This window comes from Notolepis coatsorum (assembly GCF_963971535.1).
Source record: "Notolepis coatsorum genome assembly, chromosome: 14".
NCBI lineage: Eukaryota > Metazoa > Chordata > Actinopteri > Aulopiformes > Paralepididae > Notolepis > Notolepis coatsorum.
In genome coordinates this window covers 55,552,015-55,696,193 of record NC_140178.1, presented here as the reverse complement: position 1 = coordinate 55,696,193, position 144,179 = coordinate 55,552,015, and the positions used below count along the sequence as shown (strand labels likewise).

The 144,179-nt window shown below is 45.9% G+C and overlaps 1 protein-coding gene across 1 annotated transcript; it reads right to left on the bottom strand.

The window, feature by feature from the left end:
- Positions 1–60,617: 60,617 nt before the first annotated feature.
- LOC311240925 (uncharacterized protein) lies at positions 60,618–119,022 on the bottom strand. The gene is made up of 4 exons (XM_084329545.1): positions 118,888–119,022; positions 93,297–93,437; positions 83,643–83,772; positions 60,618–62,084 (listed from the first exon to the last, which is right to left on the bottom strand). Exons 2-4 carry the CDS (start codon positions 93,421–93,423, stop codon positions 61,868–61,870), a joined length of 474 nt encoding a protein of 157 aa, XP_084185671.1. The 5' UTR covers positions 93,424–93,437; positions 118,888–119,022; the 3' UTR covers positions 60,618–61,867.
- Between the last annotated feature and the right edge of the window lie 25,157 nt (positions 119,023–144,179).

The following is a 144,179-nucleotide window of genomic DNA, read 5'->3' as shown; positions in this document are numbered from 1 at the left end:
ACAGACACGCAACATGTTTACCATGTCGGCTGGACCCATAGCCCCACTACCCGACGCCAACCCAGATGGGAACACCGTTCAACAAACCCCGCCGGAACACAAGGTAATACCTGGCTAGAACCTAGCCACGACCTACCCCGTTGTCAACCCATTTACCCGAAAAAGGTAAATAGAACTCAAAACCCCACAACAGCTACCGACTGACCTTCATTGATGAACCGGGCAAGAGGCGGGAGAGTGACAACATCTCACGGCGGAGACATTAAAACAGCATAGCAATTAGCAGTAGTGATAGCATGCGGCAGTAGCGATAGCATGTTAGCATAGCTTTAGATGTTTTAGCAGCACGCCCAAGACAGCTTGGAAACCGTTCCCTGCAGAGAACGTTCACCAAACCATCTTGCCCCTGGCGCCAACACACAACAAGGTTGTGTTAACAACACAAACCAGCATTACTAACACTAATACCCATGCCTGAAGACACAGGGCCTACCTGAGTACAAGCTGGCCCGACAGCCAGCCTTGTACAGCTGAACCTCGATGTGCAGTCATCAAACGAGGAACACCACAGGCCCGTCGTGTCGCCGAAAACATGCGTCGAAGATGCCAGGGGCCAGCAACCTCCGGTAAGCTTCCAACATTATTAATCTTCCTTAATCTTTTCATTCCGCTAGCTCGTATGGTGCACGCATCCAATACGCTGGGACGAAAATAGAGGAAGGGTGTTTCATGACCAGGGTCATGGTTATATGGGCGGTGCCACCATAAGGGGCGGGGCCCCATACAGGTGGGGTGCATGTGTTTTTGTTCGTGGGAGATACATTAGGTATCACAGGAGATAGGAGTATCTCGTAAGGCTCAGAGCGGGACGCGATGCAATACGAAATATAACGTTACTTACCACACTGACTATGTCGATGGCTCATTGATTTAACTACTGCAGCTCTCTCGGATTGAAAATACGTGGATTATGGCTTGTTCAATATCGTCTATGTTTGAATGAATGAATGAATGAGAACTTTATTAACAGATTGCAGAATGGGTACAATACAGTACGGCTCAATACACACAATTGTTAAGGGGATGCAGACCAGAGAAAGACGTTTGTCTTGTTTACATCAGGGTCCCAGATTTTCGATTCATATCGATAGTTTAATAGCTAGCCTTGGCTCGTTTAACAATATGCAAAATATGTGTACAGCCCTGTACTCATACTGAAGTTATTCTTGGTATATAATAGGTCTGATTGTGTAACGAATCGATTCCACGTCACGCTGTGTGTGAGAGAGAGAAGGAGAGAGGGAGAGATCTGCCTGTGTTTGGAGACGGGCGAGTTTTGTTTCTAACTTTTCTATTTATATTGTGTTTCAAGTTGTGAATTAGAGTCTAGACTATACTTTATTTGACTGGTTGTGTGTTGTTGTAGTAACAGCTGAGCGACTCGTTCATAAGAGCCGATTCATTGCCGTGAGCGTGAGTCGAATCGCTCACGTCTTGCCATGAGTCTTGCGTGGTACAGTACTGTACTGTACAAAATATTTGGTATAGCGCCCCTAGTGGCGAAGTACCCACCGGCCGCCACTGACATGGAGGCAGAACACACATACCTAACATTACGGTGATGGAGCGTCTCACAAATCTTTGTGCACGTGCACCCATTAACGAGCGACAGTGAAAAGTGTCTGGGCGGAAACAAGCGCTAACAGTTTGGTTCCGCATTAAGACTAAAGAGTCAATCCACAATCTAGAGGCGAATTGTTGGGCATTCATTCAAATTAGTCAACCCAGTACAATGGTTCAAATAAACACTTGTTGAACCGAACAGTGCGTCAAATTAACTTGTTATGTCCATTTACCGCTAGTAAAACAGTCAACCTACAGCACATCGCGGCAAATTTACGTGACTCTATTTAGAGTAAAACACACGTTGTCTCTGCCACCGTTTCAGCAAAATCCGCCAACATGTAACATATAATTGTTCCATCTCCTGTACTATGTCTACTTGTCTTGTATGTTCTTAATACGTCAGTTTTTGTATGGATATAGTTATATCACTACTTTTAACAACAGCCTACAGGCATGGTCTACAGGTATGGTCTCAGGCCTATACAGGTATAGCCGCATGCAGGTGAAAATTAGCTTCTGGCTAACACTAGCTCATATACATTTTACATGAAAACCGACATGTTGATTAATGTGCACTGTCCCTGATAGCAATACTGTTGATAATTGAATACTCGTGTTGCACCGACGTACCTGTTCTTAAGTTATTGTCCATAAAACTGTAAAACGTTTATTTAATAGCGTGCGTGCTAGCAGCTAACATGCTAACATCGTGATAGATGGCTCTGTGGCTGTAATGTACGGTGACTCTATTTAGAGTAAAACACACGTTGTCTCTGCCACCGTTTCAGCAAAATCCGCCAACATGTAACATATAATTGTTCCATCTCCTGTACTATGTCTACTTGTCTTGTATGTTCTTAATAAGTCAGTTTTTGTATGGATATAGTTATATCACTACTTTTAACAACAGCCTACAGGCATGGTCTACAGGTATGGTCTCAGGCCTATACAGGTGGAAATTAGCTTCTGGCTATACACTAGCTCATATACATTTTACATGAAAACCGACATGTTGATTAATGTGCACTGTCCCTGATAGCAATACTGTTGATAATTGAATACTTGTCCATAAAACTGTAAAACGTTTATTTAATAGCGTGCGTGCAAACGTATAGCAGCTAACATGCGAACATCGTGATAGATGGCTCTGTGGCTTAGCTGTAATGTTGCAAATTAGTTACACACATTGCTGTTTAATAAATTAACAAATAACAATAATAATCTTACCTGGTATTTGGCATCCAACTTTCCAAGGAAAATATCGCTGTATTGCGCTCTTGCTGCACACCTGAGCTTGAAGCGACGACTTGCCGAGAGAGAAAGATGGCGTCTTCACATTTGGAAATTATATTGATAGTAGGCGTGACCAATGCTGTATTACTCCAATAGAAACTCTTCTGGAACTTTACTCTCACTCTATTGGCCACAGGCAATGATTATGCCCCAAATGGAGTAAATATGACTACTTGAGAGGAAAATAATAACTCCGTAATAATTACTCTGGGAAAATGACTCCCCAGTTTTTCCTGTGTAGGGACTCCACTTTGAAAAATAAGCAGACTCTGTTCCAATACATCGCTCAACAGTGTCTGCTGCTATAAGAATGGCAATCAGAAATCTAAAAATCTAAAATCTAACCCGGAGCGAGCGAGCCGGGCTTTATATACAGGTTCTGCATCATATCAAGACCTCTTACTATTGGTCTAAATACAGTGATGTCATTCTACCAGCCAATCAACACATAACACATTCAGTAAGGATGAACTCCTCCCTTTCTAGTTGTTACAGTTACTGGAGAAGTAACAGATTACTTTCTGTTGGGAAAAACCCTATTACGTCACTTGTCATGTTTATGCATGTTTGCAATGATCTAAATTTTACAGAAAGCAGATATAGCATATATATACATGTACAATTCAATACTCATATACTTAAACACTTGATTGATATGTTCACACATCATATAGGTAGTTTTTAAAGTGTATAATAGCTCTCTGCCCCATAACTGTAAGGGTTAAAACCGACGGAGGTATGGCATTTCCAAAATGTTTCCACTATTTTAAAGCGTACACTTTAAAGTGGAAATGAAGCAGTGAGCAATGTGATCCTAGTTTGTTGTGTACTTTGTGTAAGACAGGGTTCTATAATCAAATGTGAAATCTATCTTATTTGTCTGAAAAATCAAATATAATATCCCTGTTTTCAACATGGGCGCCGCCATTTTGTTGCTGACGTCATGGCTGACGTCATGAAGCTTGTTTGGTGTATACACTGCTGGTTAGTTGCCTATAGTGAATGGGTCAGTCGGTAAATAAAATGTTGCCTACAAAACAACGGGACCGCGGTGGTTCTGTTTGTATTGCTCCTGGCTGTTCAAACTAATTTTACCATGTGAGAGAGAGGAAAGTTGGTTAATTTCCACAAACTACCAGTGAAAAAAACAGTGTTGTTGGCATGTTGGCTCAGGCTGGCTGCACTCAGGCGGCGCGACCAGCCTGTTGGACAGGGAAGGAGGATCTGCAGCGAACACTTCATTGCCTCGGATTATGTTGTTGGGGGTGGAAGGTTTGTCCAGAAGACCACTAATCAGCTGAAGCCTGGTGCGGTTCCCTCGGTCTTCGACAGACAGACCGGCGTTAGCTCTCGGGAGCGATCGCTAGCTAGTTGGCACCAGCCGGGGACCGGCGTTAGCAACCGGGAGCGTCGCGGAGCATTCAGCCTGCTGGCTACACAGCTTGTCGGTGTGCTAATAGCCTCTGCAAGCTAACGGTAGCTGGCTACACAGCTTGTCGGTGTGCTGGAGCCTCTGCAAGCTAACGGTAGCTGGCTCCAGGCTATTAGCACATCGACAAGCTGCTGGAGCTCCCGACGCTCGGCTGGTTGAAGTGGATCTTGGTAGCCAGCAGGCTGAATGCTCCGCGACGCTCCCGGTTGCTAACGCCGGTCCCCGGCTGGTGCTAACTAGCTAGCGATCGCTCCCGAGAGCTAACGCCGGTCTGTTAGACCGAGGGAACCGCACCAGGCTTCAGCTGATTAGTGGTCTTCTGGACAAACCTTCCACCCCCAACAACATAATCCGAGGCAATGAAGTGTTCGCTGCAGATCCTCCTTCCCTGTCCAACAGGCTGGTCGCGCCGCCTGAGTGCAGCCAGCCTGAGCCAACATGCCAACAACACTGTTTTTTTCACTGGTAGTTTGTGGAAATTAACCAACTTTCCTCTCTCTCACATGGTAAAATTAGTTTGAACAGCCAGGAGCAATACAAACAGAACCACCGCGGTCCCGTTGTTTTGTAGGCAACATTTTATTTACCGACTGACCCATTCACTATAGGCAACTAACCAGCAGTGTATACACCAAACAAGCTTCATGACGTCAGCAACAAAATGGCCGCGCCCATAATGCTAAATGCTTCAGAAATGCACACAACAAATCGTTTTTTCTTAGAAACTGCTTATTTTTATAACGTGATTTCTTCTGTGGCTTATCTAAATACTAATGTGATGCTATGAATATGTATTTATCGCACTGCTTCATTTCCACTTTAAGACCACTGACAACCTGGTTTGAACCCCAAGCATCAGTATCATGGAGAAATTTAGAAGTAAATATAGTAGCACCACATAGACTGCAGGACATAGTATACACCAAAGTATCAATTAAGCAATGCGAACTGAAATTTGGCCCCATAATTACTCATGCGATCCGGATATGGCGTGAAACACAAAAAAGAATATTCTAACCCGCATAAATGGCATAATCATACTCCCTTATTCAATAACAATGCACTCCTGATTGGAAAACGACCTATAAGATTCCCTAGATGGGAAAAGCAAGGAATACATACATTAGGAGATGTTTTCGACAAACAGGGTATTTGTAGTTATGATGAAATACAAAATGTAATCTCACCGGCTCAACATATTATTTTTACGCACAGTTATTGTTATGTTTGAAGGTTCACGGTGTTCCATTAAGGATACCAATTGTACACCACAGATACCACAAATTCTTCTATGAAAGAGAGACATCGAGAGGTTTTGTATCAGATTTTTATCATCAATTACTAACGTCCTCGTATGAAACCCTCCACCTAGACTCAGTCTGGAGGAGGGATATACCAGACCTGGAAAAAGATTTTGATTGGCAAGAAGCCTGGGCAAATGTTCGACTTGCATCAAGGAACCCGGACCATCAACAAATCAATCTTAACTATATTCATAGGACATACTTGACTCCTATAAGACTGAACAGAATGGGTCTTAAACAAGACTCCAAATGCTCCTTATGCCCAAATGGGGACGAGGGGACATTTATGCACATGTACTGGGACTGCCCACCAGTTAAGATATTCTGGAAAGAAGTGACCCAGCAATTATCAAATCTCTTAACTCTGAATATACCTGTACACCCCTCTATATTACTGCTGAATGATGTTTTTGAGTGTGCAGTATCTATACAGCTAAAGAGATTGGTTTTATCTGGTATTACAGTGGCTAAAAAGCTGATAGCATCACGATGGTTTCAACCTAAAAAAATGTGCCGGAAGGTCTGGGCCCTCATTCATCAACGTGTTCTACGCACAGATCTGTGCTTACCCTGTGCGTACGATCATTTCTAAGCAAAGAGTGGGATTCATCAATTTCGATTTGAACTTGACTCCGTGCTTACATCTACGCACAGGTCAGACCAGGCGTACCTGGCGCCCAGTGGTAGAATATATTATTACAACAAGGAAATTAGCTTCTGTGCATAATAACACTGGCATGTTCTGTACGAACCGTAGTTCATTATAGTTCATTGTAAAATAGCAACAGTAGTGTAATTATGGTCAAAACCCTATAAATAGCATTTGGAATAATAGATCTTTCTCTCAGAATGAATGCAGCATGGTTTATATAGCGTTATCGGAATATACGGGGTGTAGGCTACTGACTGACTGCGCTCCGCGTAGCTTGATTGATTGATTGATTGAAAAGTTTATTAACAGATTGCAGAATGGGTACAGTACAGTACAGCTCAGTACATACAATTGTTAATTGGGGATGCAGACCAACTTTCGTCTTGTTTACATCAGGGTCCCCCATTTTCAATTCATCATAAATCATAAAGCTCAACTCGTTATTATTTTGCGCAGACCGCAGAAACACGGGAACGTTTTGATTATATTTAAAAGGCTTTACGTTAAACGAAACAAGTGGAATTTCGAAGCTGTAAGCAGAATACAAGTCATATGAATATAGTGTTCTTCCCCCTTTTTACTGTATAAGAAAGAATAGAAAACGCATTGCAATGACACCAGATAGTGGACAGACTATGTATATGATGGGATTCAAGTTCGCGTTTTTGTTGATCATAGGCATGCTGTCAGAGTATGATATCAGAACATTTGTCGTCACAGATCATGTCCTAATAGAACATAGGCTATGGCATGGATCGTGATATTGTGTGGACTGTTATTATTACTGTCTGTACCGGTACCACCCATTGTGACAACAGCCTTGTGAGTCCCGCACACAAACATGATGGAATTCAAGTTCATGTATTGAAAGGCAGGCTACATCATACATGCAGTGAGATTCATTGCTACCCAATACTGACATCAAAATAGATTGTAGTATGCCTCTAGAAATCATATGCAGCAGGTAGAAAATTGACGGGAGATCCATCGCGATTTGGAATCAAATTGAGGAGAACTTTAATCCCTGGGTATTAATCAAACAACACGGGAAAAGGCAGTCATATTCCAGCGCGGTCTTTATTAGCCGACAACAAAATAGATGCCTCTAAAAATCATATAGCCAATCGAACACAACTAATAAAGGCATTCATATTACAGCACGGTTATAATGACACACAACCAACGCCAAACAGTGGTCAACGAACGGTCTTTATTAGTATTTTGAGCTGTCCAGGCAGAATTGCAGCAATGGTCTTAGGGAGCCGTTGATATCTGACATCACCGTTTACAAATCCGCCTTTTATTTATCCCATAATACGCGATAGTGTCTTCTTGGTTCGACAGCAGTGAATTCTCCGTGGAGTTTCTCAGAGTTCCGCTCGGGTCAGTCCATTATTTCACATCCCATGGGGGGTGTTTCCTCACTTTCATGACCATATATGGATAATCATGCACGAGCATTGACGGTTGAACAAAGTGGTATTCATCAACACGGAGGAGCATAGAGCCTGCGTACGCAGTGTGTGATGAATCCCGACTTCCCTGTGCGTACACTAGTTCTACATTCCGTGCTTACGTGTGGAAATAGGTCATGTTCTACGCACACATTGATGAATGAGGGCCATGGATTCTTACATATCTCGATGTGATTTATCTAGAAATATCTACAGCAAGAATTTTGGGTCTCAATGAATCCAAAATGTCAATGTGGTTAGAAGTGGTGGAGAGAATAAAAGCTAGCATATAATGGTAGGGTCTGGTTAGGAGCGAATAATAATGGATGGATTATCCATTGGGGGGTCCAGGGGGGGGGGGGTGCGAGCAAGAGCATATGTGTGTAGGGTAATAGATAGCAGGTATTAGGGGTATATCTTGTATAAGCTTGTGTTGTCATGTTTGTTTATGTGTTTGTTTAAAAAATAATAAAAAAATAAAATACAAAAAAAAAAGGGTTAAAACCCTGCAGCAGCGATTCACCCACCGCCAAGGTCAGGCCACATTCCTGGCGTCACGGAACAGTAAGAAAAGAGGCCCCTTCTCTATCCATTCTCCAGGACTACACAAGATATGGTAGTTTACACAAGTTACTGTTTTAGAGTCTATAGTTATAGTTCTTACAGTTTTACACAAGTAGGAGGAAGAATACACAAAGACATCCGTTTTCCGACTAAATGCTTATTGAAGTGCGCCTCTACCTGGCCTCACTTCAATAACGCAGATAGTTTTCCGACTAAATGCTTTCCTTCCTTCCCTGGTATCCTCGTCATGGGTGGCTTCAACCTGACAAGTCCTCTTGTCACCTTATTGAAGCGCGCCTCTCCATGGGTGGCTCCAATAACAGCGTATTTTCTGACTTAATGTAGCGGCCTCTGCTTGGGTCCGCTTTCTGGTAGTCAGGGAGTGATTCCGTACGCGCTCCATCCAAAGAATAGTCTCCACACCTTGAGTTCCGTTATCAGATACCAACGTGATATCCGATTTATTTAGAAAAGATATAGGTTACATGGGAGAGGTGATCAAAGCGATCCTATTTCCTATAACCGTGGTTCTAATTGTTCAAAGTGTTTCTTAAGATAAGACTATTCTAAAGCGTTACCGAAGCGGTCAGAAAATATTATGCTTTCCCCGTGCTACAGCCCACAGCTGATCCCCATTACCTATTTATGCCATCAGCTGTGCCGTGGCGATTCACCTGTCACGTGAACCACCACAATACAACTGAGAACATTCAATTGCTATACAGATAAATCATAACATTCCCATAAATCGTAACCTTCTATTGGTAATAATAATAATAATAATAATAATAATAATAATAATAATAATAATAATAATAATAATAATAATAATAATAATAATAATAATAATAATAATAATAATAATAATAATAATAATAATAATAATAATAATAATAATAATAATAATAATAATAATAATAATAATAATAATAATAATAATAATTATTATTATTATTATTATTATTATAATTGTAACTGAGGGGTACAATTCCCTGACTGTATTACTAGATATGATACTTACTACCACTACCTTTGTACTTAATATTCGGCCCCCCAGTACACGGCATAAATATATTATCATAAACACTCTCACGTAGATGAAACGGATCCAACACAAATGCACGAAGTCGAAACAGGTCTTTATTTCTACACAGCGATGGTGTGTAGAACAAGCACTTAATCACTTAATTACATTTATGAATTGAAATAGTATGCACTTTTATGGCAAAGAGTATTCGTCGTATATCAATAGAGAATGTCCAATCTCTGAAGGCGCAGGTGGTAAATATACGACCTGGAATAGTTAAGGAATAACAGCAATGATACTTTAATGATTATATACTAGATACACTAGAGGGGGTTAATCCGGTCGCTTGTAAGCCGACAGGAGTAGGAGGGGGGGGGGGTAGAATCCGGCTGCCTCGTCCGGCCAAGGGTATCCCAGGTGAACCCACTGTAGTGCCGTTCAATGCGCCGGCGATCCTTGGACCACAGATGAAAGCAGGTGGACTCTTTGTGGGCCGGCTCTCTCCGGTCCACGGGGGAGAGACGTGAAGCGACCTCGTCTTGCAGAGCGTCTCCTCACCTTGCGTCCTCTCCAGGGGGGGGGGTTCCAACACACGGCAGTGTCGGGGGTCTTTATCCATGGAATAATCAAAGTATACAAAGCATAATCCGTGCCTGGGAAGGCGGGCTGTCGTCGGTAGAATAATCCGGTATACAGGTCCACTCGCTCGTCGGCTCTGGGGCTCCTCGGGTGCAGCTTCACATGGGGTCAACCACCCTGGGTAAGCAGCCAGTTCTCTGCCCGAAACGATGGGGTACTGACTACGGTAGTATTCTCACCGCACGAAGCACTATATATTAACAGACTATTATTAGCTTAATAGACTACGTCCAACTCGACGATATAGTGCCAAATATGACTATTCAAATATTAATATACACGATGTCTCAATACCGATGGTAGGCGAACTTGGCCTTACTCCCACACGTGGCGTCGCGGGGAGGCTTTACGTCTGTGACTCTATTGGAGGGTAAGAAACTGGACTGAAAAGAAAGTCCTACTTTAGTAGCGCAGTATATATACGCACTATGAACAAATAGTCCCATTAGTGGTGCGGTAGCCAGATTCCTACGCGGAACTAGGACTTGTTCGTACATGTGGAGCGGTACGTTTGAACTGGGTCTGAGGGGTATGGCAGCCTGGCACCAAGGTCTCGACCAATAGTAGAATGGAGACTATTATGGGATGTTCAGTAGGCTAGAATGGATATTCAATGCATATTGTACAAGGAATATACAAGGGATATCAGGGAATATTAGAGAATATACAAATACAATTAAATATATATATATAAATATATATATTCGGTTTAATCTGGCCCTTCACAACAGCCACCCCCTGAATAGGTCCCAGACCTAATCAGTTAAACAGAGACAGATTAATCGCGTTGTCTATTTACACATAAGGGTTTGCTGTAGGGGTCAGTCAACTTCACAAAGTCATAGGGTTGTAGGGTCATGGTCATCATCGATTGTGTCTGGGAGTCGAGGCAGTTCTATGAGCCTTGCCACGGGACGGGTGTAAGTGCGACCCTGGACGAGCACTTCAGCTGCTCGGACCTTGCCGTCGGCACCGGTGATCACTTTGCTTACGCGGCCGGCCGGCCACATAGCTCTGGGCAGTGATTGATCAATAATCATGACGACTGTTCCTTCTGTCAAATTGTCTCTCTCCTTTACCCACTTCTGGCGGGTCTGTAGAGACGGTAGGTAGTGCAGTAGGAAACTGTTCCAAAACTTGTCGGCTAATACTTGGCTGTACCTCCACATTCGTCGGCCGTTCGCTTCTTCAGGCCGGTACATTGTCTGGGGTAATGCAGGATCTAGCCGCCCCATCAGGAGTGTGTTGGGGGTAACTGGGTCGATATCCGCCACATCACTGGAGACATATCCGAGGGGCTTCGAGTTAAGTACTCCCTCAATCTCCGTGAGGACTGTCATTAGGACTTCTTCCGCCACAGTCTGGGCCCCAAGTACTGCGTACAGGGCTGTCTTTATGGAGCGCACTTCTCGTTCCCAAGTGCCACCGAAGTGGGGTGCGTTTGGGGGGTTGAATTGGAAATCAACCTGTGCTGGAGCGAGGTGGGTCTTAAGTTCTGGGCCCATAGCTTGGAAGCTCTCTCTCAGCTCTCTTTCGCCGCCTTTGAAGTTTGTCCCATGATCGGACAATAGGGTAGACGGTCTTCCTTTCCGTGATGTGAATCTACGGAAGGCCATAAGGAATGAGTCTGTGCTCATGGTCGGGAGAAGCTCGATGTGTATCGCTCTGGTGGTCATGCATTTGAATACAATACCCCACCGCTTCTCGGTTCCTCTTCCTTTCTTTATGTGCAGCGGGCCAAAGCAGTCCATACCCGTTGAGTGGAATGGCTTGTCACCGATTCGGAGGCGACATGGAGGAAGGTCAGCCATCCTTGGTATGCTGGGCTGCGCGCGCCACTTGCGGCAGTCTAGACATGTTCGCTGGAAGCGTCGTACCGCCTCTCTTCCTTGTAGGATCCAGTAACGACGTCTGATTTCCGCGAAGACTCTTTCTGCTCCTGCGTGATGTACATCCTCATCGTATTTCTTTATAATCAGCTCTGTGACCTTGTGTCGGCTGTTCAATACGATCGGGTATTTAATGTCATTCGGTAGATTGGGGGCTCTGCGTAGGCGACCACCCACTCTGATGAGGGTATGAGCGTCGCTCTCGGGGGCCAGGTGAATTAATCTGCTGTCGGATGGGACGGGCTTTCCTCCCTGTAGACAGGCCAATTCATCGGGGAACGAGTCTCTCTGGGCTCGCTGCAGTAGAAGCAATTCTGCTTCCTCGTAGTTAGCTGCTGACATATCAGCGGGGGACTTGCACTCCGGGTGGTACCGCAGGAATGTTCTTTGTTGTGCACTCTCTATGGACGTGCAATCGTCTATGTTAGGGTCGGTGGAGGCTACGGTGCTCAATCCACAGAACACAGACTTCTTATTTTCCACCTCCTCTGGACTTGCTTCCCTCGGGATAGGCATGGGCCACTGTCCTTCCGGGAGTCTTAGGAATGCGGGGCCGTCACTGTAGACATTGCGACGGGTGAGGTCATCCAGGGGCATCCCCCGGGTGATGACGTCAGCTGGGTTCTGTTTTGTATCAACGTAGCGCCACTCTGTTTCTCCGGTTAACTCTTCGGTTAAGTCTTGAATCTCGGTGACTCTGACTCCCACGAAGACTTTGTACTTGCATGAGTCCGATTTGATCCAGGCGAGTACCGTCGTGGAATCTGACCACAGGATTGTTCTAGACACCGGTATGGTGAGCTCACGTTGGATGAGCGTGGCTAGGTGCGCTCCGGCTAGGGCTGCGCAGAGCTCTAGACGTGGGATAGATTGTTGCTTGCGTGGGGCTATTCTCGAGCGGGCGAGGACAAATGCTGTGTAGATCTCTCCCCCCTGGTCTTGGGCCCGCAAGTAGGCTACTGATCCGTATGCGACCTCTGAGGCGTCACTGAAGACGTGTAAGTCCATTTTACATGTCTCTGGCCTCACCGTGGGTGGGAAGTAGCTTCGGCGCATATTAACGCCTGGGAGTGAGTGGAGCTCCATCTCCCACTCTCTCCAGGTGGATGTCCCAGCCCTGGTCCTTGTCCCACAATGCTCGTACAATCATTTTTGCCCTGGTGGTGTACGGTAGAATACATCCTAGCGGGTCATATTGTCGGGCGAGTGTTGTGTACACACTCCGTCTGGTGGTCGGCGCCGCCGCCGGCCTTCCCTGCTCCGTAGTCAGGGGCTTGTGTCTGTAGTGAAGCGAATCCGTTCTGAATCGCCACACCAATCCCAGGGTCATCTCCTGGGCTTCTCCCGGGATTGTAGCCATCCAGGTCTCGCTGCTGGCTGCCTTGTCCTCGGAGGAGAGGCTGCGCAGTACTTGCGGATCGCTGCTGGCCCACTGCCTGAGATCAAAGCCGCCTTTGATCAATGAGGCGCGGAGTTTAATCAGGAGAGCCTCGGCTTCTTCCTGGGTTGAAAGGCTTTGTAGACAGTTGTCTACGTAGAAGCTGTTCTTTACGCTGTGTCGGACCTCTTCGTCCGCTGCTGGGTCCTCTGCTACATGTTTCTGTAGTGCAAATGTCGCACAGCAGGGGCTGCACGTCGTTCCGAAGGGGAGGACTTCCCATTGGTAGATGGCTGGGTGCTCATCTCCTGGCTTCTCTCTCCATAGGAACCGTAACAGGGGCTTGTCCGCCTCTACTAATCTCACCTGCAGGAACATTCCTTTAATGTCCCCGCTGATGGCCACCTTTTCCTGGCGGAAGCGGAGTAGAACGCCGAGTAGGGAGGGGCCGAGTGTGGGACCGGGCAGTAACTCTTTATTCAGATTTTGGGATCCGATCTGGTAGCTGCAGTTAAATACTATGCGGTCTTTATTGTTGTGATGGACCTTGTGGTGGGGCACGTACCACGATTCAGTGGTCTGGTCAGCCTCTTTAATGTCCATCTTTGTGACGTGTCCCGCTGTGATGAGCTTCTCAATCTCAGCGCGGTATACACTCTCTTGGGCGGGGTTCTTGGCTAAGCGCCGCTCCGTGTTCAGCAGGTACCGTTCTGTGGCGTCTGTCTTGGCGTGGAAAGTAGGCATTCCTTCTTGCCGCAGGAGTGGCGTGGCGTATCTCAACACGCCGTTGACCGGGACTCTCTTGGTCCCTGTCTCGAGGAGGTGAATGGTGTAAATGTCATCTTTAGAGCGAATGTCTTTCTTTCCGTTCTTAAAGGGCATTTGTTCCAAGGTCCATAGCCGCTCTACGTGTTGCAGGAGTGCGGTTTCTCCCTCTGTGACTCGGGAGTGGAGACATCTAGTGGCTGTACTTCGGTTGAGAGATTTGGCGAGCGGGCCTTGGAGAGTCCATCCCAAACGGGTCTCGACTGCTGCAGGACAGCCTCGGGGTCCGGTATGAACCCGGTCTATCGGGACAATGAGGTCTGCATGGTCGGAGCCTATCAACAGGGTCGGCATAGCATTGTCTATGAGCGGGATCGGTAACTTGCGCAGATGTGCATATTTCTCCATCAGCTTGGCGACGGGGTATGTGTACCGCGACAGTCCTATTTCTTGGCTGGTGAAAGCGTCTGCAATCTGGTACCGTCGCTCAGGCTGGCCGCTTGCTGCGATAGAGAATGAGACATTCTCGCCCTTTATCGTCTTCAAATCTCGTCTTATTGTCCGAATTGTCATTTGGGTTTCGCTTCCCCGCAGCCCTAGCTGGGCCGCAGCGGAGGCGAGCAGCAGGGTCTTCTCTGACCCGTCATCGAGGACGGCGTAAGTGTCCAGGACTTTATTCTGGTAGCTTAGTGTCACACGCACTACTTTTAGGAGTACTCGGGCTCCACTGCTGCTGGCGGGATCGATGTACATGACGCTCGCTTTGCGGCTGGATGGTGCAGGTGAAGGGCGCCGTCTGTTACTGTCGTGAAGTATGTCCAGATGGGCTCCATCGCACTTGGTGCACCTTTTCTTTAAGCGGCATTCGGCTGCCATGTGTGAGCGCGCACAGCGAAAACAGCGCTTGTTGGACTTTATCCATTGACCTGCTTCCTCCGCGTTCAGCTTGGGGAAGGAGTCACATTGCGCTAGCCAGTGTTCTTTCTCACAGTAGGGGCACACTATCTTCCACTTCTCCGTTCTGGAGGGGGTACTGTGGCTCCTGCTGCTCGGTACTGACTCCGATTGGTGCATCACAGTCACCGATCTTCTTCCATCATTTAGTCGTCTGGTTCCTTCTCTGGAGCCAGGGGTGCTCCGTCCGAATGTATCTAGCCGTAGGCTGCTGACTTCTCTCGCCAGGAAGTCTGCTAGATCGAGGAGGTTCAGTTCGGGGCCATTCGGGTCTCTGTGGTCCCTCTGCCGCCTAAAGCGCTCCTGACGAGCGGGCGGCAGCTTCTCCAGGATCCTTTCCACATTTGAGTTGGCGTAAAGTTCATGCCTCCCCTTCTCTCTTTGCGCTCCCAACATCCCTACCAGGGACTGCACTCTGATGGACAGGTCGTCCAGTGCTCGATTGTCTATTGCTGGGGGTAAGCGGTCGATGTGTCGGATCTCCTGGATCACGTAATCCCATATGCGCCCATACCTCTGGTCCAATGCTACCAGCGCTGCTGTGTATGGGGTGGTGGAAGTCGCGTAGGCGAGCGCTATATTATGTGCGCGGGGTACCTTTAAGTGCTTCAGTAGGATGGCGTATTTGTGGCGTTCATCCAATACATCCACCAACATGGTCTCCAGACACATGCGGAGTTCTGTATACTGGGCCCGGTTCTCTTGGGTGAAGTCGGGTACCATAGGCGTGCCAATGTATGACGCTGACTGTGGATACATCGGCGAGCGTTGGGGGAGAGGCCTCCTAGGCGAGTCTCCTCCCGCTCCTTGGTATGGGCTGGTACCGGCAGTGTACCATGGCCCGCTTGTCCAGGTGCTGTTCCTCGGTGCGGGTCGTGCGTCGTGCTCACCCGGGTATAGAGTCGGGGGTCTGTAGCGCAGCTCCGCGGGAGTATAGCCTGGGCTGTACCGGGCCTCCTGGTCCGGTAGAGTACTGTGCTGTCTTCGGGCGTGGTTCTCCTCCTCTTCCTCTTCGTCTTCAGTTAGGTCATCCAGTGCTTGTAGTCTCTGGTTTAGCCTCTCCACAGGATATGCTGCTCCTTCCCGGTTGCTAGGTCTCGCTTGGACCGGTGGGGGGAGGTGGTCTGTGGGGGGTATAGACCTCGTCTGTTGGTCAAGTTCAGGGTTGTTTACTCGGCTAGGGGATGCCGCCCTGGAGGTGTGTCTAGACGAGTTCCTGGAGCCTCTGGCGGAGGGAGAGGGTGTTGTCCGTCTGATCAGCTGTTCTATTAGTTGCGACTGCTGTCTGTCGCGCGCTGCGTCCCGTTGAGCACCGGCTCGTTCTCGGGCCACATTCTCTTCCATCTGAATGCGTCTTATTTCTAGACGTATCTGCTCGTGTTCGCTTCGCTGCTGGATCTGCAGTCGGTCGCGTTCAGCAGCGGCGTTCAGGCTGATGAGGAAGGCCTGCTGTAGGGTCCTCTCTGCCTCGCTGGGAGAAGGCGGTTGTATAGGGGAGCCTTCCCTCGGGGTACTCCTTGCGGAGCCTTGGAGTTCTATCTCCACGGTGCTCTCCCCGTCTTCTTCCGTGCCGAGTTCTCTCTCGGTAGCGTTGTATTCCTCCCGGGACTCATCGGGGACTACTTCTTCAGTACTGGCGGGGTGTGAAGTCATGTCTGGTTCCCACTGGTCCCCACCGTGAACTTGGTCAGTTACATTAGAGCCCGTAGGGGCCTCTATGGTCGGGGTAGTCTGGGCGTTGGGGTTAGACATACTTTTACTTTCTAGTTTTACCGCGTTTACTGTTAGTAGAAGACTAGGTTGTTGACTGACAGCGTAAGCCTCTAAGTACTGAGGGAGCCGTCGTTCGCGCTGCGGGCGTTGGTTAGGAGGATCGTTTCGTGGAGTGTTCATCATAGGCCATTTCAATATTAATAACACTATATTAATATTACACTAATTACCCTCCGGCTCGAAGGACCAATTGTAACTGAGGGGTACAATTCCCTGACTGTATTACTAGATATGATACTTACTACCACTACCTTTGTACTTAATATTCGGCCACCCAGTACACGGCATAAATATATTATCATAAACACTCTCACGTAGATGAAACGGATCCAACACAAATGTACGAAGTCGAAACAGGTCTTTATTTCTACACAGCGATGGTGTGTAGAACAAGCACTTAATCACTTAATTACATTTATGAATTGAAATAGTATGCACTTTTATGGCAAAGAGTATTCGTCGGTATATCAATAGAGAATGTCCAATCTCTGAAGGCGCAGGTGGTAAATATACGACCTGGAATAGTTAAGGAATAACAGCAATGATACTTTAATGATTATATACTAGATACACTAGAGGGGGTTAATCCGGTCGCTTGTAAGCCGACAGGAGTAGGAGGGGGGGGGGGTAGAATCCGGCTGCCTCGTCCGGCCAAGGGTATCCCAGGTGAACCCACTGTAGTGCCGTTCAATGCGCCGGCGATCCTTGGACCACAGATGAAAGCAGGTGGACTCTTTGTGGGCCGGCTCTCTCCGGTCCACGGGGGAGAGACGTGAAGCGACCTCGTCTTGCAGAGCGTCTCCTCACCTTGCGTCCTCTCCAGGGGGGGGGGGGTTCCAACACACGGCAGTGTCGGGGGTCTTTATCCATGGAATAATCAAAGTATACAAAGCATAATCCGTGCCTGGGAAGGCGGGCTGTCGTCGGTAGAATAATCCGGTATACAGGTCCACTCGCTCGTCGGCTCTGGGGCTCCTCGGGTGCAGCTTCACATGGGGTCAACCACCCTGGGTAAGCAGCCAGTTCTCTGCCCGAAACGATGGGGTACTGACTACGGTAGTATTCTCACCGCACGAAGCACTATATATTAACAGACTATTATTAGCTTAATAGACTACGTCCAACTCGACGATATAGTGCCAAATATGACTATTCAAATATTAATATACACGATGTCTCAATACCGATGGTAGGCGAACTTGGCCTTACTCCCACACGTGGCGTCGCGGGGAGGCTTTACGTCTGTGACTCTATTGGAGGGTAAGAAACTGGACTGAAAAGAAAGTCCTACTTTAGTAGCGCAGTATATATACGCACTATGAACAAATAGTCCCATTAGTGGTGCGGTAGCCAGATTCCTACGCGGAACTAGGACTTGTTCGTACATGTGGAGCGGTACGTTTGAACTGGGTCTGAGGGGTATGGCAGCCTGGCACCAAGGTCTCGACCAATAGTAGAATGGAGACTATTATGGGATGTTCAGTAGGCTAGAATGGATATTCAATGCATATTGTACAAGGAATATACAAGGGATATCAGGGAATATTAGAGAATATACAAATACAATTAAATATATATATATAAATATATATATTCGGTTTAATCTGGCCCTTCACAACAATAATTATAATTATAATTATAATAATAATAATAATAATAATAATAATAATAATAATAATAATAATAATAATAATAATAATAATAATAATAATAATAATAATAATAATAATCCATAACAAAAAACACTCATTCGGCCTTCAATTGTCACTTCTCGGGCGACCCCACGGGTCCCCGAGAATTGTAGCAGCAGTCCTCTATTGAAGCGTGGTTGGCCTGGTCGTGTGACCCTGTCCATAGGCCACGCAGGACATCACAGATACAGTCCACAGAGGACCCATCTCTTTTCTATCTTCCAGGCCCATTCTGGGCTCTCGTCGCCTTTTAACTTGGGTCCAGGCCGTTGTCTCTCTGTCTCCACGTCACAGGATATGCGGGCATAATATCCCCTGTTTCATCGCCTGCCCATTCTCCTTCACCTTCGTCGGAGACGTCCTCCAATCCTGAGCTTCCTGGTCGAGCCCTCAGAGAAGGCCCCTTTCTGATAGGTCTCCGAGGTCTAGGAGGTTCGCCCCTTGGGTACTGAACTCTCTCCCTAGATCTTGACCTAGATGAGGACCTTGAGGATGCTCTGGAGCTTGACCTATCCCGGTCTTCCTCCATTTCTGAGTCCTGATCTGGATCAGTATACTCCTGTTTGCTACTTGCTGCGTCGTCCACCGACTCCGGGGGACAGCCCCCCCGTCTAAGAATGCTCCTGGCCTGAGATAGGGCAGGTTCTGATCCTTCCGGTTCGAACTGTACTGTCGGTCTCCTTGTGTTCTGACGTGAGCACTACAACAGTGAGGTCTCTTCTCTTGTACCGACGTGCTACAACACGGAGGTCTCATCTTGTGTTCTGACGTAAGCACTACAACAGTGAGGTCTCTTCTCTTTATGGTAGTGTGGTGGCCATGCTTCCTTTTGAGCTCTGCGCACCGTGTTCTGCTGGTCACGAGTAGCGCTTTCTACTCGAGTGTGAGAGACTGATCCTTCCGTAGGGTGCTAATCACAAAGTAGAGCTTCCTACTGAAGTGTGAGAGACTGATCCTTCCGTAGGGTGCTAATCACAAAGTAGAGCTTTCTACTAAAGTGTGAGAGACGGATCCTTCCGTAGGGTGCTAATCACAAAGTAGAGCTTTCTACTGAAGTGTGAGAGACTGATCCATCCGTAGGGTGCTAATCACAAAGTAGAGCTTTCTACTGAAGTGTGAGAGACTGATCCTTCCGTAGGGTGATATTCCCGACTAGAGCTTTCTACTAGAGTGTGAGAAACTGATCCTTCCGTAGGGTGCTAATCACAAAGTAGAGCTTTCTACTGAAGTGTGAGAGACGGATCCTTCCGTAGGGTGCTAATCACAAAGTAGAGCTTTCTACTTAGGTTTTGACTTTAGGTAAACATTACGTTACCTTTTAGTCGCGAGTAAACGTTACTTCAATCACAAAAATAGAGCTTTCTACTGAAGTGTGATATTCCCGAATAGAGCTTTCTACTCGAGTATGACTTTAAACTTTTTTTAGGTTGCTAGTCGTGAGTAGAGCTTTCTACTTAGGTTTTGACTCAAATCTGTAATAGATTTTACTCCAGAGGCACCTGACAGCAGTCATTTAAGTTCATATTCTCTTGGCTGTTAATACCTATTCAATTAGTATAAAGCCCAACTCACTGATGTTCTAAGCCCCAGAACCTCCGATCCGTTTTGACAGACCTATAAACCAGTGACTTGGCCGCCTAAGCACCACAGCGTCCTGTATGCTGAAGCTTCCAAGTCCCCACAAATCTGATAGGCCCGTCGGATATAGAGACCCTGATGCTCGCTCTGTCCCCCCGCGTCAAGGTGCTAAGCTTGATGAGAGTTTGCAGAGTCTCAATTTTTATCCATAGGCGCTGGTGAGTGTACATCTCATGCAGCTGATATGGTTGGTACGGGTACCTACCAAATGGTTGCTGTCAGGAAATCCCCTTTGCCTTGAATAAAATAGATTACAATTTTTTTTCGTCCTCTTTACTCTGGTTTAGAGAAAAGACAGACATCTTTACATAGTATACCTAAAATCTATACATTATTCCTCTCGAAAGATGAGCTGAATGTCATGTGCCGTTATGTAAATCTAACGTTTAAAAAATGACAGACTACCATCGTACATAACTGGTCTCGTGACCATGCTGCGCATCTGGCTGCCAGTAGGTTACCGCTGCCTTTTGTCAGGTATATTCCTGAACTTAGTTTTACTTCTGCATGGTCTTTGCATTTGGCCAGAGCATAGCCCAGCCATGAGCATCCGCACCTGGACGCTAACTGTGTACTCATAGGAGGGTACGCTGCCAGCACTATACGGGGTCCGTATTCGATATAACATGCCTGGCAGATGATGGCTCTGCATCCCCTCGGGCCCTCCTTTGGCCCAAGGGTGTAGGTGTCATCGCCGGGGCGATACAGAGCTCTGTGATCCGTAGGGACCCGCTTGGGGTGATTCCGTGACGGTCCGTGCCACAGTAGGTTAGTCACCTGGATGAGGCACCGGGTGCTTTTATCCAGGTTGTGTCCCCCTTTTGTCCCCTCTGACAGTGGTCCAAACATGTTGGCAAAAAAATGCAGTCCGGGTTCAGGTACTGCTATTCATCCCGGTTGTACTGGTTCAGGTTTTGTCCCCCTTACCAGCGCACATTGTTCACAGGCCTTTCGGAAACTTTTTTGGAAAACTTTTTGGACTGCGTTAAATAGTGATATTTCGGTGAAGATGTTGAGTAATCAGAACTGTGTTCAGTTTCAGAGGTACTTAGCTCCTCCCCATCTTGTTCAGGCTCAGACTCAGTTTCACCTGAAGGTGTCATCTGTGGCCTCGGGTTCTGATCCCCGGTCTGAATGTCGCCGTTCTCCTCATTTTGTCAGTTCCCTGTGGTCTAGATCTATGGATTGTTCACGTTGAAAATCTTCATGATTCAACCCTTGCTCCTTAATGGCGCTTTTCCACTGCATAGTACCTACTCGACTCTACTCTACTCTACTCTACTCGCTTTAGGTACCTGGTACCATGTTGCTTTTCCACTGCAGGTACTAAAATAAAGTACTCAGTTTGTCTCCGTGTGGGGAGGCGGGGCTGCTGGTGATCAGCATGAGAGCTCACCGAGTGAATCCACAGTCACTTGATCCTCAATAGGAAACCAACCTAGATTTACCCTGAAGGACTGGTTCTGGCCGAACTGTTCGTTATACAAGTATCACAGAGACATTTCAAATGTACTCACAGTTGTACGAGGGTTTCGGACAGAGATACGGGATGGTTTGAAAGCTCGGCGTTGCTAATAAACATTTTAAATATTTTTTATAAACTGCTCAAAACGGCATTATTTCCGGCGTTGGGTGCATGATGCGCATGCGCTGTGATCACACCAGGCAGCCAACGCCGGAAATAATGCAGTGTTGAGCAGTTTATAAAAAATATTTAAAATGTTTATTAGCAACGCCGAGCTTTCAAACCATCCCGTATCTCTGTCCGAAACCCTCGTGCAACTGTGAGTACCTTTGAAATGTCTCTGTGATACTTGTATAACGAACGGTTCGGCCAGAACCAGTCCTTCATGGTAAATCTAGGTTGGTTTCCTATTAAGGAGCAAGTGACTGTGGATTCACTCGGTGCATCACAGTCACGAAAGGGGCTATGAGCTTGGCAAGCCAGAGTAAAACACAGTTTTCAATCAATCAATAACAACATTAACGAGACTCTCGTTGTGTCTATTCTGCTAACGCTAACGTTACCCCTCATTGTGTCTATTCTACAAGCGTTAACGTCAGCTAGGCTGTCTATATATGCTAACGTTAGCATTAGGCTAACAACAACGCTGTAACGTTACCAGTCGCGTCTATTTGCTAACGTTAGCATTAGGTAATAACCGGTTTAAAATGGATGGTGATTACCTCACGTTGTGTCTATTCTACTAGCATTAACGTTACTCATACAAACAATCAATAGCGAGTTATATTGAACCCGCTATGTACGATAGCCATGCTAAAACGCTAGCACATTAGAACATTCCTTCCACCGTTGTGGAGCTTAAGCCTTAACAAGTCAGCGATCTTTTTGCGAGACTAAACTCTCCGCTCGGTGGCAAATTGTGTTGATGTCGGTTTTGTTTAATCAATAAATGAGGCAGAATACACAGTGACTGTATCGTTTGTTTATTGAACTTGTGCCTGCTGCAACCATAATGAAATCCTATGCGAGACATTAAAGATGGCGGCGCCGGCTTTCTGTTTTCGTTCAGACCAGTTCAGACTCTCCAACTAGTGACGCGTCTCTCTTCTGACCAATCAGTGGTCTGCAGTGTTTCACGTGACTTTTATAGTACCAGTTCTACCCGCTTGGCTCGCGCTTGGAACCAGACTCGAGCAGGGACTAAAAAAGTACAGAAAAAGTACCTGGTACCAGCCTACCGCACTTTCACACTGCATAAACAGTGTCTCAGGAGGTAGAGCGGTCGTCTGGCAATCAGAAGGTTCCCGCATCGATTCCAGCTCGTCCCAGGTAGTGTGTTGAAGTGTCCTTGAGCAAGACACATAACCCCTGACTGCTCCCTTTAAACAGGTTGGCACCTTGCATGGCTGTTTCCGCCATCTGTGTTTTTTAAGCTCTTCCTTTCTCCTGAAGCTCATGTAACACTGGTCACAGTAGTAAGGTTTCTCTCCTGTGTGTATCATGTGGTGTCGGTTAAGTTCTGACCTTCTCTTGAAGCTCTTCCCACACGGGTCACAGCAGTACGGTCTCTCTCCTGTGTGTATCATGTGGTGTCGGTTGAGGTATGCCTTTCTCTTGAAGCTCTTCCCACACTGGTCACAGCAAATCAAATCAAATCAAATCAAATTTATTTATAGGGCCCGACAACACACGTTAATGTCCCCATGGGCCGTACAGGTCTTCTTTAAACAAGTCAAGAAGAAAACATAACAATAAGTCAAGAACAGAACAAGAACACCATAAGGTCCAAACATTTTTAGATGAATGCAAATAAATGAAAGAATGCAAGCACTCCCAGACATACCCCACGCGAAGGTAAGGAAAAACTCACTAAAACCTAACAATAGGGAAAAAAGCTCCACAGGCAGTGTGGAGGAGAGAAACCTTAGAAGGGCCATTCAAGGGGGGATCTCCCTTCTTAGATGTTGGTGATAGTAGTGTTGCAGACGGACAGTTGGTAAGCATGCACTCATGTGTGTGGTGAAACACAGATGAGTGCATGCAATAGCAACTGTACATTTTGAAAGATTAAAGATAGAGCTAATAGCGATAGCAACTGAACATTTTGAAAGATTAAAGATAGAGTTGATAGCGGATCTATTTGAGGCACAGGGGCGGCGCAAAGAGGGTCACGTCCTCCCCGTCTTAGTCACGGGACATTCAACACTCCGGTCGTTGCTTAGGGACAGCCGGAGACAGGGAGATAGGGGGTGGCGCAGAGAGGGTCGCGAACTCCCCGACATCATCGCGGGACATCCGGCACTCCGGTCACCACTACGAGACCACCGGAGACAGGGGGGCACGCAGAGGGGGTCGCAATCTCCCGGCCTTCGTCACGGGACGTCCAACACTCCGGTCATCACTCCAGGACAGCAAGTCATAGGGAGTGTAACTGAGGGGTACAATTCCCTGACTGTATTACTAGATATGATACTTACTACCACTACCTTTGTACTTAATATTCGGCCACCCAGTACACGGCATAAATATATTATGATGAACACTGTCACGTAGATGAAACGGATCCAACACAAATGTACGAATTAGAAATAGGTCTTTATTTCTACACAGCGATGGTGTGTAGAGCAAGCACTTAATCAAATCAATCACATTTATGAATGGGAATTAGTATGCACTTTTATGGCAAGAGTATTCGTCGGTATATCAATAGAGAATGTCCAATCTCTGAAGGCGCAGGTGGTACATATACGACCTGGAATAGTTAAGGGATAACAGCAATGATACTTTAATGATTATAGGCTGGATACACTAGGGGGGGGTAATCCGGTCGCTTGTAAGCCGACAGGAGTAGGAAGGGGGGGGGGGGTAGAATCCGGCTGCCTCATCCGGCCAAGGGTATCCCAGGTGAACCCACTGTAGTGCCGTTCAATGCGCCGGCGATCCTTGGACCACAGATGAAAGCAGGTGGACTCTTTGTGGGCCGGCGTCCTCCGGTCCACGGAGGAGAGACGTGAAGCGACCTCGTCTTGCAGAGCGTCTCCTCACCTTGCGTCCTCTCCAGGGGGGGGGGTTCCAACACACGGCAGTGTCGGGGGTCTTTATCCATGGAATAATCAACGTATACAAAGCATAATCCGTGCCTGGGAAGGCGGGCTGTCGTCGGTAGAATAATCCGGTATACAGGTCCACTCGCTCGTCGGCTCTGGGGCTCCTCGGGTGCAGCTTCACGTGGGGTCAACCACCCTGGATAAGCAGCCAGTTCTCTGCCCGAAACGATGGGGTACTGACTACGGTAGTATTCTCACCGTACGAAGCACTATATATTAACAGACTATTATTAGCTTAATAGACTACGTCCAACTCGACGATATAGTGCCAAATATGACTATTCAAATATTAATATACACGATGTCTCAATACCGATGGTAGGCGAACTTGGCCTTACTCCCACACGTGGCGTCGCGGGGAGGCTTTACGTCTGTGACTCTATTGGAGGGTAAGAAACTGGACTGAAAAGGAAGTCCTACTTTAGTAGCGCAGTATATATACGCACTATGAACAAATAGTCCCATTAGTGGTGCGGTAGCCAGATTCCTACGCAGAACTAGGACTTGTTCGTACATGTTGAGCGGTACGTTTGAACTGGGTCTGAGGGGTATGGCAGCCTGGCACCAAGGTCTCGACCAATAGTAGAATGGAGACTATTATGGGATGTTCAGTAGGCTAGAATGGATATTCAATGCATATTGTACAAGGAATATGCAAGGGATATCAAGGAATATTAGAGAATATACAAATACAATTAAATATATATATATAAATAAATATATATTCGGTTTAATCTGGCCCTTCACAACAGCCACCCCCTGATTGGTCCCAGACCTAATCAGTTAAACAGAGACAGATTAATCGCGTTGTCTATTTACACATAAGGGTTTGCTGTAGGGGTCAGTCAACTTCACAAAGTCATAGGGTTATAGGGTCATGGTCATCATCGATTGTGTCTGGGAGTCGGGGCAGTTCTATGAGCCTCGCCACGGGACGGGTGTAAGTGCGACCCTGGACAAGCACTTCAGCTGCTCGGACCTTGCCGTCGGCACCGGTGATCACTTTGCTTACGCGGCCGGCCGGCCACATAGCTCTGGGCAGTGATTGATCAATAATCATGACGACTGTTCCTTCTGTCAAATTGTCTCTCTCCTTTACCCACTTCTGGCGGGTCTGTAGAGACGGTAGGTAGTGCAGTAGGAAACTGCTCCAAAACTTGTCGGCTAATACTTGGCTGTACCTCCACATTCGTCGGCCGTTCGCTTCTTCGGGCCGGTACATTGTCTGGGGTAATGCAGGATCTAGCCGCCCCATCAGGAGTGTGTTGGGGGTAACTGGGTCGATATCCGCCACATCACTGGAGACATATCCGAGGGGCTTCGAGTTAAGTACTCCCTCAATCTCCGTGAGGACTGTCATTAGGACTTCTTCCGCCACAGTCTGGGCCCCAAGTACTGCGTACTGGGCTGTCTTTATGGAGCGCACTTCTCGTTCCCAAGTGCCACCGAAGTGGGGTGCGTTTGGGGGGTTGAATTGGAAATCAACCTGTGCTGGAGCGAGGTGGGTCTTAAGTTCTGGGCCCATAGCTTGGAAGCTCTCTCTCAGCTCTCTTTCGCCGCCTTTGAAGTTTGTCCCATGATCGGACAATAGGGTAGACGGTCTTCCTTTCCGTGATGTGAATCTACGGAAGGCCATAAGGAATGAGTCTGTGCTCATGGTCGGGAGAAGCTCGATGTGTATCGCTCTGGTGGTCATGCATTTGAATACAATACCCCACCGCTTCTCGGTTCCTCTTCCTTTCTTTATGTGCAGCGGGCCAAAGCAGTCCATACCCGTTGAGTGGAATGGCTTGTCACCGATTCGGAGGCGACATGGAGGAAGGTCAGCCATCCTTGGTATGCTGGGCTGCGCGCGCCACTTGCGGCAGTCTAGACATGTTCGCTGGAAGCGTCGTACCGCCTCTCTTCCTTGTAGGATCCAGTAACGACGTCTGATTTCCGCGAAGACTCTTTCTGCTCCTGCGTGATGTACGTCCTCATCGTATTTCTTTATAATCAGCTCTGTGACCTTGTGTCGGCTGTTCAATACGATCGGGTATTTAATGTCATCCGGTAGATTGGGGGCTCTGCGTAGGCGACCACCCACTCTGATGAGGGTATGAGCGTCGCTCTCGGGGGCCAGATGAATTAATCTGCTGTCGGATGGGACGGGCTTTCCTCCCTGTAGACAGGCCAATTCATCGGGGAACGAGTCTCCCTGGGCTCGCTGCAGTAGAAGCAATTCTGCTTCCTCGTAGTTAGCTGCTGACATTTCAGCGGGGGACTTACACTCCGGGTGGTGCCGCAGGAATGTCCTTTGTTGTGCACTCTCTATGGACGTGCAATCGTCTATGTTAGGGTCGGTGGAGGCTACGGTGCTCAATCCACAGAACACAGACTTCTTATTTTCCACCTCCTCTGGACTTGCTTCCCTCGGGATAGGCATGGGCCACTGTCCTTCCGGGAGTCTTAGGAATGCGGGGCCGTCACTGTAAGCATTGCGACGGGTGAGGTCATCCAGGGGCATCCCCCGGGTGATGACGTCAGCTGGGTTCTGTTTTGTATCAACGTAGCGCCACTCTGTTTCTCCGGTTAATTCTTCGGTTAAGTCTTGAATCTCGGTGACTCTGACTCCCACAAAGACTTTGTACTTGCATGAGTCCGATTTGATCCAGGCGAGTACTGTCGTGGAATCTGACCACAGGATTGTTCTAGACACCGGTATGGTGAGCTCACGTTGGATGAGTGTGGCTAGGTGCGCTCCGGCTAGGGCTGCGCAGAGCTCTAGGCGTGGGATAGATTGTTGCTTGCGTGGGGCTATTCTCGAGCGGGCGAGGACAAATGCTGTGTAGATCTCTCCCCCCCTTTCTTGGGCCCGCAAGTAGGCTACTGATCCGTATGCGACCTCTGAGGCGTCACTGAAGACGTGTAAGTCCATTTTACATGTCTCTGGCCTCACCGTGGGTGGGAAGTAGCTTCGGCGCATATTAACGCCTGGGAGTGAGTGGAGCTCCATCTCCCACTCTCTCCAGGTGGATGCAAGGTGTGCGGGAATGGGGTCGTCCCAGCCCTGGTCCTTGTCCCACAATGCTCGTACAATCATTTTTGCCCTGGTGGTGTACGGTAGAATACATCCTAGCGGGTCATATTGTCGGGCGAGTGTTGTGTACACACTCCGTCTGGTGGTCGGCGCCGCCACCGGCCTTCCCTGCTCCGTAGTCAGGGGCTTGTGTCTGTAGTGAAGCGAATCTGTTTTGAATTGCCACACCAATCCCAGGGTCATCTCCTGGGCTTCTCCCGGGATTGTAGCCATCCAGGTCTCGCTGCTGGCTGCCTTGTCCTCGGAGGAGAGGCTGCGCAGTACTTGCGGATCGCTGCTGGCCCACTGCCTGAGATCAAAGCCGCCTTTGATCAATGAGGCGCGGAGTTTAATCAGGAGAGCCTCGGCTTCTTCCTGGGTTGAAAGGCTTTGTAGACAGTTGTCTACGTAGAAGCTGTTCTTTACGCTGTGTCGGACCTCTTCGTCCGCTGCTGGGTCCTCTGCTACATGTTTCTGTAGTGCAAATGTAGCACAGCAGGGGCTGCACGTCGTTCCGAAGGGGAGGACTTCCCATTGGTAGATGGCTGGGTGCTCATCTCCTGGCTTCTCTCTCCATAGGAACCGTAACAGGGGCTTGTCCTCCTCTACTAATCTCACCTGCAGGAACATTCCTTTAATGTCCCCGCTGATGGCCACCTTTTCCTGGCGGAAGCGGAGTAGAACGCCGAGTAGGGAGGGGCCGAGTGTGGGACCGGGCAGTAACTCTTTATTCAGATTTTGGGATCCGATCTGGTAGCTGCAGTTAAATACTATGCGGTCTTTACCGTTGTGATGGACCTTGTGGTGAGGCACGTACCACGATTCAGTGGTCTGGTCAGCCTCTTTAATGTCCATCTTTGTGACGTGTCCCGCTGTGATGAGCTTCTCAATCTCAGCGCGGTATACACTCTCTTGGGCGGGGTTCTTGGCTAAGCGCCGCTCCGTGTTCAGCAGGTACCGTTCTGTGGCGTCTGTCTTGGCGTGGAAAGTAGGCATTCCTTCTCGCCGCAGGAGTGGCGTGGCGTATCTCAACACGCCGTTGACCGGGACTCTCTTGGTCCCTGTCTCGAGGAGGTGAATGGCGTAAATGTCATCTTTAGAGCGAATGTCTTTCTTTCCGTTCTTAAAGGGCATTTGTTCCAAGGTCCATAGCCGCTCTACGTGTTGCAGGAGTGCGGTTTCTCCCTCTGTGACTCGGGAGTGGAGACATCTAGTGGCTGTACTTCGGTTGAGAGATTTGGCGAGCGGGCCTTGGAGAGTCCATCCCAAACGGGTCTCGACTGCTGCAGGACAGCCTCGGGGTCCGGTATGAACCCGGTCTATCGGGACAATGAGGTCTGCATGGTCGGAGCCTATCAACAGGGTCGGCATAGCATTGTCTATGAGCGGGATCGGTAACTTGCGCAGATGTGCATATTTCTCCATCAGCTTGGCGACGGGGTATGTGTACCGCGACAGTCCTATTTCTTGGCTGGTGAAAGCGTCTGTAATCTGGTACCGTCGCTCAGGCTGGCCGCTTGCTGCGATAGAGAATGAGACATTCTCGCCCTTTATCGTCTTCAAATCTCGTCTTATTGTCCGAATTGTCATTTGGGTTTCGCTTCCCCGCAGCCCTAGCTGGGCCGCAGCGGAGGCGAGCAGAAGGGTCTTCTCGGACCCGTCATCGAGGACGGCGTAAGTGTCCAGGACTTTATTCTGGTAGCTTAGTGTCACACGCACTACTTTTAGGAGTACTCGGGCTCCACTGCTGCTGGCGGGATCGATGTACATGACGCTCGCTTTGCTGCTGGATGGTGCGGGTGAAGGGCGCCGTCTGTTACTGTCGTGAAGTATGTCCAGATGGGCTCCATCGCACTTGGTGCACCTTTTCTTTAAGCGGCATTCGGCTGCCATGTGTGAGCGCGCACAGCGAAAACAGCGCTTGTTGGACTTTATCCATTGACTTGCTTCCTCCGCGTTCAGCTTGGGGAAGGAGTCACATTGCGCTAGCCAGTGTTCTTTCTCACAGTAGGGGCACACTATCTTCCACTTCTCCGTTCTGGAGGGGGTACTGTGGCTCCTGCTGCTCGGTACTGACTCCGATTGGTGCATCACAGTCACCGATCTTCTTCCATCATTTAGTCGTCTGGTTCCTTCTCTGGAGCCAGGGGTGCTCCGTCCGAATGTATCTAGCCGTAGGCTGCTGACTTCTCTCGCCAGGAAGTCTGCTAGATCGAGGAGGTTCGGTTCGGGGCCATTCGGGTCTCGGTGGTCTCTCTGTCGCCTAAAACGCTCCTGTCGAGCGGGCGGCAGCTTCTCCAAGATCCTTTCCACATTTGAGTTGGCGTAAAGTTCATGCCTCCCCTTCTCTCTCTGCGCTCCCAACATCCCTACCAGGGACTGCACTCTGATGGACAGGTCGTCCAGTGCTCGATTGTCTATTGCTGGGGGTAAGCGGTCGATGTGTCGGATCTCCTGGATCACGTAATCCCATATGCGCCCATACCTCTGGTCCAATGCTACCAGCGCTGCTGTGTATGGGGTGGTGGAAGTCGCGTAGGCGAGCGCTATATTATGTGCGCGGGGTACCTTTAAGTGCTTCAGTAGGATGGCGTATTTGTGGCGTTCATCCAATACATCCACCAACATGGTCTCCAGACACATGCGGAGTTCTGTATACTGGGCCCGGTTCTCTTGGGTGAAGTCGGGTACCATAGGCGTGCCAATGTATGACGCTGACTGTGGATACATCGGCGAGCGTTGGGGGAGAGGCCTCCTAGGCGAGTCTCCTCCCGCTCCTTGGTATGGGCTGGTACCGGCAGTGTACCATGGCCCGCTTGTCCAGGTGCTGTTCCTCTGTGCGGGTCGTGCGTCGTGCTCACCCGTGTATAGAGTCGGGGGTCTGTAGCGCAGCTCCGCGGGAGTATAGCCTGGGCTGTACCGGACCTCCTGGTCCGGTAGAGTACTGTGCTGTCGTCGGGCGTGGTTCTCCTCCTCTTCCTCTTCGTCTTCAGTTAGGTCATCCAGTGCTTGTAGTCTCTGGTTTAGCCTCTCCACAGGATATGCTGCTCCTTCCCGGTTGCTAGGTCTCGCTTGGACCGGTGGGGGGAGGTGGTCTGTGGGGGGTATAGACCTCGTCTGTTGGTCAAGTTCAGGGTTGTTTACTCGGCTAGGGGATGCCGCCCTGGAGGTGTGTCTAGACGAGTTCCTGGAGCCTCTGGCGGAGGGAGAGGGTGTTGTCCGTCTGATCAGCTGTTCTATTAGTTGCGCTTGCTGTCTGTCGCGCTCTGCGTCCCGTAGAGCACCAGCAGCTGCTCGCTGGCTGTCTGCTCGGTCTCGGGCCACATTCTCTTCCCTCTGAATGCGTCTTATTTCTAGACGTATATGCTCTTCTTCGCTCCGCTGCTGGATCTGCAGTCGGTCGCGTTCAGCAGCGGCGTTCAGGCTGATGAGGAAGGCCTGCTGTAGGGTCCTCTCTGCCTCGCTGGGGGAAGGCGGTTGTATAGGGGAGCCTTCCCTCGGGGTACTCCTTGCGGAGCCTTGGAGCTCTATCTCCACGGTGCTCTCCCCGTCTTCTTCCGTGCCGAGTTCTCTCTCGGTAGCGTTGTATTCCTCCCGGGACTCATCGGGGACTACTTCTTCAGTACTGGCGGGGTGTGAAGTCATGTCTGGTTCCCACTGGTCCCCACCGTGAACTTGGTCAGTTACATTAGAGCCCGTAGGGGCCTCTATGGTCGGGGTAGTCTGGGCGTTGGGGTTAGACATACTTTTACTTTCTAGTTTTACCGCGTTTACTGTTAGTAGAAGACTAGGTTGTTGACTGACAGCGTAAGCCTCTAAGTACTGAGGGAGCCGTCGTTCGCGCTGCGGGCGTTGGTTAGGAGGATCGTTTCGTGGAGTGTTCATCATAGGCCATTTCAATATTAATAACACTATATTAATATTACACTAATTACCCTCCGGCTCGAAGGACCAATTGTAACTGAGGGGTACAATTCCCTGACTGTATTACTAGATATGATACTTACTACCACTACCTTTGTACTTAATATTCGGCCACCCAGTACACGGCATAAATATATTATGATGAACACTGTCACGTAGATGAAACGGATCCAACACAAATGTACGAATTAGAAATAGGTCTTTATTTCTACACAGCGATGGTGTGTAGAGCAAGCACTTAATCAAATCAATCACATTTATGAATGGGAATTAGTATGCACTTTTATGGCAAGAGTATTCGTCGGTATATCAATAGAGAATGTCCAATCTCTGAAGGCGCAGGTGGTACATATACGACCTGGAATAGTTAAGGGATAACAGCAATGATACTTTAATGATTATAGGCTGGATACACTAGGGGGGGGTAATCCGGTCGCTTGTAAGCCGACAGGAGTAGGAAGGGGGGGGGGGGTAGAATCCGGCTGCCTCATCCGGCCAAGGGTATCCCAGGTGAACCCACTGTAGTGCCGTTCAATGCGCCGGCGATCCTTGGACCACAGATGAAAGCAGGTGGACTCTTTGTGGGCCGGCGTCCTCCGGTCCACGGAGGAGAGACGTGAAGCGACCTCGTCTTGCAGAGCGTCTCCTCACCTTGCGTCCTCTCCAGGGGGGGGGTTCCAACACACGGCAGTGTCGGGGGTCTTTATCCATGGAATAATCAACGTATACAAAGCATAATCCGTGCCTGGGAAGGCGGGCTGTCGTCGGTAGAATAATCCGGTATACAGGTCCACTCGCTCGTCGGCTCTGGGGCTCCTCGGGTGCAGCTTCACGTGGGGTCAACCACCCTGGATAAGCAGCCAGTTCTCTGCCCGAAACGATGGGGTACTGACTACGGTAGTATTCTCACCGTACGAAGCACTATATATTAACAGACTATTATTAGCTTAATAGACTACGTCCAACTCGACGATATAGTGCCAAATATGACTATTCAAATATTAATATACACGATGTCTCAATACCGATGGTAGGCGAACTTGGCCTTACTCCCACACGTGGCGTCGCGGGGAGGCTTTACGTCTGTGACTCTATTGGAGGGTAAGAAACTGGACTGAAAAGGAAGTCCTACTTTAGTAGCGCAGTATATATACGCACTATGAACAAATAGTCCCATTAGTGGTGCGGTAGCCAGATTCCTACGCGGAACTAGGACTTGTTCGTACATGTTGAGCGGTACTTTTGAACTGGGTCTGAGGGGTATGGCAGCCTGGCACCAAGGTCTCGACCAATAGTAGAATGGAGACTATTATGGGATGTTCAGTAGGCTAGAATGGATATTCAATGCATATTGTACAAGGAATATGCAAGGGATATCAAGGAATATTAGAGAATATACAAATACAATTAAATATATATATATAAATAAATATATATTCGGTTTAATCTGGCCCTTCACAACAGGGAGACAGGGAGACGGTTCAGGCGTTAGACAGCTCATGAGATTGTAGTAGGCGGACATAGCAATAGATACAAGTGGTAGGCATGTACAGATACAGCGCTCAAAACTCAAACCTCTCCTGCTCCTCTACCACTCCTCCACCACTGCACTCCAAACTGATTGTGTGACTCCTATTGTTCTGGACCGTGCCAGATTTCACACCTCCACTTCCTCCCACAGGCTGGCAAGATTTTCATCTTAAATTTGTATTCGTCCCAAATGTCCCAGCCCCATCGGATTTCTTAGTTTTTTTCACTGTTGACTTATCATGCATTGCAACACTAATATATGGTCAGTACCCCTAGTCAGACTGCCCATATACAAATTATCTTGGGGGTCTGAGGGCAGTAGCCCCCGACCCCCTCCCTGGGGATGCACTTAAGTTAAGTACTCTGCCTTTGTTCACCCAGCCACCAGCCCCGGAAAATTAACACCTGAATGCTAGTGGCACACAAGCAGCAACAAGCAGCAGAATTGGTTTGATTTTTGAGCGCTGCGTCTGTATGTGAATGGAGTAGATATATGAAGTAAGCGTATTATGTGAATAGAATAGAAGTACTTAACCCAGCAATGAAACCGCGTTGACTGTTAATCTGTTAACAGTCTGTTAATACTGTTAATCAGTTGACAGGACCACGGACAGACGGCGGTGAATAACTGATCCAAGGCCTCGGAGGTGCATGTAGAGCAGTCACTACAATCTTGGCCAAGACCCCGAGGCATCCATCACCTTAGTCAGCGCCAGGAGACGGGCACTCAGAGAGAGGGGGGAGGGAGGGGGGGGGGGGGGGAGGGGGGGAGGGGGGGGGGGAAATAGGGGGGGGGGGAAGAGTTAGAGAGTTCCCATGTTTGTGGTGCTGCAAAGGAGCAGACATGTAGTACCCTGTAGTGCCATGTAGTACCATGTAGTACCCTGTAGTGCCATGTAGTACCCTATAGTACCCTGTAGTGCCATGTAGTACCCCGTAGTACCCTGTCGTACCCTGTAGTGCCATGTAGTACCCTGTAGTGCCCTGTGGTACCATGTAGTACCCTGTAGTGCCATGTAGTGCCATGTAGTGCCATGTAGAGCCATGTAGAGCCATGTAGTACCATGTAGTGCCATGCAGTACCATGTAGTACTCTGTGGTACCATGTAGTACCCTGTACCCTAACTAAACTACCCTATAGTAAACTACCCAGTGGTACCATGTAGTACCCTGTACCATAACTAAACTACACAGATTAATCTAAAGGTCAGTCCCTGACCAGGTGAGATCAAGGTAGGTTGAAGGAGAGAGAGAAAAGATGAGTCTTAAGCAGGGATTTAAAAGCTTCGACAGAGCAGGCGCCCCTGATGACGGCAGGTAATTTGTTCCACAGGTAGGGAGCGCGGTAGACAAAGGCTCTGTGGCCGGCGGCTTTCTTTTTAACCCTAGGGGTCGATAGAAGCCCCGCATTTTGTGAGCGCAGAGCACGAGCGGGCGAGTATCGGGAGATGAGATCGGATAGATAGAGCGGTGCAAGCCCATTTAAAATTTTGTAGGTGAGGAGTAGCACTTTAAAGTCAGAACGGGCTTGGATAGGAAGCCAATGTAGGGCGGACAAAACTGGTGTGATGTGATCAAATTTTCTAGTTCTAGTTAGTATCCGTGCAGCCGCATTTTGCACGAGTTGAAGATTTTTGATGCTTGAATTAGGTAGGCCTGAAAAAAGTGCATTACAGTAGTCCAGACGTGATGAGACAAAAGCATGAATCAGGGTTTCAGCATCAGCCAGAGTTAAAATGGGGCGTATTTTTGCGATATTACGAAGATGGAAGAATGCAATTTTGGTGAAATTTTTTATATGTGCATTAAATGAGAGGGAGGAATCAAAAATTACTCAGAGGTTTTTTATGGTGGAGCTCTGGGATACATGACAGGTATCAAAGTTGAGGGAGATGTCCTGAAACAGGCCTCTGTGGTTTGGGGGGCCAACAATTAACATCTCAGTTTTATCTGCATTAAGGAGTAGAAAGTTTTGCGACATCCATTTTTTGACGGCAAGCAAGCAGGCCTCAAGGTTTTGTAGTTGGGAGGAATCATTTGGCTTAATAGGTATATATAATTGGTAGTCATCAGCGTAAAAATGAAAGTTTATGCCAAATTTGCGTATGATATCGCCGAGGGGTAGCATGTAAATCGAAAATAGCAAAGGGCCCAGGACAGAGCCTTGTGGGACATTGCACTGGGAGGGTCTCAGATGTTAAATCATTATAGACCACGCAGTGTGTTCTATCAGTTAAATAGGATTTAAACCAAGCTAGTGCGAGACCCCGAATGCCAACATGATTCTCAAGCCGACCTAGAAGAATCGAGTGATCGATAGTGTCAAAGGCTGCACTGAGATCAAGCAATAAGAGCACAGAAGTGAGGTTTGAGTCAAGAGAGAGCAGTAAGTCATTTGTGACTTTGGTAACCGCCGTTTCGGTGGAGTGTAAGGCTCTAAAGCCAGATTGAAATGGTTCATTAAGATTATTGTTTGATAAATGGTCAGTAAGTTGCGTTGCGACGATCCGTTCTAACACTTTGGATAGGAATGGAAGATTGGAGATAGGTCTGTAATTTTTCAAGATTAGAGGGTCGAGGTTCGTTTTTTAAGTAGTGGTTTAATGACGGCTGATTTAAAGGCCAGGGGCACCACGCCAGTAGACAAAGAGGTGTTGAAGATATTGAGTAGGGCAGGGCCTAGAGTTGGGAAGAGTTTTTTGATGAGAGTTGCTGGGAGAGGGTCAAACAGACAGGTTGAAGGTTTAGCCGCGCCAACCAGTTTAGAGAGGGCACTAAGTGAGACGTTTTCAAGGCAGCATAGCGTATGACTGGAATCAAAGTCAGGGGGAATGCCCGTCAAAGGTTGGGAGGGACTCTGATTGTTGAGTAAAGCAACAATTTCATCTCTAATGAGGTCAATTTTCTTGGTAAAAAATGTCATGAATTCGTTAGCCGAGAACGCATGGTTTAGGGCACTTGGTTGTTTCTGCGTAAGTTTTGCAACTGTGTCAAACAGAAACTTTGAGTTGTTTTTGTTTTCATTTATGAGCCTGGAAAAATAAGAGGTTTTGGCAAGTGAGAGTGCCTTTTTGTAGTTACGTAAACTATCATTCCAGGCGTGGCGGAATACTTCGAGTTTGGTCGAACGCCATTTATGTTCAAGTTTGCGACAAGCCTTTTTAAAGAAGCGTGTTTCCTCCGTAAACCAGGGAGTTAGTTTTTGCGGAGCACGTTTAATTTTAGGTTTAAGGGGAGCGACAATGTCGAGCGTGCTACGAAGGGCGGCATTAAGTTTGTCTGTAAAGAGATCAAGGGGGCCAGAGTAAGAGAGGAAGGGAGAGAGGGTGTCTGGTAGGCAGTTAACTAGAATTGGGACAGTTGAGGCGTTAATACGACGGCTCATGTAGGATTCTACACTGTCTGGGCGAGAAACCGTCAGATCAATTTGAAATTTGATGAGGTAGTGGTCTGAGAGAGCAGGAACATAGGGGGAGACGGTCAAATTTGACGCAGTGAGACCGCGGGCTAGGACTAGGTCAAGGGTGTTCCCACCACTGTGAGTGGGTTGGTCAACGATTTGAATGAGACCGACAGAGTCAATGATGTCGGTAAAAGCCTTATTTAGGGGATCTAGAGTTTTATTGGAATGGAAAATCACCAACAATTAAAATGTTATCTGAGCGCATAACAAGCTCAGAGATGAAAGTTGAAAATTCATCTAGGAAGAGGGTGTAAGGGCCTGGGGGGCGGTATAGGACAGCCATTACAAAGGATGCAGTGGAGGTAGGAATCAGACCGCCACACTTTCTGTTGGGTGGAGAGGGATGCAACAGGAGCACCTCAAACGAGGAAAACTTACAGTTTGCGTCGGATGTAAAGTTGTGCTTAGAGTCATAAATTAGAGCAACTCCGCCTCCTTTCTTGGAGGTGCGTGTGATGTGGGAGCTACTAAAATTAGGGGGTGAGGCCTCGTTTAAGGGCAGAAAGTCATTAGGTTTAAGCCATGTCTCAGTGAGGCCCAATAGGTCGAGACTATGGTCTGTTATCAGTTCATTTACCAAAAGAGCTTTGGTTGGCAGAGAGCGGATGTTGATAAGGCCAACCTTCACACACTCTGTATACTTAGCAGCGCGGTTTTCAGCCATGCGGGTAGGTTTAATCGCAATTAAGTTGGCATGGTTTATCGCACAAGGATGAGCTGGGTAAAGCGGAGCGTAACGGGATATTCTAGTTTTGATTGGGTATACAGGTTTAGGGGTAGAGATAGAAAGAGAGGAGTGGGGAGCCTGGTGGCAGGGTTGGCAGGGTCCATCAGTTTAGCATGACTAGCAGGCTCGCTAAGAGCCTGCACCCTGGCATGCTTGTGGGGTGGCTGTCAGCCCGAAGCTATAATCTTGTCTATATTGCGAGATAAGAGAGAGGCGCCTTGCATGGTAGGATGCACGCCGTCCTTTCTCAGCAAGCCAGGGCACCCCCAGAAAGAGGACCAATTATCCACGAACCCTAAGCCCTGTTCTTTACAGTATTTTTCCAGCCATCGGTGTAGAGAAGCTGTCCTACTCACGAACTCATCATCATGCCGGTTTACAGGCAGGGGGCCAGAGAAGATTACTCGATGCCGACTCATCTTTCTGGCGAGGTCAGAAAGCCTAACTATGTTGATCTTTGTGACCTCAGAGACTTTCATCCTACAGTCATTATTTCCGACGTGTATAACAATATGGTCGAATTTATCTTCAGTGGGTGGGATATGTGGGTTACCTTTTGCCTCGACTATGCTATTCGCCAGAAATCTCAGGTTGGCTTCAATGTCGGTAGCTCTGGCTCCCCCATAACATTTGATCTGTTGTTTGGCTGGAGTTGAGGATGTAGACAAAATTCTTATTGGAGACTGGAACATGGATATGCAACGAAAAGATGCACCCGTCTTCAAGTCATTCAGTAGGTTTTGTGATCTGCACAGCCTCAGCCAGCTAATCACCCAACCCACACGTGTATGTGAATCAACTCAGACTACCATTGACCTCATTCTGACCTCCGACAAGTCCAAGATCTCCAATAAAGGGGTTATAGCATGCGGGTTAAGTGATCATTATATGATATTCTGTACCTGAAAAAAACTAAAACAAAAGGCTGGCTGCCACAAAACAGTCACATCTAGAGACCTCAAAACCTACTCTAGCGAGGCCTTCAACCTTGAACTGGAGAGTCTGGACTGGTCAGATGAACTTAATGGTACACTGGTTGAAGAAACATGGCTTGGTTTCAAAACCAAATTCTCAACAATACTAAACGACATGGCCCCCCTAAGAACCACCAGGGTAAAAAATCGCGCTGAGCCGTGGATGCACTCCGAAATACTGGCCGCTATGAAAACCAGAGACAAAAAATGCTCTGAGTTTCGTAAAAGTCAGTCAAAGCTTACTAAAAGCACGAGCAGTGAACTCCAAGCCCACGTGACTGAACTCAAACTAGAAAGAAACAGACTAAGAAACGACGTAAACTCCATGATCAAAACTGCAAAAAAGAATTTCATCAATGACAAAACTGAGGAAAACAAAAACAAACCACGTGAACTTTGGAAATTACTCAATAATCAACTAGGATGCAGTAAAAAACTTAAAACCAGATTCTCAAACATAAACATAAAAACGGACAACACGCTCATCACAGACAAGCTGGATGTAGCCAATTACTTAAACATTTTCTTCACAAACATAGCCACAACACTGGTAAACAAACTACCCTCCCACTCAGGGCTTTATGGGGTAGAACACATAGTAGCTTACTACAAAAACCTAGGGGTCCGCAAGGACGACTTCAAGCTGGAAATGGTAACAACAGATGAGGTACTCAATAAACTGAGCGCCCTCCAACCTAACAAGGCCACTGGCCATGACAACATCCCCTCCAAATTCCTCAGAGACTCAGCAGCCGCCATCACCCCAATCATCACACACATAATAAACCTCTCCATAAAACAGGGACACGTCCCCAAGGACTTCAAAATTGCGAGGGTGACCCCTCTGCACAAAAAGGGCAGCAAATTAGACCCAGGCAACTACCGCCCTGTTTCTATTCTCACCTCCATCTCGAAAGTCATGGAAAAAATAGTCTACGAACAGGTCGAAAAGTACCTAGCGGAAAAAAATCTAATCTACGAATTCCAATCTGGCTTCAGAACATCCCACTCCACTGACACATGCCTTCTCTATTTGAATGACCACATCAAACAAGAGGTGGACGCAGGCAAATACTGCGGCATGGTCATGCTGGACCTACAAAAGGCCTTTGACACGGTCAATCACTCCATTCTGATTGACAAGCTAAAAGCAATTGGTTTTGATAGTCTATCAGTGAGCTGGATGCAATCCTACCTTGAGGGGAGGGAACAGATGGTGGAGGTAAACGGTACCCTATCCCCCCCCCTCACAGTGAGCTGTGGTGTTCCACAAGGAAGCATACTAGGACCGCTACTGTTCCTAATTTATGCAAATGACATGTCGTCAGCTTGTGACTGCAACTTGTTTCTGTTTGCGGACGACTCAGCCCTGCTGGTCTCTGACAAGAACAAGTTACAGGTTGAAAAAACCCTCAGCTCGGAACTAGGCAGAATCTGCATATGGCTCGCTGATAACAAACTATCATTACACATGGGCAAAACAGAGTCCATTCTCTTCGGTTCAAATAACAAACTCAGCAAGACCGACGGCTTCTCAGTTACAGTGGGTGACAATATTGTCACAAGGAAAGATGAAATTACCTACCTGGGTTCCATCCTAGAGGCTAATCTCTCCTGTGACAAAATGGCATCCAATGTAATAAAAAAAGTCAACCAACGAACTCGATTCTTGTACCGGATCTCCTCTCTGGTAAACAAGAATACCCTGAAGACTTGCAATGGGCCTGGTCTACAAGATACACTACACGACCAAGGTACCCATGTACATGTCAAAATACTTCCCAAAGGTCAGTGAATACCACGATCACAACACCAGAGGGAGCTCCACAAATCATGTTAAACCCAGATTCGGCTCAAATAAGGGACTAAACACGTTTCGCAATTATGCCACATCAATGTGGAACGCCCTACCCAAAGCTGTAAAGGAATGTGGATCACTACCCACTTTCAAAACCTCTCTCAAGGGACACCTACGGGAGACTGCAATTCAACACTGGCCCCTGTAAATATCCTAACCCAACCCCCTCCAATGTACAGTCATTTACCTAGTATGGTTTTGTCAATAGTCCAATGTACAATTTTGTTTGTTTGTACAGTGTCTCCTCCCCCCCCCCTCAATGTACAGTTTTACTTGTTTATACAGTGTGCCCCCCCCCAACCACCTCCAATGTAAATTACCCAGTATGGTTGTCAATATCCCAATGTACCCAACCCCCCCCACCCAACCTCCTCCAATGTACAGTTTCTACGTCAAATGTATATACTCCCTTTTCTTGACTCCTTCTGTATCACAAACAGTACTGTATTTGCAAATCTCTTATGTCATAAATGTATAGATGTAGCAGTACTGACTATCTGTATGTCATGTATGTCATATATGTCCTGATGAATTGAAAATGGGGGACCCTGATGTAAACAAGACGAAAGTCTTTCTCTGGTCTGCATCCCCTTAACAATTGTGTGTATTGAGCTGTACTGTATTGTACCCATTCTGCAATCTGTTAATAAAGTTTTCAATCAATCAATCAATCAATCTCGGCTGGCTTACCTAGCTTAATATGCCGGGTGATGGAGTCGCCAATCACAAGGACGGGAAGACGGGGTTGCAGTGGAGGCCGCTGCGTACTGGGACCGGAACCCGCAACACGTGTAAAATCATGTTGCGGAGCAGGTGCTGTTGAGGCCGAGGCCGAGCGGTTACACTGCCGCTCCGTAATGGGCGCAAAGGCCTTGTCCTGAGCACTATGTCTGGGACTCTCCAGACGAGAAGACCTCGCTAGAGGCTCCTCAGAAAAGCCTATAGTGTCCGAGACGTCTAAAGCTAACTGTTTTCCTGACTCAAGTTCAAGGACACGACTCTCTAACAGAGTTAACCTTTCTAGGAGAGAGGGACAGACAGGACAGACAGAACACATAGCCAAGCTTACACCAGGTAGAGCAGGAACAAATAAAGATACGAAGTACTATGGATCAACTGCTAAAGGCTATGTGTATGAAGCCGATTGAAGGTTTAGCTAAGGAGCTAAAACCAGTGGGTCGAGTAAGTTGACAAGCTAACAAGGCAAGACCAGAAAATGCAGGTACAAAGGAGTGGCCTGCTAGAGGAGGGCAGGTGAGGGGCAGTAGATACTCTAATGCACTCGGTTGCCTCCTCGGATAACTCCAGCAGGAAAACTCCAAGTCTTTGTCTTAGTCGGTCGCCGGCACTCTGCTGGCGCTTAGATAGGCTACATTTAAATCCCTGATGAATATTGTCCCACACCTGTAGGGGGCTGGTCTCTGAGTGATTGGACTAATTACACAGGCTGCTCAAGTCAGACCCAATAGGGTGAAGAGAGCCTGATTGATTGAGAACAAACAATTATCAAAATATACAATGGATTGAGTACTAACTTACATTACTCAGCAAGATCACAGTGAAGTCAGCTCAGGTTTTAGAGAAATGTGTGCAACAGGCAACTGTATTTAACACAAGCCTTGCCTCTAAGTGATTGGACTAATTACACAGGCTGCTCAAGTCAGACCCAATAGGGTGAAGAGAGCCTGATTGATTGAGAACAAACAATTATCAAAATATACAATGGATTGAGTACTAACTTACATTACTCCGCAAGATCACAGTGAAGTCAGCTCAGGTTTTAGAGAAATGTGTGCAACAGGCAACTGTATTTAACACAAGCCTTGCCTCTAAGTGATTGGACTAATTACACAGGCTGCTCAAGTCAGACCCAATAGCGTGAAGAGAGCCTGATTGATTGAGAACAAACAATTATCAAAATATACAATGGATTGAGTACTAACTTACATTACTCAGCAAGATCACAGTGAAGTCAGCTCAGGTTTTAGAGAAATGTGTGCAACAGGCAACTGTATTTAACACAAGCCTTGCCTCTAAGTGATTGGACTAATTACAGCAGTAAGGTTTCTCTCCTGTGTGTACCATGTGGTGACTTTTAAGTTCTGTCTTCGTCTTGAAGCTCTTGTCACACTTGTCACAGCAGCAAGGTTTCTCTCCTGTGTGTATCATGTGATGTATTTTAAGTTTTGCCCCTCTCTTGAAGCTCTTCCCACACTGGTCACAGCAGTAAGGTTTCTCTTCTGTGTGTACCATGTGGTGTTGTTTAAGATCTGACTTTGCCGTGAATGTCTTCCCACACTGGGCACAGCAGTTCGGTTTCTCTCCAGTGTGTACCATGTGGTGTCGTTTAAGGTGAGTCTTCGTCTTGAAGCTCTTTCCACACTGGTCACAGCAGTAAGGTTTCTCTCCTGTTCCAGGTTTAGGGAGTTCTTTGGGTGTCTCCTGAGCTAGCGTCTGTTGCACTAGCATCTTCTGTGCTAGCATCTCTTGTGCTAGCTTCTCTTGAGCTAGCGTCGGTTGCGCCAGCTTCTCCTGAGCTAGCGTCTGTTGCGCCAGCTTCTTCTGAGCTAGCGTCTCCTGTGCTAGCTTCTCTTGCGCTAGCATCTGCTGCGCCAGCTCCTCCTGAGCTATCGTCGGTTGCGCCAGCTTCTCCTGAGCTAGCGTCTGTTGCACTAGCATCTGCTGTGCTAGCATCTTTTGTGCTAGCATCTCTTGTGCTAGCTTCTCTTGTGCTAGCATCTTCTGTGCCAGCTCCTCCTGAGCTAGCGTCGGTTGCGCCAGCTTCTCCTGAGCTAGCGTCTGTTGTGCCAGCTTCTTCTGAGCTAGCGTCTCCTGTGCTAGCTTCTCTTGCGCTAGCATCTGCTGCGCCAGCTCCTCCTGAGCTAGCGTCGGTTGCGCCAGCTTATCCTGAGCTAGCGTCTGTTGCACTAGCATCTGCTGTGCTAGCATCTTTTGTGCTAGCATCTCTTGTGCTAGCTTCTCTTGTGCTAGCTTCTCCTGAGCTAGCGTCTCCTGTGCTAGCTTCTCTTGCGCTAGCGTCTGTTGCGCCAGCTTCTTCTGAGCTAGCGTCGGTTAGCACTGGCTAGTTAGCCTGTGTCAGTGTATATTTTCTCATAGTTCTCCATTTCCCGAAGATTCATGTCATAAACCAGTAAAGTCTTCCCCATGGAGTGTTCACATTGAGAAAGCATGCCCAGCAACTTCTGGTTCTGTGTAAATCCTTCCTCCGGGGTGCCAGGCGTGTTGCACCATTTTGTGAAGCTCTTCAGGAGCACATTGATGCGCCGGTCGTCTCCAGCTCCGTCTCCGTCAATAAGAAGACGTTTCCGAATGATTTCATCATCTGTTACAGCTCCCATGTCCGCAGCAACTAGCGAGCTGCTGGCTAGTTAGCCTTCAATTAGCTCTGGCTAGTTATATATATATATAGTGATATATGGTACTCGGGTTCGATTAAGAGCAGTGTGTTGAAGAGTGTTGTGATGGACTAATGATGTCTGTGGTGCATTCCTGACCTGACGCTCACTAAACCTGTTGCTGTGGCTACCAACTGAGCTTGTGTGTGTTGTCAAGTTATTGCTATACGGAACCCAGCCAAAACTACAACATGGTGTCAGAAGCGGCTGAATTTTCACTCTACGCGTGCCGATCTCATGGATTATAAAACCCAGCGGATTTGCGGAGTGAGTGATGAACTTTTGTTGTGCTAGTTATTGCTAACGCTAGCAATAGCGTCTGGACGTGGCAGCAGAGCACAGAACAGAGGAGATGGAGCAGCTCAAACCACCATCATAGCTGCTACTCACTTGAAACCTGGCAGAGAATTGGCGCAGGTGGGAGCAGCGTTTTCAACTGTATATGACAGCCTCTGGAGCAATTGCAAAGGATGAAAAAATTAAAGTGGCCATACTGTTACACACAATTGTGACTCGCCGTGACCAAACCCGATTTGATGCGCAAGGGGGGAGGTGCTCTGAAATGAACAAAATGTCTTGCTGTCCAGAAAATCCCAAAAATCGAAATCTTGATTTTTTTTACATATTTGAATTGTCATTAATCTGTTCCCTTATTTGCCCTTAGTTGCAAACTTAAATACAACTTGTAAATGAGGTAATTATTGCTATAATAGTTCCACAAATTTTCTTTCAAGTGAGGAGAAAAAACTACACGAGCGGGCTGTGGGCCTGTCCAGGTAGCAAGTACTTGTACTTAATAGGTGTTAACACACAGACGTCATTATTTAGCTCTCCTTTCTCAGAGAGAGAATAACACACTATTAATACACTATCTTAATGTTATAAGTTATAAGCAATGTAACGCAGTGTCTAAAAAAAAGATAAAAAAAAAGGCCTTGACCCGTTATAAAACGCATGTTTTAACTTAATTAAAAACCATTAAAACACAGTTAGAATTTTATGAGCGAACGAATTTCGTTAGGGTGCATTTTTTCCAACCTAATGGGTAAATACATCTAAATAACACTGTTGAAAGCTTGGCTGTGTCGACGTTACAAATGTCCAATCGCGCGGCTTGGTGCTGGCGCTGCAGCTGCTGCTGCTGCAGCGCGAGGCTGGAGAGATGTTGTAACCCTTTCACTGCCACACTACAGAAGCGCTTAGTAACGCGGATTTCTTTGTGCAGAATAAAAATCCAAAAAGAAACTCAGATTCTGGTTCAGAAGAAGAAGACAACGCAGACGTTATGCGGGCTATAATCACTGACAGCAACGCTGAAGAGCTGCTGCTGCTGCAGCGCGAGGCTGGAGAGATGTTGTAACCCTTTCACTGCCACACTACAGAAGCGCTTAGTAACGCGGATTTCTTTGTGCAGAATAAAAATCCAAAAAGAAACTCAGATTCTGGTTCAGAAGAAGAAGACAACGCAGACGTTATGCAGGCTATAATCACTGACAGCAACGCTGAAGAGCTGCTGCTGCTGCAGCGCGAGGCTGGAGAGATGTTGTAACCCTTTCACTGCCACACTACAGAAGCGCTTAGTAACGCTTCGCCTCAAAGCCGTTTCTGGCCGAATTAGTCATCGAATCTTTAATTTTTTTTTTTTATTCTTATTCAGGGGTATTTCGTTGAGATTTCATAATTTGTAATGTGGCAGCGAAATGTGTAGAAATATGGTAAAAAAAACAATTTATCCGTTTTTTTATCCGTCACTACCACACTACAGAAGGTTAACCTTTCACTACCACACTACAGAAGGTTAACCTTTCACTACCACACTACAGAAGGTTAACCTTTCACTACCACACTACAGAAGGTTAACCTTTCACTACCACACTACAGAAGGTTAACCTAGTTGTTGTGTCTTTCACTACCACACTACATGTATTTACATCTAAATGCTTCTGGAGAGGCCATCAGAACATTGAACATTGACTTTAGCATGTCTATTTTTATCTCGTGTTATTTTAAATGCTAATAAAATCTTGAAACTTGATTTGTCTCTTGTTTATTATCAGGGTCCCTTTCACTACCACACTACAGAAGGTTAACCCTTTCACTACCACACTACAGAAGGTTAACCTTTCACTACAACACCACAGAAGGTTAACCTTTCACTACCACACTACAGAAGGTTAACCTTTCACTACCACACTACAGAAGGTTAACCCTTTCACTACCACACTACAGAAGGTTAACCTTTCACTACCACACTACAGAAGGTTAACCTTTCACTACCACACTACAGAAGGTTAACCTTTCACTACCACACTACAGAAGGTTAACCCTTTCACTACCACACTACAGAAGGTTAACCTTTCACTACCACACTACAGAAGGTTAACCCTTTCACTACCACACTACTGAAGGTTAACCTTTCACTACCACACTACAGAAGGTTAACCTTTCACTACCACACAAATTTTTTAATAAACTATCATGACTTTTCCTTTTTCCTCTGGGTGTTGTGTTTGCAGTCACCAGACTCATTGTAATAACAAAGAGCCTCAGACTGGAAAGCTGCCAGGTGTTAATTGCCCTAGAGAGAGGGGGGCCATGGATTACAATGACTTCTGGGTAGTGTTGTAGTTGTTTCACTATTGTCACCGAATAGCCTGCTCGTCTCTTGAAGGCTATTATCTCTGAATACGTTTTGTGATAATCACCATGAATCATAGGAAGTAGCTTGCAAAGTATCCCACCAAAATGTTCAAGTGATGGCTTATTTTGAAGGTATGAATCTGTACTTTCATAATATGTAAAAAAAAAAAAAAAAATGAAGATCCCTCAACATGACCCTGAAGTCCATACCTGGTCACAATTGGTGAAGATGCTTTGGATGTATTCAACACGTTCACATTTGTTGGGGGTGACGAGAAGAAAGTGGATGCAATCCTCAAGGCTTTTGAAACATATTGCAGCCCACAGAAGAATATTGTTTTTGAACGGTACCAGTTCTGGTCCCATTCTATGGCTGATGGGATGACAGTGGACAAATTTGTCACAGAACTGCGCCAGAAGAGCAGAAATTGTGAGTTTAAAATAAGTGAGAACGAAATGATCAGAGATAAATTGGTGTTCAGCCTGAATAATGCTGCTCTGAAAGAAAGGCTACTGAGGGAGAAGAATTTAACCCTTGAGAAAGCAGTAGATGTGTGCAGAGCATCAGAAGCTGCGAGGAGCCAGTTGCAAGCTATGCAAACAACACAGGCTGTGGGGGAATCATATGTGCAAGCCATAAGTAGAGCTCCAGCTCAACCAGAGAGGGGAAGATTCTACAAAGACAGGAGGACAGAAAAGAAAAACAGAGAGTGGATTGCACAATGCAACAAGTGTGGGAGAACACATGAACCACGCCAGTGTCCGGCTTATGGTGCTGTATGCCACAAATGTAACAGGCAAAACCATTTTGCGAGGATGTGTTCCACACCAGCTGACAGGACGGGCACCCAAACATACAGAACAGTAATAAGACGTGGTGTCCACGACATTGAGACTGAGGTAGATGTAGATTCACTGTTTATAGGTACTGTGTCATGTGTGGAAGTGGATGCAGTCACTAAAAGTAAAGACACTGCATGGTACACTATGGCCAATGTGAGGAATGTCCCGGTCAAATTCAAGATTGACACAGGGGCGGATGGAAACGTGCTGCCTATGTCCATTGTAAAGACATTTCCGTATCCAGCTACAGCCCACAAGAACAGTGCTGGTAGCTTATGGAGGGAACCGTCTGAAGCCTGATGGGACCGTGACACTGATGTGTGAAACTGCTAAAGCTAAAGCCAAGCCTGATTTCTATGTGATCAACCAGTCAACCGTGCCGATCATGGGCAGAGAGGCAAGTGAAGTACTGCGGCTTGTGAAACGAATTGATGCACTTGAGAAGACACCTCCAGCCACAACAGAGAAGCTGAAGAGACCTCCAGCCACTAAAGAGGAGTTGCTGGAGATGTACCCATCTCTCTTCTGCGGGCTGGGTGAGTTCCCAGGTGTACATCACATACACATTGACCCGGCAGTTACACCTGTGGTACATGGGTGCAGGAAGATTCCCCTTGCTGTCCTGGACAGGCTGAAGGTCACACTGCGCCACCTTGTGGAAGCAGATGTAATAACCCCTGTGAATGACCCAACAGCATGGGTGAGCAGTTTGGTGATCACAGAAAAAAAAAATACTCAACTCAGGGTGTGCTTGGACCCCTGTGATCTGAACAAGGCCATACAGAGGCAACATTACTCCATTCCCACTCTAGACGATGTCTGCTGCAAACTGGCAGGGAAATCTATCTTCACCATTCTGGATGAGAAGGATGGATATTGGCAAGTGAAACTGGATGAGCCATCATCTGAGCTGTGTACATTCAACACACCATGGGGCCGCTACCGCTTTAAGAGATTGCCATTTGGCATCAAGTCAGCCAGTGAAGTGTTTCAGCAGAAGAACAGTGAGACCTTCGGTGGCATAGAAGGTGTACATATCATAGCTGATGACATGATAATCTCTGCATCCTCAGACCAAGAGCACGCTGAAATCCTCCAGCAGGTCATGAAGAGGGCACAAGCTGCCAATGTCAAGTTCAACAAAGACAAAATCCAGTTCAAAGTCGACACAGTGAAATACATGGGCCACATCATTACACCAGAGGGTGTTAAACCTGATGATGCAAAGGTGATAGCCATCGCCAACATGCCGGCACCGGAAGACAAGAAAGGCCTCCAGAGATTGTTAGGCATGACAAAATACAAGCCCAATACATTCCAGGGGAAGCCACAATAACTGCTCCTCTGAGACAGCTGCTGAGAAAGGATGCAGCATGGCAGTGGGCCCATGAACATGATGCAGCGCTGGAAAGCCTGAAGGCTGCTCTCATTCAAGCCCCAAGTCTCAAGTTTTATGACAAACACAAACCCTTGACGATCCAAGCGGATGCGTCTAAAGATGGATTGGGGGCGTGTCTTCTACAGGAAGGCTACCCGCTGAGCTATGCCTCCTGAGCATTGTCAGACACAGAGAAAAACTATGCTCAAATAGAAAAGGAGCTGTTGGCGATTGTGTTTGCAGCCAAGCGGTTCCATCAGTACAGATATGGGCAGACAGTGAGTGTGCAGTCGGATCATAAACCTCTGGAAGTCATCTTTAAGAAACATCTAAGCAAAGCACCAGCTAGACTACAGCGGATGCTTCTCCAGCTGCAGTGCTATGATCTTGAAATCACATACACTCCAGGAAAAGACATGCATGTTGCCGACACACTCTCTCGTGCAGTGGTGAAAGGGCACGTTGGAGATCTCACTGAGAATCTGTTTGAGGAGAAAGTGGTGTATGCGATGGAGGCCACAGATGCGTTGAGTGAAAACATGCTCAAGCAACTCCAGGAAGCAACTGCAGCAGACAAAGTGTTGCAGGCAGTGATACAAGCACACCAAAAGGGCTGGCCAGAAAGGAGACAACGCTGTGATGGCATATTACACCAATACTGGTCGATGCGTCACACAGTGAGCATCAGAGATGGTGTAGTAATAACGGAAGACAAGATCATCATTCCTCAGAGCATGAGAGCAGTAATCATGGATAAATTGCATCTTGCACACCAAGGTGTCCAGCGAATGAAAGCCCATGCCAGGAAGGTCCTATACTGGCCAGGAATGGCACAAGACAGAGAAAAAGTGGAAATGTGTGCCACATGTCAACAGATGCAGCTGCAAAACCAAAGAGAACCTCTCCAGTCACATGAGATACCAGAACTGCCATGGATGAAACTGGGGACTGACATATTTGAGCTGCATGGACAATCCTATCTAGTGATTGTTGACTACCTGACCAAGTACCCAGAAGTGCTAAACCTACCAGACAAGACTGCCCACTCAGTCATACAAAGGCTGAAGTCAGTCTTCTCCAGACATGGGATTCCCAAAGAGCTAGTGTGTGATCATGTTCCTTTTGCGAGCTGTGAGATGCAGAAGTTTGCTGCAGAATGGGGCATCAAAATCACACACTCTAGCCCTGGATACCCACAGTCTAATGGACTTGCAGTGAGTATGGTCAAAATTGTGAAACGCACACTGAAGAAGGCAGCTAAAACAGGCACTGACCCGCATCTGGCTTTGCTGTCATTGAGAAACACACCAGTGACAGGCCTAGATGTCTCCCCAGCGCAGATGTTGATGGGACGTGTCCTGAGGAGCCCGCTGCCGTGCACCAGCGCAGTGTTGCAGCCATCCACCCCAAGTAACATACATAACAGGCTCCAACACCTGCAGGCACGACGGGAGAAGTACTACAATGTGGGTACCAGACCACTATCTGTACTGACTCCTGGAACCACAGTACACATGAAGACAAGGCAAGGCTGGAAGCCTGCTGTCGTGTTGAGCAAGAGAGTAGAGCCACGCTCTTACAGTGTGGAATCACCGGCAGGCGTGATCTTCAGGAGAAACAGATGCCACCTGAGGACGGTTCATCCGAGTCTGTTTGAGAATGCTGATCCTGAGTATGCTGATCCTGAGTCCATTGACCAGCCAGAAACTCTGCGGGACGAGCCATGGACTCTGCGGGATGAGCCGCCTGCCCAGAACCAGCCCTCCCAGTCCAGCACGGGCGACTCCCCTACATGCCGCACCAGATCTGGGAGAGCTGTCGTGCCGCCTGTGACATACAGCGACAGCGATTATGACACGAGCCAACGCTGAAGGTTGAGCTCCACCGGTGGGCTATGTTCTGGAACCTCTGGCCCCAAGCAACTGATACTGACAATATGAATTTATTATTTTGTTACATTATTCCTGTTGGTAAGCTATTAGGAAAAGTGATTGAAGTATTTTGCTAATTCTGATCTGCAGTAAGAGAGTAATGACTTTTGCTAAAAGTAATAACTTTTCCTTAAGAAAGGGGGATGTGATATATGGTACTCGGGTTCGATTAAGAGCAGTGTGTTGAAGAGTGTTGTGATGGACTAATGATGTCTGTGGTGCATTCCTGACCTGACGCTCACTAAACCTGTTGCTGTGGCTACCAACTGAGCTTGTGTGTGTTGTCAAGTTATTGCTATACGGAACCCAGCCAAAACTACAACACTGTGAGCTCTTGTTATCTCTTGGCTAGGGAGCCTCCAATTAGCTCTGGCTAGTTAGCCTGATGTTAGCTCGGGCTAGTTAGCCTTCAATCAGCTCTGGCTAGGGAGCCTCCAATTAGCTCCTGTTAGCTTCTGTTAGCTCTTGGCTAGTTAGCTCCCAGTTGGCTAGAGCCAGTTAGCTCCCAGTTGGCTAGAGCCAGTTAGCTCCCAGTTGGCTAGAGCCAGTTCACTTCCAGTTAGCTCTGGCTCGTTAGCCGGCTGTTAGCTCCTGTTTGGCTAGGGCCAGTTCACTTCCAGTTAGCTCTGGCTCATTAGCCGGCTGTTAGCTCCTGTTTGGCTAGGGCCAGTTCACTTCCAGTTATCTCTGGCTTGTTAGCCGGCTGTTAGCTCCTGTTTGGCTAGGGCCAGTTAACTTCCAGTTAGCTCTGGCTCGTTAGCCGGCTGTTAGCTCCTGTTTGGCTAGGGCCAGTTCACTTCCAGTTAGCTCTGGCTCATTAGCCGGCTGTTAGCTCCTGTTTGGCTAGGGCCAGTTCACTTCCAGTTAGCTCTGGCTCATTAGCCGGCTGTTAGCTCCTGTTTGGCTAGGGCCAGTTCACTTCCAGTTAGCTCTGGCTCATTAGCCGGCTGTTAGCTCCTGTTTGGCTAGGGCCAGTTCACTTCCAGTTAGCTCTGGCTCGTTAGCCGGCTGTTGACTCCGGCTAGGTAGCCTCCTGTAGACTCGGGCCAGTTAGCTTCCAGTTAGCACTGGCTCGTTAGCCGACAATGCCAGCCTGTATGGCTGTGCTGATATCTCTTTAAACTGCCAGACACACAGTTGCAGTAGCAGGACTTTTTGCCTGTATGATTGCGCTGGTGTCTCTTTAAGCCGTCTCTTTTTCTTTAATCCAACTTTGCGGCCTTAACCGCTCCACCAGCAATGCCCACAAAAACGCAGATGTCTTTTAATTTGCCACTGCTTTCCACTGAGGGCATGCAGATCAATATCCTTTGTCTGGCACATTCTAAAGCAGAAGGTTATGATTTCCTAGGTGCTGATAAGAGCACATTCAAGTAAGGTTTAAACTCACTTTTGTAATCTGTTCATTTCAGAGTTCTCCGTTATCAATATTCTAGTTTATTTTATTTGGCTGTATCTCATACCGATCTCAGCCCGAACTCAGGGACGCCATGTTGAAAGCCTACGGGTTGTCTCTATCTATCTCAAATCACCTACTCAAGATAGAGCCCTGTGGCCGCCCGATATCCCCCAGCGAGGTGCTAAACTCGCCAAGTTCTCGGGTCAATTACTATTCCTAATCACGCTTACTTTATAGTCACTAGTTAGTTATATCCAGTTGATATGAAATATAAGCGTAGAAGAGTTGTTAACCTCTTCTTTGTTTGTAATAAACCGAATGTATGTCTGGGAGAACTCTTTGCCTATAATAATAATAATAATTATATTATCATTATCATTATCATCACCATTATCATCATTTTAGGAAAAGCCTGTAATGCTAATCATTTGTAAGCCTGATGATATTACTACTCTTTTAATAAGTATTACTACTGCTACTAGTGTAATATTAGCGTAATAACACTAATAATCATTTGCAAGCCCCATAACCTCTTATCAGTTCGACAGGTCCATCAATCCGTGGCCCGATTGTCAGGCCCTGCAGTGGCCCGACTCTCAGTTTCCCACAAACCCAATGGAGCCCGTTGAACACAGAGATACCGGCGCTTGCAAACAACAAACAGTGATATATATATATATATATATATATATATATATATATATATATATCCTTTATATAACTTTAGCTAAAAGCTGTAACCAGCAATTGATTGAATCTGCATGGCTTCCAGAATATAGCTATACCGAGTTACCTCAGATGAGAGCAGGGCGAGGCCAGTGTCATGACACATTGTGATAAAGCAGCTCAATGAAAGCAGTCCACGAATTGGTAAAAAGTATTTTAACAAAGTTGGTTTAATTAGAAAAAGTAAGTTACAAAGAGACTGCATTGGAAATGTCCAATTCAGGAATAATAAGTATAAAACAAAGCATCTCTCTCAAGCATAGCATATAAAAAACAGAGTTTTGTCATAGGGACTCCACTCTGAAAAATAAGCAGACTCTGTTCCAATACATCGCTCAACAGTGTCTGCTGCTATAAGAATGGCAATCAGAAATCTAAAAATCTAAAATCTAACCCGGAGCGAGCGAGCCGGGCTTTATATACAGGTTCTGCATCATATCAAGACCTCTTACTATTGGTCTAAATACAGTGATGTCATTCTACCAGCCAATCAACACATAACACATAACACATTCAGTAAGGATGAACTCCTCTCTTTCTAGTCGTTACAGTTACTGGAGAAGTAACAGATTACTTTCTGTTGGGAAAAACCCTATTACGTCACTTGTCATGTTTATGCATGTTTGCAATGATCAACATTTTACAGAAAGCAGATATAGCATATATATACATGTACAATTCAATACTCATATATTTAAACACTTGATTGATATGTTCACACATCATATATGTAGTTTTTTTTTTAAAGTGTATAATAGCTCTCTGCCCCATAACTGCAAGGGTTAAAACCCTGCAGCAACGATTCACCCACCGTCAAGGTCAGGCCACATTCCTGGCGTCACGGAACAGTAAGAGAAGAGGCCCCTTCTCTATCCATTCTCCAGGACTACACAAGATATGGTAGTTTACACAAGTTACTGTTTTAGAGTCTGTAGAGGCAGAAACCGACTTGGTGGATTTATATATTATTATATTATTATTATATATATATTTTATTATATATATATATTAGAACCTTTAGACTGTCTTATTTATGTTTGGCCACTAGAGGGCTCACCACCCATTACAGCCCACTCCTATAAATAGCCAAGGTAATCAATGGAATCTTGTGCACCTGCGGAGGACTTACCTTCAAACACTGTTTTACTGTTGGAACCGACCACGGAGCAACTGACGACTGTTCTGTGTAACCTTTAATTCACTATCACTTACATTTGGACAACAATAAACCCCATACACCGTAAGAGGAGCAACTGTGGACATTCAACTCATTTAACATCTACAACTTTGGTACAGTGTGAAAAGGCAATAGCGGGTGCATCGTGGACGACTGTCAACACACCCAGGAATGACAGTCGGCCACTACAAAGTTTGAAGGAACCCTCCTGGAAGTAGTACGTGGGGCTACAACCATGGCCGCCTAGTTATAGTTGAAAGTGGGGGTGCAAGATTTTTTTGTATTCTTTTTTTTTTTACCTTTTTTTTATTTTTTTATTTTCTTTGTGCAAGGGGTGGTTTGGCGGCAGATTTTTTAACATTTAATGAACACCTGTATGTGCAATTTCCTGCAATATAGAGCCTTCAATCTTGACCAAAATAAAGCTGCTCTTTTCACTATAAAACTCAGTTTATATTGCAGTATGATAGCTATAATAATAATAACTTCACTGCGAGGGCTCTTTTAGCTAACGCTAGCTAGGCACGTATGATAGCCAATTACTATTATAATAATAATAATAATAACTTTCCCATCCTCCCAAAGCCCCTCCGGCCCCGTTCACATCCGCAGCGCAGTACCAACAACAACAACAACTAATTGACGCTATCAATAGCCCCAGTGAGCGCGGCGGCTGAATGAATGAATGAAAACTTTATTTAACAGATTGCAGAATGGGTACAATACAGTACGGCTCAATACACACAATTGTTAAGGCGATGCAGACCAGAGAAAGACGTTTGTCTTGTTTACATCAGGGTCCCCTTTCGTGACTGTGCTGCACCGAGTGAATCCACAGTCACTTGCTCCTCAATGGGAAACCAACCTAGATTTACCATGAAGGACTGGTTCTGGCCGAACCGTTCGTTATACAAGTATCACAGAGACATTACAAAGGTGCTCACAGTTGCACGAGGGGTTCGCACAGAGATACGGGATGGTTTGAAAGCTCGGCGTTGGTAATAAATATTTTTAATATTTTTTTATAAACTGCTCAAAGCGGCATTATTTCCGCCGTTGGGTGATCACAGCGCCTGCGCACCATCCCGTATCTCTGGATTCACTCGGTGCAGCGCAGCAGCGCCGAGGCTCACCATACGAGAAATATTCAGTTTCAATCTGTTTGCGCATTTAGTATACAGTCACAGTGTTCGACTTACATGATGATTTGCTCCATTTTGATGTAAACGCCGAAGAATAATCCAGTCACAATGTTATCCAATATCCAGCCTGAATTTTTCAAGGGCTTTCGAAAAAGCCGCCTCCCCCAACATGTCGTATACGTCATGCCGACGAACCGTGGCCCGTGGGCACTGGATCAAACCATTAAAGTGGGGGGTCACACAATCTTTGGAAACTTAAAAACTTGCTATTAAGTGTCATTGCGTATTATTAATTTGATTGAAATTACTTAGTTATGGTTAGATTTATATATGGGGGGGGGGGGGGGTATATCATATTTTTCATATGATCAAAAAGTGGGGGAGCAAAACCAGCGTTTGCCCCCCCATGTTCAATAGTCGTAGAGCACCCGCTCCGCGTGCTCTATTGCGCAGGCGTCTATGGCTACAACGTTTGAAGGTTCCCTCACGACAGAAGAACGTGAGTGAAAAGTTGAAGGTCTCCTCCTGAAAGAAGGACGTGGGAATACAAAAGTTTCAAGGTTCCCTCACGACAGAAGAACGTGAGTGAAAAGAAGAAAGTTTGAAAGTGTCCTCATGACAGAAGGACGTGAGTAAAAAGTTTGAAGTTACCCTCACTATAGAAGGACATGTGAGTATAAAGTTGGATAACCTCCCTCACCAAGGAAAGGCGGAGGTAAGAAGATCTGTAAGTACCTCTGTTGATGAAATGGATAGTAGCGTGAAGAGCAAAAGCCTTCTGTGAAGATAAAGTTTGAACGCTATGCTGAAATTGTTTGGTGGACGCTGCTCTATTTATGAATGGAACTGATTCGGGACATTGCTTCCTTGCGAACGCTGTGGAGCATTCTAGCGTCGGACTAATTAAATTGTGATGCTGTGGATTATAGAACGGACTATGCGCCGTATTAGAAAGTGGAACCATCACAATTAATACTGTCTGGACGTGTGGAAACTGGACACTAAATGACGCAATGAACTATGATTTAATTCCGATATGTAATACAGCAGTGGACAATGCAACGGAGTATTAAGTGTGGAACCATTGCAATTAATGTCTGGACGTATGGACACTAATGAATGCAACATTCAAGTTACAAAAGGATAAATAAAAAATAAAAGGAATACAGTAACAATGTCTGAAGCCAAGATTAGGAAGAGGCAAACCAGCAAATCTGTACGCCTTGCCCATTTAAACGCTTTAAACCTCAATGATTTGGAATTGGAAAGAATAAATAACAAAATATCTGAAGCCAAGATGAGAAGGAGGCAAATTGCAATTAAAGAAGAAGCCGTGCTAAGAGAGGCTGAAGATGAAAAGGAAATCTTATGGGTACGCTCTAGGCTAAGAAAGGCTGAAGATAAAAATGAATGCTTGTTTATACGCCTTGCCACTGTAAACTTGCTTCAGCAACAACAAAGTAATTGGAAATATGAAACTGCCCTTGCCAATGTTAAAGAGTTGAGACACAAGTTGGAAAGCAGGATAAAGAAACAACAAAGTGATAGGAAATTGGAAGAGGAAAAGCTCTCAGCCGAACACGCAGCCAGGCGCGCAGCCGAGCGAGCAGCCAAGCAAGCGGCCAGGCGGGCATCATCGATGGGAGTCTTGGCTGAGAGGCGCAACATTGTACCGGCCAATGATAATGTTTTTACTAATCACTGTGTTGATTTCAGCTCCAAGGAGTGCGAGCACAAAATACAGAGTCCATAGTCCAGAGGAGAGGACAGCGATGAAGAAGAGGGCAGCGAGGATGAAGATGAGGATGACTATTCAAGCGCGCCTCATGTTCCCTCCAAGGAGTGGATGGTGGAGGGTGCCTGATGGGTCCTACCCAGAGACTTTCTCAGAATGAACCAGATGACAATGGTGATGTGGGCGATGAGGAAGAGGACGGCAGCGATGATGACGTCGATGATGATGATGATGGTGGTAAGGAGGACGGCGTCGATGACGTCGATGATGATGATGATGATGATGATGGTGGTGAGGAGGACGGCGTCGATGACGTCGATGATGATGATGATGGTGGTGAGGACGGCGTCGATGACGTCGATGATGAAGAAGAGGACGGCGTCGATGACGTCGATGATGAAGAAGAGGACGACAAAGCGAGCGCGCCTCATGTTCGTATATGTAAACGTAGCTCTACTCTGCAAGGACCTGCTGAGGACAAGAGTGATGAAGGAGAGGAGGACAGTGATGAAGACGAGGAGGAGGACAGTGATAAAGAAGAGGAAGAAGAGGTAGAAGAGGTGGACCAGTGGCCAAGCCATACTGCTACAAGCCATAAGACAAGATGTGCTGCCCCTGCTGGTCGAAGCCGGCATGTGCTGCCAACAACCTCCCATACTCAAGCCCCTCAGTCTCACACTGATCTACACCAAACAAGCGGAAGCAGCAACCTAGCATCGGATGATGGAGAAGACAAGGAAGCTGATGATGGGGCAGAGGCAGAGGATGAAGACAGAGGAGAGGAAGGAGAGGAGGGGAACCAAAACGCTGGATGGGCGGAAGCCATGGCTAAGATCCATGGGAAAGAAGACCCCAGAGAGTAAACCCTCCATCCTACTGAAGAACAAACAGCTGGACAAGCTGAAGGAGAAGGAGAAACAGCCTAAACAGGAGCAGCTGGAGAGAAAGAAACAGGTTGACAAGAAGCGGACCTGGGAGATGATGTGTAGAGACAAACCTGACCTGGTCAAAGACAGAGAGATGGAACAAAATCTACAGAGAATTGCTACCAGGGGGGTGGTGCAGCTGTTCAATGCTGTGAAGACACAAGCTTATCAAGTGAAGCCCATGGAAGCCCATGGTGTTACCGGGGCCGGTGATGACCAAACACTTGCAATCATGCCAGTTTCCAGGAGAAAGAATTATAAGAGAAGACGGAGCAGGGAAACCTGGGAAAGCCGGCTGAGACTTCCTGACCGACTTACCGCAGACAGTCCTGACGACTCTGATGGAAGGTCACAACCAGTAGACATTGGCTATATGCCTATCAGAGCTATAGGGCTCTGTTGAACAATGAATAGACATTGAATAGACGTATGCATATAGCCTATCAGAGCTATATGGCTCTGTTTATTAAAAAAAGAAAATAAAAAAAAAGGAAAAGAAAAGGGCATTATGTTTTTGGCTCGAATAGATTTTGTATGTTTATAATAATAACGGAACCGGTTGTTGGACCGGAGCCTGACCAACAGCCTAATGCTTTGAAACATTTTGAATGTTATTGACTGTTACTTGACTCACTAACTGATTTGTTCTTCCCATGCTCAGGGACAACAGGTGAAAACAACAGGACCCAGTCAAGTTTCTATGTGTTTAGAACTATGATTTGAAATTGATTATTTATGAGGACATTAGCATTGACTGTAGGTTATGTCGGCTTCTTTGCCTCTTTGATGCATATATAGTTTTATAATTGTGTTTTGGTGCACAATTAAGGGGCCGGTGTGTGGAGGCAGAAACCGACTTGGTGGATTTATATATTATTATATTATTATTATATATATATTATATTATATATATATATTAGAACCTTTAGACTGTCTTATTTATGTTTGGCCACTAGAGGGCTCACCACCCATTACAGCCCACTCCTATAAATAGCCAAGGTAATCAATGGAATCTTGTGCACCTACAGAGGACTTACCTACAAACACTGTTTTACTGTTGGAACCGACCACAGAGCAACTGACAACTGTTCTGTGTAACCTTTAATTCACTATCACTTACATTTGGACAACAATAAACCCCATACACCGTAAGAGGAGCAACTGTGGACATTCAACTCATTTAACATCTACAACTTTGGTACAAAGTTGACTGTTTTTACGTTATTTTCATTTTTACGTTACTATTATTATTATTTTTTTTAAACATTGATCTTAACTGATCACTGTGACTTTATTGCTTTTATCGTTATATATGCCTATAATTGTGTACAGCACTTTGAGCTACATGACATGTATGAAAGGTGCTTTATAAATACTTACTTACTTACTTACTTACTTACTTACTTACTTACTTACTTACAGTGTGAAAAGGAAATAGCGGGTGCATCGTGGACGACTGTCAACACACCCAGGAATGACAGTCGGCCACTACAGAGTCTATAGTTATAGTTCTTACAGTTTTACACAAGTAGGAGGAAGAATACACAAAGACATTCTTCATAATCACTGACGCTTAAGTCATCTCTTAACATATGCTTAGATTTAAAACAGATATATACAATAAACATATGCTTAATCCTTTACATCCTACAAGTGACAGAGAGAACAGGATGTCATAATAAAAAGTGGCACTAGTTGTTTGTGGGACTTCAACACCCCCTCTGTCATCCTGGTCGGTCACTTTCCACTGTCCTAATAGCGTCTGTACGGGGGGACGAGATGGCAATTGCGGGGTCACGATGGCTGTGACTCTCAACATATGCCAAAAAGGTACACTGTAAAAAAAATTATAATAATCACAGAAAATTCACTGTATTATTTTACAGATTACTTTTGTTTTTCTACTTTAAGTGTACATGCCATACAAATACAGTAAATTACCTTTTATCAAAATATTAACCATTAAATAAAGGTTCTAATCTGTAAATGTATTTGATTTTACTGTAATTTGACAGTAAGTATTTGGCAACCATTGATGCCAGACATTTACCGTTTTCTTGCAGCTTTTTTTCTTACAGTGTATGAGTGATCCGCTATTTTCTTTCAACTGCTGACAGTTATTGATTGGCTATACCACATGAGAGACAGAGGGTGCCCTTTGTTTTCCTGCAGTTTTAGAGTGGTAATATCTCATAGATAATTGAGTTTGAAACTCTTATGATTACCTCATGTGCATGTGTGTTTGTCTTTCCATGATATAGAGATGTGCGGTGCACTGCACATTCACGAACCCAAGAGGAAGGAACCTTTTGGTGACCACATGACTTTTCCTCTAGTGCCAACATTGGGTCAAAACATTCAAATCAAATGTCTCCTGACCCATTTGTCATACAGTCACAAAATGTAAAACATGCATGACCCCATAAAGGTTGAAACCTGTTGATTTTGATGACCCTGTGATCTTTCCTCTATCACCACTATATAGCCTGGGTCTGTTGAGCCTCACAATATTGGCATTTCTTGTTCCTGTCATCTACTGAAATGTTTAATGTGAAAGTAATGGCAAAGCGGGGAGATTGTTAGGCCTTGGCAGAGCTCACTCTACTTAGTGTAGATTCTTCTAGTTTCTGCTGTGATCTCAATCAGAGGGTATGTTTATCATGTACGTTTTACAACCAAACTATATATATCATAGACATTGAAATCATTCAGGTTTATCACTTTAAATTCATGTGTCATAGTAGATAAACAATTAACATGGAAATACCATAGTGAACATGTCTGTATAAAGACCATGAGGTATCTTGAGTAGAGTTCATTCATTGATCATTCATACCTGTAGTGTATTCTTACTTGTATTACAGTTTAATTTATCCTCATGTTTTGTAATACTGTTTAGGCCGCCACATGTCCCACGTACAGTATCTCAATACGATTCTTCTAATCCAAAAGAAGTCTTTGAGAATAATTAGCTTTGCTAAACGATATGACCCTTCTCTTAAATAAACACAACCTTCTATACAATGTTTATGTGGACATATACTAGACATATACTAGACATGTAACAGCTTGGAAGAAACAACGGATAGAATCTGATAGAATCTGCAAGTGAATGCAAGAAGAGCTGTTTATTTGGAGCTTAGTCAACCTGAACACCATACGTGTTTGTCCGCCAAGCATGCAGAGCAAATAGGGACAACTGAGCACTCTTGTCTGAAAACCTCACAACTCCAACAATGATGTTTTTTCATGTTTTTTTTGTTTGTTTGTTTTTTACTTAAACTCCAAGCCCATGTGGCCATTTCTGTGCTGAGTAAAATACATGAAACCCAATCCAACTGTATACTGTTCCGAGTCACTGTTCCATTCACCCCTACAGTCTTACCTACAAAATGTATGATTAAAAAACGTTTTTAATGATTAACATTGTACACCTTGTTACTTTAAATCAAAATGACAAATTACAATACATACAAAATGTAATCTGAATATAATTGTCTCATCATGATATTGGATTATCCAGACTGGATAAATAAAAGGCTCTAGATGGTGGTATACACATGAGAACACATGAGTCAATCGTACGTATTGTAGGAGAAGATCTACAACTAGCGAGGCATATCTCCCAGACCAAACAGATGGCATTAGCAGTAAATGTTGTGAGAATTTTTAATATTTTATAAAAAATTGCTTTCATTACCAATGGATGTGTACAATGAATCAAATAATAATCTTTAGGAAGGAGTCCTCAGTTCACATGGTCCTAATGCTATAGGCTACTTTGACAAAAGCCATACATGTACATCAAACATACATCTGGGTACTGGCTTTTGGTGGAAAACACAGATGCCTATCGCTATTGTTTACTGTATAAAAACTGTTGACAAGATGCCTACAAACTTAGAATTTTTTGTTTTGTTAGTGTATGTCAAGCAGTTGCTTTCCAACACTGGCCGCCATCGACTGATCGAGCTATTTTGAAAAGTTACGTTTGATCCATCTTCAGGCGTGAAAGAGGAGAAGGGAGAAACAATTTTTGGCTGTTTTGTTACTTTGTTACATTGTACTTTTACTTTTGATAACGCCAGACACTGTAAATACTTGTAATGTGAACTACTTTAAGAGTTTTAGTGATTTTGTTATGGGTAACTCTAACTTTTATCGGAGTCACTTTCAAATGAGACATCTTTATTTGTCTGGCTTTCAAGTACTTTATACACCACTGAATGTCATAGGCAAACCAAACCTAGCTTAAATCTGGGGCTAAATAACATTTTAATAGATAAAAACACAAGTTTTAATAAAGAAAGTAAGAAGATTTTGCTTAGAAGTGCCAGCACTAAGAATGGTAAGGCATGCCATTGGCTGTCTAGGAGGTAGTAGTGGCCTTCTTTTTTATCACTCTCCTCCTAGTAGGGCCAGGGGCGGGGGCAGGGCCAGCGTTGGCGCCGGTGGCTTGTCCGCTCTTGACCTCATCAATGAAGGTTTCTATGGCGACAAACTTCTCAGTGAGGTCACCCAGGTGAGACTTGAGGGCGTTGAACTCACTGTACAGGTCGGCCAAGGCCTCCGACAGAGGCTGGATCCTTGAGAGAGGGGGGGCAGGGTAGAGGTGTGAGAAAGAAAAATAGAGTGGGAAATACACAGAGAGAGAGAGAGAGAGAGAGAGAGAAGAAGCTATAGTAAGGCCAGGGACATTTCAAGAGGAGACTAACCAAGTCCTTCTCACTTCCTGTAATTCATCATCATCACACAAGACATGGCATTCACTCCAGCCGTGGGCACAGGCTCCATTCACCCAAACCACATATATGAGTGACTATTTATTTTCTTTACCATGGAAACCAAGGTAAATATTGGACCTTCACTTACAAGTCAAGGATGTTATGAAAATTTGACACAAAATTTGACACTGATAAAGTTTTTTGAGATGTGCCCAGCGATCTCACAGTCTTAACTCCTGCCCAGCGATCTGACAGTGTTAACTCCTGCAGACTTTTCACTAATTTCTTGGCTTGGCTGTCAACCGTTGATTTCCTGTCTGCCTGTCTTGCCACCTGCATCCTGTCAGTTTCTTCCTGCAGTTGGGTCCTACTACCACTAACACCTTACAACTATAGCACCTCCCGCCCACTTAGGACACAGGAACTGTTCCATGTTCATCTCGTTGACGCTGCTTTGTGTTATCTTTCCTTGCTATAGTATCTTTGGAAAGAAGTAGAAGTTTTGTTTTGTTCTCACCTTTGAATCTACAGCATATTTCATAGAGATATGTAGATTGTATGACTTATTAGGATTAGGTATGTTGTACTAAATATGATATCTTATTAATATATGACTTATTATAAGTAGGTATGTTGTACTAAATATGATATCCTATTTAAAAGAACACGCCAACATTTTGTGAAAATTAGCTTATCGTCTTCTCCAGAGAGAGACAAGAAGATATACCAGTTTTCTCTCTGAGTTAAGTAGAAAGCTATTTGGCTGCACGTTAGCCTAGCTTAGCACAATGAATGGAAGCGGACATGGCCGGTTAGCCTTCGGGAGAGGTGCTAGTTTTAATATGTTGCCGTGTTCCTTTAAGTATTCCCTTTATAAATAGAAGGTAACTTGCAATTGTCTGATATGACATGGTAGTTGTAGATAAAAAAGTCAACCAACGAACTCGATTCTTGTACCGGATCTCCTCTCTGGTAAACAAGAATACCCTGAAGACTCTGGCAGGAGCACTCATTCACGGGTACTACGACTATGCTTGCACCTCATGGTACCAAAGCACCTCAAAGGCACTAAAAACCAAATTACAAACATCTCAAAACAAACTAGTCATACTACTGCTTGACCTGACTCCTAGAACCCACCTCACCCCTGCCCACTTTGACAACCTAGGATGGCTTAGAGTAGACGACAGAGTACAGCAACTTGCAATGGGCCTGGTCTACAAGATACATTACACGACCAAGGTACCCATGTACATGTCAAAATACTTCCCAAAGGTCAGTGAATACCACGATCACAACACCAGAGGGAGCTCCACAAATCATGTTAAACCCAGATTCGGCTCAAACAAGGGACTAAACACGTTTAGCAATTATGCCACATAATTACGCCCTACCCAAAGCTGTAAAGGAATGTGAATCACTACCCACTTTCAAAAACACTCTCAAAGAACACCTACGGGAGACTGCATTTAGAAACTGGCCCCTACAAATGTCCTAACCCAGTTATACAGTAAATGACCAAGTATGGCTTTGTCAGTATTCCAATGTACAGTGTACAGTGTCCCCCCCCCCTACCCAACACCCCCCCCCCCCCCCCCCCCCCCACCTCCAATGTACAGCCCACCCCCCCCCCCCCCCCCCCACCCAACCCCACCCCACCTACCCAACCTCCTCCAATGTACAGTTTCTACGTCAAATGTATACACACTTTTTTTCTGGACACTTTTTGTATCACAAACAGTACTGTATTTGCAAATCTGGTATGTCATAAATGTATAGATGTAGCAGTACTGTCTATCTGTATGTCGTGTGTGTGTCATATATGTTATGATGAATTGAAAATGGGGGACCCTGATGTAAACAAGACAAAAGTCTTTCTCTGGTCTGCATCCCCTTAACAATTGTATGTATTGAGCTGTACTGTACTGTACCCATTCTGCAATCTGTTAATAACCCTTTCAATCAATCAATCAATCAATCAATCAATCAATCAATCAATCAATCAAAGAGACAGAACAAAAAATTGATGCAAAGGGTGAAAATGGAGTGCTGGAAAGTAAGAGCAGAAAAAGATTAAAAGAAAGAGATGTGTGAAAGAGGAAAGACATAAAGTGAAATAAAACTATAAATAACCAGGTGGGAGAGAGAGCTTCAATCCCAGCTTGACCAGTGGTACTTATTTAACCATTGGCCCATAACGACGCCTGTAGCCCTCCATACAGAGCAAGAAACAGGGAACACCCTATTTCCTTTAGTGAAATTCAACCTGGTCTTCCTGTCCCCACACATCGCTTCATGACCGCTTCTATTTTTTACACATTCAAATTATAGTTTTTCAAGTGTGTTTTTATGACAGCGCTGACCACACAATGTACTGAGCAGTTCTTTATTTTTCTGTCTCGAGGAACCCCACATTCCTGTGGGGAGGGATTCTCACCCAGTCTGTTTTTACTCGCATCGGTGGAGGAATCACAACCTGTTCATTCAGAAAAGGACAATGTAGTGCTTCTGGAGCCACATTTACCTCTGCTGGCCTGGGATCAGATCCCGCCAGAACCTTCTCTACTATGTCTTCCTTCTGTGTCTGTCTCTCTATACTGTCTCAGTAATAATGACTACATCTCCTAACCAAGGGTGTCAGTGAACACCCACAAACTACATCACCAAGTAAAACAAACTACAGCACCAAGTAACACAAACTACAGTGCCAAGTAACCCAATCTACAGTACCAAGTAACACAAACTACATCACCAAGTAAAACAAACTACAGTACCAAGTAACCTAAATGTAGCCCTCGTAAATGTTTTCTCTTCACATCGTGTACTGTTTTTACAATTTTGACAAAATATATGATGGACGCAAGTGACGCAACTATGGTCATGTAGTATTCTCAAGAATATTATGTGCATAATCTTGTGTAATTTTTGCAATTGTTTATATCTAATTTTTATGATTAGAAGAATTGTGTTAAACTTTATATTACCAGCTATACGTCAAAATAATTAACTAAGTTCACATTGACTGTGAGATGAAGAATTGACTAGACAGGAAGTGAAGAGCGGAATCTAGTAGTTCAGGTGATGCGCCAGGTCCCCCTAGGTGACGGTGTCCGCCCTCTCACGTTAGAGGAGAATTGGAGTAATACCGAGCAACACGCGTCTTCATTCCTCTTGATCATTTTCCTATACTTTCAGGTATAAAAGTACCGATAACACTACCGTTAGAGGTTATAACCAGTGGCGGCCGGCCGATAGTGGGCGCTAGAGCGCCGCCCTCCCTGGTTAAAAGAAGAAGAAGAAAATATATATATATATATATTTTTTTTGGGCCCTAGAAATAAAATAAACATGTTTAAAATGAATAATATTTACTCATTTTAAGTATGTTTGTGTTTTCAATGCACAATATAACGTTAATGTATCAAATATAAATAATTGTTTTCATTAACAGGAAGTGACTGTCTGATAGAGAATCATACCGCGTCTATACTTTCCGTAGCCGCATTTCTCTCGGGCTAGACGCAATAGCGCTTACAGTGGGCGTGCACTGGTTTCATCGCTGTATCCGTCGCAGCCAATCAGTGCGTAACGCGCTGTGCGTTGAAATATGATGTATTATGATGGAAGCCGGGCGCGTTTTCAAGCGGTCTATATCATCTAAGCAAGCAGCGTCTATACTTTCCGTAGCCGCATTTCTCGGAGACGCTCTCTGATTGGCCGACGTCAGTTTCTACACTGTAGCCACTCTTCAAAGTTGGTTAAGGTTAGAGTTTGTCTTAGAGCGTGACGGCAAGTTCTTTCGACGGTTAAGCTTAGGCACTCTTTCAAAGTTGGTTAAGGTTAGAGTTTGTCTTAGAGCAGGGCGATAGAACGCCAGGTAGTTTGCAGGCTGTTCGATGCGGAAATGGGCAAAGACACAGCTCGTCACGGATTGTTGTGTTGTGCTAACAATAAGCTATCTGGACAGTGGATATACATCAACAGTCTGGGACTGTGGGACAGTGGACATATACACTTTATCAAGCCCTCTTGGACCACGTTTCAACTAAACAGTGAGTTAATGCAGTCTCTCTCTCGCTCTCTCTCTCGCTCTCTCTCTCTCTCTCTCTCTCTCGCGCTCTCTCTCTCTCGCTCTCTCTCTCTCGCTCTCTCAACACAGCGTGTTATTGTTGTTGTTAATTTCGCAGCGGGTGACGCATAATGGATGAATGAATGAATGGTAACTTGTTTAAAATGACAAGATATATATATGTGTTCATTATTGCATTGATCATACGTGTACTAGTGTAGTATGAATGAACTCGAGTCTCGACTTAACGTTGGTAACGTTATGTCGAGTCAGCTCAGCTGTCCACTTGGTCAGCTGTCCGCTTGCCCCCCCCCCCCCCTTCACCCCCCCTCCGCGCCCACCCAAATGTAGTTCACACCGGCCGCCACAGGTTATAACGTTAGGTGATATGATTAACGAGAATAAGAGATGAGTTGAATGTTTAATAACGTCAATAAGAATGTGAAATATTTTATGTGGACGCACATTGTGATATCAAGTCCAAGTCAAATCAAGTCAAGATATGCAGTAGCCACGAGGAAAGATGGCGTTTTCCACGTTATCAGTTACTAACAGCGTGCCCTTGCCGCTGGGTTATAAGAGGCATTATGATATTAATGTATTGTGACTTGTTTATTCAACACTGGGCCCTGAGCACTTGATTCGAATGTGGAATAAGGTTATTTTTCTATAATGTGAAATGAGGTGACTTAACGAAAATGTGAAATAAGGGTAATTGCTATCCCTTGAAATGTGTCCGAATGCCGGAGGATGCACATGCCACCAGGACGCACATGTCACCAATACACCAGTCTAGGGCTGTCCCCGACTAAGTATTTGGATGGTCGACTATGATTGGCCAAAATTTGCCGTTAGTCGACTATTGGTCGACCAAAAAAATATATATAATAAAATAAAAAAAGTATAATATTAAAAAAATTAAAAAAAAAAAATTAAAAAAAAATGTATCATTCCATTTTGGCTGTGGGGGGTGCTTAATGTCTGAAGGAGTCGACTGAAGGCTTCTTCTCTGCAAAAGCATGCAATTAGTCCACTGATGGATACATCTTGATATTTGTCTAGTCTAGTGTGTTCATTAGATGGGTGAAATCCTCTTTCAGTGCATCTGTGCCTGTTTTCATAGGCAGTTAGCTTCTGGTATGCGTGCCATTAGCGTTAGCCACGCTTCTATGCCTCTTTTCTTTTGGAAAGAATGATAAAAAAAATATTATAATTTTTTTTAATATATATATTAGACTAAGAGGTTGGCCAGTCGACTACGGCTCCTTTCGACCGATTAGTCGACTAATCGACTAATAGGGGGCAGCCCTACACCAGTCAGAGCTGAATGCTAATGAGACACCATTTTGTAAAGTTTGATAAGAGCAAATGATTCAAGTAAAGGAATATTTCCCATGAAGTTTAAGAGCAGTCTTAAACTACCACAAGTAGGTTGTACAGTAAAGTAAGTTTAACTTTGGTGTTCATTGAACTAGTGGTATTTGTGACACGTGACGACCTGTTGTTTCAATAATACCTTGTAATAGTATTTAAACTACTAGTGGGTTTAAGCCGGTGGCACTGACGCCAGCCATTAAAGGAGAAATGTGAATATGTCGCTTATGATTTAAGTGAATATTTTGACAACCATTGATATCGAAACAAAGGAGAAATGTAAATGAAAGTATATGATGAAGTGCATATTGAGGGCGGAGCTAGGCGATCATGGAGTAGACGTGTTTCACGTGAGCTCCCTTCTACCGTGCGAAATATACTTTTCTCCCCATTAGTCTTTATTTTATTTTTATTTGTTTTTTGTCTGCTTGTTGAGTCGTCGAGTTTCAACTACTGTCGTCGACTTTTTTCAACTTTCTGCGATGTCGGTGGTGGAGACCAGATCCATGAGCGCCCCAGCCAGCAAACTGCCACCGGGCCTGACCGCGCCGTCGCCCCGGTATCGGTGAGATAAGCGAAGCTGTGCTCTCGGTCATGACCAAGCTCCATGCAGACTTTGAGACACGCTTCGCTGAAACACAAAGAAAAGTGCTGGTGGAATTTTGTGATAACCTTCATCGAGAGATATCAGAGGAAATTAGGTTGGCGGTCGACCCGTTGAAAGACAAGATGGAGTCGCTGCACGTTGTCTCCTCGGCTAATGCTAACGAACTAGCCACGCTAACGACAGAGTTCTCACTACAAGGCGAGAGGATGGCGGGTCTGGAGACCTCCCTGCTGGCTAGGCAGGCTGAAGTTGCCAAACTACAGTCGGTAATTGTGGAAATGCAGTCCCGGGAGAGACGCTACAACATCAGGATTGTTGGAGTACCGGAGGGCAACGAGGGAGGCCGTCTCTCTGAGACCATGCCGGAATTGCTGCAGGAAATACTGGAGAAAGATGTCCTCCCCACCCCTCCCGTATGTGAGTCGGCCTACAGAGCGGGCAGGACCAGTCCTGGAGTGAACAAAGAGCCGAGGCCCATCATTGTCAAGCTGAACAGGCTTCAGCAGAGGGAACTCATCATGCGGTCGGCCCGTGCCAGAAGGGGTAAACTAAGGCTTGGCGATCACAAAGTGGCCATTTTCGAAGACTTTACGCCGGAGGTTCAAGCACAGAGAGGCGAATACAAAGTGGTCATGTCCAGGCTATGGAAACTAGGCCTGAGGCCTACGCTATTCGCTCCCGCGAAATTATCTGTGCTGGGTAAGGACGATGATCAGCGTTCATTTTGGTCGTTGGCTAAAGTGAAGGAATATCTCGAGGGGATAGCCGAGACTGTAGCTTGATATCTATGTCGGGTGAGTGACTTGGCGATGTGGGCCTGAATACATTGATAGGGCCGACTACTCACAAATGCTTGCTGTCATGCCCAGACATGCTAACTGTCCACTGCCCATCCAAACTAGCGGGGCTTCCCAATGACTTCTGTTACTTGCTAATGCTGACCTCATGGTCGGATTTGTGTGTCGCCTCTATGAAAGCTAGCGAGCTAGCTGAACAATGTACATAACAGATTCTAACGTGCTATCCGGATTCATCACTAGCTTACGCGCTAGCCTCGGGCTAGCTAGCGGGCTGCGTCTATCGCCTGCGCAGAGGCATTCGAGACCCGTTAATGTTTACGTATTTTGGTTGTTGTTGCTGTTTAAGTGACATCGGTTTGCACAATTCAACAGTGATCGGGTCCTTAACTAACTTCTTGTATGCTTTTATTTTTATATCCAGGCTGTTTTGAGCTTTGGGCTCCAGTAGGAGAAGGTCGGTTGAATATATATATATACAATATATGATAACAGGTTGTGTCAGGTATAGCTTATTACTATCCCCGGGTTAATGAAGGTGTTTAATTCTATTATTACATAGGTTATGTCATTCCAGCCGTTGTGCCTGATCAGAGGGGCTGTTACATGTGTGCACTTTGACCATAACCCCCTTTTTTCCCGTTCTTCTTATTGTCGATGTTTAAATGACATCTGTTTGCGCAATTTACCTGTGATCCGATCCTGCCTTAGACTATCTGCTGGTATGCTTTAATTTAATTTTGTTTTGAATTTTCCTTTATCCATTTATGCTATAACATTGCGACATTAATATGCAGACTCAGAAGTAGATGGTTACAGGGTTGATGTTGAGTTATTATATAATAATGGCTTTTTCCATTATAGTTGTCTCATGTTAGGGCCAAGGCTCACGGTGGTTTTCGACCGATATCTTTATTGAATTTAATTTTAATTTTAATTTGTGTTTATTGGACTAGTGGGGGTTTAATCAGGGGTTTATCTAGAGGGGGGTCGGAGTGGAGAGCGTCTTATTGGATCCATGACTCCAGTGGGAAATGATAGGAAGATGGCCATCCTTAGTGGATGGGGCATAGGGAGGGGATTGGAGAGTGGGTATAGGAGGGTTTATAATAGGACGGGTGGGTTAGGGTTGAGAGTAGAAGGAGGGGGGGTTGTAACTGGGGTGGTATTTTTCTGTATTTTATGTACTGTTGTCTTATATGTGTGTAATTGTTCCTCCTCTGAACTCCTGGGATTGACCGTCTGGGCCCGCCTGGATCAGCGCCTCTGTACTCAGCCTGGCTGCACTGGTATGTTCTCTACGCATTTAGACAAATTCGACCATGGCTAAATTGAATATTTTAATTTGGAATGCAGGGGGTCTTAACGCCCCACACAAGCGTGCCAGTGTCCTTTGGTTATTGAAGAGAAGAAATATTGACATTGCTCTCCTTAGTGAGACGCATTTATTGGTGGGTGATGTGTCAAGGCTAGCAAATCGACAATATCACGTTATCTCCTCATCCTCAGCCGATGATAAGACGAAAGGAGTTGTCATAGTTACAAGACGTAACCTTGATATCAAAGTCCTGGATGTGTGGTCGGACACGGAGGGAAGGATTACTATAGCAAAAGTTGAGTTCTCTCATAGGAAGATGGCAATAATAGCATTGTATGCCCCTAACACATTTGATTCAGCGTTCTATAATACAATCACGAAGAATATGTTGGAACTTACTGGATACGCTCTCATTGTGGGTGGCGGTTTTAATGCGTGCTGGGATGCGGAGATGGATAGGTCCGGGTCCTCTGAAACAAGCGACCAAAAACGGTCCTCTAAGGCCCTCAGGATGTGGGCCCAGGACACGGGGCTCGCAGACCTATGGCGCTTATCCAATCCCACCCTCAAGGATTACTCTCACCTGTTTGCCAGACACAAAACCTTCTCTCGAATAGACTATGCATTCGCATCCCCTAATATGTTTGATAGTTTCGACGTCTCATTGGTTCCCCTGGCTCTCTCGGACCACAAGGGGATTTTCCTTGTGGCAACCTTTGGCAGGCTCTCCACGAGAGCTCCCAGGTGGCGTTTTAACTCAACCTTATTAAAGAACGATGATTTCTGTTCTGAGTTCAGGAGTAAACTAGCTGAATTCTTGCAGATCAATGTTGGCACGGTCGATGACCCCAGGGTCCTATGGAACGCATTGAAAGGATTTATCAGGGGTCATGTCACACTTTTCGCCTCCAATTTGCGTAAATCCCGGTCAAAAAAACTAGAAGGACTGGAAACATTATATGCGGACCTATACGCATCTTTGCAAACTAACTATAGTGAACGACTAAACACACAACGTAAGATAGTCAAGAAGGAAATAAACTCAGTACTTAAACAACAGTCTGAGTTCTTGATACATAGGACAAGGCAAAATTACTACTTTCATGGCTCCAGGCCTAGCCATCTATTGGCAATGAAAATACGCTCGAATGATCATTTCTCGGATATCCCCTCGATCAAGACGCGACAGGGTACAATCACTACTGATTCGAAAAAGATCAACGACACTTTTAAAGAGTTTTACTCACAGTTATATAGCTCAGAGGTTAATCTCGACGACTCTAAATTTGAATCGTTCATTGGCGGGCTTGAGATACCCCACATTTCTGAGGAAGAGGCTAAGGAACTGGGGAAACCGTTCACTCTTATGGAACTAAGGGAGACGATTGCTGAAATGCAGAGGGGTAAGGCACCAGGCTGGGATGGTATTCCACCCGAGGTGTATTTAGCTTTCTGGGACCAACTGGGTCCATTGATGCTCGATATGATCAATTACGCTATCGAACAAGGGGAGTTCTCAAGAGATGTCAACATGGCGTTGATTTCTTTACTTCTCAAGAAGGACAAAGATCCCAATGATTGTGGTAGCTATAGGCCCTTGAGTCTTCTCTGAGCCGATTTAAAAGTGTTTGCCAAGGTGCTGGCCCGCCGCCTGCAGAGATTTATGACGGTATTGGTACACTGCGATCAAACTGGGATTTATCCCGGGGCGCCTGGCTGCAGATAATCTTAGGAGGCTGTTGCATGTAGTCGATAACAGTAAAGACAATACAGCTCCGTCCACTGTTCTGTCTTTGGATGCCATGAAGGCGTTTGACAGACTAGAATGGTCATACCTGTGGAAGGTACTTGAGGTCATGGGTCTTGGAAAGAATTGTATTCATATGATTAAAGTCCTGTATGCCTCGCTGTCGGCAATGATACTGACAGGCAACTGACAGTCTTCTTTTTTTTGTACTATCAGGCTGTCTCCCCTGTTCCCCCCATGGTCTCATGTTCCTTTTGTTTTTGTTTCTTTGTTGTTTTTGTTTTTGTTTCTTTGCTTTCGTTTCTTTGTTTGTACCCCTGCTCCCGACTACTGTCAGCGACTTCGGGTTATTGAGAAGCGCTATATAAATTAAATTAATTATTATTATTATTATTATTATCGTCCCCATAATGATCAATAATACACCACACAAAATTGCTCTCTATGCGGATGACCTACTGATTTTTATGGATGACCCTTCCCGGTCGGCCACAAAATTATTGGGAATAATCGACGACTTTGGTAAATTGTCAGGCTTTAAGATTAACTGGAACAAATCAGCCTGCCTACCTCTTAATGAGCTGGCCAAGGCGGTGCGACTACCAGCTGATATCCCCATAGTGGAACATTTTAAATACTTAGGTATAGAGATATTCCCCACGCTGAGTCAAACTACTAAGTACAACTTCACGGGTACTTATGATAAAATACGCCAGGATCTAGACAGATGGTTGTCCCTTCCTAACTCCTTACAAGCCCGAGCTTCCATAATCAAAATGAACGTCCTGCCTAGGATACATTTTGTTAGCTCAATGCTCCCCCTGCCCCCTCCAATAGACCACTGGCGCAAGGTACAATCGATGGTATCTAAGTTTATCTGGAATAACAAACGCCCGATAATCAAAAGAGCTACTACTCAACGTAGGAAACAAGATGGGGGCCTCGCAATCCCTGATTTTAAGCTTTATTTCTGGTCCTTTTCACTGAGACCTCTGATGTGCTGGCTAGACCCTGTAGATGCTGTTTCTTGGCGCTCCTTAGAAGTGGCGGCGGTCTCACCGCTAAGATTGCAGGATGTGGTGTACTCCACTGTCTCTATTTCGAAATGCCGGCTGAGGTATGGACCGATCATAACTCACGTGATCCAAACGTGGCGTAATGTACAGAAGTCGTGTGGGGTTAAATGCCCATGGCACCTGGACTCTCCAATTTTTTATAACCAGCAATTACTTGTTGGGGACAAGCCGGTTAATATTCCTCAATGGCAGAGGAGGGGAGTTCATACTCTGGAGGATATTTATGATAAGAACGGCCTCCGTGCGTTTCAGGACTTAAGAGAATTTTATGATCTTCCCGGCGAGTCCTTCTTTCTTTACCTTCAACTAAGGTCAGCACTGAGGGCGCATGGCGTGCCGTGGGCTCAAGCTTTGCACCCACACCCCTTCCTCAGGCTCATAGTGGACAGGTCGACCTCCAGAGGGTTTGTTTCAGACTTTTATACGCTCTTAATTCAATCCACGTATATAAAAATGTATCATTGGATACAATCTGGCGTGTGGATATCCCGGAGTTGGACCCCGAGTTTGACTGGGATGATGTTTGGGCAAATGTGGCATTGTCTTCCCGCAACCCCAATCACCAGCAAATTAATTTTAATTATATTCATAGGACCTATCTTACACCTAGGAAGTTATTTGCTATGGGACTGATAACCGACTCTCGGTGCACTTTGTGCTCTCAAAAGGCCACTGGCACTTATATGCATATGTATTGGGATTGCCCACCAGTGGCCCGCTTCTGGAGGTCAATAACGGACAAACTTTCAGATCTGTGTGGCTTAACTATCCCATTCACAGCTGTTACGCTACTCCTGAACGATATAACAACACTACCCGCGTCCGTACAACTGAAAAGGGTTGTCCTAGCGGGCGTCACAGCAGCGAAGAAGCTAATAGCATTGAGGTGGAAGGAGCCTGAGAAGCTCACAGTGATTAACTGGTCCCTAACACTGTTGGATGTGATTTATCTTGAGATATCCACGGCGCGGGTGATTGGGGTAGGGCAGGCTGGGATTGACCTGTGGTTTGCAGCAGCTGAGAAGGTCAGGACCGCCGTGTGCGGCTGAGCGGGGTTGGGGTGCTTGTTCGGGGGAGTCCGGCGGTCTCATGGGAGGGGGAGGAGGAAATGTCTTGTCTGTCTTGTCTTTTGTTATGTCTTGAATTTAACTGGGGATTTTATTGGGGGGCAGCTATTTAGCTATTTCTTCACTATTTGGTCATTTATTAGATAGCCCCCCTTGAAACCTTGAAATTTTGAAATTTTGAAATTTAAAATTTAAAAAGGTTGAACTCTATTTTCTTTTCTTTTTGTCTTTATAATTTATAAATTGTTATTTCTGTATTATTATTGTTTTTGTTATTTTCCTGTGAAGTTCTGTGTATTGTGATTGTGGTTAATGTGTTGTCTTGTTTCATGTAATTAATAATAAAAAAAATGTGATCAAAAAAAAATTATGAAGTGCATATTTTGGTAACTATTGACAGTGATAACCTAACAAATGTAACTAATGTAAATATACTGTATGCTTGAGAAGTGATGTTTAATTGAGAGTTTGTTGAAATAAAGCTCTCAGAGGAGAATTGGAGTAATACCGAGCAACACGCGTCTTCATTCCTCTTGATCATTTTCCTATACTTTCAGGGAGTGAATGATGACCGGCCGAAACATGATTTGTGAAAGGTACCCAATAGCCTTGGGACCGGTAACAGTCACGTAATTTTTTCATCAGAACATGAACAAGGACACTCTGGGGCGAATTCACAAAAAGATTGCACAGCTTTTTCTGACGCTATGCCGGCAGTTTGATATTCACAAAGGAAGCGCAACGGGTGAAATGCGGTGGTACAGTAACTGCATTGCCCCCAGCATTGCGTCTCGGTGTGTCGGTGCTATTTGCGGGGGTTTAAATAGGTAATATGGGCAGAACATGTGCCCCTTTCTATGCAAAGGAGCCTCGTCAAAAAACACTCCCAATTCACAAAGGTCGGCGCTAATTACACCGCGCAGTTAAAGTGACGCTATTTACGTCATTGCCAGCGTCTAAGGTGATCATGGCAGCAGCATTGCCAGGCGAAGGCATCCTAATTAAAGAATATTTCTAATGAGAATATCACATTTTGATTTAGGTGAGACCGAAATCAACCAGCAACAGGTTGCCACCTCAAGCAATTCTTGATCTACTCGATGAAATCAAGGGTGATATTGAGCCAGCCACCCAGAGATCCCATGCAATCTTATTTATTATTTAAATATTTTTATTTAACGTTGTCAGCTTCCCCAATGTTGTCGGCACTATTGATTGATTGATTTTGTAATGAGATTTTGCATCATGCTGCAATTCTTATTTGTGTTATGCATTGCTCTTGCTGCTTGTTTTATTATGTCTTCATTATGTAAAGCAATCCTTGTATGAAAGGTGCTATATAAATAAAGATTATTATTATTATCATTGACTGCGTTCCAATTGTACCACCAAGCAAAAACAAACATGTTTTTAGAAATAGGAAGCAAACGTATCAACACCCAGGTGTGCAACACCAGTAATATAATAATGTGGTTGCCAAATTCCCTGGGTCTGTGTACGACTACAGACTACATCTTTAGGAACATCAGTCTATACGGAATGATGAAAGACATGGATGACAAACGTTTGTGCTGTAATATTCATTGCAAATGTGTGTGGGGAAAAGTACAGTATGTGCTTTTGTATAGGTGACGGCAGCTAACAACTTCAGCTCCCGTGTGTAATCCCATGCCAACGTTGAATGAATGAATGAGTGAATGAATGAAAACTTTATTTAACAGATTGCAGAATGGGTACAATACAGTACGGCTCAATACACACAATTGTTAAAGGATAACTCCACTATTTTGGGAAATTAGCTTATTTAACATCTTCCCTGGAGTTAGACAAGAAGATGCATACCTTTTTTGTCTCTGTGCGTGCATTTTAGCTTTGGGAATAGATGCTCCGTTAGCATAGCTTAGCTTCATCACTGGAAGTGAGGCAGGACAGTAGCCTTACAGTGCCTTACAGTGTATTGCAAGGTCTGACATTGACCAAACTTGATATGCATGACCTTGGTGGGCTCTAGGTCAACTCCTGAAAAGGGGGTCAATGTCAGACCTTGCAATCAAAAGTTAGGGGCGCACTGAAATTATGGCAAGGGTTATTAGCCCCCTAACTTTTGATTGCAAAGTCTGACATTGACCCCCTTTTCAGGAGTTGACCTAGAGCCCACCAAGGTCATGCATATCAAGTTTGGTCAATGTCAGACCTTGCAATACACTGTAAGACACTGTAAGGCTACTGTCCTGCCTCACTTCCAGTGATGAAGCTAAGCTATGCTAACGGAGCATCTATTCCCAAAGCTAAAATGCACGCACAGAGACAAAAAAGGTATGCATCTTCTTGTCTAACTCCAGGGAAGATGTTAAATAAGCTAATTTCCCAAAATAGTGGAGTTATCCTTTAAGGGGATGCAGACCAGAGAAAGACGTTTGTCTTGTTTACGTCAGGGTCCCCCATTTTCAATTCATAGTGACATTTATGACATACACAACATACATGACATCATGACATTTATGGCATAGGGACATACATGACATACAGGCATGGCCGTAGCCAGCTATGAGGTCACCGAGGTCCGGACCTCGGTAACTATTTGCGCGTGGGCCGTTTTGGTCAACGACCGGCCCATTTGGTACTGACTGACACTGGGCCGGCCCAATAATCACATCTCTTACTAAGCCCCTCCCCCACTAGGCTGGGAACAGCGGCCCATTATTTTCTCATCGCATAATGCTGCGGCCCAATCACATCTCTTAATAAGCCCCCCCCCCTCTCTCACCTGTTTCTCGTGTGAGAAGAACAGATGCGGAAACAGGAAAAAATGGAGAAACAGAACAAACGTAAAGGGGGTGCGGAGAAATTGCCGGCGGAAATTTTTTTGAAATCTAGAGGTGGATGCTGAAAAATATAATAAAATCACAGCCATGTTTGCTGCTTCAACGTCGTCATCCACAATAATAGTGCAGCAACAAGTTCAACAGCCCCAGGCAGAGACACAGGCAGCAGGGCCGAGGAGGGACAGTGAGCTGGAGGAGGAAGGAACCTGAGGTAGTTTGTGTGTGCCATCTCTGCCATGGTGATGTCGATAATAATATGAATGATAATGTTATTTGGTCAGCATCGCGTTGGCTAAAATAAGCCCATGTTACTCTGTGAGTGACCGTCACATCTAAGCTGATCAGCACTACTAATGAGACGCTGCCCCCTAGTGGCCAAACTCAAACTCTCCAAACAAACAAGCACACCATTGATTTAATTGCCATATAAATCACATACAAAGATCTAACTATTACTCCTCTCTGAGCATGAATATAAAATAAACAGATGATCTATTAACTGTGTAAACCTTATGCAATATTCATCATTGATATTTGGATACTTGAAAATTTGAACTGAGTAGTTAGTAGGCTACCAAATTAAATAAAATGGAACAGCTCCATGCATTAATTGAATAAACAACTATTTGCTCATTACCAGTATGGTATTGTTTAAATTGTACAGCTTTTTGCACATCTTTGTCAGGGAATTCCAACAATTCTGGACCTGAATGTACCAGTTCATTGTAATCGCATCTCTCTCTCTCCTTATGTCTAGTCAAGCCAGAAATGGACCTCCCTAATTTCTAAACCCTGGCTGGGTGGTGTCCAACCGATTATAGTGGGCCGGTCTGGGCCAAACAAAATAAATGGACCTCCCTAATTTCTAAACCCTGGCTACGGCCCTGCATACAGGTATATAGTACTGTTACATTTGTGACATATACGATATGCAAATATACAGTACTGTTACCCATAGATCTTAACAGAGAGTATATACATGGGGAGGAGACTGTACATTAGGAGGGGGTGGGTGGGTGGGAGAGAAATATACATACGGTGGGGAGCGAATATATACATACGGTGGGGAAGAGACTACATTAGGAGGGGGTGGGTGGGTGGGAGAGAAATATACATATGGTGGGGAGAGAATACATACGGTGGGGAGGAGACTGTCTATTAGCTGGAGGTGGGGGGGTTTGGACATTTACGGTGGCCAGTTTTGAATTACAGCCTCCCGTAGGTGCTCTTTAAGAGCGATTTTGAATGTGGGTAGGGATTCACATTCCTTTACAGCTTTGGGTAGGGCGTTCCACATTGATGTGGCATAATCTTGACTCAAACCTCACTTCTGTGCTCTTATTGCTTGATCTCAGTGCAGCCTTTGACACTATCGATCATTCGATTCTTCTAGGTCGGCTTGAGAATCATGTTGGCATTCGGGGTCACGCACTTGCTTGGTTTAAATCTTATTTAACTGATAGAACACACTGCATGGTCTATAATGATTTAACATCTGAGACCCTCCCAGTGCAATGTGGTGTCTCACAAGGCTCTGTCCTGGGCCCTTTGCTATTTTTGATTTACATGCTACCCCTCTGCAATATCATACGCAAATTTGGCATAAACTTTCATTTTTACGCTGATGACACCCAATTATATATACCTATTAAGCCAAATGATTCCTCCCAATTACAGAACCTTGAGGCCTGCTTGCTTGCCGTCAAAAAGTGGACGTCGCAAAACGTTCTACTCCTTAATGCAGATAAAACTGAGATGTTAATTGTTGGCCCCCCAAACCACAGAGGCCTGTTTCAGGACATCTCCCTCAACTATGATACTTGTCATGTATCCCAGAGCTCCACCATAAAAAACCTTGGAGTAATTTTTTATTCCTCCCTCTCATTTAATGCACATATAAAAAATGTCACCAAAATTGCCTTCTTCCATCTTCGTAATATCGAAAAAATGCGCCCCATTTTAACTTTGGCTGATGCTGAAACCCTGATTCATGCTTTTGTCTCATCACGTCTGGACTACTGTAATGCACTTTTTTCAGGCCTACCTAATTCAAGCATCAAAAATGTGAGGATTCGCCTGTCCCTGGCTGTGTTTTCCCTGTCTACTCTCCTCAACAGCCCCCACCCTTGCGATGATTTACTCTCCTCTACTCTTCACCAGCCCCCACCCTTGGACATCCTTGAACCTCTACCTTCACGCACCTGTTGGGAGTTTGCAATCACCTCGGGAGAGTACATAGGTTGCAGACTCCCCTCCAGTCCTTGTCGGGTCGTTCTGTGTTCTGGACTCTGTGTTCTGGACTCTGTATCTGTGTTCAGTGTTCATGGAGTTCTGGACGTTTACCATTCTGTACGTCACCATCACCTGCCGTGTCTCCGGCGTGAGACGACGGCCCAGCCATCGCCACCTGTCGCCGTTTGCCTGGAGTGGGACACCGTCTTCGCTCTCTAATTCTCTACGGGAGGTTTTCCAGTGTTCCCACTCCAGACGTCAAGCCGGCTCGTCATCGCTCCCGATTCCACGGGAGGAAGGCGTCTCTTCGTGATCCTCGTTCCTGGGGTGAGGCTCGTCGTCGCTCCCTAGTATTCCACGGGAGGACGGCGTGTTCCCATCCCGGTCCCCTGGGACCCCCTTTGTTCTGCGCTGCCCGTCTGCAGCATCCGAAGAGGAGGAGGAGGATCCCCGTGCCAGGCCTCCGCCGTCGGGCCCCTGTTCCCGTGCCAGGCCTCCGCCGTCGGGCCCCTGTCCCCGTGCCAGGCCACCGCCGCCGGGCCCCTGTTTCCGTGCCAGGCCTCCGCCGTCGGGGCCCCTGTCCCCGTGCCAGGCCTCCGCCGTCGGAACCCTGTCCTCATCCCTGTAAGCAGCTCTGGCCCTCGCCCTGTCCAAGGCCTTAACCCTGTTCTCTGTCCCTGTCTCCAGCCCGCCTCTCCGGGCCTTTGTCCCTGTCCCCCTCTCCAGTGCCCCTGGTTCTGGCCCTGACACTTAGCCCTGGTCCTTAGCCCTGGCCCTTAGCCTTAGTCCCTTAGCCTGTTCGCCTCTTAAAGGCACAGTGCCGCATTTTCCATATTGCCTTGACTCTAGTGGTTTTGTGTTTTCCCTTAAAGGGACTGTGCCGCTTTTTGTTCTATAATAAATATTTGCCCTGTTTTGGCTTACTCTCATACCTGTCTTGTGTTGTGCGATTGGGGTCGGTTACAAACCATAACAAAAAATCTTCAACTCGTGCAAAATGCGGCTGCACGGATACTAACTAGAACTAGAAAATTTGATCACATCACACCAGTTTTGTCCACCCTACACTGGCTTCCTATTCAAGCCCGATTTGACTTTAAAGTGCTACTCCTCACCTACAACATTTTTAATGGGCTTGCACCGCTCTATCTATCCGATCTCATCTCCAGATACTCGCCCGCTCGTGCTCTGCGCTCACAAAATGCGGGGCTTCTATCGATTCCTAGGGTTAAAAAGAAATCCGCCGGCCACAGAGCCTTTGTCTACCGCGCTCCCTACCTGTGGAACAAATGACCTGCCGTCGTCAGGGGCGCCTGCTCTGTCGAAGCTTTTAAATCCCTGCTTAAGACCCATCTTTTCTCTCTCTCCTTCAACCTACCCTGATCTCACCTGGTCGGGGACTGACCTTTAGATTAATCTGTCTAGTTTAGTTAGGATTAGTTATTTTATCCCATGTCTGCTTTTCTGCAGCACTACAAACATGGGAACTCTCTAACCCCCCCCCCAACCCCCCCCCCCCCATCTCTCTGAGTGCTTGTCTCGTAGTGGTGACCAAGGTGATGGATGTCTCGGGGTCTTGGCCAAGATTGCAGTGACTGCTCTACGTGCATCACCGAGGCCATGGATCAGCTCCTTACCATCTTCTGTCTGTGGTCTGTCAACATGGTTTGTGGTCTGTCAATGTGGTTTCATTGCTGGGTTAAGTACTTATATTCTATTCACATAATATGCTTACTTCATATATCTATTCTATTCACATATATACTTACCACTTGTATCTATTGCTATGTCCGCCCACTACAATCACGCGAGCTGTCTAACGCCTGTCCCGTCTCCCTGTCTCCCTGCGAGTTGCTGTCCCGGAGTGTTGACCGGAGTGTCGGACGTCCCGTGATGAAGACCGGGAGGATGCGACCCTCTCTGCGTGCCCTCCTGTCTCCCTGTCTCCGGCTGTCTCGTAGTGATGACCGGAGTGCTGGACGTCCCGCGATGATGTCGGGGAGGTTGCGACCCTCTCTGCGCCGCCCCCTATCTCCCTGTTTCCGGCTGTCTCGGAGCGATGACCGGAGTGTTGAACGTCCCGTGATTAAGACGGGGAGGACGCAACCCTCTTTGCGCCGCCCCTGTGCCTCAAATAGATTCGCTATCAGCTCTATCTTTAATCTTTCAAAATGTTCAGTTGCCATCGCTATCAGCTCTATCTTAAATTTTTCAAAATGTTCAGTTGCTATTGCATGCACTCATCTGTGTTTCACTACACACATGAGTGCATGCTTACCAACTGTCAGTCTGCAACACTACTATCACCGACATCTAAGAAGGGAGATCCCCCCTTGAATGGCCCTTCTAAGGTTTCTCTCCTCCACACTGCCTGTGGTGAATTTTTTTCCTATTGTTAGGTTTTGGTGAGTTTTTCCTTACCTTCGCATGGGGTATGTCTGGGAGTGTTTGCACTCATTCATTTATTTAGCATTTATTTTAAATTTGTTGGACCTTATGGTGTTCTTGTTTTGTTCTTGACTTATTGTTATGTTTCTTCTTGACTTGTTTAAAGAAGACGTATCCGGCCCATGTGTCCGCGGGTGCGCGTTGGTATGCGTGACGTAAATTTTGTGAATTTCATCACTGCTCTTGTCTGCACGAACGTCACACGAATGTCCATGTGCCTGCCAGATTTTGTGACCGTGCGGATCATAGATGGCACGGATACCCCCATGGATATACGCGCCGAATGCGCATGTGCCCAGCTGTCATAAGTACATAAGCACGCAACGCTTACATACACCAGAAATGGACTATAAACAGAGCCGCGTGCGCAGCGTGTCTGCAGCAACGTGTGTGTACGTGACAGTTTTCGAGTATATTCTTTAGTGAATGGCTCGCAAAGACGGAGCAGAATCCGGGCGCAGTTAAGGGTGCTATTAGCGCCACACAGTCCATTCTTTGTGAATTCGCCCCACAGTGTCATAGATGCAAAGCATTGCTGCATGGATTGAGCAGGTCTTACTGTCAGCCGCCATTAAAGGCAGTGGCTAACCATGAATGGATGAATGAATGAATACTTTTTTAAGGTCAGGTAAGGTCAGGGTTAAGGTAAGGCTTAAGGTCAGGGTTACAGTCAGAGTTAAGATAAGGGTTATGGTCAGGGTTAAGATCTGGGTTATGGTTGGGGTTAATGTCAGGCTTAAGGTAAGGGTTATTGTCAGGGTTAAGGTAAGGGTTATGGTCGGGGTTAATGTCAGGGTTATGGTCAGGTTTAAAGTCTGGGTTAAGGTCAGGGTTAAGGTAAGGGTTAAGGTCAGGGACAGGGTTAAGGTAAGGGTTGAGGTCAGGGACAGGGTCAGGGTTAAGGTAAGGGTTGAGGTCAGGGTTAAGGTAAGGGTTAGGCTTAGAAACAATATATTATGTAAAGATTATGACACAATCCGGTGTTGCTGATTGGCCAACTTCACCAACTACAGGGGGGAAAAAGATGTGAGTAAGTTAGTGACATCACCGTCTAATGAGTCTAATGCAGCGGTTCTCAAACTAGGGGTCGCGACTAGGGATGCTCGATATTGGCTTTTTTACCGATACCGATATACCGATATTGTCCAACTCTTAATTTCCGATACCGATATCAACCGATATCAACCGATACCGATATATGCAGGGTTTCCCCCCCCCCAAAAAACTGAATAATTTCAGGTAATTAACATTACATATCTCTTGTCGTGTAATTAACACAACATTATGCATACTTTGACAATAAATAAAATAATAATTTGTTCTTACTTGCTTGCATGGGTAAATAAAGGTTAAATAAATGTAAAAAAATATATATATATTTAAAAATTGAAAACCGATACCGATATTTTCCGATATCACATTTTTATGCCAATATCGGCCGATAATATTGGTAGGCCGATAATATCGGACATCCCTAGTCGCGACCCAAAGTGGGGTCGTGGGTAGGTGACAGCGCATTACCAAAAAAAGAAAATAATCTATATACAGTATATATTTTTTTTTTATGTTCTGGCAACATATTTTGGCTAAATATGCCTAGTTTTATAAATGTGTATTGATAACATAGTGCTGTAATTAAATGTTCTAATAAATATGCATGATCAAGTTCAACAACATGTGCTTTTATTTTGATATTCCTTAATTCCACGTTGAAATTATGCAATACATTAAGTGTGGGGTAGCCAAAATAATTCCTAAATAAAATGGGGTTGTGGTATAAAAAAGTTTGAGAAACCCTGGTTAATGGGTCTAATCAATGGGTGCTTCACATCTACAAAAGAAAAAGTCTTTCCTCCATACCTGGAGTAGTCAGGCAGCAGGGACTGGTGGTCCTTCAGCAACATGTCCTTAGTCTGGGTCAGGATGTCAAACCTCCAGTTATCCAGAACCTCGGTCAGGTTGGCTACATTACGCATGTTCACCTTGTCAGCTAGATGGATGGATGGATAGATAGATAGATAGATAGATAGATAGATAGATAGATAGATAGATAGATAGATAGATAGATAGATAGATAGATAGATAGATAGATAGATAGATAGATAGATAGATAGATAGATAGATAGATAGATAGATAGATAGATAGATAGATAGATAGATAGATAGATAGATAGATAGATAGATAGATAGATAGATAGATAGATAGATAGATAGATAGATAGATAGATAGATAGATAGATAGATAGATAGATAGATAGATAGATAGATAGATAGATAGATAGATAGATAGATAGATAGATAGATAGATAGATAGATAGATAGACAGACAGACAGACAGACAGACAGACAGACAGACAGACAGACAGACAGACAGACAGACAGACAGACAGACAGACAGACAGACAGACAGACAGACAGACAGACAGACAGACAGACAGACAGACAGACAGACAGACAGACAGACAGACAGACAGACAGACAGACAGACAGACAGACAGACAGACAGACAGACAGACAGACAGACAGACAGACAGACAGACAGACAGACAGACAGACAGACAGACAGACAGACAGAAAGACAGACAGGCAGACAGGCAGGCAGACAGACAGACAGACAGACAGACAGACAGACAGACAGACAGACAGACAGACAGACAGACAGACAGGCAGACAGACAGACAGACAGGCAGGCAGGCAGGCAGGCAGGCAGGCAGGCAGGCAGGCAGGCAGGCAGGCAGGCAGGCAGGCAGGCAGACAGACAGACAGACAGACAGACAGACAGACAGACAGACAGACAGACAGACAGACAGACAGACAGACAGACAGACAGACAGACAGACAGACAGACAGACAGACAGACAGACAGATAGATAGATAGATAGATAGATAGATAGATAGATAGATAGATAGATAGATAGATAGATAGATAGATAGATAGATAGATAGATAGATAGATAGATAGATAGATAGATAGATAGATAGATAGATAGATAGATAGATAGATAGATAGATAGATAGATAGATAGATAGATAGATAGATAGATAGATAGATAGATAGATAGATTGACAGTTGGTTCACGTTATGTGTGCATCATGAATAAAAAATAAGCACATGATAAAATTCTATTAAATCATATCTATCAATATCAATAAGAGCGTGATGAGATAAAAGCAGGTGTATAAAGCAAGTGTGTAAAAACAGGTGTATAAAAACAGGTGTATAAAAACAGGTGTATAAAAACAGGTGTAAAAACAGGTGTGTTGGGAACAGGTCAGAGGTCAAGGTCCCCTGCACTATATTGCGCTGTTGTACAGTCTGATCTGCAATCGCTCATAGTGCAGAACAGTTCTGTGGGCCTTCGTCTCCATGGAGACGCTGTTGAAGACAGATGGCTTATTGGTGAGCGTTACCCATTCAGGCCTAATTTTATTTAATTCAATTGTAATGTTATTACTGGGGTATCTGTAATTAAAATATCACTTAAATGCAGGTGATCGGGGTTATCCACTAAAGCCATGGTTATATTATCGTATAGCTTACACTCTGCTCTATTGGAACTATCCCTTTATCCAATCTAATAATGAATAGTTTTCTCCACATGCACACACCCATCCGCCTGGCCACACCCACATCCGCTCCTCTACATAAGCGGGGTCGTGGCCACACCATCAGCTCCTTCCCTATTTTCACCACCGAAAAGTGTCTGTAACACACCACTTTAAGTTTAGTGCCGAAATAGTTGTTGGAAAGGAGGAATTGTATCTTTGTTTTTTCTCTCTCGTAAATTTACGAAAAAACGAAGGGATAATGTCTTCGCCGTCGGACACTCACAACGTTACCCTCCACCAGCGCTTCACTATCGCAGCGTCCTCCATGCATCGTGGGGCATCTCTGGCTCCGTGGTCATGGCAGCCAGGTGCGCCTGGGCGGCGCCCGTGGTGAGTTTGCCATTGAGCCTCCATCTCCTGTGAGATGGCCGGGTTCCGGCCCTGGTTCCCCCGCCAGTGGACAGTCGGCCGATAGGCCGACAGCACCTCTGGTGGCCGAGGATTTGCGTCGCAGACTCTTCGCCTCGGCTCGCTCTCGTCGTAAGGCGGCGAACAGCAGGGGTGAACGGCCTGGTTTTAGTGTTGTGCTGGAGCCGAGCGAGAGTTCTCTTGCCTCTTCTCCATTTCTGATGGAAACTGAGGATTACATGGAGGGGGCGGGAGCTCTCTTGTTCGAAGCCCCAGTGGAAACGTATCACTCTCCCCTTCGGGGAGTGGCAGGGGGTGCTGCGTCTCTTTGGGGTTCCTTGTACTCCAGGGCTGGGTTAGAACCTCCGACCCAGAGACAAGATGCCCAGCTATCTGCCGCGTCGGACGTTGGCGGCCGAGGCAGCCTCCCGTATGCGAGGGACGCGAGTGACATGGTGGAAGGTATGCAAGGAGAGTGGCTTGCCTTGTTCCCAGAGCTCATGGCGGCCGCCGCAGCCGCTAATGGCATGGCGTTGCCGCATCCACTGCCGGCACCTGTTCCTGATGACATGATAGGTAATCTCTGGCAACGTCGTCCTGTGAGAGAGACGGGCGTTGTCTGCCCATTCTTCCCAGCAATGGAGGCTTACGTGGCACAGGGACAGGTAATATCCTGCATCATTGGCCTTACCCCCGCCTACGTGCCAGTGGCAGCCATACTTTCCCCCGAAATGGTGTGGGAGCCGTTAAGGAAGCCGGTTCCCCAGGGGAAATCGGCTAGGCAGTTGGCATCGCGGATTGACCAGGTGTACATCGCCTCGACACAGAGCCTGGCTGCGACCTCCAACATCGCGCAGCTGGCGCGCTACATGTCGGGGCTGATGGCGGGCAGGTCGGTACTGGATGACCATCAACGATACCTTCACACCCAGGCGGCTGGAACCATCCTGCACCTTACCCAGCTGCAGGCGATAGCAGCCGGGAAGGAGCGCGGCCTGGCCACTCTCATCCAGCGCCACTTTTGGCTGGAGCGGGCGCGGGTGCCGGACCAGAGGAGGATTCCGCTGCTCACGGCCCCCCTCTCCGATGCTGGATTATTCGGGTCGGCCATGCAGCAGATGACGGCAGCCTGCAGGGAGATGGAGGAGGAGCGCTCCGTGCTCCAGCCCCATTTCCCCCGACCCGATGCCAACGTTGATGTCCGGAAGAAGCAACGCCGGCAGAGGGCCGCGACCATTGCCTCCGTCACCGCCGCCGCTGCTGGGCCTTCCGCCAAGAAGGCCAGGAGTGGAGGGAGTGCCGCGACCGGAGGGTACGGTAGGGATCGACGGGACCAGGAGCCTCCCCAGCACCGTCCCTCCGGGCCGGCTCCGCATGGGGGCAAACGGCGCTCTGCACGCGGCAGGCGGCGCTAGTGACTCCCCTGTTTACCCCCCCCAACATATAATTTTATTATTAAATAAAAAGTCCCTCCTGGTGAGGGACTATTTTTTGTTACAAAACGTGTGTTTATTCACTATATATTGGGGATACGATGTATAACCCTCACCTAGCTGTGGGGTTGTGTGCTTGCTTAGGGAGTGGGGCAGTTTTCTTTGAAAATTGTTTTCTGGTCGCTATATATATGTGTGCTTAGCAAGGCCTGTGGCTAGCACTCGGTCAAAAGACTTGTCTTCTCTCATCATAAAAGACGGCGTTCTTCTTGCAGTAGTAAGAGTGAACTTTACCTTTTTTATCTGAGGGGGTTGTGTGTATTCTGTTATATTTGGGAAACATGGCATCGAGTCCACAACTAGGTTGAGTGTTAGCCTACAGAAGTAATCACATATGTAGCTTGTACCGAGGTCTTTGGACCCTCTCTTTAACGTCTGTTGTTTTTCTTTACTTGGTAAAGGTGTAAAAATGCAGGTGGCGAGTTCGCACATGAGCCTAAAGCCTTGTATAAAAACCAGTTTTTTACACAAACGAGTTTATCGTCTGTGGCTGGCGTGCAACTGTTAAGCTTTATCCTAGAGGATATACACTTTTTCATGTAGCATGCTAGACAACTGGTGTCCTGCGCTGCTTGTTATTTTCATCGTATCCAGGGTGTGGGGTCATAGGGGGTGAACTGATAAACCCCTCCCCCCTTTTACTGATTGCCAAGGGGGTTGGACCTCCTGTTCGTCGGTCTTCCTGTCATGCTGTGGGGTCAGCGCGTCACAGGGAGGGGAAAGGGGGGGGGTTCCCTGGTCCCACACCATATTTGGATAGGTGGGTCACAGGATTTCCCCGGCCATAGAATACTGGGCGCTTTTCTATTGGCCATGAGACTTCCGTGAGTTCTTTCAGGCTCCATACTATGGACCACTGTCATTGTCAAGGTTGGGTGATGCGATGCATTGGAAACTGTTTGTTTTCTGCTCTGCTCTCTATTTGAATATGTATTGGGCTTTTGGACACGTGGCTCAATGTTTACATATATCTTTTCAATTGTTACTCACGTGGAAGGTCTCTCTGGGGGATTCCCTGTCTTCCCTCTTGTATACAGAGCGGTGTTGACAGGGTTTTTTCCCTCGGACGCGTCATATGGGACGCATATCTGTGTCTTGTTTGGCCGGCTTCCTGCTGCTCGTCCCAGACGGCATGGAGGGAACGTTGTCTGGTTTTCTTATTAGAATTACCATTGATGTGTTTTTTAGGTCTCGACGTGTACATAGCGCTGGCCCTGGGTGCTTTCGGTGTGGAACCACGTCATGGGCTGGTGCGCCTTGGTTGCCCATTCATAGAAACTGCGTTTTTTTATGCGAGCGACTGGGAAGGAAATTTTATCTCTACCGAGCGCCAGTGTACTAAGTTAGACTTGACGACTCACGTTCATCTCCGGGGGGAAATGACGGAGTAGATCAAAGCATTGGCGGAGGGGTCTCACGCCCATGGGGTGGGCCACCAGGTGCAGTGCATTCACTTACTGACCATCTTGGTGGCGCCCTCTGTGATGTTTTGGATCAACACGCGTACCTACCCCCCTCTTAGGACTGGGGATGGCGGCGTGACTAGGACACGGGACTGGTTCTAGTCGTGCCGGACCAGGTCAGTTAACCCGTTGTCCGCCGGGGCGCAGATCTGCTGTTCTGGTACCCCGAAGGACTTTGTGCTTTTCCGGGGGGAAAATGCCGGGTCGGCCCGGGCGTCGCAGGGATTGATATCATGGATGTGTGTGTCATATGTATGCCACTACGAGTTGCCCTTCACAGTGATGTGCTTGGTCCATATTGTGTTGTACCTTGCGCTGTGTTAAGGGGCCTGGTCCTTCTCCATTTGTTTTCACCCCTCCCTCCCCCTGCTGGGCAGGGATGAGAGGGGGCTGTCGAGGAGCTTTTTCTATTGAAACCCCTCTGGCATCCCTGTGTAGGTCCCGGTCCGCCGGGCCCAGGTCCGAACACGTTCTCGTCGACCTGTTGGCCTGGGTTAACCCTTTTAAAAACAGAAACACTTGTACTGCCTGTATAGCCGGTGTATACGCGCAGTTATGTTTCTGAGTTTTTTCTTGGTGGGTTAAAGGAACAACCGCCTCCTGTTAAACTAAACATAGGGGGGTGGTTGGTTCCCCGGTGTGTTGGTAGCAAAGTCGACTCTCGGGTTGAGGCCGGGCTTGACCCCGTCTGCCCGCGAGTGTGCCCCTGCACCTTTCATGACATCTGCCAATCTTGTCAGCCTTCTCTTGAACCTCGACCTCACTGGAGGGGTCGGGTTTGTGGAGGTTGTGACATGGTGCACAGCATACCGAACACCCCTTCCGCCGGGGTGCTGTTCTCAGAGTAGACCCCCTTAGGCGCCTGTCTAGTCCGCAGTGCTCCGGGCACAGGTCGAGTTATGCTCTTGGGGCCTGTTGCCTGGATTGAGGGATCAACCTCTTTGGGGGTTGTCTCCCCGGTGCGCCGACTGGCCCCACAGTGTTGTGGGGGTGTAGCCTCTTGTGGAGTGCTTCAGGCCGTGTGCCATAGGGGGGAAGGGCCTGCTCTTGGATTGGGCCCTGTCCGATACGCTGGCGATGTGGGGGGTGGTGTCACCAGTGACCGTCTAGTGGGGTCCCGATGCTACGGCATCGTTGGCCTCACCGGGCTCCCTTTTTCGGGGGGTCCTGGCCCTCAGGCTGTTCCTGGGGCTGGGTCCTCCTCCGCGCTCCGCTGCTACGGCCTTGCCGCGGGGTTGGGTTCTTGACCTTTGACCCCGTGATGTTGGGGGCTGTGACGGGGGTGTTTTGCTTCCCGTCTGTTCCCTGGTGGCATGTGGGATGCGCGCCTGAGTGGTCGCGTGTCCTTCTGTGTGAAGGTAAGTCCCACGGTCTGCTCACCCTGTGCGTTTGAGGTGCTAAACCCTCTTCGCACAGTCGGATCCGATTCCCTCCCGTTCTCCTCTAGGGGGGTCCAGGGGGCTCGGGTCCTCCCCGGTTCTGATGTTTGTGGGGGGCCTCAGCGGGTACATCTGTCGAGCTTCCGCTCTGCTCAGCTCCTGTGTTCCCATAGAACAGAGCGTAAGCTATACAATAATATAACGTAAGGTTATTCTATAACCCTAGTTATATGAGTATAGCGAGCGCTCTGCTCTGACTCACTGAGTACCCTGTGGTCTTCGCCTTCGGTGGTGAAAGACTTGGGAAGGAGCTGATGGTGTGCCCATGACCCCGCTTATGTAGAGGAGCGGATGTGGGTGTGGCCAGGCGGATGGGTGTGTGCATGTGGAGAAAATTATTCATTATTAGATTGGATAAAGGGATAGTTCCAATAGAGCAGAGCGCTCGCTATACTGTGCTGTGCTTGGCACGGGGGCCCGGGGAGGTGCAGACGCAGAACAACCACCTCCAAACGCCACAGCAATTCAGTCAAGAGGATCATACAGCAGTTGTAAATCTACCCTTGCAAGGTCTTAATCTAACTTTAAAAAACCTAAGTGAAAAAAGCCATTTATTTTGCAGTATATTATCACCGCAAACGCAAGCACAAAATAGTGGTTACGAGTTTTTAATCAACCATTGGTTTGCACAGGTAGCAATTTGCTTCAGTGACTTGTTCATTTCAGTCATTACAGTGCAAATGTCGGGTCAGTGTAGTATATTTTTGATGGTTATTAGACATTAACAGCAAATTATTATAGCATAATCTAATTACTAAAGTTAAGAAGCAGAACAGCCCTAAGACAGACATGTAGATTGCAAAATCACCAGACTTCACAACGACCAAGGAATTTCACACCAACCAATACTGGCTGACCAAGCAGACCTGATTTCATGAAGTAGCCCTATCAGCCAGGTCACGTACCAGTTCTAATGTAATTAACATTTGAGTGACAGAAACCCCCATCCCAAAGATGAATGAAGATGAGATGGAGATGGATCTATTCTGCTATGCTGTGAAGCTGCTGTTGCTTCTGCTATAATAAATCAACAACCAACCAATGGAGACATTTGCTCTGACCTCGTTGTCCAAGTCTACCTTCTTCCCATGGACCAGAACCAGCTTCCTCTGCATATGAAATCTACCACATCAGCTTGTAATTTATTTCTGTCAATGTGCTGGTTCTGTAGGACTGCATCAGTCAACACCCTTGGACACTCCTTCCTCCTGGGTGTCCACTGGAATGGACAACTTCATTGGATTTATTTATTCTCACAAAATATTTTAAATCATACTGTTGTGAAGGATCAGATTAAACCGAATATATATATTTATTTATATATATATATTTAAATAGTATTTGTATATCGTTTGATATCCCCTGTATATTCCTTGTACAATATGCACTGAATATCCCTTTAGTCTACTAAACAGCCCATAATAGTTTCATTCTACCATTGGACGAGAACCTGGCGCCAGCAGCCATACCCCTAGGTTCAAGTTCAATCGTGCCGCCCAACATGTCGTGGCAAGCCCGGTTCCGCGTAGGAATACGTCTGGCGAAATACGAATGGTACTATTTGTTCACAGCGCATATATATATGGCGCAAGTAAAGTAGAACTTTCTTTTAGTCCATTAGTTCTTTACCCTCCAACCGAGTAACAGACGCGAAGCCTCACCCACGACGCACGTGTGGTGCAGTAAGGCCTACTTGGCCTCAGAATAGGCATTGAGATATCGTGTGGATTAATAGTTGAATTGTCATAGTTTGGCACTATACCGTCGAGTTGGACGTATTCTATTAAGCTAATAATAGTCTATTGTGTATGGTGCATCGTTCGGTTAGAGTTATAAAGTTATCAGTACCCCCATCGTTCCTGACGTTATCTGGAGTCTTAACCAGGCTGGGCAGACCACTAGTGGTGCTTGCATCCGAGGAGCTCCGGGCCAGGGCGACTGGACCTGTACATTGGATTACTCTACCCGGACGACGGCGAGCCTTCCACGGCTTGGATTATGCTTTGGGTGCTTTGATTATTCCATGGATACCGGCCAACACTGCGGAGTGTTGGAACTACCCCCCGGAGAGGAGTCCAGGTGAGACGGCGCTCTACACCAGTGAGGTCGCCTCACGTCTCTCCGTTGTGGACCGGCAGCCACCGTCCACCAGAGGGTCCAGCTGTATTCATCTGCGGACCGAGGTTCTGTGGGCACCGTGTTCAAGACTTTGAATTCTCCCAAGAAATCGTTGGCCAGATGGGATACCGCCAGCGGCTCTTCTAACCCCCCCCTCCTACTGTCTTACAACCAGCGGGACACCCCCCCCCCCCTTAGTGTATCCAGCTATAATCATTTAAGTACCATCGCTATAGTTTCCTAAAGAACCGGGTTGTATACTTACTCCCTGCGTAACCAGAGATTGGACATTCAATGTTGATTTACCTACGAATACTCATTTGCCATACAAGTGCATTTCAAATCATAAGTGTAAACAAGTGAACGTTGTATATACCTTTTGCTATATTAAATATTCGATTTGTACATTTGTGTGGACTTCGTTTCATCAGGTGGGAAAGTGTTCATCATATCTATATCATGTACTGGATGGCCAGAAGTTAAAGTACAAGAGGTAGTGGTTTAATACCATACTTAACAATACAGTCAGGGAATTGTACCCCTCAGTTACACATACGATTAAATATTGTTTAAAATAAAAAGCTGAATATTATTTTGTGTGTCATGTTTCCAAATAAGACTGTTCACAACGAAATGCTTTCTACCTTCAATTTGTTGGTATGACCTCCGTGATGAATCTCGCTCAATCTGAAGTTTCTTTTTAATTCGCTTAGTCATTATTCCATATTCCACAAACAGGCATGTTCCCATGGAGGTGTTTAATTACCATATAGGCCTATGGTTGATTAGGGGCGGTTCTGTATGCAAATACTTAGAATCATGCACGAGCATAGACGGTAAGAACAATTGGTATTTATCAACACAGAGTACTTGCATGTGTGCGTACGACCTGTGCATGCATGTTTGAATGTGATAAATCCAGATTTTTCTTCGCGTATACACATTCTAAATTCTGTGCGTAGGAATGAAAATAGAACACTTTCTACGCATTATTGAATGAGGGCCCTGGACTTGACCTTCAGCTCAGTCAGTGAGTAAACTCACAGCCATCCTTGTAATTCCACTCATCCGTGGCCGCGACCACGGGCTTGGTCGATTGGCGTCGCCTCTGGGCCATCACAGTTACCATGGCAATGGCCAAAAACAGCAGCACGCTCAGTTTGGAGGCCATGATCACACCGGCACCTGTAAGAGAAGAGGGGGGTTGGGGTGGTACATTCAAGAATGTTAAGTGGAATTCCACTCAGGCTCTCTCTTGTATTTGTTGCTTTACCACTCAATAAAATTAGCTCAGTCTGCTCTGTACATATCATCAGGCCAGAGACCTCAATGACTGCACATGCACCGCCTTCCTGCTTTACAAAGAACTACACTGAGGTGAAAAAAGGGCAGGCGTCAGTTAAACTGGACATGAAGAAGTACTCACTGCTTATCTCCTTTTATAATAGGCAGTGAAACATAACAGAAAAGATTGGGGGGGGAAACTGGGTGCCATGCAATAAAACAGAGCCATCCGTTAGCCTGTCCTAGCCTGCTAGCCTGCTAGCCATTAGCCCAGACTAGCTTGTGCTCTCCACCTCCACTTGGGTAAGCATGTCTTCCTGTTCTCCCTGTGCCTCTCTGCTTGATAGGTTAACTCTGCTAGAGAGACGTGTCCGTGAACTTGAGTCAGGAAAACAGCCAGCTTTACAAGTCGTGGGCACCTCAGGATTTTCTGAGGAGCCTCTAGCGAGGTCTCCTAGACTGGAGAGTCAGTCATAGTGCTCAGGACGTGGAATTTGTGGCCGTTTCGGGGGGGGGCTATGTCCCCGCTCTGTCTCGACACCTGCTCAGCAACCTGATTTTACACATACTAATCGGTATGCAATGCTAGATGCAGATTCCAGTCCCAGGCTGCTGCAGCCTACACAGGCTCCCCGAAGACCTGTCCTAGTGATTGGCGACTCCATCAATCGGCAAATCGGGAAAATCCACCCTAAAATAGAATTCACATAATGTTATTTCTGTAATACAACTCTGTTTCAAATGTGTGAATAAGTATTTTCTTACGCTGAACACCAGAGAGACAAGACTGTAGTGATGATGTCATCAAGAGATAAATGCTGGAGCTGCTCTGCTAGGACACTGTTAGTAACCCATGGTGATTTTACTGATACATTTTCTGATTCAGAGCCGTAAATACTACATTGAAATACAACTCATTTGGATGTAATAACTCAAACTAAATGACATGAACCCACAAAGTTGGTGACTAATTCAATGTCAATGGACCTACTCCTAAAAGTCACTTGATGACATGTCTTGATGCTCTCATTTCCAGCAAAGGGAGACAACTGTCTGTGTTTATAGACATTGACTTAACTGTCAAAGATCACTGGGACAGCACAACATAAATTCTTAGGGTGGATTTTCCTTTTCTTTATTGAATGATATTCTCCTCCAAGGTACAAATGCTGTGCTCTTTTGTGCTAGTGGGTAGGTTTGGTTTTGACAGACGAGTTCTGAGGCCAGTTCTTGGTTTGTATGTGACTAGATGGAATGTGTCAGTCAAGTCAGTGGCACAGTATACACCTGGCGCGTCACGTGATCGTTTTAAGTTACCCTGGTTCTTAAAAAAGTGTTTTCATATGGTATTTTACCATAGGAGTTTCTCAAGGTTTATATGGTTCCACTTATTCAATTGGTCTGACGTTTGACAGGAGAGTTGAGCCTAATTAAATTATATTTATGTTTTTACATTTGACAAAAACTAGAAAAAAGGCATGGGTACAGGACTGTTTATCTAATGCAATTTAATCTTTACTTGTTTCCATGGTAACTACTACAGTATCCATGCCTCTGCGCTACAGAATACACTACAGAATAGACTGTTGGAATTATATACTCATTATTACCTGACTCGTTTGTTACGCTGCAGTTTTCATGTTTTTAATGTTTTAATCATAGCTACAATGAAAACAAAGAAATAGTTGTGCTCTTGTGATTGGTCAAAGTTTGCAGAGGCATGCCGAGGCTGGGTACTGTAGTAGTTACCATGGAAAACTAATAAAGATTATGATATAAAACAAATATAAAGTAAAATAATTTACCTTTATTGGTTGTAAGTAACAGTATAATAATTAAATAATATATACACCCATCAAATATTATGAACCTACACAATATGGTTTGGCTGTAATACTTATAGTTTTGATCTTCAATGGGTGGCTTCAATGTGGGAAAATCACAGGTGGAACCTCACTCAATCAAGCGTCATTTTGAACATTGGGTCAGGAGCTGCAGAGATATGATGGGCTAGAGAGAACATAGACCCACTGTACACATGCTTTCCACATTCATTCCCTATGCCCTTACCCTAACCATAACCATAACCATAACAATAACTCCAGACCGTAAAATAGCTCCTTTGCATTGTGGGGACCTTTGTGTAAATTTCCCCAAGGGGATTAATAAAGTTCATCCTTATCCTTATCCTTAAAATAGTTCCTTTGCATTGTGGGGACTTTTGCTTAAAATAGTTCCTTTGCACTGTGGGGACCTTTGCTTAAAATAGTTCCTTTGCATTGTGGGGACCTTTGCTTAAAATAGTTCCTTTGCATTGTGGGGACCTTTGCTTAAAATAGTTCCTTTGCATTGTGGGGACCTTTGCTTAAAATAGTTCCTTTGTATTGTGGGGACCATTGCTTAAAATAGTTAATTTGCACTGTGGGGACCTTTGCTTAAAATAGCTCCTTGCGTTGTGGGGACCTTTGCTTAAAATAGTTCCTTTGCACTGTGGGTTTTTTTTTTTCTTAAAATAGCTAATTTGCGTTGTGGGGACCTTTGCTTAAAATAGTTAATTTGCATTATGGGGGGTGGGTAGGAGCGGTGGGTGGGGAACACTTTACAACTGTACAAGCAAAACTGTACATTGGAATATTGACAAAACCATACTTGGTCATTTACTGTACATTGGAGGGGGTTGGGTTAGGACATTTACAGGGGCCAGTTTCGAATTGCAGTCTCCCGTAGGTGTTCTTTGAGAGTGGTTTTGAAAGTGGGTAGTGATTCACATTCCTTTACAGCTTTGGGTAGGGCGTTCCACATTGATGTGGCATAATTGCGAAACGTGTTTAGTCCCTTGTTTGAGCCGAATCTGGGTTTAACATGATTTGTGGAGCTCCCTCTGGTGTTGTGATCGTGGTATTCACTGACCTTTGGGAAGTATTTTGACATGTACACGGGTAACTTGGTCGTGTAGTGTATCTTGTAGACCAGGCCCATTGCAAGTTGCTGTACTCTGTCGTCTACTCTAAGCCATCCTAGGTTGTCAAAGTGGGCAGGGGTGAGGTGGGTTCTAGGAGTAAGGTCAAGCAGTAGTCTGACCAGTTTGTTTTGAGATGTTTGTAATTTTGTTTTTAGCGCCTTTGAGGTGCTTTGGTACCATGAGGTGCAAGCCCTCTCTCTCTCTCTCTCTCGGGAGCCAAACGGGCCGACTAGCTGTTGTATTAGCTAACGGTGTGTGGCCTGGTGTCAGCACCTGGTGCGAGGGAGGTGAGCTTGGTGTTTCATTATGAGAATATCTCCATGCTCAAGTCGGCTATAGTCCGCGAGGGACTTGTTGCCGGCACCGCTATGGTAAACACCACTCTGTAGTGGGACGTGTATTGCCTTCTTTTTCCCTTCTCTCTTCGTATGAGAAGAGGAAAACACAGCGGCTGTCTGAAGTGTTGGCCTGTATTGCTTTTCTCACGTTGTACAGTTTTTCAGTGGTAGCCGCATAGCTTGCTTCTGCGTTAGCTAATGGTTAGCGATAGCCGGGTTGAGCTAACTGTTAGCCAGTTAGCTGTTTAGCTACGACGTTAGCTGCTCGTTTTCGCTCGGCTTGGAACGTTAGCTTGATGCTATCAGTTAGCCTAGAGTTAGCTGTTAGCTTGTGCTACGACCATTGACATTAGCCGTGAGAATAGCAGGCCCTGGCACTCTGACTACGACATCATCTTTGACAGAAGATGTAGTCGGGCCTGCACCATGACAAGGCTCCGGCCATAGCTTCTTTTTGTCCCGCCAGCGAGAGGCCTTTCGTCAACGTGGAGACATGTGTTGCGGCCTTTCGCCCTGCGTTCCTTGGTGCAGGTAAGATGTCCATTGGACATTACCCCACTCTTCCTTCCTTCCCCTCCCGAATGTTTTGTATATAACAATGTTTTTTTCCAGGCAAGACATATGTTACTTCACAACATTTGGAGATACGACATGTGCTGTGTGTGAATTGTCTTGGTCGTTTGTGTAGCTTGGGTAGCGTTGGCCAAAGCTGTGTGTGGCCTGGTGTCAGTACCTGGCTACTCTATTTGCAGTTAGCCTATTTAGCTGATGTCGGCCATTGGCTCCTTGCTACTTTGTTTTCTCTGGTATAGACCCTCTTCTCTTTGGATTTAAGTGTTGATCTTTGTCCTTTTGGACCTATGTATATTCATGTTGCCTTTGTGAAGTTATCTTTTCCTTCTGTTTTGTTCTTCCATTAAAAGTTGAATATCCTTTAGGGGCTCATCTTTGCTTATCTCTCTCATACATGCTCTCTCTCTAACACACAGACACACAGACATGCTCTCTCTCTCTAACACACAAACACACATGCTCTCTCTCTCTCTCTCTCTCTCTTTCTAACACACATATACATGCTCTCTCTCTAACACACACACAAACAGACATGCTCTCTCTCTATCTCTCTCTTTCTAACACACACAACTGTGCAGCGATAACACTGTATATTGACTGTAGAACGGGAGCTCTCTCTCGCTCTCTCTCTTGCTATATGTTGACTGTATCATGCCCAGCCTCGGGCAGCGTTATTATTTAAGAATATGTTGACTGTATGAAAAAAAAAAGAAAAAAATGATATATGTGCGTTTAAATCTCGCACAGGGCCTCGCATTTCTCCCAGGCGGCCCTGGGTGCAAGCATAGTCGTAGTACCCTTGAATGAGTGCTCCTGCCAGAGTCTTCAGGGTATTCTTGTTTACCAGAGAGGAGATCCGGTACAAGAATCGAGTTCGTTGGTTGACTTTGACTTTGTGGTCCCCACAACGGTAGGAAAACAAGGATGCACACAGACACATTTGCCCCAACACACGCACACATGCATATTTGCAAAGAAGAATGTGTACATCTTCATCCAAGTCTACCATCCACATCAACCTCAGGGGTTTTCTGTCCGTCTGTTTTCTCTCTCTCTCTCTTTCTCTCTCTCTCTCTCTCTCTCTCTCTCTCTCTCTCTCTCTCTCTCTCTCTCTCTCTCTCTCTCTCTCTCTCTCTCTCTCTCTCTCTCTCTCTCTCTCTCTCTCTCTCTTTCTCTCTGTGGGCCTACAAGTCTCATCACAACACACAGTGCTTTTTTAACTTTGCTGACGTCTCATCAACTCTATCCAAGCCCAAACCCAAGCAACCGGTTGGATAAAGAAAAATCCCCTCAGGTCAATGAAGAGACTGACAGATTTACCAGAAACCACTGAATATTCTTAGTCAATTTCATGCTCTCCCCCCTGCTCAGGGACCACTGCTCAACCTCGGCTTAAGCATTAATATACACCCCAGGTACAGATGGGTCAATTCTATAACCCAATTTCTTGGTTAATCGTGTTGGGTTAAAATTATGGGTTAATTATCTGAGCATAACCATTATTTGGGTTATTGAGATTTAATTTTGACCCAATTTGTGAGTTATAATAATTATGGGTACATTTTCTGAGACATAACCCATGTGTTGGGTCAGAGAGCTGGGTGTTTCCGCCGGGATCTGCAAAGCTACACCCCTCCCCCACTGGGAACTATCGTACACCCCCTTTGTTCCAGTCAGTCAGACGGTCATGTTCACAGTCAACACGGTCCCACGTTCACAGTCAACACGGTCCAACAAACCCTCTTCATGATCACGGAAAAGACTTCACTGACTCAAGGTAAGATCTCGTTTCGTTAGCACAGTATTTATATCTCAACCCATCCATTGTACCTATTGCGTCGTGTTAACCATGCACTGTGAACGTTGTGGAACTAAATTAGCTAGCTCTTCACAGCTATCTGTCGCGTCATCAGCTAGCTAGCTAGCTAGCTATCCACCGCAAGTTGCAAATTAGCTACTCATTTCTATAATCGGTTCATCTCTAACCTTGTAAAAATATGTGGTAACCTCTATTAATAAATAAGCCACACGACACGACACGACACATAAATCATTACCGTTCAAGCATGCTACCGAAAGTGACCAAGTCTATGAGTATTACAAAGGTTCTGGCTAGTAGCTAGGCCTAGTTAGCCAGTACTAGTAACGTTACTGTTATTGCTAATTTTACCGTGTTTTGGGTTGTAATGATACCAGATTAACTGGAGACTATCTATAGCTGTGTAACGTTATATGATTGATATCTTTATTAACCATATGTGTGTAATAAAGCTGTTGTCCTCTCAATGCGGTGACATAGCTGGTTCGCTAGCTAGCTACATACTGAGATTTAGCACCATTTTGCGCCATTTTGAGGTCTACATTTCCATCATCTCTCTAATGTCCCGCGATTCGGGCATCAATTTACATTTACATTTACATTTAGTCATTTAGCTGACGCTTTTATCCAAAGCGACTTACAAGTTCTGTACGACAAGCCATCAGGAAGGGCACAACTCTATCAGCTGAGTAACAATGTTCATCAAAGTGTTGAGTGCTACAGTGTAGGTTAGTTTATTTACAACATCCTATACTAAATTAAGCAGTAGACTGCGGAAGCCAGACATGTGGTGAGGCTTTTTACACCTGAAATCAGTGATAGATATTCTAGGCTGCTATGTCAGCAAGTATACATGGCCTATCGTTCACACGTGGCTGAGTACTTGGGCATGAGGCATTAATTAATTGCAGATGTGTTCATTTCCACATTGCTTTCTCTTTTGTTTCAGGCCAGTCTTGATGGACAGCTTTGTCGAAGAAAAGCTTATTGAGTGGCAATTGCCAGAGCTCACAGACAGTTTTAAAGGTGAGAATTTTTACTTTCTTGACCATGAAAATGTTTCCATGACAAAGCAGTATTGTATAGGGTTTCAACACACATGCAGGCACACACACATTATTCTGTTCTTCATCTTGGTTCTCTGGTCCTGCCAGCCTGGTCCTGTGTTGGAGTTAGCTGCCACTGGATGGCACTGAAATTACTGTAAAAGTATTTTTGTTTTCTGTCTTTGTCTTTCAGATCAAGATATCGATGAGGAGGCGTTTCACCTTTTAGATGGCGAAACAATCCGGAACCTCATCCCCAAAATAGGCCCCAGGCTCAAGTTCTCAAAACTTTACAGAGAATTTGTAAGTGATCACTAAGTGTTCTAACATCAGGCAGATGGCGTATACATGCTTTAAATGCAAAAGGCTAATTCCTGGTGATGCCAAGTCTCTCTTTTCACATTTACGAGTAGCACACAATATAATACAAGACTGATGCAGAGGGCTTCCAAGGTTCTTTAAATCATTCTTACTTATTACAGAGGGCTTGTTTCCCACATCACAAAAGCCATAATCAAAGCTGGTGATACGATAGTTTAGCTTATCTAGTGAGATAAGCTTTTGTTCTATGAGTGCATTTAACACAAGTTTAAATTCGTATGGCCCTACCCCTTCGAGGATGTCATGCATTATGTCCAGTGCCATATTGTCCGTAACATGATAAAAAGACAGACTGTTGAGGACACTGTCTCTTTTAAGGCCTGTCTGAGAGGGGTTGTCTGTCCGTAAATCCTCTGCGTGAGTATTCACATCTCGGGACAGCGTATCGTCTACCTGTGTCTGTACTTTCAAGACATCTCTGTGTATTTTGCATAAACGGCACACATGGTTCCCCGAAAAACTCTCTATGTAACCAAGTATTGCGTTCAATCCTAAATTGTCTCCCACTACCTGAACAACGGCGAATTTGACAACGCCTTGGAAGCTAGGCGTGTTAACAGTTATGCCATCCCTCTCAAGACACTTTAGTTCTTCCACAATAGGGCGCAACACTGCATCAATGCCATAGGTTTTTGCATCATCTGATTTATAGACTGCCAACAAGAAGTGTGACTGCAAATTGGATAGGATGTCTGGTGGCAAACTCTTCAAGATAAAATATATAAATCCTAACTTGTGAACCCCAGTCTTTGACCCGAGGGGGTTCACAGTTTCACAATCATCATTGTATAACAGCAATGGGATTGACACCTCTTTCAAAAAGAGTGGAGGATTTTTACAGAAATCTCCATCAAATATATCCTGAAGAGCATCACTCTCTCTCTGTTGCCATTCCATCATGGCCTGTAAAACACCAGGAAGCTCCAGTATCTTGACCAAAAGACGCTTTAGTGGAATACGCTGAAAGGTATCAGTCAGAGCAACTTGTCGAACGGTGCCAGTGGCAGAGTCTCTCCGCTGTACAAAGGTTTGGTTATCGGAGAAACACTCCTCAATTGGCTGGATGAAGTTCCCAGAGTTAGTAAAATACCTAATCTGTTTATAGTCTGTCTCCAGACCCTCGAAAGGGTTAGCTGCATCTAAAAAGTCCTGCCTGAGCTCCTCTACCTGTGGGTTTTGATCATGCCCAAACTGACTGAAAAGCGACATGGTCTTTGTTTGTAGTCTTCTCACTAAATCTCCAATTAAACTTGAGGTTTGCTGAACCACAACATTTATATTTGTAAAGGTCTGGGAAGATTTTGATCTAAGATGAGCTATAAAATGGGCTACTCTCTCTGTGATTCCCTCTTGCTCTAGTTCGTCCCATTCATCATCATTATCTTCATCTTCCTCCATGGCTTATCGACATCAGATAATGCAATGCTACACATGTGTGGGTCTGTGTTAAGCCACAACACAGAAATTGGTCCAGGGTATGCTACCTTTCTGGCTCATTTTGAAGGCTATAATGAAATTCAAAGTGGTCTCACAGGAATCCCCCTTTTCGCTGAATTGTATGTACCGGCCAGGGTCACTGTTAAGGGTACAACATACAGACCAGGCATGACAGTGTTTATGTCCTATGACCAAGATGGAGAGCCTCAGTTTGGGCTTATTAAAGCCATTTTGGTTTTAGAGCCATCTGTAAAGCTAGTTGTTCAGAGGTGGGAGACAATGGGGTTTGAGAAGCATTTCTTTGCTTACAGTGTGATCCAAACCAAAGATTTGTTGGCTATCGATGTGAAAGAGCTGCTTGATCATCACCCACTACATGCAGTCCAGTCATACAGAGATGTTGACACTTTATTCATCTCTCTGCGCTATAGACGTTTTTAGACTGTGAATGGCCATCTGAATGGCCACTGCCACTTGTAAATAGTGAAGAAAAAAATCAGGAAAGAAACACTGCCCTGATTTACTAGAAACACAGTGATAGCCTACAGTATATATTCTGAACATATTTTGAATAGTTAGTCTTTAGTTTCATGCTGTGGACTGCCATACTCTGCTACAACTCTTCGATGACTGAGATACATTGTTGGACTGCTGGGATGGGGAAACTCCTTGGACTACTGAGATGACATTAATTGTTGTAAGTAAGAATGTGTTTAATTAAAATAGTTCTACAACTAAACACTAACCACTTTAAACCCTATGACAAAATAAATCTTCACCAGTATCTAAATGTTTCCATGTGTGTAGGCTATTGGCCATCTTGGGTGTCAATCGGTTAAATGGAAAACGACACTGCTGACTGCAAATATATTTTGTATCTGTACACAACAACTCACTTTAACCTAAAATGCCTCTAAGCTGATAACCTTTCTTTGCTGCAAAAGGCTTCGAATGCTGAGCCACCTGCAACAAGCCTTGTTGCTACCATATCCCCCATGGAGGAATCTGCAGCTTCTGGATCAAGCCAGGAGGTCTCCATCGTAGAGGAATCGAGGGCAGCAGACCAGATTGTGATTCTACGACCGGTTCCACTATTTGTAAGTTGTTCAAGAAGCATGGATGGATATGGAAGCACTTGGAGCCAGTACATATCTCAGAACTTCAATACTTAAACTAACTCATCTATACTCTTGTCAGTATTTAGACCGTGGCTATGTAAGTTTTCTTCCTCCAGCCTAGTTCATAGAGAAATGGAAAAATTTTTAGTAGAAAATAAGGAGTCATTTTTCTCTCGCGTCACATACAGGACACCCAATGTTAACCCGTTGAGTATCAAGTTTTTCTACAACTCAAGTTCAGACCTATGTTGCTCTATTTCAGTAGCACTAAAAGTGAGTTTTCTTTATTGTATCAGAAACTTCAGAATGTAATCTTTCAAAAGAGACCAGGATCATGGATGTGCTATAAGTATAAAGTATAGTATTTTGTGTTGTGTTTGTAAATAGCTGTTTAAAAAAATGTATGGCATTTTACAATACAACACTTTCCATTCCTGCACGAAAATCAATCAGATCCAATTTGATTGTACTCCAGGTACAGGGTTGATGCATTTTATCCCCCCCCCCCCCTCCCTGCTCTTTGTTTCAGGTACAGGACTTTTTCCATAATTTAAGCATAACATTGCAAAGGGTGACAGAGTTCTATCTTGTCTTATCGTTTCCAGGACATATGGTGCATCAAAGGCCGGAAGGGAATGAAGAATGGCAAACCTTTCTACTATCCAGCTACTGGATTCATTGAAGAAAGGCTTCGGAATGTCCGAAAGAGGCAGGGTTCTGGGTCCAGACAGCGAATGCCTGAAGCCAACGAGCCACCCAGGGCATATACCAGGTAATACCTGGGGTCGGCAAAAAGGGCCATGTTTTCCTGTGTCCCCAGGGGGTAACTATATTCTTCACCAGGGGGAGCTTACTGCACATGAATCCTCAAGGGGGGCTCCATGGAGCAAAAATGGCTGATTCCTGACTTTACCTCGTTTAATATACCTTGTTGAACCCCTCACCAAAACATGCAACAATGCTGGGCAATAGCACCTCCCTCTGGTCAGCCGGGGCGCCTGACTGGAGGGAAAGGATCTGATTGTAATAATGTGCTAAGTCCTACTGGTGAAAATGGGTTACGAAATTGGAGATCAGTTTTAGATAGTTAATTTTAGGGTGACCAAACGTCCTCTTTTGGCCGGACATGTCCTCTTTTCACGCCCTGTCCGGGCCGTCCGGGGGGGGTTTATAAATGCATGAAAATGTCCGGCTTTCACGGACCGTTTGCATATACTTAAATTGACTGGCGCATTGCACAGAATACTACGGTAATCTGTTGCGTGTGTGACGTAATCCCTGAGAAGCTTTGTGGGCGGCTCTTCAACTACACTCACACACAAACAGAGGAAGAGGGGACAGAGTGGAGCGCAGCTCACATTCACAATGCCAAAGAATGTACTTTTACAGATGAACTGCAGAAGAAATTCCAAATGTACCGACCCGTCGGAACAAATGGGAGGCGAAGTTCACTAGTGCGCGCACTAAATCCGAAGCCGATATGTTATAGCGCCCCACTCGACTCGATTGATGTCGCACATGAAGCACTCAAATCAAATCCAGTACTGTGGTGTTTCTACAGACAGGAGTAACCACGGAGCAGTGACAATATTCCCAATCATAATAGTACTTTGACTGGAAGATGGGTGGCATGCAAACAAAATGAATCGAGGTTAAATACACCAAATGAGACAGCAGAAACCATTGCATAATATCTCATTAAAACATGGCAAAAAAAAACGTTTGTTATTTATTTTTGTCCAGTAAGACTTGAAAAGAGAGCTATTATTTTGTTACAGGTTTTTTTAAGTAATTATTGTGCCATTGAGATTTGTCAGATAATTCTAGGCATAATCATCAAGCATGCTGATTGTTAACTTTGGTTTGGTGTGTCTTTGGTTATAGAGAGATAGTGTTGTGTTATATACAGTAAAATAATATAAATAATAATTGTATATCCATAGAGAGGAGGCATACTTTAAATATATTAAAACAATAATGCATCTTTGAGTAAACGTTGAGTATCGGCATGCGTTGCTCATGGGACGGGGTTGCACGCCGTGCAACCAGTCTGTGAGCAGAAGCACGCACATGCACGGATGTGCACACGCGTGCACACAGGAATGCGCTGCACCCGACTGATGCGCCAACTCGCTAAGTACTACTTTGCATAACAATATGGCCGGTCGTCAGGTGTGTTCAAATACGTTCTCAGATACATTCACACAAAACTTGTGAATGAAATGTGTTACATTCCATTCGTAGAGGCAATTAGGCACTGTCTTTAGTCTGTGCTATGCGAGGGAACATCTATGTGCATGCGCGGGAGCGCGCAGCGTCATTAAAACATAGTGCAACCAGTCGTCCCATGAGCAACGCATGCCTGAGTATCATTAAGTATCTCGAGGCTGGGGGGGCATGTCCTCTTTTTTGGAAATCAAAATATGGTCACCCTATAATTTACAATGTGTTGTATATATGTTTCTATAGAATCGACCCTGCCAGAAGAAAGGGCCCAGCAGCAAACGGAGTGGCTGAAACATAACCTGGAGCCCTTCACTCAAGTTCAGGAGTACATGAAGGACACCGTCCTCTACAGAGCCAAGTGGATTCGGGAAAATCACTCCAAGGACATAGAAGAGGTCATTACGGAGTACCCTCGCCTCACCAGCCCAGGCATGGTATGGATCTTGTTGTGAAGGATCAGATTAAACCGAATATGTATATTTATTTATATATATATATTTAATTGTATTTGTATATCGTTTGATATCCCCTGTATATTCCTTGTACAATATGCATTGAATATCCCCGTTTCTACTAAACAGCCCATAATAGTTTCATTCTACCATTGGACGAGAACCTGGCGCCAGGTTGCCATACCCCTAGGTCCAAGTTCAATCGTGCCGCCTAACATGTCGAGGCAACCCCCGGTTCCGCGCAGTAATATGCCGGGCGAAATACGAATGGTACTATTTGTTCATAGCGCATATATATATGGCGCTCGTAAAGTAGAACTTTCTTTTAGTCCAGTTCTTTACCCTCCAACAGAGTGACAGACGCAAAAGCCTCCCCACGACGCACGTGCGGTGTAGTGGGGCCTACTTGGCCCAGAGTAGGCATTGAGATATCGTGTAGATTGATGGTTGAGTGGTCATGGTTTGGCACCATACCGTCGAGTTGGACGTATTCTATTAAGCTGATGATAGTCTATTTATGTATGGTGCATCGTTCGGTTAGAGTCCTACAGTTATCAGCACCCCCATCGTTCCTGACGTTATCTGGACGCTTATCCAGGCTGGTCAGACCCCTAGTGGTGATTGCATCCGAGGAGCTCCGGGTCAAGAGCGACTGGACCTGTATATTGGATTACTCTACCCGACGACGGCGAGCCTTCCACGGCTCTTGGATTATGCTTTGTGTGCTTTGATTGTTCCATGGATGAGGGCCAACGCTGTCGGGTGTTGGGATTACCCCCCGGAGAGGACTCCGGGTGAGGCGGCGCTCTACACGTGGGGTCGCACCGCGTCCCTCCGTTGTGGACCGGCAGATGCCGTTCCACAGAGGGTCCAGCTGTGTTCGTCTGCGGCCCGAGGTTCTGTGGGCACCGTGTCCAAGACTTTGGATTCTCCCGGGACACCGTCGGCCAGATGGGATACCGCCAGCGGCTTCTCTAACCCCCCCCTCCTACTGTCTTACAACCAGCGGGACCCCCCCCCCCCCCTTGGTGTGTCCAGCTATAATCATTTAAGTACCATCGCTATCGTTTCCTAAATATTCCAGGTTGTATACTTACTCCCTGCGCAACCAGAGATTGGACATTCAATGTTGATTTACCTACGAATACTCATTTGCCATAAAAGTGCATATTCAATATTTCAAATCATAAATGTAATTAAGTGAATGTTGTATACACCTTTTGCTGTATTAAATATTCGATTTGGTACATTTGTGTTGGTTCGTTTCATCAGGTGGGAAAGTGTTCATCATACTTATATCTTGTACTGGGTGGCCAGAAGTTAAAGTACATGAGGTAGTGGTATTAAATATCATATCTAACAATACAGTCAGGGAATTGTACCCCTCAGTTACAATTGGTCCTTCGAGCCGGAGGGTAACTAGTGTAATATTAATATAGTGTTATTAATATCGAAATGGCCTATGATGAACACTCCACGAAACGATCCTCCTAACCTAGAACGCCCGCGGCGCAGACGACAGACACCTCAGTACTTAGAGGCTTACACTGTCAGTCAACTACCTAGCCTTCGACAAACGGTAAACGTGGTAAAAGTAGAAAGTAAAATTATGTCTGACCTTAACGACCAGGTTTCCCCGACCACAGAGGCCCTAGTAGGTCCTAATGTAACTGACCAAGCCCATGGTGGGGACCAGGAGGGAATTGACATGCCTTTACACCCCGCCACTACTAAAGAAGTAGTCCCCGACAAGCCCCGGGAGGAAGACAACCCTACAGAGAGAGAACTCTGCACGGAAGAAGAGGAGGAGAGCGCCGAGGAACTAGAGCTCCAGGACTCCCCAATGAGTACCCCCAGGAGCGGTTCACGCAGGAGCGGCTCACCTCCACTACCGCCTTCCCCCAGCGAAGCGGAGAGGACACTACAACAGGCGTTCCTCGTCAGCCTGACAGCCTCTACCGAACGCGATCGGCTGCAAGCACAGACGCTTAGCGAGCGCGAACGTCTCCAATCACAGGCGACCAGCGAGCGCGAACACCTCCAAGCACAGCAACGGAGCGAAGAACAGCGCACAAGTCTGGAGATGAGACGCTTCCAGATGGAAGAGAATATGGCAAGAGACCGGGCCGACGCCCAGCGCGCCGCTGCCGGTGCCCAAAGAGAAACAGAGCGCGCCGCCGCCGACGCCCAGCGCGCCGCTGCCGGTGCCCAAAGAGACGCAGAGCGCGACAGACTACAAGCGCAACTAATAGAGCAGCTGATCAAAAGGACAACTCCCTCTCCCTCCGCCAGGGGCTCAAGGAACTCGTCGAGACAACAGTCAAGAGCAGCGTCACCGCAACGAGCAAGCGACCCTGAACTTGACCAACAGACCGAGTCTAGACCCCCCGCAGATCCCCTTCCCATACCGGTCCAAGCGAGACCCAGCTACAAGGAAGGAGCGGCCTACACTGCGGAGAAGCTAAATAAACGATTACAGGATCTGGAAGATTTGATAGAAGAAGAAGAGGGAGAAGAGGAGAACCAAGCCCGACGACAGCACAGTACTCCACCGGACCAGGAGGTCCCATACAGTCCAGGCTATACCCCCGCGGCGCTGCGCTACAGACCCCCGACTCTATTCACGGGTGAGCATGACGCACGACCAGCCCCGAGGAACAGTACCTGGACCAGCGGGCCATGGTACCCTGCCAGTACCAGCCCACAGCGAGGCGCAAGAGGGGACTCGCCCAGGAGGTCTCTCCCCCAACGCTCGCCGATGTATCAGCCATCCACGGCGTCATACAACGCCACGCCGTCATTCCCAGACTTCGCCTATGAGAGTCGAGCACAGTACACGGAGCTCCGGATGTGCTTAGAGACAATGATGGTGGAGGTCGCTGACGAACGCCACAAGTATGCAATATTATTGAAGCACCTGAAAGTACCGCGAGCGCACAATATAGCGCTAGCCTATGCTACCTCCTCGACCCCATACACAGCGGCCCTTGCAGCGCTGGATCAAAGATATGGACGTATATGGGATTACGTAATCCAGGAGATAAGGCATATTGACCGCCTACCCCCAGCCACAGACAATCGCTCACTAGACGACCTGTCAATCAAAGTGCAGTCCCTGGTGGGGATGCTGGGAGCTCAACGGGAGAAGGGCAGGCATGAGCTGTACGCCAACTCTAACGTTGAGAGGATTTTGGAGAAGCTGCCACCCGCAAGACAGGAGCGCTTTCGGCGGCAGAGGGACTACCGAGATCCCGACGGCCCCGAGCCATCCCTCCTTGATCTAGCCGACTTCCTGGCGAGAGAGGTCAGCAGCTTACGACTGGACACCTTCGGGCGGAGCACGCCAAGCTCCAGAGAGGGACCCAGGAGAATAAGTGATGGAAGAAGATCGGTGACTGTCATGCACCAATCAGAGTCAGTACCGAGCAGTAAGAGTCACAGCACCCCCTCGAGAAAGGAGAAGTGGAAGATAGCGTGTCCCTACTGTGAGAAAGAACACTGGCTGTCACAATGTGACTCATTCACAAAGATGAATGCAGAAGAAGTGAGCCAATGGATAAAGTCCAACCGGCGCTGTTATCGATGTGCGCGGCCCCACATGGCAGCCGAATGCCGCCTAAAGAAAAGGTGCAGCCGGTGCGATGGAGCCCCTCTAGATATACTACACGATAGTAACGGAAGACGGACTATACCTGCACCACGGAGCGGCACCAAGGCAAGTGTCATGTACATTGACCCCGCCAGCAGCAACGGAGCTCAAGTGCTCTTAAAGGTAGTCCGTGTGACATTGAGCTACCAGGATAAAGTCATGGACACTTACGCCGTCCTTGATGACGGGTCAGAGAAGACCCTTCTGCTCGCCTCCGCTGCGACTCAGCTGGGACTGCGGGGGAGCAAGAACGAAATGACGATTCGGACAATAAGAAGAGATTTAAAGACGATAAAGGGCGAGAATGTCTCCTTCACTATCGCAGCCAACGGGCAGCCAGAGCGACGGTACAAGATCACAAATGCTTTCACCAGCCAAGAAATAGGACTATCGCAGTACACCTACCCTGTCACCAAATTGATGGATAAATATGTGCACCTGCGTCAATTACCTATCCCGCTCATAGACGGCGCTACCCCGACCCTGTTGATAGGCTCCGACCATGCAGAACTCATAGTCCCGATTGACCGGGTCCATACAGGCCCCCGAGGCTGTCCTGCAGCAGTCGAGACCCGCCTAGGATGGACATTACAAGGCCCCCTCGCTAAATCTCTCAACCGAACCGCAGCCACTAGCTGCTTCCACTCCAGAGTGAAAGAAGGAGACACCACACTCCTGCAGCATGCCGAGAAGAAAGGAGACACCACACTCCTGCAGCCTGTCGAGAAGAAAATAGACTGGCGACGCCGTGCGCTGCTCCGCGCCTCCCTGATCAAAGACGGCTTTGATCTCCGGCAGCAGGCCAGCAGCGACCCCCCAGTATTATTTGCACTACAGAAACACGTCACAGAGGACCCAGCAGCAGATGAAGAGGTCCAACACAGTGTGAAGAACAGTTTCTACGTGGACAACTGTCTACAAAGCGTCTCGACTCAAGAAGAAGCCGAGGCTCTCCTAATCAAGTTACGCGCCTCCCTAATCAAAGGAGGCTTTGATCTCAGGCAGTGGGCCAGCAGTGACCCGCACGTATTGCGCAGCCTCTCCTCCGCAGACAAGGCTGCCAGCAGCGAGACCTGGATGGCGACAATCCCAGGAGAAGCCCAAGAAATGACACTAGGATTAGTCTGGCGCTTCAAAACAGACTCGCTCCACTATAGACACAAACCCTTGGCTCCAGAGCAAGGAAGGTCGGCGGCGATACCGACCACCAGACGGAGTGTGTACAGAACACTCGCCAGACAATATGACCCGTTGGGATGTATTCTACCTTACACCACCAGGGCAAAGATGATTGTACGAGCACTATGGGACAAGGACCAGGGCTGGGACGACCCAATACCCGCACACCTTGCCTCAACATGGAGAGAGTGGGAGACGGAACTCCGCTCACTCCCAGGTGTCAATATACGCCGCAGCTACTTCCCATCCACAGTGAGGCCAGAGACATGCGAGATTGAGCTACACGTCTTCAGCGACGCCTCCGAAGTAGCCTACGGATCGGTTGCCTATTTGCGTGCCCAAGAGATGGGAGGAGAGATACACACTGCTTTCATACTGGCCCGCTCAAGAATAGCCCCATGTAAGCAACAATCTATCCCACGTCTAGAGCTCTGCGCAGCCCTCGCAGGAGCGCATCTAGCCACGTTAATCCAACATGAACTCACCATTCCGGTGCATAGAACAATCTTGTGGTCAGACTCCACGACAGTACTCACATGGATTAAGTCTGATTCATGCAGATACAAAGTCTTCGTGGGAGTCAGAGTCACCGAGATTCAAGAATTAACAGAAGAAGCAAGCTGGAGGTATGTGGATACCAAACACAACCCAGCTGACGTCATCACCCGGGGAATGTCCCTAGATGACCTAACCCGTCGCAACATCTACAGTGACGGACCAGCATTCCTCCAGCTCCCGGAAGGAGATTGGCCTACGCCCACCCCGAGGGAAGCAAGTAACGAGGAGGCTGAGAACAAGAAGCCTATGTTCTGTGGACTGAGCACTGTCGCCCCCACAGACCCCAACATAGATGACTGCATTACCCTAGAGAGTGCGCAACAAAGAACATTCCTGCGGCACCACCCAGAGATTCAGTCCACCACTGACATGTCAGCAGCTGACTACGAAGAAGCAGAACTTCTTCTACTACAACGAGCCCAGAGAGACTCGTTCCCCGATGAGCTAGACTGTCTACAGGGAGGAAACCCCGTCCCATCAGACAGCAGACTGATTCACCTGGCACCAGAGAGTGACGCACATAATCTCATCAGAGTGGGTGGTCGCCTGCGGAGAGCCCCCGATCTACCAGATGACATTAAGCACCCGATCGTCTTGAACAGCCGACACAAGGTCACAGAGCTGATCATAAAGAAATACGACGAGGATGTGCACCACGCAGGAGCAGAGAGAGTCTTCGCGGAGATCAGACGTCGTTATTGGATATTGCAAGGGAGAGAAGCAGTACGGCGCTTCCAGCGAACCTGTCTAGACTGCCGTAAGTGGCGCGCGCAGCCCAGCATACCACGGATGGCTGACCTACCCCCCTGTCGCCTCCGAATCGGCGACAAGCCATTCCACTCCACAGGCATGGACTGTTTTGGCCCGTTGTATATAAAGAGAGGAAGAGGCACCGAGAAGCGGTGGGGTATTGTATTCAAATTAGTGCTGTCAGGCGATTAAAAAAATTAATCTAATTAATTACAGGATTTGTAATTAATTAATCTAATTAATCGCATTTTAATCGCATAACCATTTTATGCCTGATATTCTATATTATATAATCATATTTCAAATTGCATGTGTCCGGATGGCAGAATTCAGTACTGTATCTACAAAACCTTCTGTTTAATCATCTTCCATCTATTAATTTGCTTAGATTTTTCAGGTCTGGTCAATTTGAGCATGGTGTTATTCACAGTCAAAGATACAAAAAAATGTATTGATATTCTCATTTGGTTCATTACAATTTACTCAAAATAAAATTTTCATTCAATCAATCACCGCGCAGATTGATTGATTGAATGAAAATGTTATTAACAGATTGCAGAATGGGTACAATACAGTACGGCACACAATTGTTAAGGGGATGCAGACCAGGGAATCCATTCTTTGTGGATCTAGCCCACAGTATTTCTGACACTGGGAATACATTCCCTGAGATAGATCTCCCTAGAATCAGATACCAAGAACATGCAAATGGACCATATTAAAAAATAAAAAAAAGTCTGTAAATGTGTATTCTACATTATTATGGAATGAATGAGATACAAAAAAAATATTATATAAAAAAAAAAAAAAAAAAAAAAAAAATTGTAATTAATTTTGAGTTAATTTTCATAACGCGATAATTTGCTGTGTAATTAATTAATCTAATTAACGCGATAAACTGACAGCCCTAATTCAAATGCATGACCACCAGAGCGATACATATCGAGCTCCTTCCGACCATGAGCACAGACTCATTCCTTATGGCCTTCCGGAGATTCATATCACGGAAAGGACAACCGTCTACATTGTTGTCTGATCACGGGACCAACTTCAAAGGCGGAGAAAGAGAGCTGAGAGAGAGCTTCCAAGCTATGGGCCCAGAACTTAAGACCCACCTCGCTCCAGCCCAGATTGACTTCCAGTTTAATCCCCCGAACGCACCCCACTTCGGTGGAACCTGGGAACGAGAAGTACGTTCTATAAAGACAGCCCTGTATGCCGTACTCGGAGCCCAGACTGTGGCAGAGGAAGTCCTAATGACAGTCCTCACGGAGATCGAGGGAGTATTGAACTCAAAGCCCCTCGGTTACGTCTCCAGTGATGTAGCAGATGTCGACCCAGTCACCCCCAACACACTCTTAATGGGGCGGCTGGACCCCGCGCTACCCCAGACAATGTACAGGCCTGAAGAAGCGAACGGCCGAAGAATGTGGAGGTACAGCCAAGTACTAGCTGACAAGTTTTGGAGCAGCTTCCTACTTCACTACCTACCGTCTCTACAGACCCGCCAGAAGTGGGTAAAAGAGAGAGACAACTTGACAGAAGGAACAGTCGTCATGATAGTTGACCAGTCACTCCCCAGAGCTATGTGGCCGGCTGGCCGCGTAAGCAAAGTGATCACCGGTGCCGATGGCAAGGTCCGAGCAGCTGAAGTACTCGTCCAAGGGCGCACCTACACACGGCCCGTGGCGAGGCTCATAGAACTGCCCCGACTCCCAGATACTATCGATGATGACCATGACCCTATGACTTTGTGAGTTGACTGACCCTTACAGCGGACCTTGAGTGGAAGACAGTGCGGTTAATCTGTCTCTGCTTAGCTAATTAGGTGGGACTAATTAGGGGGCGGCTGTTGTGAAGGATCAGATTAAACCGAATATGTATATTTATTTATATATATATATTTAATTGTATTTGTATATCGTTTGATATCCCCTGTATATTCCTTGTACAATATGCATTGAATATCCCCGTTTCTACTAAACAGCCCATAATAGTTTCATTCTACCATTGGACGAGAACCTGGCGCCAGGTTGCCATACCCCTAGGTCCAAGTTCAATCGTGCCGCCTAACATGTCGAGGCAACCCCCGGTTCCGCGCAGTAATATGCCGGGCGAAATACGAATGGTACTATTTGTTCATAGCGCATATATATATGGCGCTCGTAAAGTAGAACTTTCTTTTAGTCCAGTTCTTTACCCTCCAACAGAGTGACAGACGCAAAAGCCTCCCCACGACGCACGTGCGGTGTAGTGGGGCCTACTTGGCCCAGAGTAGGCATTGAGATATCGTGTAGATTGATGGTTGAGTGGTCATGGTTTGGCACCATACCGTCGAGTTGGACGTATTCTATTAAGCTGATGATAGTCTATTTATGTATGGTGCATCGTTCGGTTAGAGTCCTACAGTTATCAGCACCCCCATCGTTCCTGACGTTATCTGGACGCTTATCCAGGCTGGTCAGACCCCTAGTGGTGATTGCATCCGAGGAGCTCCGGGTCAAGAGCGACTGGACCTGTATATTGGATTACTCTACCCGACGACGGCGAGCCTTCCACGGCTCTTGGATTATGCTTTGTGTGCTTTGATTGTTCCATGGATGAGGGCCAACGCTGTCGGGTGTTGGGATTACCCCCCGGAGAGGACTCCGGGTGAGGCGGCGCTCTACACGTGGGGTCGCACCGCGTCCCTCCGTTGTGGACCGGCAGATGCCGTTCCACAGAGGGTCCAGCTGTGTTCGTCTGCGGCCCGAGGTTCAGTGGGCACCGTGTCCAAGACTTTGGATTCTCCCGGGACACCGTCGGCCAGATGGGATACCGCCAGCGGCTTCTCTAACCCCCCCCTCCTACTGTCTTACAACCAGCGGGACCCCCCCCCCCTTGGTGTGTCCAGCTATAATCATTTAAGTACCATCGCTATCGTTTCCTAAATATTCCAGGTTGTATACTTACTCCCTGCGCAACCAGAGATTGGACATTCAATGTTGATTTACCTACGAATACTCATTTGCCATAAAAGTGCATATTCAATATTTCAAATCATAAATGTAATTAAGTGAATGTTGTATACACCTTTTGCTGTATTAAATATTCGATTTGGTACATTTGTGTTGGTTCGTTTCATCAGGTGGGAAAGTGTTCATCATACTTATATCTTGTACTGGGTGGCCAGAAGTTAAAGTACATGAGGTAGTGGTATTAAATATCATATCTAACAATACAGTCAGGGAATTGTACCCCTCAGTTACAGATCTACTGTAACATATTGCATCTACAAGGTTTTGTACTGCTTTACTGCCCTGTTGGAACACTCCCCCAGATATTGATAGATCAAAACACATATATACTAAGGCTGTCAAAGTTAACGCGGTATTAACACGTTATCGCCCGATTCTATTAACACCAGTATTTTTTTTAACTCACGATTAACTTTTACGATTTTTTTTTACTAGACTATACTCAGGTGTATTATTGATGCTCTCATTGATACTATGTTTGTTTCTGAAATGTGTGTGTGTGTGTGTGTGTGTGTGTGTGTGAGATATAGAGAGAGAGGGGGGTGAGAGAGAAGGGAAGGGGCAAGAGAGAAAGAGAGCTGGGAGAGTGTGTGAGAGAGAGGGGGGGGTGTGTGCGATTACTCAGCATTTGTGTGGGTGAATGTAACAAGTTCCTAACATTTTCTTTCCCCTATTATTTCATGTACACTTTATTCATTGGTTTAATGAATTTTCTTTCTTTTAAGTTATTTGAGGGTCATCCTTTTGTGTTAAATGACTGCATAACGAAAGCATTTGTTGACTCGCATGTTGATAAGAGAGTATTAAAACTTGGAACTTGAAAAAGATCTGTTTAAGGTAGAAAACATTTCATTAATTTGTGATTAATCGCGAGTTAACTATGGACAATCATGCGATTAATCGTGTTAAATATTTTAATCGATTGACAGCACTAATATATACATATAGAAATACGGGACTTAGCGTCTACCCATCTCCCTCCTCCTCCATCTCTTCCCCCACCTTCCCTCCTGCTACTTCACCTATTCCACCTCCTCCTCATTTGTACGTTTTGCGTTACGTACGGCTGTCCTTAAGAATGCTACATGCTTGGACTCTGGTCCCTCAATATTATATAAAACGTGCTGGAGAAACTCCCATGCATGAACACACTGCCTGGAGTACTTTATGTCAAATACATAAAATGCTTTAAAACACGTATCAACTGCCCCGAGCATTGTGCTTTCAGGGTGTGCCCGACCTGCATAGATCACGAATGCCTGAGCACAACATGTGTGTGCGATTACTCAGCCCTTGTGTGGGTGAATGTAACAAGTTCCTAACGTTTTCTTTCCCCTATTATTTCATGTACACTTTATTCATTGTTTTAATGAATTTTCTTTCTTTTAAGTTATTTTGTGCATCACTCTGTTTTGAATTTGATGCAAATGTGCAATGCATGAGGGTCATCCTTTTGTGTTAAATGACTGCATAACGAAAGCATTTGTTGACTCGCATGTTGATAAGAGAGTATTAAAACTTGGAACTTGAAAAAGATCCATTTAAGGTAGAAAACATTTGATTAATTTGTGATTAATCGCAAGTTAACTATGGACAATCATGCGATTAATCGTGTTAAATATTTTAATCAGTTTGACATGAAAGCACTTTTTGATGTCCACACGCCGTGACATGTATATGCAACAAGTGTAATAAATGTTGAAGTTAAATGTATTCTACGCCTTGGTCTGTTCTTTTCATTGATTTCACCACATTTAGACTGTTATACCTTTCAATCAAGCATCTGTGCCAACCTAATGTAGTGTACTAACTATAGCAGTTGTGTTAATAGGCCCTTTTCACAGCAGCCATCTTGACACAGCAGGGTAAACCTACATCCTGTGAACCAGATGTAACCAGTGTAACTAATCATGTTGCTGTGTCCATCTGTTGGTCAATCGTTGTCAATCTGGCTCACAAGATGGCTGCTGTGAATAGGGTCTATTTGACCCTTTTGATGTAACCCAAGATTCAGTCAAAGTAACTATTTTGACCCTTAAAATGGGTAGTTTGGGGGAGCTCCAGTAGCTCACCGCGTATCTCTGCGCTATTTCTGCGTCGGGAGGAGCCGTGCTGCGTCACGGTTCTGGTTGACTCCGAGTTCGATTCCCGGACCCGCCGTCATTTGCCGAATGTCTTCCCCTGTTCTCCCTCCCGTTTCACTCTACAACTGTCGGTCATGCTTGACCAGAAAAGCGATAAACGCTAAAAAATAAAGTAAAAAAAAAAAATGGGTAGTTTGTATAACCCAATACGGGGTCAAATCAACTAGGAGGTTGGGTTATTTTGACCCTTAAAATGGGTAGTTTGTATAACCCAATATGGGGTCAAATCAACTTAGAAGTTGGGTTATTTTGACCCTTAAAATGGGTCGTTGGTATAACCCAATATGGGGTCAAATCAACTTGGAAGTTGGGTTATTTTGATCCTTAAAATGGGTCGTTGGTATAACCCAATATGGGGTCAAATCAACTTGGAAGTTGGGTTATTTTGACCCTTAAAATGGGTCGTTGATATAACCCAATATGGGGTCAAATCAACTTGGAAGTTGGGTTATTTTGACCCTTAAAATGGGTCGTTGGTATAACCCAATATGGGGTCAAATCAACTTGGAGGTTGGGTTATTTTGACCCTTAAAATGGGTTGTTAGTATTCGTTTATTTGACCCAAATTATGGGTCAAATGAAATAACCAATAATATTGGGTCAAATTAACCCACACACTGGTCGGGCCCTTTTTGACCAGTGAATTGGGTAAAAAATAACCCAAATTGGGTCAAATTTGACCAATCTGTTTTTAGTGTGTATATATTATAATATATCAATAATATTAATTAATTAATTAATATTATACCCTTTTCAGCCCCCCCCCACCCCCCCCCGTTGTCTCTTGCCAGGCCATCATTGTAAATAAGAATTTGTTCTTAATTGATTTGCCTGGTTAAATAAAGGTAAAAGATTTTTTTATATATATATATATATATATATATATATATATATATAGCGTGAGTTCCATTAGGCTTACTGTAAATCTCATCATGGGAGGAAAAAAATAGGAAGAAAAAAATAAAACAAATTTTCACATGTGGAAAGTCATCATTGATGTGTTTGTGTGTCATGGGATCACATGCAATCAGATATTTTCACATGTTATTGTCATATCACGCTTGAGCTGAGCAATGAAAATCATGTGAGAGCAAAGATTCACATGTGATGAATTCCACATGAAATTTTTTCTGTAGGGCTCAAAACAAAGTTTTAAAAGTTATGAGAAAAGTGTAAGATGGAATAGCACACTCACTGTTCATTTGTTTTCCAAATCTTTTTTGTTTCAAATACAATTTTAAAAAGTTGAAAAATGTGTTATTTCTCATTCCGACATTTGAATGAACTATTCCTGATTCTCAAACGGTTTATCTAATCAAACCTCAACACAGTGTTTCCCCTCTGCATATCAAGAAGGGAAGAACTCCACTGGATATTATATTTTTTTATCAGGCTGAACTGATAAAGAAAAGTTCTGTTCTGAAAAGATTATCGCCCCAAAAGTATTTCAGTACTCCTAATTTCTGATTATGAAATTGAAATTAATTCTTGCAATTAATTCTTCCCATTAACCAAGTGCTGTTAAACTTTGGCTGTTGCTGATTAGTCCATTAGACGGTTCTATAGCATGTATTCAACCAGTCCTTTCCATTCTAAAAACATATTCTGGCAGCCAAAATATGAATCTGGCTGGTAAAATTATTAATCCACTTACCACTGTGGCCAGAACAAGTGATCTCACAACTCTCTTCTTTGTACTTACTTGCTTAGTAATGTTGAAGGACTGCTGTATTGATCCTCCTCTTCTGCAAGGCTTCCCAACAGTCACTGATCTGAGTTGAACAGACAGCTCCCGTTTAAAGGATCTGTATTTTCTGCTGTGATGCTTCCAGCACTCTACAGACTTCAGAGATACACACACACACTCACTCACTCACCCTTTATTTCACTTTGCACACATAAAACATGCATGCACATGCACAACTCTGTCTCTCCTGCCACACATGTGCATGCATGCACGCACACGTGTGTGCACATTGCACACACAGACACATGTTTATTTACACATGCACGTGCGCACACACACACACACACACACACACACACATACACACACACACACACACACACACACACACACACACACACACACACACACACACACACACACACACACACACACACTCACTCAGACCTGCCAGAACACACTGGACCTAAGCACTGGAGCTTTGCCTCTAGCCTAAACCATGCTGACCACAAGGCCCCAGTAATGATGGAGGCAAAGGTGCGTGTGTGTGTGTGCGTGCGTGCGTGCGTGGCGTGCGTGGCATGCGTGTGTGACTGTGTGTCTTTGCTCATTCCTTTCATGACCCTTAGATGAAGTCACACACTGGATCCCATAAAAATTAGGTCATGCTTTGATTTTGCCAGTCCCAGCTTGTGTTATAGCCACAGGCCTAGTCAGTCTTTTTACTTAAGTACAGTTGTAAATACTTTACTTTTGTATTTTCATTTTAGGGAACTTTGTAATGTTATTCCCAGGGCCGCCGCAAGGGACGTGCGAGAGGTGCGGTCGCACAGGGCCTCGCAAAAAGAAAAAAGAAAAAAAAGATTATTCTTATTTTTATTTTTATTTTTTTTGGCTGGTCTTCAGCAGGGAGACTTCTGTGTCATGCAGGTCAGGTTGAGGTAAAGAGGAGTCGGCCGCCGCCCTGTGATGGGTGAACCATGACTAGTCAGACTTATTCACATCTTCTTCACAAAGCTTGGTAACACATCCTCCATCGATGAGATTTTGGATATCTGCTCTATAGATGTTAGCCTTAGCTGGATCATCTGCCAGTCGTCGCTCTGTGCTACGGAGCATTGGTCTAACTGCTTCGGCAGTGGCTTTCAGTGGTGGCATATCCTTTACGAGCACCATCCTTTGGTGTGATGAGCAGGGGCGGAGCTAGGGGGTGGCTACCTGGGCTCAAGCCCCGGATGTATTCTGAAAAGCCCTGAATCTTTAAAAAAAAAAAAAAAAAAAAATCTTTTTATCTTTTTTTTCAATTCATCATTGTTACATGAAAATATGTTTGCACCAGATTTAGCAGAAGCTAATTTCCATCTGTGGTCTATCCAGCTGCTAACTGTATTTGAGTGAGTTAAGTCTTGGTGTTATGGTAGACTCAGACCTAAGCTTTAAATCACAATCAACAAGTTGACAAAAACTTAATTCTTCCACCTTAGAAACATAGCTAAAGTACGGCCATTTATAAATCAAAAGGACGCTGAAAACCAGATCCATGCCTTTATCTCAAGCCAACTCGACTACTGTAATGCACTCCTTACCGGCCTCCCGAAAGAATACGATTATAACTATTTTATTGCAATGCACTTTTGCATTATTTTATTCTATTTTACTAACTATTTTATTGCACTGCACTATTTTACTTTGTATCAGTGAATCATAGACGCCTGGCCATAAGAGCATTCGGAGCATCTCTGCTCTCCCACTATTGAACTTGGGGGAGCAAAGGTATGATCTTGCTCCACCACTTTTTGATTATATGAAAAATATGATATATCCCCCCCCCAATATATAAATCTAACCATAACTACGTTATGGTTAACTGAGTTTTATAGTGAAAAGAGCAGCTTTATTGGTCAAGATTGAAGGCTCTATATTGCAGGAAATTGCACGTACAGGTTCATTAAATTCAAAAAAAATCTGTCGTGGAGGGGGTCGTGCCTGACCCCCTACAAACCACCCCTTGCCTGCCCAAAAGAAATTAAAAAAATAATAATAATAATAATAAGAAAAAAAAAGAAAAAAAAAGAAAAAAAAGGGGGCCCATCTGGGCTAAGCCCCGGATCTCCTACAATCCTAAATCCGCCCCTGGTGATGAGGTAGACGCGGGGACCCGGCTTGGTGATGGCATGGAGAACTCTGAGGTGGACCCCCTGGCACTCACTGCATGCTTTCCTCAAGGTGCAGGCATCTTGCTCGTGGCTGGTACGACTGCAATTATGGCAACGTTTGCCATTTGCTATCCACTTCTCAACCTTTTCCGGTGAGCATTGGCCATGTCTGGACACTGTGATAGGTAGTGCTCGGCACTCCTACATAAGAGACACATCCTCTTGAACTTCTGCTTCTTAGCTTCTGATTGAGATGTCTCAGCAAGCTGACAGCTGTTTTGTTTAGGCTTGTTGGAGCCATAATAGACTGAGAAAGGCTGGTTGCGAGGTCTGGGTGGGGGAACTTGCTTGTCTCTCTTAGGGAACTGTCCCTTCCATCCGATGGCGCTGTGCCATTCTCTCTGACAGTCTTTGAGCTTCGGCCTTTACCCTGAGCCAGTCGGCGAGGTCTCGAAGGTTGTACGGGTTTAGGCTAGTTGTGTTGAGGCGACCTTGAGCCAGTAGGTGCTCCACAAAGCCGTCCCTCAATTGCTTAGGGAGCTTACTAAGGAGCCGATCAACATGGCCGGTCGACACGACTTCCATCCTGTTAGGTCCTTCCAGCGACGTCAGCATTCCCACTAGCAAGTCGATGCTAAGGGCGAAGCTCTGGAATGGTTTGATATCTTCTGCTTTGAGATCAGGAGCGTTCAGTATTGCTGCAATCTCGCTTTGTGCAAGTTGATGCGGCTGTCCATATTGCCGCTGCAAGGCCTGCATGGCGGCGGTGTAGGGTTGCGCATAACACCGGTTCCTGACAGGCAGCGAGCGAGCGAACTGTCCTGATATGACGCGGCGCTTGTCCGAGTGTGTCTGTGTGTGTGTATTTACCTGGAAGCACAGGGGCAAAGCAGCCTGCGATTCTCGACCAATAAAAAGTGTTTAGGGGCGGGACTCAGCCGCGTAATCGCTCAACTAGAGACACAGCGAGCTAATATTTGAGGGGGGAGCGACATCGCCGCTCAGTTCGCTGTCGCTCGCGGTAGGTCAGGATAGTCTGATTGAAACGAATACATTTTTATCATTTTCGCAATCACGCTCGCTCGCGTCGCTCCCTGTCAGGAACCGGTATAATGCCTGCATGACTTGGCTATTAGCTTAGCCTCATCCAGAACCAGCTGCTCCATAAGTACACAGTACTTGTAGTGCTCAGAAGGTTCAGTGTGGGCATCGAGTAGGTGGTCCAGCGCCATCTTATGGTCAGTGAATTCTCTCTAGCTGTCATGGACCAGGTTAGGCAGTTTAGGTAGGGACTGGCTGCCTGGGAGGCTGGAGAGCGTATGAGTCCTGTAGTGATGTATACTGGGGCTGATGGACATACTGGACCGGTGGAACTGGTACAGAATAATAGGGTGCTGGTTTTAGGAGTAAGGTCAAGTAGTAGTCTGACCAGTTTGTTTTGTGATGTTTGTAATCTTGTTTTTAGCGCCTTTGAGGTGCTTTGGTACCATGAGGTGCAAGCATAGTCGTAGTACCCTTGAATGAGTGATCCTGCCAGAGTCTTCAGTGTATTCTTGTTTAACAGAGAAGAGATCCGGTACAGGAATCTAGTTTGTTGGTTTTATTACATTGGATGCCATTTTGTCACAGGAAAGATTTGCCTCTAGGATGGAACCTATGTATGTAATTTCATCTTTCCTTGTGACAATATTGTGACCCACTGTAACTGAGAAGCCGTCGGTCTTGCTGAGTTTGTTATTTGATCAGAAGAGAATGGACTCTGTTTTACCCATGTGTAATGATAGTTTTTTATCAGCGAGCCAGGTGCAGATTCTGCCGAGTTCTGAGCTGAGGGTTTTTTCAACCTGTAACTTGTTCTTGTCAGAGACCAGCAGGGCTGAGTCGTCCGCGAACAAGAACAAGTTGTAGTCACAAGCTGACGACATTAATTTGCATAAATTAGGGACAGTAGCGGTCCTAGTATGCTTCCTTGTGGAACACTACAGCTCACTACAGCTCACCATCTGTTCTCTCCCCTCCAGGTAGGATTGCATCCAGCTCACTGATAGACTATCAAAACCAATTGCTTTTAGCTTGTCAATCAGAATGGAGTGACTGACAGTGTCGAAGGCCTTTTGTAGGTCCAGCATGACCATGCCGCAGTATTTGCACGCGTCCACCTCTTGTTTGATGTGGTCGTTCAAATAGAGAAGGCGTGTGTCAGTGGAGTGGGATGTTCTAAAGCCAGATTGGAATTCGTAGATTAGATTTTTTTTCCGCAAGGTACTTTTCGACCTGTTCGTAGACAATTTTTTCCATGACTTTCGAGATGGAGGTAAGAATAGAAACAGGGCGGTAGTTGCCTGGGTCTAATTTGCTGCCCTTTTTGTGCAGGGGGGTCACTCTCGCAATTTTGAAGTCCTTGGGGACGTGTCCCTGTTTTATGGAGAGGTTTATTATGTGTGTGATGACTGGGGTGAAGGCGGCTGCTGAGTCTCTGAGGAATTTGGAGGGGATGTTGTCCTGGCCAGTGGCCTTGTTAGGTTGGAGGGTGCAAATTTTTTTGAGTACCTCATCTGTTGTTACCATTTCAAGTTTGAAGTCGTCTTTGCGGACCCCTAGGTTTTTGTAGTAGGCTATGATGTGTTCTACCCCAAAATGCCCTGAGTGGGAGGGTAGTTTATTAACCAGTGTTGTGGCTATGTTTGTAAAGAATATGTTTAGGTATTTGGCCACATCCAGCTTGTCTGTGATGAGAGTGTTTTCTGTCTTTATGTTTATGTTTGTAAATCTGGTTTTTAGTTTTTAGCTGCAGCCTAGTTGGTTGTTGAGTAATTTCCAGAGTTTGCAGGGTTTGTTTTTGTTTTCCTCAGTTTTGTCATTGATGAAATCTTTTTTGCGGTTTTGATCATGGTGTTTACGTCATTTCTTAGTCTGTTTCTTTGAATTTTGAGTTCAACCACGTGGGCTTGGAGTTCACTGTTTGAGCTTTTGGTAAGCTTTGTCTGACTTTTATGAAGTTCAGAGCATTTTTTGTCTCTGGTTTTCATAGCGGTCAGTATTTCAGTGTGCATCCATGGCTCAGCGTGATTTTTAACCCTGGTGGTTCTTAGTTAAGTATTGTTGTGAATTTGGTTTTGAATCCAAGCCATGTTTCTTCAACTAGTGTACCACTGAGCTCATCTGACCAGTCCATGTTCTCCAGTTCTTGGTTAAAGGCCTCTCTGAGTCTAGAGTAGGTTTTGAGGTCCCTAGATGTGACTGTTTTGTGACAGCCAGCCTTTTGTTTTAGCTTTTTGCGGGTACAGAATATCATATAATGATCACTTAACCTGCATGCTATCACCCCTTTGTTGGAGATCATGGACTTGTCAGAGGTCAGAATGAGATCAATGGTAGTTTGTGTTGAATCACAAACTCTTGTGGGTTGGGTGATTAGCTGGCCGAAACCGTGCAGATCAGAAAACCTACTGAAGGCCTTGAAAACGGGTGCTTCTTTACGTTGCATATCCGTGTTCCAGTCCCTGATAAGAATATTTTCTACACCCTCCACCCCAGCTAAACACCCATCAAGTGTATCATAGAAGCCACTCTGATCTGGCGGTCTATAGATTGTGCCTAAGTAGTACAGATTTCGCCCTTTCGAACAAGATTTCAACCCAAACTGTTTCAATTTCATCATGGTTCAGGTCAGTATGGTTGATTAATTTGGTATCTTTATGAATGTCGGAGCCATTATGATGGTGGCATATTATTTATTATTATTGGACACCTGCTGGTGGGTTTTAGATTAGACAGCACTGGGCATGTATTTAGGGGGTCACAGGTGCTGTAATTAGTTAGGACACAGGTAGTGAGGAGCACACCGTTCTTACCAGCAGCTCAGCAGCTCAACAGCTCAGCAGCCAGAAGCAAAAAGAAATATCAAATAAATACAGAATACCATATAATCCCTACAGAACCCACACTGGCATCAATTGAATGTACAACTGCAACTTCAGCAATAAATACACCTAAACCTGGAATCATGACTGGACATCCATCTTTGCTGTGTCTACTGCGTAAGATCACTGCCTACCATGCCTGTGAAGTAACGGGCAAGAGAAAACAGGACATGGAAAGTAAAATTTGCCGTTACATTCAAGTAAGAACGTCGCTCTACAGCCATGAGTGAAACTAGGACATCATCAAAGGCTTCATAAGGACAGATTGTTTTACAGCCAACGTGGGGGCTGATTGGGGTGATTGGAAACACCTCCGCAGCTCTACTGGGTGAGTTGTGAGTAAGCTGTTGGAAATCTGTGAATGAACTAACATGTCTGGTGGCAATAGCGATGCCCAGCTACAAGATGGCAATGTTGGACAGGATCCTGAAAGGGAAAAACAAGTTTACAAGTTTACCACTAAAGGCTTGGAAATGTCAGTTGAAAACCATCAGAAGACAATAGCCTTGTGTGAAGGCTGCTAAATCAAGAGATGCATTGAAAGGGCTCATGAAGTCAAATGAAAATGCAAATGCAGTAAAACGCCATTTGAATGAATTAACCAATCTGTGTGATGAAGCAAAGGAAAGTCATTCATCATTGATGATTTTACCATTACCTGAAGAGGAAATTGAAAGGCAAAACGAATGGTTTCAACCAAAAATTGACATTCTAGAAGGTTTTATACAGGATGTACATCTGTGGCTATCAGAAGTGGAACAGCAAATACATGTCACTGTTGAAAAGGAAACACATGTCACTACTGAAGGTGAAAGACTGAGTGATGTAAATTCTGATGATATTGGACCTCATGACAGTGTATCAAATGCTTCAAAATCCAAGATCCACACACAAATCCATTGCATCAAAAGCATCTTCCACCTCTTCTGCTCGTATTTTAGCTCAGGCCGAAAAGGCCGCTATAATGGAAAAGGTTGCTGCTTTAAACAAAAAACATACACTGGAGGCACAACAGGAACAACTCAGAAGAGAAAATGAGGTACAACAAGAACAACTCAGAATGCAACAAGAACAACTCAGAATGCAACAGGAACAACTGAGAAGAGAAAAAGAGGCACAACAAGAACAACTCAGAATGCAACTAGAACAACTGGAAATGGAAACTCAGCTGGCAGCAGCAAATGCAAAAGCCCATGTACTGGAAACAATGGAGTGTCAAGTGGGAGGAACTCAGACTTGCAAAAAGGAGCTGCTGCTGCTCAAAGGGAAACAAAGCCTCCCTCCCTGCCACAGGTTGTGAGGCCTAAACAGCCTATTTGTGAAAAACCTGCCAAAGCTCATTATATGATTCCTCTAATGCAATATTCGCCAACATGTTCAAACTGAAAATATACAGGTTCATTTGGAAAAGGATGTTCAAGGTCATGTGATTCATACTACACCCCCTTCCGGTGATATTTGCAATGTGCTACAAAGACAGAATGACATAACTGCTTTGCTGGTTAAGCAAAATCTGTATTCCACTCTACCACCAAGAGACATTCCTGTTTATGATGGTGATCCATTAAAATATGAAGGTTTTATCAGTGCATTTGAGGGAGGAGTGGAGAAAAGGACTGATGATGACAGTGACTGCTTACACTTCCTAGAACAATATACAAGAGGACATCCAAAAAACCTGGTCCGCAGCTGCCAACATCTGCCTCCATCACAGGGATATCAGAGGGCAAGACATCTACTCAAAGAACATTTTGGAAATGAGCACAAAATTGCAACTGCATATGTAGTATCCTCAAGAATATGTGCATAATCTTGTGTAATTTTTGCAATTGTACCTATCTAATTTACATGATTAGAAGAATTATGGTAAACTTTATATGACCAGCTATACGTTAATATAATTAACCAAGTTCACATTGACTGTGAGATGGAGAATTGAGTAGACAGGAAGTTAAGAGCGGAACCATGTAGTTCAGGTGATGCGCCAGGCCCCCCTTAGGTGACGGTTTCTGCCCTCTCACGCCAGAGGAGTCTTGGAGTTAACTGAGCAACACGTGTCTTCATTCCTCTTGATCATATTCTATGCTTTCAGGGAGTGAATGGAGACCGCTGCGAACATGATTTGTTCTGGTACCCATAGCCCATTGGGACCGGTAACAAACTTTGGGGGCTCGAGTCCGGGATCTGTCCTCTACACCATCGTCAGAGGAACAGGTCCAGTGATACAAGAACCGCAAGACCGACGTACCAGGGTCACGAGACCAAGGAGGTGAAACATAGCTACAACCAGGTGCCAGTTGAAGGGGTGTCCATCGAGTGAGGCCAAGGAGGAGCTTCACTTCCGAGGGGTCAACGCACGCCAGTCACCAGAGAGAATCGCTGTTGGTGCCGAGGGCCACGACCGATCTTCAAGCCGCATTACACCACTATCGATTACACACACACACACACACACACACGATGTCCACTGCACGAGGAGAACTGTTGTGGAACATTAAGAAGAACTTGTATAAACTATCGGGCGCCGACCTCTCCAAGGTGGCACAGGACCTTAACGTCGACCAGGAAGACGTAGACCAGGGGTCGGCAACCCTAGGCACGCGTGCCTGCATAGGCACGCGGGGGCATTTGCATAGGCACAGGGGGCAGCAGTAAAAAAAAAAAAAAAAAAAAAATGTTTTGCTCTGAAATATTATAGTGAAATATTTTGCACTGTTGTCGCATTTATCTTGTTGAAATCCTCCCACAGGTTCTTTTTACTACCACATATTTAATTGAGACCCTTTATTTGTTTATTATTTCAATTTAGCTGGAAATACATTGCTACATCATTCAGTAACATTTGCAGAGCCTTATAAGAAAAACATTATTACGGTCACCATTGTGACCAGTGGGATTAATCAACAATTTTTATTATTTATTTTTCTATTTCATTGAACATTGCACATGTTAAAAGCCATTTTTTTTACTCAAAATGTGAGTATTACCAAGTCAACTTGTGTTCTTAAAACAATGACAATAAACATAGTTTTATTAGGTTGAAATAATGTGGTTGTGTACTTATTTTTCTGTTAACTTATTATGGATTGAAAACTGAAAACCTTAATGCACAGTAACTGAACTCAATATTTTTAAGTTCTGGTAACTTATTATTATTTTTTTTTTACAGTGTAGTCTTGCGATCAATCAAAACTTATTTACACAATATACCTCACATTCACCCTCCATTCACATCCTGGTGTTCTCCATTAGGCCTGTAGGTGGAGCTATGACAGCACACGTACAGTATACACACCGATGGTGTGTGATGTGTCCAAAAATGAATGGGCAAATGTGAGTGAAATGGTCGCACTGTATGCAGCTGTTTGTCTGCATTGCATCCCCCCCCCCACTCAGATTTAGGGTTGATACAACCATCATAATAATATAGTTAATAATAACAATAACAATAATGATGTAATAATGTAAAAATTATCATTAAAAATACCTGATTATGAGAAAGAAATATTACGATGCATGGAATATTGGTGAGGCACACTAGTTACAACTATATTTCAAACAGGCACTCCATGTCAAAAAGGTTGCTGACCCCTGACATAGACAAACTGAGTCAGAGTGAAGAAGAGAACTGCATGGAATTTGTGGTTTCTTACATCCAGTCCGAAGTCTTACTAAACCTCGAAGACGAAGGTATGCGCCAATTATTGATGTTAAATGACGTAATATGTAAACTAATGCATTCCTATGTAACTGTTGAAACACACCTTGATGATGTATCTAATGATAATGTGACCCAAGTTATGCCCAGCTCATCCACTTTGACACCACACCGTACCCCTAGGCCCAACCCAAATCCCAATAGTATGAGTAGACACTAGGGGTGTAACGATGCATCGATTAATCGAAATGCATTGATTCTAATGTGTTCGATTCGATGCATCGATTTGAATATGTTAGAATCTATTATAATCGATTATAATCGAAATTTAAAATAATATATATATATTTTTTTTGTGTTTTTTTTTTGTGTGTATTGTTTTTATTGACCTATAGTCCATTCATGCTGAGTGAATCAGTTCCCCCAGCCATATTTGTGTATTCAACATTTTTGGGGGAATTAACTGATATTAAATTTATTGAAAATGTATCGAAAATTTATCGAATCGAATCGTGGTCAAATGAAGAGATTTCATGATGCATTGAATCGTTGCCTGAAGAATCGTAATCGAATCGTTGTGAGGTCGAATCGTTACACCCCTAGTAGACACCTACGTTTTCAGCCCACCTTGCCCGCCAACCCCATGCCACCTTCAGTAGAAGAACTGAGGAGAGTGTACGAGGAGTTGGGGGAGGGACTACGACGGTATGAAGTTACCGTGGCGCCACCAGAGACAATGAACGACCACCAAGGTGAGTCACTATCACACCCACCGATAATGCCAGAGAAAAATTTTCCTTTAGCTGATCTCCAGCGCCGAGAGTTTAAGGTGCATGGTGGCCTAATTGGAGACCAGATCGCAGACATGAGTTACAACAACCTCAGTAAACAAATCGACGAGGGAGGCAGAGAGGGTTTAGCCGAAGCCGAAGTAGTCCGTGGTGTATTGAGGATCATTAAACCAGGTACCTTTAAAGAGATGCTTATAAACAAAGATGAAATGAACATCTCTGAACTTAAGGGCTTCCTCCGATCACACCTTGGTGAGAAAGCAACTACCGAGATGTTTCAAGAGTTAATGTGCGCCAGACAGCTTGAACAAGAACCACCCCAACAGTTTCTATATTACATGATTGGATTGAAACAGAAACTCCTTGGCGGTCAGGTGGCGTAGCGGAGATTGCCGGAGACGCTGGATTCGCCTGTCGATGTAAACAGCGACTCCTACAGTTCGGTCGGGGCGCCTGCTCAGCGCGGATAGGATCTAAGGGGGGTAGTGTGATCCTTCCACACGTTACACCCTCTCAGTGAGAGTCCGCGCTGCCAGGTGAAAAGAAGCGGTTGATTGGCTAGACGTGTGTCGGAGGAAGCACGTGATAGCCTCCACTCTCCCAGACCGACTGTGGGGGGTAAGTGCGCAGCGACCAGGAAGGGGATTGGGAATTGGCATAACGACTAACATTGGGATGGGAGAAAATCGGAGGAAAAAGGAGAAAAAATAAATAATAAAAAATAAAAAATAACAGAAACTCCTTTATCAGTCAAGACAGACCAACACAGACATTTCTTATGATCCCAGAACCATCCAAGAGGTCTTCCTCCACACTATATATCAGGGCCTTGGAGTGAAACATGCTGATCTCTGACAGAGATTGAGACCCCTCATCGTAAACCATGTCATCGATGAGGAAATTCTCAGCCAAGTAATGAAGATAATAAGCGACGAGAACGAACACCAGCGCAGACTCGGTCAACTCCCCCGCCCAAAGACAACCCAAGCACACAACGCTAAGGTGGACACCAGAGAATGTCAAAGTGACAACCAGCAAAGGAGCACCGCCGCCGACCACCGAAACTTCCAGACCATACAGCAGCTCAGTATCCAGGTAGAAACCCTGACAAACATGATGGCCACTTTAATTGAGCAGCAAGTAGCGAACGCACAGAGGTCACACCCACCGCAACCTCCCGCCCAGATACCTCCCCTCATGTCGCGCCCCCCCTCTCAGCCACTACCCCACCAATTCACCCAAGCCGCGCTGAATCAACCAAACCCCCCAGTAAATCGAAGAACCGCAATTTGCCCGAGATGTACAGAACAGAATCTGCAAGAATGTAACCACTGCTTTGCCTGTGGGGAAGTAGGACACCAAGCAGTACATTGTTTAAAGCAACCTAAGTTTCAGGGAGACGTTGCCTGGGTGGCCACCCTCAACGTAACCTCACAAGGTGAACCACACATGGAACCTCTACAGACTATTAGTCATGATGAACTAGTAAAGAAACAAAGAGCAGACCCTGCAATTGGAAGAGTTATTGACTTAAAGCATAGGTGTCAAACTCATGGCCCGCCACGTCATTTGATGTGCCCCCCCCCCCCCCCCCCCCCCCCCAAGAGCTCTGGTAAAAAAAAATTTTTTTTTTATATAAACATTAATCGTGGGTTAAAAAATAGCGGCGTTAAAATAATTGTGGGTTAATGCGTTAATAAAGCTTTAACTTTGACAGCCTTAGTTATTACACATTCTTACACATACTGTACATGTATGTTGAACATATGAGGTATTGATGAAGTAACAAAGGAAAAAAGCCAAAAGCACTTACTCCTCAGACATTCTTTGACAATTTTACAGCCCAAAATACAAAAAAGATCCAGGCGGAATAGGTAACAAAGGGTTGAAGAAATATTGTCTGAACTGTCAGATGCAAACTGGCTGTGTGACATAACCGAGCATCTCGCTCAATTGAATAAGAAGCTGCAGGACGCAAACAAGTCCCACCCAAAACTTGACCAATATAGTTGTGAACTGAGACAACCCTTATTTTGTTATTTTTGAGTACAGTTACAGTTGTGTGTTCATGCAGACACATAATAGTAATTTCATTACGAATTGAAAATGGTGGACCCTGATGTAAACAAGTCGAAAGTCTTTCTCTGGTCTGCATCCCCTTAACAATTGTGTGTATTGAGCTGTACTGTACTGTACCCATTCTGCAATCTGTTAATTAAAGTTAATTAAACTATCTTCCATTAGTTGGATGTATGGCCTCTGCAAGGTTGTGTGCAGCCATTTGTTTTTGTAACATCAGCTACATCTGTCCCACGTGTTCTTTGCAGCTCAGTTGTTAGTTCTGCCCCTCTTGACTGTGACAAAAAGGTTTTGAACAAACTTAATGTCATAGCTTGTATTTGATGATCTTCTTCTTTGTTATTTACTTGAATGGTTTGATCATTGATTAATGGAGTAATATGGGGTTCTGATAAACTAAAATTATTTGTTAAAATAACATAAGCTAACATATTTTTTACATCTATGCAAATGCATATGCAATATGTATAACTTGAATAAGTAATAAATACAGAAATAACATGTTTAACAATATGTAAATGAGTAGCTACATTTATTTTACATTACATTAACATTTATACAGTCTTTGGCCCTTTGAGGGCAACCATAATGCTGATGTGGCCCTCTGTGAAAATGAGTTTGACACCCCTGACTTAAAGGAACACCACACACCCCCAACAGACGACATCATGAGGAAAGTTGACACACACACAAGGAGGCTCTTGAGAGAGTGGAACAAGTTACACATAGAGAATGGCCTAGGAGAACCATCGGTCGAAGACAACTGGTCCTGCCTGCCACCTACCAATGAATGGCTCTTACCCATCTACATGACAACATGGGCCATGCCGGCGTAGAGAAAGTCCTGAATCTAGCTAGGGAGCGATTCTACTGGCCATTCATGAAAAGAGAGATCGAAGAGTACGTAACCAGAAAATGCCTGTGCATTAAACAGAAGAAACCCCTCCCCGTCGATCTCCTCTTTGGTCTTGTGGTAATATTGCCTTGGAATTTCATAATTAATATGTGTGAATAAATTAGAGAACCATACTGCAAAAAGGAAGGTGTACCCTTTCAACAAGTAGAGGGTGTTTTAAGTGATACTGGTGTTACAGAAATAGTCAATAAACCCCCACTAACAAATGTACTCAGAACAAAGAGACAAAGGTCACACCTACTGTGACCAGATTACCGCAGAGGACAGCTGGTCTAACCAGAGACCTCATACTGGCTCTGACATTATAAGACAGGACAATCTATTAATCAACTGTTTAGTATCAAAAGGTCTCATATGATGTCTGGTATCAGTCTAAGAAAGCACTGACTGTACTTGGATGATATTAGACATCTATAGCCATATAGAAGGAATGTTAAAGTTATATATTATTCATTTAAGAGGAGATTTCTGTTGGGACAGACCCATCAGGAAGACAATGACGGGGGCCACTAGCGGCCCCTCTGGGTATTGAGTCAAGATCCACACAGGAGATCAAAGGGGGGGGCAGCCGGCCTCCCCCCAGAGAAACCCAGAGGTGGGGGCAACCAGAAAACACCAACCCCCCACGGAAGGCGCCCACCGGGGATGCATGATTGGATCAACTGTAATAGTGCTATTTTGGCTAGACATGATAGGATATAAGGAAGAGACAAATTGTAATTCGGGAGCTCTCAGGCCGGACCCAACGTCAGGGGGTCTGGGGGCTCCACCGCTTCGTCCACCCAGAGACTACTGTGAGCTGATGCATTTTATGTGAGTAAATCATGGGAAAACACCATTTGTTGTTTAAAGTTTAGTGTAAATCCTTAATATCTGAAACCAGATTTACTCATGTATAAATGTGTACAGCATAGTCAATGTATGTTCAAATTATGTTAACCAAGTGACTGTTTGATGTGCAGTATTTAGGTTTGAGATGCAAACCTGATTGTTGATTCCTGTACACAGCAGCCATGTTGATGTTTTCTGATAAATCCTTTGTTCTATTCACCTTGGACTCCTGGCTCTGATCAAATAAATCAGCTGAGTTGAACTACAATTCTGGTTTGTCTGGCCTACACGTTTTATTCCTCATCTGCTAAAGTCTGATGAGGAGACCAACAATTCTATCAAGTATGAATCTTTCCTCCTCCTTCCAGATAGTCAATCTCATTGTGTTGTGCTACAATAACCTCAAATTATTGTAGAAAGTCTGTGGGAATTTACCACAGTCTCATCACAGATGAAGGAGAAGAAACCCCAAGAGGATATGATCGAATAGCAAGCACAAACAGTCAACAGTCAAGTGCGAAGGGGAAAGGATACTATAACAAGAAGAGTACCCTGTCTACAAAGTACCCTGTCTACAACCCTGTCTACAAAGTAAGCCCAGAGGCAGGAGGCCGTCCCATCCGAACCCTACACCGAAATACAAGTGAACGACTTACCCTTAGAGGCTGCCCCGAGTCAGATCATGAACGCACCGCAGTCCCAAAAGAGAACTAAGAGACCCCCTCACCCCTAAAGATCAGAGAACAGTACACAGAGACAAGTGACTCCGAAGAGGAGGGAAATAACTATCAGTACTAACTATGAAGGCCTATAGAACGCCAAGGACCAACGAGTATCCCACCAGCCCGAAGTGTTGCCTGGAAGGTACAAAACAAGCCGGAACGGAGAGAAGTTCATACGGGAGAAAGAAGCCATGTTGAACTTGAACCAGACAGAGAACCGATCATAGAGGAGGAACTGGGACTACATAGCACAAGTGTAGCTAAGGGGCTACACAACCCGGACTGTATTAAAGATTGTTTAGATTAAACCACTACTAAAGAATATTAATAGCCAGACAGTATAGTTAGACAAAATGGCGGACACTCAATTGACTGCGCAGGGACAGGGATACCTGGTTAATAAGCATTTTAATAGTCATAGCAACATACATATCAGTTATCACGGTTCTCCTTTAATAATAGAATGTCAGTGGATCAAAGTCAGCGGTAATGAATAGTTCCTAGGTTACGGATACTCGACCGGGGCTCTGCAGGGAGTGAGACTAAAGAGGCGATACTGGGAAAAGCAAATGGTAGCTGGAGACGATGGTTTCCCTCTGGAGCTCCAAGCTCCGGAGGAACTGTAGACCGGTCGGATAATCCTGTCGCCGCTGGAAGAAAAGGGGTCTCGTACGGAACCGGTCCTTGTAATCCTAGCGCCCGATGGCAGGGTTAATAGCTATTAATCCAAAAGCCCGTTAGCATAGATGGTAGCTAGCTAGCTTCGTTTGTACTGGAAGCTAACCCGCAGACGGTCTCCAATGAGTAGTTATATCCAAACGGCGCTGGGTTTAACTATAAGTCTCTCCACTTTACTTCGCTTACACGAGTCACTATACTGTGCCAATAATGGCTCTACAATATTATAGTCGTATCTAAGTAGCCATTAGCTCTCTGTAACGATACACTGCTTGTAGGTCTGTGTACAACTGTACCAGACGTATCACGCGCTCGCTCTGCTACTTCTCCTGTTATGTTACTGCCGCAGTGGCTGCTTGCACCGTCTACAATATATATACTCAAACTGATCCCTATGGGGCTCAGCCGATTCACCTGTGCAGAATCAATGCGCTTGCTCTGGGCTAGTCTGAACGTGTCTGAACATGTCTAGAAACCATGTCTAGGGGGCGCGTCTCTGGCGCCTACAACGTCAAGGGTGGGACCCAATGAGGCGAGCGAAGAATACTATTATGCAAACAGATGGCATAAAGATATATATCTTATATATATAAACAATATACAAGTTATACAAAATAATAAACGCAGACTTTCAGTGTTAATCTCGACCTTCAGAACAGCCGCCCCCTAATTAGTCCGAACCTAATTAGTAAAATAAAATGTGGGGCACAGATTAATATTAAGGGTCAAGTCAACTTCCCCATAATGGGCTGGGGGGGGGTTGAAAGTGATCTACAAAGTCGGTGGGTTATCGTCGTCGTCAGGGGGGTCAGGGAACGCAGGAAGCTCTATCAACTTGGCTACTGGTCGATGACTTCTGCCGCTCTGACCTTCCCATCTGAACCATTAATCACTCTGCTCACACGGCCGGCTGGCCACGTAGCTCGGGGTAGTGACTGGTCTATTATCATCACGACGGTACCCACGGTCAGGTTGTCCCTGTCTTTAACCCACTTCTGACGGGCTGGAAGGGAGGGTAGGTAGCGTAGGAGGAAGCGGGCCCAAGACTGGTCGGTCAGTACTTGGCTGTGTCTCCACATTCTCCGTCCGTTCATCCCGTCCTGTCCGCACACCGTCTGAGAAAGGGCAGGGTCCGGCCGCCCAATCAAGAGGTAGTTTGGGGTGATGGGTTCTATGTCAGCTACGTCGCTTGGAGCGTAGCTGAGGGGCTTGGAGTTCAGAACTCCCTCTTCTTGAGCCCTCAGGTAGGCCACTGATCCGTACGCCACTTCTGAGGCGTCGCTGAAGACGTGCATGTCTGTCTGACACTTCTCCAGTCGCACGGTAGGGGGGAAGTAACTCCGTGGGATGGCCACCTCGCGGAGTAAGACAAGTTCATCCTCCCACTCTCTCCATGTGGTAGCTAGGTGCTCGGGTATGGGGTCTTCCCAGCCCTGCTCCTTGGCCCACAGTTCTCTCACCGGCATCTTCGCCCGGGTGGTGTAGGGGAGGATACATCCCATTGGGTCGTACTGGCTGGCGAGTGTTCGGTACACACTCTGCCGAGTGGTCAGTCTAGTCGTGGACGTCTCCTGCTCCGTCCTCAGAGGTGTGTGTCGGTAGTGAAGCGAGTCTGTCTTGAAGCGCCAGACGAGGCCCAGGGTCATCTCTTGCGCTTCGCCTGGGGTGTGCGCCATCCAGGTCTCGCTGCTCGCGGCCTTGGTCTCTGGAGGGAGGTGCCGGAGAACTTGAGGGTCGCTATTGGCCCACTGTCCGAGGTCGAATCCACCGTTGGCTAACGAAGCCCGTAGCTTCATTAGGATGCTCTCTGCTTCTTCTGGCGTGGATACGCTCTGTAGGCAGTGGTGCGTCGCTCCCTTAGACACATGCCGAGTGCGCATCCCGTCCCGCCTCAAGAGTGGGGTTGCGTATCTGAACACTCTGTCGACCTCGACTCTCGTAGTCTTCTGATCTAGTAGAGCGATGGCATACTTGTCCTCTTTGGACCGAATCATCTTGCGTTCGGTCTTGAATGGCATCGCGTATAGTGTCCATAGCCTCTCAACGTGCTGTAGGAGAGTGTTGTCTGTGTTGCTCACCTTGGTGTAAAGGCAGCATGTGGACTTTGGTTGGCTGGCAGGTCCGTAGAGGGGGCCCTGGAGCGTCCACCCCAGTCGGGTCTTAACCGCAGCTGGGCATCCTTTGGGTCCGATGTGGGCCGCCTTGATTGGGACAATGAGGTCCGCGTGGTCGGAGCCAATGAGTAGGGTCAGTGTAGCTCCGCTGATGAGCGGTATGGGCAGTTGGCGTAGGTGGTCGTACTTCTCCATCAGCTGTGGGATGGGGTAATCGTAGCGTGACAAACCTATGTCGTAGCTCATGAGCGCCTTGCTGATACTGTACCGCTTCTCAGGCTGGTCGATCGCTGCAATGGTGAACGAGACGTTTTCACCTTTGATTGTCTGTAAATCTTGACGAATGGTACGGAGGGTCATGGTCTCTTCTGGGCCTCGCAGGTTCAACTGGGTCACGGCGGAGGCGAGGAGGAGTATCTTCTCCGACCCGTCGTCGAGGACGGCGTAGGTGTCGAGTACCTTGTCTCCGTGGCTGAGGAGTACTCGTACTACCTTGAGGAGCACTCTGGGGCTCCCACTATTTGCGGGGTCGATGTGGAGCACTTCTGTTCCCAAGTTGCTTTGTAGAGCTAATCTTCGCTTGTGGGCCTCGCGCAGTGATTCGCGGTAAGCAGCGTCCTTGGTGTCAGCCTTAATCCACTGATCCATTTCGGCGGGGGTCAGTTTCTTGTATACGTCGCACTGTGACAGCCAGTGTCCGCCGTGGCAGTAATAACATGTGATCTTGAATTCTGGAACCTCCATTTTCCATTCCTCTTTTGTGGGGGGGTTGTGACTCTTCTGTTGTGACACCGACTCGGCCTGGTACATCACTGTGATGGGCCTACTTTGGTCTCCTGGTGGGCGCTTGTTGCTCTCATGCAGTGCTTCGAGGTGAGCGCCATCACACTTGCCACACTTCTTCTTAAGGCGGCATTCTGCTGCCATGTGGCCGCGCGCGCAGCGGAAGCAGCGGCGGTTATCTTTAATCCACTGACTTACTTCGGCGGTGCTCAGTCTCTTTCTTTTAGTCTCAGTGTTCACTGTCGCAGTATTGACAGGCAATCTTCCATTTCTCCTTGGCGGGGGAGTTGTGACTCGTCTGCCGTGACACCGACTTGGCCTGGTGCATCACTGTTGTAACTGAGGGGTACAATTCCCTGACTGTATTGTTAGATATGATATTTAATACCACTACCTCTTGTACTTTAACTTCTGGCCATCCAGTACACGATATAAGTATGATGAACACTTTCCCACCTGATGAAACGAATCCACACAAATGTACCAAATCGAAGGTTTAATATAGCAAAAGGTATATACAACATTCACTTAATTACATTTATGATTTGAAATATGCACTTTTATGGCAAATGAGTATTCGTAGGTAAATCAACATTGAATGTCCAATCTCTGGTTACGCAGGGAGTAAGTATACAACCTGGAATATTTAGGAACGATAGCGATGGTACTTAAATGATTATAGCTGGATACACTAAGGGGGGGGGGGGGTCCCGCTGGTTGTAAGACAGTAGGAGGGGGGGGTTAGAGAAGCCGCTGGCGGTATCCCATCTGGCCGACGGTGTCTTGGGAGAATTCAAAGTCTTGAACACGGTGCCCACAGAACCTCGGTCCGCAGACGAATACAGCTGGACCCTCTGTGGACGGTAGCTGCCGGTCCACAACGGAGAGACGTGAGGCGACCTCACTGGTGTAGAGCGCCGTCTCACCTGGAGTCCTCTCCGGGGGGTAGTTCCAACACTCCGCAGTGTTGGCCTTTATCCATGGAATAATCAAAGCACCCAAAGCATAATCCAAGCCGTGGAAGGCTCGCCGTCGGCCGGGTAGAGTAATCCAATATACAGGTCCAGTCGCCCTGGCCCGGAGCTCCTCGGATGCAAGCACCACTAGGGGTCTGCCCAGCCTGGTTAAGCGTCCAGATAACGTCAGGAACGATGGGGGTACTGATAACTTTAGAACTCTAACCGAACGATGCACTATACATAAATAGACTATTATTAGCTTAATAGAATACGTCCAACTCGACGGTATAGTGCCAAACTATGACTATTCAACTATTAATCTACACGATATCTCAATGCCTATTCTGAGGCCAAGTAGGCCTTACTACACCACACGTGCGTCGTGGGGAGGCTTCGCGTCTGTCACTCTGTTGGAGGGTAAAGAACTGGACTAAAAGAAAGTTCTACTTTACTTGCGCCATATATATATGCGCTATGAACAAATAGTACCATTCGTATTTCGCCCGACATATTCCTGCGCGGAACCGGGGCTTGCCACGACATGTTAGGCGGCACGATTGAACTTGGACCTAGGGGTATGGCAACCTGGCGCCAGGTTCTCGTCCAATGGTAGAATGAAACTATTATGGGCTGTTTAGTAGACTAAAGGGATATTCAGTGCATATTGTACAAGGAATATACAGGGGATATCAAACGATATACAAATACAATTAAATATATATATATATAAATAAATATATATATTCGGTTTAATCTGATCCTTCACAACAACTGTGATGGGCCTGCTTTGGTCTTTAAACCTCCTCGGTCCCTCTTTAATGTTCAAACCACCCCATGCGAAGGTGTCAATTCTTAGGCTGCTAACCTCCCTGGCTAGGAAGTCAGCGAGATCCAGCAGTGACTGTTCTGGGCCATTCGGGTCACGGTAGTTTCGTTGCCGCCGAAAGCGTTCTTGGCGGAATGGGGGGAGCTTCTCCAATATGCGCTCCACGTTGGAGTTGGCGTACAACTCGTACATCCCCTGGTCTCGTTGGGACCCGAGCATCCCTACTAGGGACTGTACCTTGACGGATAGGTCGTCCAGGGCTCGGTTGTCTCTAGCCGGGGGGAGACGTTCAATCTCACGTATCTCCTGAATGACATAGTCCCATGTACGTCCGTAACGTGCGTCGAGGGCAACCAGGGCGTCAGAATAGGGAGTTTGTGAATTGGAGTATGCCAGCGCTATGTTGTGCGCTCTAGTTACCTTGAGGTGCTTAAGGAGAATGGCATACTTGTATGACTCGTCCTGTACTCCGGACATAATTGTCTCTAGGCACATGCGCAGCTCGGTATACTGCGCTCGGTCTTCTCTTGTGAAGTCTGGGAATGTGGGTGTCCTAATGTAGTGTGCCATGGATGGCTGCGACACTAACGCACGTGGGGGGAGAGGCATCCGTGGCGAGTCTCCCTGTACGTTGGGTCGTTGGTTCGTGCTGGGCGGGGCTCGAACTCCCCACTGGGACGTGTTGGGGGTTCATAACGCAGCGTGTCGGGACTGAGACCGGGGCTGCACTGATCCTCCTGGTCTGAGATGGGGTCGTGCGGGTGGGCTTTCTGTCCTCCCTCGTCCTCCGTCAGGCTTTGTAGTCGCTCGGCTAGCTGCTCTGCAACGTAAGCAGGTTCTTCCCATAGGCGGGGTCCCGTGTAGCTTTGGCGGGGAGGGGAAGGTGCCCTCGACCCGTGTCGTGATGATCTCCGGGAGCTCCGGGTGGAAGAGTGGGGAGTCACCCTCTGGAGCGCTTGCTCCATCATTTGTGCTTGTAGACGGTCTCGTTCCGCCTCGCGCTGCGCATTGGCGCGGTCTCGCTCCATGGTTTCTTGAGCCTGGAGGCGCCTCTCTTCCAGTCTGAGATGTATCGCGGCGTCAGCCTGGAGGCGACTCTCTTCCAGTCTGAGATGTTCGCGCTCACTCTCTCGTTGCGCCTGGAGGCGGTCACGTTCCACTCTGGAATGTTCACGCTCACTCTCTTGTTGCGCCTGGAGACGGTCTCTTTCCGCTGAAGCGGTTAGCGTGGCGATCAGGACTTGCGCTAGCCTCTGGTCGGCCTCGCTTGGGGATGACGCTGATGATGGTGATTTGGAGTTGGCAGGGCTTGGCGGTGACCTGGTCTCCTTACGCGCTCTGAGGTCCATCTTGGGGGCGCTGTACTTTGTCTTCTCCCGCGCTCCGAGGTCCATCTCGGGGGCGCATTCTTTACCTTCTTGCGCTCCGAGGTCCATCTCGGGGGTGCGTTCTTTGGGCATAGTCAAGTCATGTCCCGCTTGTCCCCCCCCGTGAGCTAAGTCAGTTTCACTTAAACTAGCTTGGGTCTCTACCAGTGTGGTTGACAGGTCGATAAGGTTGGGCATACTTGAGCTACTAATGTTATCCTTGCTTAACGTCCTCGTAGATTAATTTTTTTATTTAATTTAGGACCTGCTCCGAGGTCATCAATTGGCACACATGCGATGCATGCATGCAATTCGTATCTGCGATTAACCCATCCCGTTGACGCAGACAGGCGTCAACGTGAGCCGCGCCAGGGGACCAATCCAAGTGCTCCTGTCCGTCTTCGTCAAGGACGCCACAGCGTTAGCGATCTTGTTGTTGTGCATGTTTTTCCATTGGGTTTATCTTATCGGGGGGGAAACCCTTGCGAGCATGGGGAGAACATGCAAACTCCACACAGAAAGGCCTGGGAGATACCCCACCTGGGTAACTGGCATCATGGAAACCTGGTCCCCAAGCGGGATTCGAACCCTGGACCTTCTTGCTGTGAGGCGACAGTGTTAACCACTACACCACCATGCCGCATAGGTAGATCTACAGCGTAGTTCTCCAAGTGGGGAGGGGGCTGACGCTGGCGCCTAGGGCGCTCTAATGGGGGAGAGCCGATTGGAGAGTGTCCGCCGCTGGCCATGTTATCACTAATATTATTATTATTACTGATACCATCCGGCTTGAAGGACCAATTGTAGCTAAGGGGCTACACAACCCGGACTGTATTAAAGATTGTTTAGATTAAACCACTACTAAAGAATATTAATAGCCAGACAGTATAGTTAGACAAAATGGCGGACACTCAATTGACTGCGCAGGGACAGGGATACCTGGTTAATAAGCATTTTAATAGTCATAGCAACATACATATCAGTTATCACGGTTCTCCTTTAATAATAGAATGTCAGTGGATCAAAGTCAGCGGTAATGAATAGTTCCTAGGTTACGGATACTCGACCGGGGCTCTGCAGGGAGTGAGACTAAACGAGGCGATACTGGGAAAAGCAAATGGTAGCTGGAGCTCCAAGCTCCGGAGGAACTGTAGACCGGTCGGATAATCCTGTCGCCGCTGGAAGAAAAGGGGTCTCGTACGGAACCGGTCCTTGTAATCCTAGCGCCCGATGGCAGGGTTAATAGCTATTAATCCAAAAGCCCGTTGGCATAGATGGTAGCTAGCTAGCTTCGTTTGTACTGGAAGCTAACCCGCAGACGGTCTCCAATGAGTAGTTATATCCAAACGGCGCTGGGTTTAACTATAAGTCTCTCCACTTTACTTCGCTTACACGAGTCACTATACTGTGCCAATAATGGCTCTACAATATTATAGTCGTATCTAAGTAGCCATTAGCTCTCTGTAACGATACACTGCTTGTAGGTCTGTGTACAACTGTACCGGACGTATCACGCTCTCGCTCTGCTACTTCTCCTGTTATGTTACTGCCGCAGCGGCTGCTTGCACCGTCTACAATATATATACTCAAACTGATCCCTATGGGGCTCAGCCGATTCACCTGTGCAGAATCAATGTGCTTGCTCTGGGCTAGTCTGAACGTGTCTGAACATGTCTAGAAACCATGTCTAGGGGGCGCGTCTCTGGCGCCTACAACATCAAGGGTGGGACCCAATGAGGCGAGCGAAGAATACTATTATGCAAACAGATGGCATAAAGATATATATCTTATATATATAAACAATATACAAGTTATACAAAATAATAAACGCAGACTTTCAGTGTTAATCTGGACCTTCAGAACAACAAGTGAACAGGACGTGGATTGGTCTCAGCCCATCGACGACCAAGAGCTACCTCAAATAGTTCATCAAGTGGAGGAAGTTTCAGACCCTCATCTTCAACACCCGATTCCCCTAAGACAGTCCACCCGAGAGAGACGACCAGGGTATGTGTTCACCTACCCATCTCTTGGCCAACCAGCGTACCAAAAACGGCCCACTGTGAATACAGTTGGAGTACTACCAGCCCCCTGTACCCATCTGTGTTACGAACACCCCTATACATATCCTTGTCACCTCCCGTCCCACTCACTATATCAGTATTTGCCCACCACCTATCCGATCTATTGTTTTTAAGCCCCTGGGAATAGATTGTTATACCCAAGGCACATCCCATACGTATTGGGGAATGAAAGTAATAGAGTAATGTTTATATGGTTAACATGATCTTTGGACATGTTCGAGTTTACACAACAGTTGAAGTTGTTGGATTTTTTATTTTTTTTTATCTACTTTTTCTCCCCATTTTCTATTTTTATCCCTTCCCCAATTTCGTATTGTCCAATTCTACCCTCCCCTGTCTCGAACGTTGTTAGGCCATGCCTCCCACAAGCCGGCTGGAATGTGGACGAAGCCTTGCATCACGTGTCCCCTCCGGTACTCGAGGAGGCAGCCGTCGCATGTTTTCACCTGCACACCGCGATCTCTCAGCGGCGAGGGTCTGCGTGGGAGGGACACGCCGCCCCCGTCGCTTCCTGATTCTACTGTGCAGGCGCACCAACCAACCTGTAGAAGTCGCTGTCCACACGTCCAATCCCCACCCACCAGCTTCCCACCCCCTAATACTGCCAATTGTATTAGTATGAACGACCAGCCAAGCTGGTAGCAACGCCGAGAGCTGGGCTCGAACCCAGCATATCCTGCGTTGGTGGTGAGCGCCTTGCCCACTGCGCCACCTAGCCGCCCAGTTGTTGGAGTTTTTGAAGTGTTCAGACCAAGTGTCAGGAGCCACTTTTGTTGGTCGGGGAGTGTGTAGTATCCTCAAGAATATGTGCATAATCTTGTGTAATTTTTGCAATTGTACCTATCTAATTTACATGATTAGAAGAATTATGGTAAACTTTATATTACCAGCTATACGTTAATATAATTAACCATGTTCACATTGACTGTGAGATGGAGAATTGATTAGACAGGAAGTTAAGAGCGGAACCATGTAGTTCAGGTGATGCGCCAGGCCCCCCTTAGGTGACGGTTTCTGCCCTCTCACGCCAGAGGAGTCTTGGAGTTAACTGAGCAACACGTGTCTTCATTCCTCTTGATCATATTCTATGCTTTCAGGGAGTGAATGGAGACCGGCTGCGAACATGATTTGTTCCTGTACCCAGTAGCCCATTGAGACCGGTAACACATACATGGAAAAGGCCTTTGCTTGGGCAGCAATCAAACAAGAGGATGTAAAAGAATTGCAGGCATTCTCTCTCTTCCTCAGAGGCTGTTGCAATGCAATGGAAAATCTAGCCTAGAGATGAATGTTGTGTCAAACATGAGGACCATCCTTATGAAACTGCCATACAAAATCAGAGAAAGATGGAGGAACAGGGCATGTGAGCTACAGGAGCTTGGACATCGTGCTATGTTCTCAGACCTGGTCAATTTCATAG

Excerpts from the sequence above, each read along its gene's own strand:
- LOC311240925 (XM_084329545.1), bottom strand. The coding sequence starts at position 93,423 with ATGGCCTCCAAACTGAGCGTGCTGCTGTTTTTGGCCATTGCCATGGTA. Across the intron at positions 83,773-93,296 it reads GTGGAATTACAAGGATGGCT|CTGACAAGGTGAACATGCGT; the intron begins GTGAGTTTACTC and ends CCATCCATCTAG. Across the intron at positions 62,085-83,642 it reads CTGCTGCCTGACTACTCCAG|GATCCAGCCTCTGTCGGAGG; the intron begins GTATGGAGGAAA and ends CCCTCTCTCAAG.